This window comes from Cupressus sempervirens, chromosome 3 (genome assembly GCF_028749045.1).
Source record: "Cupressus sempervirens isolate cs-2001-9-10 chromosome 3, ASM2874904v1, whole genome shotgun sequence".
NCBI lineage: Eukaryota > Viridiplantae > Streptophyta > Pinopsida > Cupressales > Cupressaceae > Cupressus > Cupressus sempervirens.
This window is the reverse complement of record NC_143120.1, coordinates 485,135,231-485,279,409: the sequence shown is the minus strand read 5'-3', so window position 1 is coordinate 485,279,409 and position 144,179 is coordinate 485,135,231. Positions and strand designations below refer to the sequence as shown.

At 35.1% G+C, this 144,179-nt stretch overlaps 1 protein-coding gene across 1 annotated transcript; it reads right to left on the bottom strand.

The window, feature by feature from the left end:
- Nucleotides 1-35,772: 35,772 nt before the first annotated feature.
- On the bottom strand, nt 35,773-139,890 carry EMB2795 (condensin complex subunit). The gene is made up of 13 exons (XM_089820450.1): nt 139,401-139,890; nt 139,211-139,309; nt 139,007-139,121; nt 90,708-90,775; nt 90,563-90,626; nt 90,225-90,431; nt 89,807-90,126; nt 89,535-89,685; nt 89,175-89,431; nt 89,067-89,097; nt 88,768-88,913; nt 57,937-58,047; nt 35,773-36,268 (listed from the first exon to the last, which is right to left on the bottom strand). Exons 1-13 carry the CDS (start codon nt 139,641-139,643, stop codon nt 36,056-36,058), a joined length of 2,025 nt encoding a protein of 674 aa, XP_089676576.1. The 5' UTR covers nt 139,644-139,890; the 3' UTR covers nt 35,773-36,055.
- Nucleotides 139,891-144,179: the final 4,289 nt, after the last annotated feature.

Genomic DNA, 144,179 nt, shown 5'->3' with positions numbered 1-144,179 from the left:
CTTCTCTTCCTCCAAATATGATATCATCAACAAATATCTCAGATAATAGTACTTCATTATTCTTTCTATTTTTCAAGTATAGATTGTTGTTATCATTTGTTCTCTCAAAACCAATTTTCACTAAATAGTTATGTAACCTTTTATACCATGCTTTTGGTGCTTGCTTTGATCCATAACGAGATTTGTTTAGTTTATATACCATATTCTTCTTGTCTAGATCTAAAAATCCTTTAGGTTTTTCAATGTATACTTCTTCCTCCAATATACCATTTAGAAATGCATATTTGACATCCATCTGATATACCTTAAAGTTCTTGTAAATTGAGTATACAAATAGAGTTCTGACTCCTTCAAGTCTAGCCATAGGAGCAAAAATTTCTCCATAGTCAACTCCTTCATGTGCATAACCCTTGCATACCAATCTTGCTTTGTTTCTTGTTACTTCACCATTTTCATTGAGCTTGTTCCTAAAAACCCACTTTGTCCCAATGACATTTTTGTCTTTAGGTCATGGCACTAAAGTCCAAGTATTGTTCTTCTCAATCCAGTCAATTTATTTGTTCATAGCATGTATCCAATCTTCATAATCTAAAGCATATTTTATTGATTTAGGCTCAAACTCACATAATAAGCATGTCTCACCTTTGAGTTTTCTCCTTGTCACAACACTTGATTCAGAATCTCCAATTATTTGATGAGGTTTATGATGTCTTCTCACATATTTTGCTAATATAGGTAGCTTTATTCTTGGCATTTCTTCAGCTTCATTTTAAAAAATAATCTCAAGTTCATTTCCTCTTTTTTTTTTTATTCTAGTTTAGTTTCTGAATGCTTGACATTCACTATCTGATGTTTAGCATTACTTGTTTGTGACTCGGCATCTACAATTTGTTGCTCAGCACCCACTCTTTGCTACTTGACAATTTGTATTTCCACTCCATCATATCCTGTCTGACAGAAACTTGTAGCTTGATTTGTCTATTTATTTTGAGTGTTAGGAGCATCATCATCCACATAGATGAATATACTATAGTCTTCAAGTTCTTCATTACATGATGCATCACCTTTTTCTACAAGCTCACAATTTCTCACATGTGCACTTTTCACAACTTTGTTAGTGTTAGAATTTAAACACTTATAAGCTTTTATTTTTGTGGAATAACCTAAGATTATGCCTTCATCACTTTTTGCATCAAGTTTTTCATCTTTATTATCTTTTAATATATAGCATCTACTTCCAAAGATTTTGAAATATTTAAAATTGGGAACATAACCATACCATAGTTCATAAGGTGTAGCATTAGTAACTTTCTTGATTTGAACTCTATTCAAGATATAGATAGCAGTACTAATTGCTTCTCTCTAATATTTTTGTGATATGCCTTTCTCCACCATTAGTGTTCTAGCATAGTCCATAATTGATATGTTCCTTCTTTCATCTATCCCATTCTGAGGAGGGGTCCTTGGTGCTAACATTTGTCTTTTGATTCCTCTACCATTGTAGAATGATTTGAACTCATGTGAAATGAATTCACCACCTCTATCAGATCTCAAACACTTCAAACTCTTCCTTATTTATTTTTCAACTCTGGATAAATAACACTTGAATAACTAAAAGGCATCAAATTTAACTCTTTAACTCTAAGAAATATTACAGTCATCATGCTAGAGAAGTCATCCACAAATAGAATGAAATATTGATCTCCATGATAACTTTTAACACCAATGGGTCCACATAGGTCAATATGAACCAATTCCAAAATATCACTGGTAGTATATGTTTTACTCTTAAAACTAGACTTGTTCATCTTTCCCAATTGACATTGTTTACACATAGCATTGCCAGGCTTCTTTAGTTTAGGAAATCCTCTTACTTTATTCATCTTACTGATGTTCACCAAATTGTCAAAATTCACATGGCATAATCTCTTGTGCCATAACCAAGCATCTTCTTATTGTGCCAACATGCATGTCTCTTCTGATAGGTCTAGATAGAATAAGTTGCCTCTTGTCTGCTCACCAGTTCCAATTAGCTTACCATCACCATCATGTATCTTGGTCTTCCTATTGTAAAATTCAACTCTGTGACCTTATTTTTTTAGTTATAAAACACTCAACAAATTGTAGTTAAGTCCTTGAACCTCATAAACATTTTCACATGTTATCTTTTTAGTCAATTGATTAGTGCCTTTACCTTTTATGACACATGGGATACCGTTACCAAATTTAACACATCCACTATTGTGTGGACCAATATCTTCAAATTTTTCTTTGTCACTAGTCATATTATTGGAACATCCACTATCAATTATACATCTATCACTTTTGTTCACATAAGAAATTAATGCAATTTTATTATCTTCATCGGACTCTTCTTTCATAGCAACATAGACAACTTCTTCATCATTACTCTCAGATTCATTATCAATCTTTTCTTTAGAAATATAACAATATTTCTTACCTTTCTCATCATAGCTTCTTCTGTAGTCTTTTTCACCTCTTCATCCTTTGTACTTGCTCTCCTTGTTTTCATCCTTATCTTCTCTATCAAGACATCTAGAAACAATATGACCAACTTTGTTGCATGAAAAACAAATGATAGGTAATTTACCTATATCTATGTCTTCCTCTTCCAAAAATTTTTGCAATGAGGGCTTCAAGTTCATCAATCTCATCATCAGAACTATCACTTTCACTTTTGACATGTTTTCTTCTTAGTAAGGATTAGTTGTGACTTGAAAGCGGATTTAGTGGTAGCAGGTGTGTACTTATCAAAATTAGACATCTCAAATTCTACCAACTACACCTAAGGTCAAATTATTACCTGGTGTGCATCTGAGTTCTTGAATTGTAGATACTCTAATGACATAGATAGGGAATAAAGTCCTCAATGCCTTGCTTATCACACGTTTATCTTCAATTGTTCCATTTTCTCCTCAAATAACATTAACAATCTATTTAACTCTTGTGTATTATTGTACTATGTTCTCACCTTCCATCATTCTCATATCATCAAATTTACCTCTCAAACTTTGTACTTTGGCTCTTAGTACATTTTCATCACCTCCATATATGGTATTTAGGCTATTCCACATCTTCTTTTCAGTATTGTAGCCTTTTAGGTCATCAACTCGGCATAGCTTAGGGCTGAGGTAATCTCCAACATTGCTTGGTTGTGATCTAACTTATGTATCAATTATTTAGCAGTCAGAGGAGGATTTTTTACCTCTACATATTCATTTCTCATAAAATTGATAGCAGCATCACTGATATTGGATATGTGTAGCTTCATCAGGGTCTGCCATGTAGGAGAGTTCTTATTCAGCTTAGCTACATCTATCTTGTTTGTCATCATCTTTAGCTTTAAGTACCTTCAAAATTTTATCTGTAAGAACTAAGCTCTAATAACAATTTTTAGAGATGTTTAGAATAAATGAGAGGAGGGGTGAATCAGTTACTCAAGGTTTATATGTACCACTTGAACTATTAAACATTAAACGCATCAATGTTTAGTTGATCCTTCTTAACTTTTTGTTGCTCAGCCTGTACTATAAAACTGTCATAAACTTAACTTGCATTGCATAATGAAAAACATCATCACATGTAAGATGTTAGTCATAGTTTGACTCTAAGATTTTACATGGAAACTCAATCTAGGCAAAACCATCAGCAACATGTCACTATTTTTCACTCTTTCAAAGTGATCTCTATTAGGAGCCAACCCTATTAAAGGTTTACAATACACACTACTAATGTGACCTGGTTAGAGGATTTAATCACTCTGTTAGGAGTGGCCTTGTAAGAGGACTTTGATCATTCTATTTAGAATGTCACCTAGTTAAAGAATTTACATGGACTATTAAGTCTTCCAATGACTGTTAGGTTCACCTCTGTTAAAAGGATTTTAATACAAACTATTTACAATGATAAGAAAGAAAATAGTAGGTTTTGATCTGTGTGATTATAACTCAATTTTTTTGGATCAAATCTCTGTTCAGTCCTTATGCTAGTTCATTGATAATCCTTCCATTGTCATCTTTAATCTTGATCTTCTTAGACACCCTTCAAGAAATCAGTCTACTCTTCTCATCAACACATAAGCCTTCTACTCAAAATCACTTATCAATAATAGTATCACATCTATAAGCTTTCTCCTTTAGCTTTGCATTGACACTCTTGTGTTCTTCTGATCAACCTTTCTCTATCTATGAACTCTCTCATACACATTGGTTGGGCTCATATAGCCCTTTAAATAGGCAATTTATGCTTTACTTTTTTCTACATCCATCCTAGATCTTAGGGTTTATGATCAACTTCAACTCGATTCAATGTATCTATATAACTTCTTGATCATCCTTTAGAAACTTCTCTAGAATCCTTCTATTGGGTCTTTACCTAATCACCATCTTGAATTCAATGATCCAAATCATTAATCTAATCTTCAGCAAATTTTACAACTCCTAAGAAATCAACTGATTCAGCTTGATCTTACGATTCCTTTGAATTTGATCTTTTACTATCACTTGACAATCACTGAATTTTGACACTCGGTCAACATGAAAATACTTGGTCATTTTTTAAGCTTTCTAGCTTGGCATCAACTAACTTTCTCAATTGATGCTAATGCTCGATCAAAACTAGATTTTCTCAGCACTAATTGTGGCTCAATTGACACTAGATTTACTCGACACTCCTTAGTAATTTACTCTTTTTCTTGGCTTGGCTTAGCTTTCTTGACATAAACAATTACTTTTCTTTATCAAAATCTATCTAATCAAATATCAATATTTACTTCCTTTTCATAACTTCAACCTTTCCTCTAGATGCTATAGTTATGAGTAACTCTCAAATCCTCTTCATTAATCAAATGGATATGACATTTAGATTAGGTAGCAATATGTCTCATCCAGTTGTTTGACATCAATAAAAAAACAAAAATTATTCCAATTGTAAGTCTCCAACAACAACACCCCCAAGGTCAAATAAAAGACCAAGATAACTTTCACAAGAGATTGGAAATAAAATTGCATTAAGATCTAAGAATGATATAACTAATAGTGGAAAATAATGGATTATAGGACATGATTGAAACGTACAAAATAGGTCTTCATATATGGAAACATGATAAGAGACAATGATAAGAACTAGACAAGTTATCACTTACACAAGGTAGAATCACGTGTCCACAAAAGATGGACCATCCTCTATTATGAAATGAAGTATGTGCAATTATAAGGATGATAATGTGATATGTATACTAAATATGGATGTCACATATGAGATAACAACTATCATGACCTAAAGTGGATTTTTCCAAAGTCATGTGCTTAATTGAGGTACAAACTTATAGGTTTCTCAATGACAAACTACTATGCAATTCATTATCCAAAGCAACTTAAATAAAGTGTAAATAGTAAATATTTAATTATAACAACATGTTAGAGTTTTAGGTGACTCTACAACAGCCCATGATCAAATGAAAGGCCAAGGTAACTTCCACAAGATATTGGTAAGATAATTAAATTAGATGCAAGGATGATATTATTGGTAATGGAAATCAATGAATTATTGGACATGATGAAATATGAATAATGGGATTGCATATATAGGCAAGGTGATAAGAGACAATGATAAGAACCAAATAAACTATCACCTACATAAGGTGGAATCACATGTCCACCAAAGGTGGATCATCCTCCATTATACAATGAATTCTATGAAATGATGAGGATAATAATGTGATATGTTCACTAAAGGTAGATCTCACATATGAGATAACAACTATCACCACCTAGAGTAGAATTATCCAACACCATGTTCTTAATTAAGGTTCAAACTCCTAGGTGTCTCAATGAAAAACTAGAATTCAATGCATTATCTTAAGAAAGATTAAGTAAAGTGTAATTAGTGAATATTTAATGACACCAACATCCTCCTTGATTGCAACTTGGGGAAATGCACTTAAACTCACAATACAAGATGGGTCCAGACTACTAGGCCATGTTAGGTACCCATGTATAATATGTAATTAAATACATGAAATGCAGTCTCTCATAATGAAGAGAAAGAGGGAAAACCTCATGGGAAAAACCCTCCCCCAAAAAGAGATAGTAAAAATAAATGCATGGATGGATCTTGTACTCAATACCCCCACAAAATATATACATCAAGTATATACAAATAATTATCCCCCCATAAGAAGGATAGTAGAAAATATGATATCCCCACCATAATGAAGAAACCCCAATGCTGATAAAGTGTACCTGCAAACAAAAGAGAATACAATGCCTACAAGCAATATGTCTCACCTTAGGAAGAAACAAATACATCAAATAATGAAGAATCCATCCATGTGAAAATGGAAGGAGGAAGAAGGTCTACAAGTATGGATCTTTGAATACTAAATATGTCTCTCAAAATAAAGAGATTCCATCACATCATTAAGATGACCTATGAAATGTGAAAAACCAAGTCAAGTTTAAGAATCAAGAGCCCTAATCTCCAAAGAAGGTGAAAAAGTATCAATTCCTACTGTGATGAAACTATCACCAAAGAGAAGAGAAGCCCCCTCAAATATATCATCCAAATATGAAATGTGAGACTCCATAAATAATGAACCTATATCCATAAAATAGGAATCCCAATCATGAAGATAAATAAATATATCTTGCAATGACTCTTTGGAATAACCAAAAAGATATGAATATGTGATCTCATCTGGAGAAGTAGGAGTCGCAAGAGGAATCATTGGATATTTGTTACTCTCAATATATGAATTATATTCAATATCATATAGTGTATCTACATCATCATACGGAATATTATTTTTACCATCAAGTAGTCTTAGATAATCTACAACAAGACCATTTGGGAATGGGAGAACATGAAGATCTCTAAAATGCTCCCAAATAACTTTCCAAATTGTGTATGGGCATTGAATATCATTTATTTTGGCATAGATTCAAAGGTGTAAATATGAAAAAGGACACATACCTATCACTCCTTTAATATGACCATTTTTATCTTCCAAAACTATTTTCTTCCTCTTTTCCTTTGGCTTAGGAATGAGCGTTAAATATGAGGCAATATATCATGCCATCTATAATGTGTGATGATTCCTTTTTCTCATGACTCATGACTCATAACTATCACTAGTCAAATATATTATACTATAAAATATACCAAATCCTATGATTGTATCATTGATATATTTTTCATATTATAAATTGAGATCACAAATGATTACACCCCACAATCAGGCTATAGTAGACATAGATCACCATGCAAAGAACCAAAATAAGGCCTATGCATTATAATTGAATAGCTATGTCAAATTCTAAAAGAAAAATTTCTTATCACAGTCACTAAAAAAATATCATATCTAAAAAATACAAAAAAATTGTGTACTTTATAAAAAAAACTTGTGCTTAAACAGGAGTTCATATGACCCCGAATGAGGCCTCCAAAGTCGTAAATTTTTTTATTTTCAACTTTCATAAATGTTCAAGAATAGAGACTATAAATAACCTCCACCACTATGTAGATCATGTCATTATACTCCAAAAATTAAAAAACTCCTCCAAGAAAGGATTCTATATAACTGAGATATCACTTTTTGAAAATCACCTCTAAATTTATTATTTTTCAAATTGCGGACACCACACTTACAAAATTTAAATGGATCTAGATTTAGGCTTAGATATCTTATTTGGATGAAACAAAAGTCAATTTAGGGGTTTTAAGAACTCCTTTAATATGATATCAACCTCTGATTTACACTAGCAAGCTTTAAATTTGACCTATATTAGAAAGTCATAAATTATATTAAAACCTAGACTTCTCCAAATAAACTATGAAATTATGATGTCCATCTACACCCACAATTGAATCAAGCCAAAATTAGTGTTATTGAGAAGGGGTCTTTACACCTTGAGAGCTTTGATACCATGTTAGAGTTCTAGGTGACTCTATGAATTGCTAATCTCACATTGGTTTTGACAAGGTAGTGACAAAACACTTGGTCATAATCTAGTAGAATTACAATGCAAGCTAAGCACATAGTGTATGTCAAGTGATCAGAGCGAGCTAAGAAATCAGTGTGAGCTAAGTGATCAAGGCATGTCAAGCATAAGTTGTTAGCCAATACATGTAAAGCAATCACTCAAGTGTTGAGCTGACTATACATACCAAGTGATTCAAGTGTCGAGTAAATAGAGAGTGTCAAGATATTTAGAAGTTGAGTTATAGCATTAGGAGCACATTGAAGGCCAAGCATCAAAGTTTTTAGATGCCAAGTGAACAGTTTTTTGCATAGTTGTTTGTAATGGCACAAACTTCTATGTAAACAATTTTTGGGCCAACATTAACATATTTTACAATTATGAAAGATAAGTATGGAGGTATATTGTGAATCCCTATGTAGTACATGTAACCATTCAAATAAAGGGAAGCCTAAGGAAAAAATATCCATCAACCTCTATTGTTGATTCTTACCTAATCCATCGCCACCAATACTCACTTAACAAGGAAAACCCTAAAGAGTTTGTGTGTGTGTGTAATGAAATGAATGCTAAGTGTAGAGAGAGCATTCATGGTGGGTGAGATGGCTATGACAAAGCTATGCATTGAAGAATCAGTTTGAGAAGAAAAGAGTATAGAAGTGAAAGGACAAAGAAGAGATATCTAATCAAGAGGATCAAGGTTTAATCAGTAAGGAGAAGATTTGACATCAAGAAGTAAGGTGATAACCAAAGAATAATGGTGATGAATCACTCTAAGAGGTGACAGGGAGAAAATCTCTTAACCAAGTAGTCCTAACAGGCCTTTGTATATCTCTTAACTGAGTGCTTTCTTTATTGTAATTTTAAATCCTCTAATAAGGTGAGACCTAACAATCTTTGTAAGCCTTTAATAGGGAAGACGTTTCACAAGGTAGATCATAGATTGTGATCAAACACATTGTAGCCATAATAGGCCACACTTTACAACTACAGTAGTGAATATTTATGGGTGTCATCCCCCCCAATTTACCTTCTCATTGGAGGGTTTATGGGTAACCAATTTACTATGTCATGTGTTATTTATTTTATGCTATGGATGTGATGCATGTTATGTTATTTCAATTTACATGTTAAGTTATGAGATGGATTTTGGTGATATGTTTTAGAGGCAAAAGTTTTAAGTTTTGATTAACCCCCAAAACTTACTTTCCCATTGTTATTTCTAACAATTGGTATCAAAGCTTTGTTCTCTAGAAAGGAAAGTTTTACAGCTTTGGAGGTAAGATCTTGAAGATGGAAGTCTACAAGTGAGGAAAGACTATTGAGAACCATAAGATTGAAATACAGCTTGCCCTACATCAACTCAAGGAGGCAAGAGATGAATTGCAGTGTTCATTGCAAGCAAGAAAAGAACTGGCTATTCAACAAATTGACACTCAATACTAAGAATAAGACACTATTGGATATTTTGATGATGGAAACTCAAGTGAATTTGATGCACTAGTTATAGATCTAATGAAAAAGAAAAATGCTCTAACTAAAGAGGTAAAAAATCTTAAGATAGAAAAATAAGTCCAATTAGTATTGCTATGTGAGGTGACTAAATAGAAAAAGAAAGTTGAGGAAGAAAAAGTCATGATTGAAAATAACAAAAAGATACTGACTAATAGACTTGAAGAGAATACATCAGATGTGTGAAAGATTTCTAACGTGCAATTGGATACAATGAATCAATTGATGCGTGCAAACCATGAATTGAATGGAAAGGATATTGAGATCACAACCCTAAAATTACAGAATGATCAACTTAGAAATAAACTAAGAACAAAGAAGGATTTCATTGAAAGATTCAAAAAACCAAGTGAAGCCATCAAACACTTTGATACATTGATGGAATCTCCAAGACCTAACAATGATACTACTAGATTGGGATACACCAATACTGATAAAGGAGATTCATCTACAAGTGTTGAGAAAATGAATAACAAAGGTAAGAACTAAAAACCTACTTTTCATAACTGTGGAAAATTGGATCATACAGCAAGTGTTTGTAGGAGCAAAACTATCAACCAGAACCCCAAGAAGAATTACAATGGATACTACTACAACCACAACAAACAAGGACATCAAGCAAATGAATGCAAGACCAAGACCATGAGCTCTCAGAGATTTGAGAAATATTGTTACAACTATTAGAAGTCTGGACACAAAACATATGAATGCAAATCTAAGGCCAAGTGGACATCAAACAAGAAGACAAAGGTACAACAAAATGGAAATTCCTATGATTGGGATTACAAAAAAAGGTATAGTTGTCACTATTGTCAAGAATATCAACATGTTCCTAAGAATTGCAGTAGAATACATTTCAAAAGAAACTACAATAGATGGTTGAGTAAACCTACATGCTTTAGGTGTCTCGAGACTAGTCATGTCAACAGAAACTGTCCAACTAGGCCATTGACGTCGAGTAATGAAACCAGTAAAGGCAAAGAAAAGGTCAATGTTGAGAAGATAAAGTTACGGATGAACAAAACATGGAAAAAGAAGGAATAATTTAGTACATCAAGCTTAGATAAGGTCACTTCATCCAATGGATTAGGTAATCGCATCACTGCCAACTAGACAATAAAAGGTATGTGTGGGACTGATATTTGAAAAGTCATATTATACATTAGTTCCAAGAATCTAAGATCTGAAAAGATCATATATGCATGAATTAAGATGCAATGTAGTGATTAGAACCTAGAGGAAATCTATAGTTTTGTTGCTTTCTATGTTGGTGTTGAGCATAGAAGATTCCATTGTTGTTGTTGAGCATGGAGAGGAATAGTAGTTATAGATGAGTTAAGGAGACATTGTAAGTGTCAAGCTCGCTATGTTAACTAAGTGTGTTTAAAGTCCTATGATAGCCAAGCTTACAGTTGTACTAGCCCTAAGCATTTCATGTTGAATATGAAGGGTTATATAGTCAATTTTCTACTCATTTTTACTTACCAGAGTTTATAAGAGCACAAGAAGAGCATGAAGGTGAATTGCAAAAGAATATTCCAATGTTTTTGAATTGAATTCAATTGCTACTCGACATAGTTCATCAAATTTGAAAGGTATTTAGCTACTGTTGAGTTACACTATTTTATTTATTGCAAACCCTAAGTAATCAAAATGGAAACTAGCTCTTCTGTAATTGTTAGAAAAGAGGAGAAAGAGGTTTTCAATGTTCAATTGATAAGTAATGATGTTAGGAAACCTCTATTTCATGCTATTTCTAAAATTTCTTACAAAAAAAATTTATCTGGTGCATTATCTATGATACCACTAAAAGGTCTCATGATCCTAGATGTTAGTTAATGTTATAATGGAAAGACTGGACAAGTAGGAGATATGCAGATAAGAGGTGCCTATAGTATACTTTTTAATGATGGAGTCTTTATACCAAAGAGAATAATATTTTTGAATGGAAAGGGTTAACGCATGCCCTAGATTTTGCTCAAATTTTCAAGACCAAATGGATTAGAATTATTCTGAGTTGCATACATAACAATTATATTTGGTTAGAAGGTGGACCAATCAATATCACAAATAGGATTATAAACTGAGTATTAGGGTACACTACCCTTGATAGACCTAAGAGTATGAGAAGTGATGCAAAGGAAACCATTGAAAATAATACAGGTGTTGTATGGAATAAGATAGGGATGTCTATTGATACTATATTAGATCCCCTAGTTGGCTTTGCAATGAAAGTGATAGCTCACAAGTTCTTTCAATCTAGCTAATTGAATAGTGTTTCATGCATGGCAGTAGATTTTGGTTATAAGATAGTATTTAAAGAGACCATTCCTATGACCTTGCCGAGTTACAACTGCAAAAACTATCAAAAAACCTAGAGGCCATCAAGAAAGATAAAGTGCATCGTGCAAGTTTGGTTCTTTACTTGTTTTCGTATTCTTTTCTATGCAAAACACCTTCCCCACCTTTGGTCAAGTTACTTGGAAGACCAATAGGCTAATTGCACAAAAAAATTCAAAATTGATTGAGCAACTTGGAGATAACTTTGAGTTAGTGATAACTAGTTATTTTGAGAATTTTAAGAAATCCATGAAGCAAAGATTGAGGATTCTTGTATCCTTAGTGGAACAACATTATGATGATGTGTGTTTCCTAGTGGATGCAAACTAGACATATGTGCAAGCAGTAATATGCAGGGTTAGATGACTAAAACCCTTGCCATATAGATCAATGTGGATGAAGCCTCTATTGACAAGAGTACAACCTCATTTGGAAACTATGAGGAAGCCAAACCTAGGATTATAATTGATTTGAAGACAGCTACAGTTCTTAGAAAAAAGAACAAATTGGTTAAGAAGATAAAAGAGATATTTGGTGAAGGTGGAGAAGAGGAAAAGGAAGAAGATGTTGAAGAGGAAGAACAAGGCCAAGCCCCACTAGAATTAGCTCAAGGCTTAGGTGAAGATCAAGGTGATAATGCAAAAGGTGTTGAGAGAGAAGAAGCTAAGGAAGCACATAAAAAAAAGACCAAGAAGAGGAAAGCTAAGGACAATATAGTGGAGAAAATAGAGAAGCTTGTGAAGAAGCCACAACAGAAGCCAGCTATACCTATGACTAGGTCAAGCAGAAGGGCAACCACTGTTAAGGCTATAGAATTGACAAAGCCTAAAGGCAAGAGAGCAGTTGATACAGCATAGCCAAGTGAGCCTACAAAGAAGACTTACAAAAGTATAAAGAAAAAGAGCACAACTCAGAAGGATTCAAATGAGGAGAAGACTAAGTCAAATGACTTGAGTCAATACAAAGTGGTAAGCCACAATCCCTCTTCTAATATTGATAATGTGTGTGAAAACATTACTACAAATGCATATTTATTTGGTTTCACACATGTAGATTTTGAGAAGTTCAAAAAACTTGACAAGAATAAAGTTGAGGAGGCCATATATGACATGATGGCTATATTTAAGACAACTCCTCTAGAAATTGCCAACTCATTACCCAAAAGTCTATCTAATAGAGTTGAGCAAAAATGGCAATATAGCTTACAAACTGAGAGACAAATCAAGGAAACAACATTACCCCAAGTTATGCTAAAATTAGATAAAATAAAGATTACTAAATCTATGGAAAAGCATTAAATTAAATTTTCCCCTACATACAGGGCTTTCCATATCTTGAAGAAGAATATTGAAGATGTGGTTAACAAAAGTACATCCATTTGGAAATAAATCTATGGGTTAACCACTCCAGCAATCATAGAAAAAGGTGAGCAAGAAATGAAAGAACCTAAGAAGAATGTGGAAGGAGAGAAAGAAAAGGATGAAAACCTAGTCAAGGAAGCCAATGTGGTAGGTGCTGAGGAAACAATAGAGGAGGCCACAGCTAAAGATGAGCAACAGGATGTACAAGTGTCAAGTACTAGTCCTCCAAATATAAACAAAGAGAGTCAAATGGACTTAATTTTTATTATAAAGGATGTTTCTAATTATTTAGCACAAAATGTGAATCCTTTAACTGAGGATGGTTTGAGGAAAACCCTACAAGCTAGTTCAAGCCGAGAAAATTTTTAGTTAGTGCCGAGCAAATGAAAAATCTAGTGTGTGTTGAGTAATACAGAAGCAGTCAAGTGTGTTCAGGTGATGAGAAAAGTAATAGGTACCAAGCATCAAAAAAACTTAGTGCATGCTAACTAAATCCACAGTAGGTGCCAAGCATCAGTAAAATGAAGTTGATGTCGAATAACATAGTATGTTCCAAGCACCAAAATTTCAATAGTGTCGAGTTGCTGCATTATTGGAAAAGTCAAAGATTCGCTAGATCTGAGCTAACAAGTTTGCTACCTTGAATTTTGTGAACTAGTTTGAGAATAAGGATGATGAGTTGGAAGCACAAAATTCTATGTAAATCATTTTTGAGCGAAATTAAGAGGATTCTTCATGATGTTTCTAGAAGGAATAAAATGTGGGTTCGATTCAGTGAATCCTACCTAATCTAGTCAAATAGAAATTAAAGGAGGGAAGAATTGAGTGAGAAAAGAAATTCCATATTTCTATTTAAGGAATCACAAACCAAGAAGCTAGAGCTGATAGAGTGCAAAAATTGGGAAGTGATTGAAGGGTGTCAAGGAGAAGACATCAAGAGAAGGAAGAACAGAGCACAGAAACTATGCTTCGATAAGTGGTCAAAAGGAAGATTGCACTAGTATATCAAGCATGAAGACTCAAGGAGACAAAGCTTGAAAGGAGGACAAGCTATTAGAGCTATAGAGATTGAAAGCCAGACAAATCGTGAAAAGCTGAACTATGATCTAAAATCTACAAGATAAGTAGTGAATTGTAATCAAGTCAAAACCCCTTATTGTTACTCTCTAGAAATTGTATCAGCTAGGGTAAAAATCCTATGGAATTAGGTTGGTTTAATAGCCATTTGTAAATACTTTAATAGGGTGGCATTCCAAGTGAATGTTCTAAAGTCCTCTAACCAGACCCACTTCTAACTACGTGGTTAAATCCTTTAATAAGGTCACATTTAACAGTGTGTTGTAGCCTTTAATAGGGTAGGCCTTTCATAGGGAATCACTTCAAAAAAGTAAGAATTGAGTAGCATGTTACTGATGGTTTTTTTCAAATTGGGTTTCCACATAAATCACTATGTCATGTGTTGATCTTTTTGTGTCTTATGCGTGCATGCTGATTTACAGTAACTTGCTAAGTAGAAAAGTTTAAGCTTGGATGAATGAATTGTTTTGAAGGCTTACTTTATTTGATGAAAAAGTTTTAAAATGGAATTTTGGACCTTGAATGATTGATTCACCACCCCCCCCCCCCCCCCCCCCCCCCACCTCTCAGTTATTCTAAAGCATTTCCAACAATTAGTATCAAAGCCATCTGCTGATTTAGTTTCAAGATACTAGAAGTAGGAAAATCAAGATGTCCAAGAGAGAAGTTCCCAAGCTCAACAAAGACAAATTCATTGCATGGCAAAGTCTAATAAAATTTCATCTTGGATCAATAGGTGACTATGCAAAAACCTCAATTGAAGTAGAACATGTAGATCCAACTGGACCCCTCTCTACAAATGATTTGAACAAAAGGAAGGAGCATAATAAGGCAATGTTGGAGATTGCCTCTGCACTCAATTATGATAAATTTCATGACATCAAAGGTTGTGATAGTACATTCAAGATGTGAAAAGCCTTGTTAGATATCTATGGAGGATATCAAAATGTTCAAAGAGCAAAGAGAGAAAGCCTCAGAGGAAAGTTTGATGACATGAAAATGGAGGAAGGTGAGAATGTTGCTCAATATGCCTCCAAAATGAAAGAAGTGGTAAGTGCAATAAGGAGTCTAGGTGGTCATTTGGATGATGATACTGTCAAAAAAAAATACTTAAGAAATTTTCTCCCCATCTATGCCATTAGAGTATCAGCAATCCAAGAGCTAAGGTGTGTCCCAAGAAACACACTAACCTTTAAAGGAATAGTAGGAAAACTCGCTGCCTTTGAGCTATCCAATTTTGATAACTACAGACATAAGAATCTTGAATTTTCTTTTAAGGCTGACATATCATTGAAAGATACTGAGGAGGTGAAATTAAAGAAGAAGAGTAGAAAAGGAAAACATGCATCTAGTGACAATAGCACAGATGAAGAGGATGTGGAACAATTGGAAGTACTATTGGCTAGAAGATTCCACAGAGGCAAAGGTAAATTCAAAGGTAAGATCCCTATCATTTTTTTTAACTACAATGAAGTAGGACATATTGCTACAAGGTGTACACAGAAGAAGAGCTACAAAGAAGGAAACAAGTACAAGAATAAAAGAGAAGATGATAGCAGAGATTACAAGGACAAAGAAAAAAGATGCTACATTATTGAAGAAGATTTTAATGAAAATGATAGTGTATGTAGCCATAAAGGATGAATCAGATGAAGATGAGGCAACAGTACTGGTAACTTGTGTGAACAATAATGACAAATGGATCATAGACAGTGGATGTTCACATCACATGACAGGAGACAAAAGTAAGTTCATTACCTTTACCCAGTATGATAGAAATAGAGTTAGATTTGATAATGATGCTCCATGTCAAATCAAAGGAAAAGGCTCTATTAAACTCTCAAAAAAAAATTCATGTGATAATGCATACTATGTTGAAGGTCTGAACTAAAATTTGCTAAGTGTATCACAATTAGGCAATACAGGTTGTAAAGTAGAATTTGGAAAAAAAAACTGCCAAAATCTATAATACTGATGGAAATCTAATAGGAAAAGGTGAACAAACTAGGAGTAATATATTTTATCTAGATATGGAAGATGCAACCTGTCTTGTTGTTAGACTTGATGATGTTTGGTTATGGCATAAAAAGTTCTGTCATATTTACTTTCACAATCTGATTAGCATCAACAAAAAGAAGAAAGTTAGAGGATTTCCTAAGATGAAGAAACCTAAAAATACAATGTGTAAACAATGCCAACTAGGAAAGATGACCTATTCAAGTTTCAAAAGAAAAGTCTACACTTCCAAAGAAGCACTAGAAATAGTCCATACAGACTTATGTGGCCCAATAGAAGTGCAAACCTACCGAGGAGACAGATACATAATACTATTTGTAGATGACTATTCCAGGATGATGACTGCCATGTTCTTAAAGAAAAAATCTAATGCATTTCAAATGTTTAAGTGGTATTTGGCTAGAGTTGAGAAGGAAATAGGTAAGAGTCTAAAGTGCCTAAGGTCAGACAGAGGAGGAGAGTTTACATCAAAATAGTTTGAGATATATTGCAATGATAAAGGTATCAAAAGGAAAACATCAGCACCAAGAATTCCCCCATAGAATGGCATTGCAGAAAGAAGGAATAGATCAGTGATAGACTATGCCAAAACATTGATGATGGAGAGAAATGTTGCTCTAAAGTATTGGAGAGAAGTTGTAAGTACTACAATTTACACTCTGAATAGAATCCAAGTCAAGAAAGGATGAATGCAACACCTTTTGAACTATGGTATGGTCACTCACCTAATGTAAAAAATTTCAAAGTGTTTAGTTGCAAATGCTATATTCTTAAAGATACTAGAAATGGAAAGTTTGATGCAAACAGTGATGAAGGCATATTCCTTGGTTACTCCAGTAGAAGCAAAGCATATAAGTGTTTGAATACTAAAATTAACAAGATTATGGAGAATGCAAATGTAAATTTTGATGAAAATGCAAAAGTCCAAGTTGATGAATCCAAGAAACTAGAAGATTATAGATCCTATGTATACTTCTACAAAGGAATACCAACTGAAGATGAAGCTGCCAATCAAGTTGGGAATCAGCAACAAATTTCAGTATATACCAAGTCACAACCAGCGAATACCGAGCTACATTTAGAAGCTGAGTTGCAAAATGAAGTAAATGCACATTCTAACTCTAAAATTAGTACACATGAAATAAAAGATGAAATACCAGAAGGAGAAGTGCAAACTGACTCTGAAGCTAAAGGATCAAACATGGAAAGAAAAACTGAACCAAGACTAGCCAAGTGTGTGAGAAGACATCACCCTGTAGATTAAATCATTGGTGACAAGGATGCAAGACCAATGACAAGGAATAGACTAAGGAATGAATCATGTCTACTGAGAAAAATTGTACCCAAAATAGTGAAAGATGCACTACAAGATGATAATTGGCATAAAGCTATGAAAGAGGAGTTAGATCAAATTGAGAAAAACAAAACCTGGACCCTAGTTCCAAGACCAATTGATAAAAATGTAATTGGTACCAAAGTGGTCTTCAGGAAAAAATTGATGAAAATGGTGAGATAACAAGAAACAAGGCCAGACTAGTTTTAAAAAGCTATGCATAAGAAGAAGGATTGGACTATGGGGAAACATTTGCCCCTATTGCAAGAATGGAAGGAATAAGAACACTACTTGCATATGTTTCTTACAAAGGTTTCAAGGTCTACCAAATGGATGTAAAGTCTACTTTTCTAAATGGTATACTAGAAGACAAAGTCTACATAGAATAACCAGAGGGATTTGTTGATGACAGCAACAAGGATATGGTCTCAAAATTGCATATGGTTTGAAGCGAGTACTTGGAGCATGGTATGAGAGACTGCATAAATACCTTGTGAAGATAGGATTTGAGAGAACAGATGACAACAAAAACTTATATATCAAAACATAAAAAGGTAAAGACATTTTGATATCTGATATCTTTGTTGATGATATAATATTTGGAGGAAAAGATATTCTATGCAATGATTTTTCCAATCAAATGAAACATGAGTTTGAGATGTCAATTTTTGGAGAAACCAAATTCTTTATTGGATTGCAAGTACATCAATTGAAGCATGGCATATTTGTGACCCAATCAAAATACATCAAGGAGATACTCAAGACATTTGAATTAGAAGACTCTAACTAGTCAACACACCAATGGCAACAGGACATAAGTTATCCAAGAATGATGAGTCAGCTGAAGTGAATCAGACAATGTATAGATCAATGATTGAAAAATTGCAGTGTGTTGTACATAGTAGACTATAAATTTCATTAGCTATTGGAATAGTGGAAATATTTTCTACAAATCCGAGGGAAAATCATCTAATGGTAGTAAAGAGAATACTAAGGTACCTAAAAGGAACTGATGACTTTGGTTTATACTACAAGAGAAGTGAACAATTTGAGTTGAGAGCCTACACTGATGCAAATTGGGGAGGTAATATTGACGACAGAAAAAGCACTAGTGGAGAGGCACTCTTCTTAGGAAAAAGATTGATCACTTGGACTACTAAAAAGCAAAGTTGTACCTCACAGTCAATAGCAGAAGATGAATATGTTGCAGCTGCTATCAATTGCACTAACATTGTATGGATCAAACATCTATTGCAAGGTATGAAAGAAGAGGTAAATGAGCCTATGATACTTTATTGTGATAATAAAAGTGCCATCAACATATCAAAGAATCTTGTAATGCATTCCAAAACAAAGCATATTGCAATCAAGTATCACTATGTAAGAGAATTGGTGAAAGACAAGCAAGAACGGAATATGTTAGTTCAAAGGAACAGATTGCTGACATCTTTACAAAAGCACTACCTAAAGATGCTTTTGAGTATCTTAGAGATAAGTTAGGGGTGATACCCCTAGCCAAGGCTACTTGAGATAAAGCAAGGTTGTACTGCATCAAAAGAGTTGATTGTTGAAATTTTACACATTGATGCAAGGGATGTTTACTTTAGGATCATGCCTAAAGTAATCAAAGTACTGAAGTTTCAAATCAGTCACAAGCAAGGTGACAGAGGGAGAAATTAAAATACCTACAAATGATACACTTACATGTTAAGATGTTGATAAATTATGTCTTTGGCATTGTTGTCAAAGAGGGAGAATGAAAAGAAACTGATCAATAGTTAAGGGAGAAGAATGAAGAAACTCATCAACAGTATTCAATTGGACAGAGGAAGAAGTAGCTGAAGTATTTGATACCAGAACATGATCAATGCATACAGAGGGAGAAAGAATGTAAGAGGGAGTTAGTGAACAAATTTTTAGATATGCAAAAGGAAATCATAACTTAGAGGGAGAAAATAAGTACAAACAAGTAACAATTAGAGGAAGATAGTTTGTCAGCAAAGAATTTAAAGGGAGTCATAAGCTAGTCTATGTTGATGATAGAATGAATAATTTTGAATAAATTTTTCTTTTTGGCATTTGATTTATTGTTTTAACCTAGTTAGCATTTTTTTAACTTGGTTGATTAGTTTGGTTTTTCATCAATGCCAAAGAGGGAGATTGTTGGAAAACTAATTGAAAAGGATTATTATCAAAGAGGGAGATTGTTGCAATGAAGGAGGATGGTTGTTAAAGAGTGTTTTCAATCATTGTTTTGAAATTGGTGTCAAACTTGCTAATTTTTGGAATGACAATTGCTTATAAGATCCAAGTACTATCACTTAGTTGATTGATGAAGAGGATTTAATCAACAAGATATAAAAAGAGCACCTAAGGGAAAGGTTGATTTATGGTTTTGTAATGAAGTGCAAGGATCAGTTAAGACAATGGTTAAATGATTTATTGATAACATACTTGAAGATACATAGGTTGGCCACACTTAGAAACATTGAAGAAATAAGTTGGAACAAGGTTGACTCCAAAGCTTAAACTAAGTTCATTAGTGAGTGTCGAGCAAGCTAGTTCAAGTCGAGAAAATTTTCAGTTAGTGTCGAGCAAATGAAAAATCTAGTGTGTGCCAAGTGATACAGAAGAAGCCGACCGTGTTCAAGTGCTGAGCAAAGTAATAGGTGTTGAGCATCAAAAAAAACTTAGTGGATGTCAAGTGAATCTAGAGCATTAGTAAAACGTAGTTGATGCCAAGTAACATAGTATGTGTCGTGCACTAGAATTTCAATAGAGTCAAGCTACTGCATTATTGGAAAAGTCAAAGATTTGCCAGATTTAAGCTGACAAGTTTGCTACCTTGAATTTTGTGAACCAGTTGGAGAATAAGGATGATGAGCTAGAAGCACAGAATTAATTCTATGTAAATCATTTTTTAGAAAATTCAAGAGGATTCTTCATGATGTTTCTAGAAGGAACAAAATGTGGGTTAGATTCAATGAATCCTACCTAATCCATTTGAACAAAAATTAGAGGGAAGAATCGAGTGGGAAAAGAAATTCCATATTTCTATTTAAGAAATCAAAGACCAAGAAGCTAGAGCTGCTAGAGAGCCAAAATTTCAAAGTGGTTGAAGGGTGTCAAAAAGAAGACATCAAGAGGAGAAGGAAGAACAAAGCACAGAAACTCTGCTTCAATAAGTGGTCAAAAGGAAGATTGCACTGATACATTGAGCATGAAGACTCAAGGAGACAAAGATTGAAAGGAGGACAAGTTGTCAGAGCTATAGAGACTGAAAGCCAAATAAATTGTGAAGAGCTTAATTGTGATCTGAAATCTACAAGATAAGTTGTGAATTGTAATCAAGTCAAAACCCCTTATTGTTACTCTCTAGAAATTGTATCAGTTAGGATAAAAATCTTATGGACTTAGGTTGGTTTAATAGCCATTTGTAAATCCTTTAACAGGGTCACATTCCAAGTGAATGTTCTAAAGTCCTCTAACCAAGCCCACTTCTAACAGGGTGGTTAAATCCTTTAACTAGGTCACATTTGATAGTGTCTTGTAGCCTTTAACAGGGTCGGCCTTTCATAGTGCATCCCTTCAAAAAAGTAAGAATTGAGTAGCATGTTACTAATGGTTTTTCCCAAATTGGGTTTCCACGTAAGCCACTATGTCATGTGTTCATCTTTTTGTGTGTTATGTGTGCATGCTAATTTATAGTAACTTGCTAAGTACAAAACCTCAAGCTTGGATGAATGAATAGTTTTGAATGCTTACTTTAATTGATTAAAAAGTTTTAAATTGGACTTTTGGACCTTGAAAAACTGATTCAACGCCCCCCCCCCCCCCCCCCCCCCCCACTCTTAAGTTATTCTAAAGAATTTCTAACAATTGGTATCAGAGCCATTTGTTGTTTTAATTTCAAGGTACTAGAAGCAGGAAGATCAAGATTTCACAGAGAGAAGTTCCCAAGCTCAACAAAGAAAACTTCATTGCATGGAAAATTATAATGAAATTGCACCTTGTATCAATAGGTGACTATGTAAAAATCTCAATTGGAGTAGAACATATAGATCCAGGTGGACCCCTCTCTGTAGATGATTTGAACAAAAGTAAGGAGCATAATCAAGAAATGTTGGAGATTGCCTATGCACTTAGTTATACTAAATTTGATGACATCAAAGGTTGTGATACTACATCCAAGATTTGAAAATCCCTGTCAAATACCTATGGAGGATATTAGAATGTTCAAAGAGCAAAGAGAGAAAGCCTTAGAGGAAAGTTTGATGACATGAAAATGGAGGAAGGTGAGAATGTTTCTCAATATTCCTCCAGAATGAAAGAAGTGGTAAGTGCAATTAGGAGTCTAGGTGGTCATTTGGATGATGATACTATCAAAATCAAATACTTAAGAACTTTTCTCCCCATCTATGCCATTAGAGTATCAACAATCCAAGAGCTAAGGTGTGTCCCAGGAAACACACTAACCTTTGAAGGAATAGTAGGAAGACTCACTACCTTTGAGATGTACAATTTTGATAACTATAAACTTGATAATCTTGAATCTCCTTTCAAGGCTAAGATATCATTGAAAGATACTAAGGAGGTGAAATCAAAGAAGAAGAGTAGAAAATGAAAACATGCATCTAGTGACAACAGGACAGATAAAGACGATGTGGAACAATTGGAAGCACTACTCGCTAGAAGATTCCATAGAGGAAAAGGTAAATTCAAATGTAAACTTCCTATCATTTTTTTTAAATGCAATGAAGTAGGACATATTGCTACAAGTTGTACACAAAAGAAGAGCTACAAAGAAGGAAACAAGTACAAGAACAAAAGAGAAAATGATAGTAGAGATTACAAGGACAAAGGCAAAAGATGCTACATTGTTGAAGAAGATTCTAATGAGAATGATGATGAAGTAGTGTATGTAGCCATGAAGGATGAATCAGATGAAGATGAGGCTATAGAATTGGTAACCTGTGTGAACAAGAATGACAAATGGATCATAAATAGAGGATGTTCACATCACATGACAGGAGACAAAAGTAAGTTCATTTCCTTTACCCAATATGATGGAAATAGTGTTAGATTTGATAATGATGCTCCATGTCAAATCAAAGGAAAGGCTCTATTAAATTTACAAAGAAAATTTGATGTGATAATGCATAATATGTTGAAGGTCTGAACTACAATTTGCTAAGTGTATCACAGTTAGGCAATATAGGTTGCAAAGTAGAATTTGGAAATAAAACTACCAAAATCTATGATACTAATGGAAATATGATAGGAAAAGGTGAAAAAACTAGGAGTAATCTATTTTATCTAGATATGGAAGATGCAACCTATCTTGTTGTTAGACTTGATGATGTTTGATTATGGCATAAAAGGTTGTCTCATGTTAACTTTGACAATCTAATTAGCATCAGCAAAAAGAAGAAAATCAGAGGCTTTCCTAAGCTGAAGAAACCTAAAAATACAATGTCAACTATGAAAGATGACCAAGTCAAGTTTCAAAAAAAAATTCTACACTTCCAAAGAAGTACTAGAATTAATCCATACAAACTTATGTGGCCCAATAGAAGTGTAAAGCTACCTAGGAGACAGATACATAATACTATTTGTAGATCATTATTCCAGGATGATGAGTCCCATATTCATAAAGCAAAAATCTGATACATTTCAAATGTTTAAGTGGTATTTGGCCAAAGTTGAGAAGGAAACAGGTAAGAGTCTAAAGTGCCTAAGGTCAGATAGAGGAGGAAAGTTTACATCAAAAGAGTTTGAGATATTTTGCAATGATAAAGGCATCAAAAGGCAATCAATAACACCAAGAACTCCCCCACAGAATGGAATTGTAGAAAGAAGGAATAGATCAGTGATATACTGTGATGATGGAGAAAAATGTTGCTCTAAAGTATTAGAGAGAAGTTGTAAGTATTGTTGTTTACATCCTGAGTAGAGTCCAAGTCAAGAAAGGAACAAATGCAACACCTTTTGAACTATGGTATGGTCACTCACCTAATGTAAAACATTTGAAAGTGTTTGGTTGCAAATGCTATATTATTAAAGTACTAGAAATGGCAAGTTTGATGCAAAGAGTGATAAAGGCATATTCCTTGGTTACTCCACTAGAAGCAAAGCATATAAGTGTTTGAATACTAACATTAACAAGTTTGTGGAGAGTGCAAATGTAAATTTTGATGAGCATGCAGCAGTCCAAGTTGATGAATTCAAGAAACCAAAAGATTATAGATGCTTTGTATACTTCTGTGAAGGAATACCAACTAAAGATGAAGCTGCCAATCAAGTTGGGAATCAGCAACAAATTTCAATATCTAGTGAGTCACAACTAGTGAATGCCGAGCTGCATTCAGAAGCTAAGTTGTAGAATGAATAAAATGCACATTTTCACTTTAAAATTAGTACACATGAAAGAAATGATGAAATGTCAGAAGGAGAAGTGCAAAGTGACTCTGAAGTTGAAGGATCAAACATGGAAAGAAGAACTGAACAAAGACTAGCCAAGTATATTTGAAGACATCACCCTATAGATCAAATCATTGGTGACAAGAATGCAAGACCAATGACAAGGAAAAAACTAAGGAATGAATCATGTCTATTGAGAAAAATTGAACCCAAAACAGTGAAAGATGCACTACAAGATGATAATTGGCATAAAGATATGGAAGAGGAGTTAGATCAAATTGAGAAAAACAAAACCTAGACCCTAGTTCCAAGACCAGATGATCAAAATGTAATTGGTACCAAATGGGTCTTCAGGAACAAACTTGATGAGAATGGTGAGATAACAAGAAACAAGGCCAAACTAGTTTACAAAGGCTATGCATAAGAAGAAGGACTGGACTATGGAGAAACATTCGCCCCTATTTCAAGAATGGAAGGAGTAAGAACACTAATTGCATATGTTGCTTACAAAGGTTTCAAGGTCTACCAAATGGATGTAAAGTCTACTTTTCTAAATGGTATACTGGAAGAGGATGTCTACATAGAACAACTAGAGAAATTTGTTGATGATAGCAACAAGGATATGGTTTGCAAACTACATAAAACACTCTATAGTTTAAAGTAAGTACCTAGAGCATGATATGAGAGACTGCACAAATACTTTGTGAAGATAGGATTTGAGAGAATAGATAACAATAGAAACTTGTATATCAAAGTAGAAAAAGGTAAAGACGTTTTGATATCTGAAATCTTTGTTGATGATATAATATTTGGAGGAAAAGATATTCTATGCAATGATTTTTCCAATCAAATGAAACATGAGTTTGAGATGTCAATGTTTGGAGAAATCAAATTCTTTTTTGGATTGCAAGTACATCAATTAAAGCATGGCATATTTGTGACCCAATCAAAATACATCAAGGAGATACTCAAGACATTTGGATTAGAAGACTCAAAACTAGTCAGCACACCAATGGTAACAAGACATAAGTTATCCAAGAATGATGAGTCAGCTAAAGTGAATCAAACAATGTATAGACCAATGATTGGAAAATTGTAGTATGTTGTACATAGTAGATCAAACATTGCATTAGCTATTATAATAGTGAAGATTTTCTACAAATCCAAGGGAAAATCATCTGATTACAGTAAAGAGAATACTGAGGTACCTAAAAGGAACTGATGACTTTGGTTTATACTACATGAGAAGTGAAGAGTTTGAGTTGACAGCCTACATTGATGCAGATTGGGGAGGTAATATTGATGACAGGAAAAGTACCAATGAAGAAGCACTTTTGACTAATTACTCGAACCAGTAAAAAGTGAAGTTGTACCTCACAGTCAATAGCAGAAGTTGAATAGGTTGTAGTTGTTATCAATTTCACTAACATTGTATGGATCAAACATTTATTGCAAGGCATGAAAGAAGAGGTAAATGAGCCTATGATACTTTATTGTGATAATACAAGTGTAATCAACATATCAAAGAATCTTGTAATGCATGCCAAAAAAAAACATATTGCAATCAAGTATCACTATGTAAGAGAATTGGTGGAAGACAAGAAAGAATGGAATATGCAAGTTCAAAGGAATAGATTGCTGGCATCTTTACAAAAGCACTACCTAAATATTCTTTTGAGTATCTTAGAGGTAAGTTAGGGGTGATACCCCTAGCCAAGGCTACTTGAGATAAAGCAAGACTGTACTACATCAAAAGTGTTGATTGTTGAAATATTACACATTGATGCAGAGGATGTTTACTTTAGGATCATGCCTAAAGTAATTCAAGTACTAAAGTTCCAAATCAGTCATGAGCAAGGTGACAGAGGGAGAAATTGGAATACCTACAAATGATACACTTGCATGTTAAGATGTTGAAACAGTATGTCTTTGTTATTGTTGTCAAAGACGGAGAATGAAAAGAAACCGATCAATAATTGAGGGAGAAGAATGAAGAAACTAATCAATAGCATTCAATTGCATAGAAGAAGAAGTAGCTAAAATAGTTGATACCAGAACATGATCAATGCATACAGAGTGAGAAAGAATGTAAGAGGGAGTCAATGAACAAATGCTCATATATGCAAAAGGAAATCATAGCTCAGAGGGTGAAAATCAATACAAACAAGTAACAATTAGTTTATCAGCAAAGAATTTAAAGGGAGTCATAAGCTAGTCTATGTTCATGATAGAATGAATAATTTTGAATAAAGTTATATTTTTGACATTTGATTTATTGTTTCAACCTAGTTAGCATTTTGTTTAACTTGGTTGATCATTTTGGTTTTCCATCAATGCCAAAGAGAGAGATTATTGTAAAACTGATTGAAAAGGATTATTATCAAAGAGGGATATTGTTGCAAGGAAGGAAGATGGATGTTAAAGAGAGTTTTCAATCATTTTTTTGTCATTGATGTCAAACCTACTATTTGTTGCAATAAAAATTTCTTATAAGATCCAAGTACTATCACTTAGTTGATTGATGAAGAGGATTTAATCAACAAGATATAATAAGAGCACCTAAGGGAAAGGTTGAGTTATGGTTTTGTAATGAAGTACAAGGATCAGTTTAGACAATGGTTTAATGATGTATTGATAACATACTTGAAGATACAAAGGTTGGCCACACTTAGAAACATTGAAAGAATAAGTTGGAACAATGTTGACTGCAAAGCTTAAACTAGTTCATTAGTGAGTGTCGACCAAGCTAGTTCAAGCCAAGAAAATTTTTAGTTAGTGCCAAGCAAATGAAAAATCTAGCATGTACCAAGTGATACAAAAGGAGCCGAGCATGTTCAGGTGTCGAGCAAAGTAATAGGTACCGAGCATCAAAAAAAAACTTATTGGATGCCAAGTGAATCCATAGTAGGTGTTGAGCATTAGTAAAATGTAGTTGATTCCAAGTAACATAGTATGTGCCTAGCACTAGAATTTCAATAGTGTCGAGCTGCTGTGTTATTGGAAAAGTTAAAGATTTGCCAGATCTAAGCCAACAAGTTTGCTACCTTGAATTTTGGGAATTAGTTGGAGAATAAGGATAATGAACTGGACACACAAAATTCTATGTAAATTATTTTTGAGCAAATTCAAGAGGATTCTTCATGATGTTTCTAGAAGGAATAAAATGTGGGTTAGATTCAATGAATGCTACCTAATCCATTCGAACAAAAATTAAAGGAGGGAAGAATTGAGTGGGAAAAGAAATTCCATATTTCTATTTAAGGAATCACAGACAAAGAAGCTTGAGCTTTTGGAGTACCAAAATTGCAAAGTGGTTGAAGGGTGCCAAGGAGAAGACATCAAGAGGAGAAGGAAGAACAGAGCACATAAATTGTACTCCAATAAGTGGTCAAAAGGAAGATTCCACTAGTACATCTAGCATGAAGACTCAAGGAGATCAAGCTTGAAAGGAGGACAAGCTATCAAAGTTGTAGAGACTAAAAGCTAGACAAATTGTGAAGAGTTGAACTGTGATTTGAAATCTACAAGATAAGTTGTGAATTTTAATTAGGTCAAAACCCCTTATTGTTATTCTCTAGCAATTGTAAATCAGGGTAAAAATCCTATGGACTTAGGTTGGTTTAACAGCCATTTGTAAATCCTTTAATAGGGTGGCATTCCAAGTGAATGTTCTAAAGTCCTCTAACCAGTCCCACTTCTAACAAGGTGGTTAAATCCTTTAACCAAGTCACATTTAACAGTGTGTTGTAGCCTTTAATAGGGCAAGCCTTTCACAAGGCATCACTTCAAAAAAGTGAGAATCGAGTAGCATGTTACTAGTGGTTTTTCCCAAATTAGGTTTCCATGTAAACCACTATGTCATGTGTTGATCCTTTCATGTGTTATGCATGCATGTAGATTTACATTAACTTGCTAAGTAGAAAAGCTTAAGCTTGGATGAATGAACAGTTTTGAAGGCTTACTTTATTTCATGAAAAAGTTTTAAATTGGACTTTTGGACCTTGAATAATTGATCCCCCCCCCCCCCCCCCCCCCCCAGTTATTCTAAAGCATTTCCAACATATTTGTGGGTATCGTCCCCACCCCAGTTTCACCTTCTCATTCAAGGGTTTTTGGGTAACCAATTTACAATGTCATGTCTTATTTATTTTATGCTATGGATGTGATGCATTTTATGTTATTTCAATTTACATGTTAAGTTATGAGATGGATGTTTGTAATATATTTTAGAGGCAAAAGTTTTAATTGCTTATTCACCTTTGGCATAATTTCTTGCTCTTTGGTTTGCTACCAGACTATACTAAACAATATGAAATTCAACTAGAATACCAAATAAAGCACAATAAATATGTACATGTTGTCTACACTCCTACACGAATGTAATCTTGAATATCAAATTTGTCAATAATTGGATGCACTAAACTGATCAATGACCTACAACATACATAATACAAGTTTGTCTGCAACCAAGGAACATATGTTGAGATCAATTCCAAAACCTGTCACTAATACAACATCTATGCTACTTGAAACAACCACTCTAGCCACCAACAATCTTTCCCGAGTCCAATAATCTCCCCCTTTGGCATTGATGGAAACATATTTTAAAAAAGTATCATTTCTTTTCCTTACAATGGATTTTAATATAAAATTGGTAATGGATTCAATATGGTCAAGTTTTTCGTTTTTAGGGAATTCTAATTTATTTTCATGGGTCCCCAATTGAATTACAGAATGCATTTCTAGCCAAAGTTGAGTTTAAACTTTCCTATTGGATCACAAAGCTTGTTTCCCTTGTTCGTAGATTTCAAATTTGTTCAAAGGTTCATGTTTGTACTAATGTTTACTATTCATCCTACTAGTCACCTTCTAAAGCACCATATGTCAAGTCAAAATGCCTCCTCCAAGATTTATTTTTGACCTTTGATTCTCAAAGGAATGGTTTTCACTATGTGGCATGTGAGTATTTTTGTCTCCTCAATCCAGAGGTTTAGGTCTCATTTCCTCTCACAGAAAAGGTTTGACTCTTTCTGTTAAATAGATTGGTTGCAGGCTTTCTAGCAATGAAGCATGGAAATTTTTACTTCACCATTGCATTGCTTTTGGAAAACCTATTCAATAACCAACATAGAAAGATTTGGTGCTTCATAATGTCTGAACCAATGTAGACTCAAGGTAGATTTTTTGTTACGAGTATTTGGTAAGCTTTGCAAATTGTATTAACTTGGTTGAATTAGCATAGTTCAGGTTTCTGCAAGGGGCTCTCTTTTAATCAATTTTTTCTAGGTGGTCTTATCTTCTTTGTGTGCAAGGCTTACCCTTAACTAGACTTTTAAGCCTCTAGCATTTACATTCTTATTGGCATGGTTTGTGCACTTCTCAAGATATTTTTTGTTGAGACATTATGTCAATTTTCACTTGGGAGAATGCTTGTGCCTAATTTGGTTTGTCCTTTCATAACAGGGAAACATTTCAATTGTGTATCTCTTTTTCCACTAGAATTAATGCATAAGATTGGCATTACCACAAGGACATTATAGCAAGAAGATTGACAATGGTATCTAGATACTACCTTTGAAAGATACCACCCTCAATAGGTTTACCTTTGTATTTCATGTCATTTGCTAATGGTGGAGGTTTTTAGCCAAAGATGGCATGTGTAGTCTTCACATTATCAATGGATACAGTGGAATGTTACTATTTGGTCCAATATTACAAAACCTAAATTTGCATATTTTAATTGGTGTTTATTATTTCAAGGCTTATCTTTGAGCAATTGATTAGATTGGGTATTTTGGAACCCATGTGTCATTTCTATCATCATCCTAAAACTTTTTCTCATCTATTATGCCTTTGTCAAAGAGCACTAAATTATTGAGTTTGGTTTCATAATCTCTTTGCTCCTTTTTGTCCATAAATATTCACTTGGCCACATACTCTTTTTGGAGATCACCCTTCTCTCTCATTTCCAACCCTCCAAATTTGGCACACTTTTAGAATGGAAATTCTATTTCAATTATGGAAGGAAAATAATTCTCCTATTTTTTCTAATACTATTATTGACACTATTGTGTTTGTGTTTCCCAAGGCATGTATCTATAATAATGCCCTCTTTCAAATTCCAGTTCAAGTGGATCAAGTCTCCCTTGAGGTAGCTCATTTACAAGTGCTCCTTCATCACTCCAAAAATGATCCCTTCATTGTGGCTCGAGTTCATCTAAATGTCTCCTCTTTTGATGGCATTACGCATTCCAGAGGGAGCATCAAGGATGTAGCAGTTCTAGTAGGCAAAGCAATTCTCACTCTTGACCTCCTTGCTAGAAAACTCCATTGTGCCACCATCCACCTCGTGATTTACACGATCCTACTATTTTTCATGTCTCTCCTTTGAATGCATCCCAACATCAACGTGGCCACTAGCTACCACTTCTGCTTGGCCACTTGGTAGAGCTACTAGTTGGCCTTCTACAAAGAATTTTCCTCAACTTTTATTATCCATTTTCCATGTTAGGAAGAATTACATGAGAATAAATATAATATAGATGGTTGGACACTCCTGGACTTTCTCATAGGTCGACACCTAAAGATATTTTAATTAAAATGATCCTTTGTTGTCGTCTGGCACTAATCTCATAGCATGAGGACTTCCACTTCTACTGGGATTTTGTATTTCTTTGGTTTTAAAGTTTTCTAGTGAAATGCCCAAATGCTACTTTTTGTTAAGGGTTGATCCAAAGTTGATTGGGAGTTGAGTTTCCTCTCAACAATGATTTAGTTTCATCCAATGCTTATGTACTTTTTTTCTTAAGCTATTAGAATTTGTACAGGACTTTAATCAAAAAATTGAATAGAGAATGCAAGAAGCATACAATCAAAGGTTTCAATAAAATATGGATTAACTAATAAACTCATTTTAGTTTTCCTTTGTGATTATTTAGGGCAAATAACACATTAAATTTTGCATAAAAGAGTGGTTTTAAAAATAGTAATTTTTAAAGTTTTTTTATCAACAAAATGTAAGGACGAATAGATGCAATGTTCTAGATTGAATTGGAGATCTTAGGTGTACATAATTTAGCAATGCAGTTCCCCTATCAACTTTCACCCTCAATGCTTTGGTTTGAGTTATAGTTCAAGTCTTATATCTTTTGCGACATATTTGACTATGTTATGAATGGTATGCCTCAAACTTTTTTGTTTTCAATTATTGTTTTCTCTTTGTTGTTTTTTTCCATTTTTGTTATAACATACTATAATCTCACGATCTCCTCTTACCTGGTTAAATAACCCAAGTTGATGATGTATGTGTGGAGAACATCTAACTATCCCCTAATTTGAGTCTTTTTTTGCCTTTGTTTATTGTAAGAGGTTTTAATTCAAGTGATTTTGAAACCACGTGATGACCAATATGTTTTGGATTTTACAATCATATTGACATTATAATTTTAAAATGAATGTCTCCTCGCAATCACAAAAAAATCTTTGTTTATTATGATTTTCAAAATGAAAAAATATCAAAATGGTGTCAAGCTACTTTGCTACATTATCTACTTAATCTTAAAATCAATCTTCTTTTTTCTCTAACCTATCAAACTTGGGAAATCAATTATAGATATATTATGATAAATTTTCTTAGTTGTTGTAGAGATTGTCATGTAGGTATTGTTTAGAATTTTGGAGCTATATCTAAATAAAGTGTCACATGGTTTAGAAGAGCATGGAGTCTGAAAATCATTTAAAGAATAAATCATAAAATCAAAAGATAGACTTGTTAATCTCTGGATTTAAATAAAAATAGATTAATTTATGGTGGTTATGGTTTGAGTATCTTAAGGGGGGGAAATCGCACAACTAGCATTAATGTTAATAAGATAAGATTAAGAATGAGCTTTCTAGAAAAATAATTAATAGACAAAAACCTATCAAATTTGAGATTTATAAGGAGCAATTTTTTATAATTTAAACACGACTAAATTCATTTAACTTGTAATTTTCATCAAAAAAAAACTCCACATGCAAAATCTATTATTTAAAAGTTTTTTTTTGAAAAAATAATTAGGCTCAAAGGCACCTGACAATTACTTGCAAACCTTTCCTAATTATTGCTTCCAAGAATGCTTATTATTTTAAGTTCAATTATTCAATCAAATTCCCAATGCATGAAATCATGTCACCACATAGGTTGTTACATGCTTATTGCGGTATAAATACATTATATACTGAGTAAAAATACAATACGACAATTAATGTTTGGGTTGTCTCTGTATGCACCCTAAAATGGTCGCCTAGACTATGCGACCCCATTATTCAATTTATCAATTTCCTGAATCAATGGTTTGCAATATTTTATTAAATCAATTCAAATCAATTTCCTTGATCAAATTTGATTATTTTTTCAAGGTTGATCATTTTATCCTAAGTCTTATTTGATTAAAAGAAAATATCCCTTTTAATTAAATAAAATAAGTCCCCATTTAATTAAAAGAAAATCTCTCTTTTAATTAAATAATTCATCCACATTTAATTAATTAAGAGAAAAGCCCTTATTTTAATTTAATTAAATATTTCATATTTAATCAAAAGAACTTGCTCCCTTTTAATTAAATAAATTCCCACTTAAAGAGGAAATAAAATAAATAATAATTAAAAAATCCTCTACACTTAAATACATATATTTCTAAGTGAGATTCCATTTAATTATTTTCCTATTTTCTCATTGGTGGATCTTTATTTCACACAGATCATTCTTTCTCCACCCTTGATGAAATCTTTTTGTCTCTTAATCTTGATCGTCCAATCTTCTTTATAAAGGAGAGCCCTCTCCTCATTTTACATACACACTCTATGCTATTGTTATGTTGCAAGTTTGGAGAGCGATTTTTGGAGGAGTTTGAATACTAAAGCCTTTTGTGGAGAACTTTTATCTTCTTGTCTTCTTCTCTCATGCATCCATGGCTTCCATCATCATAATCCATCCTTGCATTTTCATATTAGTTTAGATCTTGCTTTCATAGATTAGATATTGCATTGATAGATTAGATCTTGCATTGTTTTGCATTGTTATCATATAAATTAGCTTTCATCTCTATTTGCATGCATATTGGATCTTTGACTTTCTTATTTCATGGTGTACTTGCATGGGCACAAACTAGGTCAAACTGAGGGCCTCCATTACAAACCCTTGCACTCCATGAATAAATAGCTATGAGCCCCATTTGAGACCTCATTCTTGAGCAATCTTGAATATAATGACTCATAGAAGTGTGCCCACATTTTAGGCAAACATTTTTGGTGCCCACCGTGAGACAACCCACCTTTACTTGTTGGTTTTATACACTTTTAGATCTAACCCCCTTGTGCAAATTTGTTTGGAGACAAAAAACCCTAAATCTGAAAGATTTGATCATATCTCCCAAATAGCTAGGTATTTTAATTTGCTTTTTTTTTTGCAAGGTGGCGACATATTAGAGAAGCTTCAATCCAATTTTCAAAAATATTCAAGGTATTTTTTATTTTTTATTTTTTATAATTTTTTCTTGATACTTTTTTATTTTATTTTGTTTAAATATTTCTCTAAGATTCAATATAAATTAAAGAATGAATAATACCCACTTTATAAAATTATTTAATTAATGCAAATATTCACATATGAATGCAAATGTCAAGTTTTTTCTTGTCTATTTCTTTTAATAATATGATATTATAACTTATACAATATAAACAAACACCACATACTGGCATGTACTTGCCATTATAATTTAAAAATTAATAATAAATTAATTTAGTTTTAAAAATAATTAGAATATAACTAAAATAGCTATAGTATAAATCATTTGTTTGAATTTTCTCTTGTATATATTGTTTTATTCTATTGACTAAGATTTAAAATAATTAAAACATCATAAAACATATAAGCACTTGTAATAGCTTTATAAATTTATTCATTTAATTGTACTTATGTGTAATAGTAAGTTAATTTATTATTTTAACAATGTTAATTATTAATGTAAAATAATAAAATACTCTCATAAAATATATGCAATATATGTTATAAAGAATGAATATTATAATTATATAAGTATTTAAATTTAATTTAATATGATCAACAAATAATAGTTTAATGACTAATTATCATTTTAACTAATTTTTCCTTGTAATTTTTATTACACAAAATGAGATAGATAAGATATGTAAAATATGAAAATTAATTTTTAAATATTAGTGTAAAGATTTGGCATATTCACCCATGACATTTATGTCATATTCACCTATTACAAATAGGAGGAAAGTGACAACTTTTATGAGTATAGAAGGTTCAAAGGAATATTTGTTTTTCCCTAATGGTATCAGCCCAACACAAAACTAATTCTTGTATTAAATATATTTATGAAAATAAAAACTCATTATTAATAATGTATTAATTGAAAAACTACATTAAAATATTTAATCAATCTTAAAATCTTGCCAAAAATAATGTATATGGAGTACTCATCCGAAAAAAGTTGACTAAGCCAATCATAATTGAAATAAATTAATTATATAACATTTCAAATTAATAAATATTTATGGAAACTATAGTGTTAATCAAATAAGGAAAAAATATTAATTAATGATTGGCTCGTGAGTGCACAACTATTACTTTATTGAATAGAGGTGAATGCAATAGTACACTCACTGGGACAAGTACAATAATTAGTTTTAAAAAAATTTACAATAAATACCCATTTAAATTTATATTATTATTTATTAATATCAAATATCAATTTTAACTAAAAATTAATTTAAAAATATTAACAATAACAAATAGTAATTAAAGACTAAAAATACACACACATATATCTATAGAATCTGTCTTAATTATATTTCAATTTTATTTTGAAAGAGAAATTTCTATATTTTTGCCACCAAAACTTCCATTAATCAAGATCACATACAAATTAATTAAATAATTTAGACTTCATTTTACATATAAATTATCAATAGTCCAAAGACATGGACTCCAGCTCTCCCAAGAGCTCTTATGTTTTTTTATTGTTACTAATTGTAGGAGTTCCCCTCTAGTCTTTCCCTGGCGCCTCCATTTTGGGGATTGTTTTCAATTTTAAAGTCTTATTAATGGTCATGAACTATATCGGGTGCTGACTATCAGATTCAGCCGAGGCATGAAAATTGTAGACCTCAAAATAAATTAATGAGGTTAAATAAAAAACAAACCAGAGAAACCACCAATACGAGTAATGACAATAAATAATAAAATTTTATTTGATGAATCGACGATCAGAGGCAATACAAAGGTTGAAAAGAGTTCTTAGAAATCAATGTTGAAGGGTTAGTATCATGGGCTTAATGTTTTTCAATAAATTAACAACCATTAACCGTCAGACTTGGAAAATCTGCAAGTATTTGATGTTTGAGAGTGGCACACAATTCCTAACGAGGAGGTACCTGTTGAATCCCAACGCCTTTTGTAACATAAACCACATAGTTAGAACACCGTTGCTCCATGTTCTCATTTTCACTCCGATACTTAATCCAGAATGTGCCCCACAATCACACGTAATTGTGTCAGGTCCGGCATTCATCTGCCAGCTATTGCAAAAATGTCAAAACACTTAATCTCATTGCTTGTTATAGAAACACGCCCACAAAATGCTAGCGAGTAAAACCATTGCAGGCTTAAACAAGATATGAAGCAGATACAGCGAAATTCAAATTTATTAATATAAAAATGAACCAATTTTATTCCAAATATATGAAGTTCGTAAATCCACTAAAATTTGGTTTCAATTATATGGGTAAGTCAAATAATTATAAATTCTAGTTTCCCAATCCCCAACGTGCACATCTACGACATTGTTACAGGCAGTAAGATTACTACCAAAGGATATGGTACAAAATACAAGAGCTTATCTTGCAAAGGATGAGCCTGATTTTCATCTGAAATAATACACAAGATAGAAAAGTGAGCATAGCATATTATAGATTCCATCAATTGCTTACTTCAGTGACTCAACTGGTATTTGGATAGAAAGGTCATCTAGACTTGACTGATCTTGAATGCTTAAACAATGTTCATTAGCTAAATGTAGTAAGCAGATAAAACACAGATGCACAGATATATCCTCAGGTGCAGCAGCAGGGCAATCTGCAGGAAAGTTGCTCAGTAGTCCTTGAAATGATGTTGCAGTTCTAGATTTTTGCCCCTTAACCTGTCAAAAACAAGGCAATTATACGGTGAGATAATAAAGATAGTAATACTCAGTTTTCAGATTTTACAAGAAGATTAAGGTCAATAACTGATAAAACGACAGAAAAATGTCAAAAACACTTGAACTATTAATAAGTCAAAAAGGCTACACTTATAGAAAACATTGACTTGTCATTGCTTTTGAAGGACAGATTTCCTTTTACCCTGTTCCTAAATTGAAGTTATATTATATGCATTCTCTCAAAAGAAAAAGATTACACGTTCATTTAAACAGAGCTGAGTGGCACACTGAATAATGGCATGAATCCAGGAGTGTAGCAATTAACAAAACAATATCTATTAGCCTGTTAGTCCAATTGACTCGTTGCTCAGCTTACTAACTATTTTATAGAAATAGTTGGATCAAAACAGTAATTTGGCATATTCGTTCAGGGAAATGATTAAATCTTTGTTGGCGGATTTGGCAAGAACCCTAGCTGTGCCGAACCAGATCAGGACAGGATATGATTCCTGCTCCAGTTCCAGCCTGGGTTACCAACGGAACCCCAGATAGGATACAAAAGATACAGTTTTTATGAAAAGCACAAAAATTAATTATAAATACCCTCATTATCAGTTTTCCCAAGTCTCAATCAATGACAAGAGGCACAAAGGTGCTACAGAAGAGCACTAATTAATTAGTGGAACAAACAGCAGTCGTCTTTGGCCGGCAAGGTTCAAATTTCTCAAAAGATCCTTTCATCTTATAACATTAACTACTCTTCAGTGGCAATCAAATTAATTATATTCAAAAGCAAATTAGAAAGCACTACAGAAAAGAAGTGGGGTAGTCTGGGTCTGAGAGACCTAAGAATCTGGAGCACGACCTTAGCAGTCAAATGGGTCTTCAAAGCAACTGAAGGTAATGAACCATGGAAAATCATGGTTCTTAATAACATCAGCAAATTGGTCCCAAATGTGCCTCTTAAAGATATCCCAGTAAGTGCTTTCACTGTATTTCCTAGAGGCTCCAATATCTTTAGGAGAATTTGGAAGTGTTGGTTTTTTTGGATCTGCTGCAAATGTACTAAGCACTGCCATCTATGTGGTATGTGTTTTCCAATTTGCAGCAATCCCTTATTTGTAAGAAGAATAAACCAAGAATAAAGCTTTTATATATATATATATATATATATATATATATATATATATACACACACACACACACATATATATATTATGTACATACACACATATATCTTTGATCTCATAGGTTCATCCTACTAAAGCTACCAAATCATCAACAGAAAGGCATGGGAATTTGTGAGGAATGTGCTGAATAATTACTTTACTATTAAAAATAAGATTGTCAAGGACAAGTCCATTTGGTGGAACCTCCATCTCACAGGCAATGCCTTTGGAACCGCTGCAAGGTTGCTCTGCGAAAAGGTGCTTTAATGATATCATTGAGAATGGTCACCTCAAATGTTGGACTCACCTTAGTAGTGAATGAGATTTTCTCAGTAATTAGTGCAGAACCTACTCAATTTGTAGGGAGGTGTGCAATAAATGGTTTAAAGAGATATCTTGGCCAGATGGCAGTAAAATGAGTAAAATTCCATAGCCTCCTGAAGAGTTTCTTTCCCAACAATAAATGGTTTAAAGAGATATCTTAGTCAGATGGCACTAAAATGCATAACACTAATCCTAGAATTATTTATAGTTGGCATCGCAGTAACAACTCACTATATAATCATCTTAACAATAGCTGGAATGTTAATCTTCCTAATAAAGTTAGGCAAGGCATTATTTGTGGTTATAGGAAATTTGGAACAACTTTGTAGAGCCAAAGGAAGCTTGTCTTCTAAGTTATATGGCTTCCCTTCTTCAAAGGTTTCCTTACAAGATGGGAATAAAAAGGTAAACCTGTGCACTATTTGTAGAATTCCTCCATCTATTAAACATATATTTTTTAACTTCTTTATTGCCAAAGAAATATGGAGTATTGTCAGCGGTGTTTTTGATGGCTGGAAAATCAGTAATAATTGGATGCATACTACATTTGGTAAAATTAAAAAATCTGTCTAAAATTTTGAATAATTAAATTGTTGTTATGTACTGGAATTTTGTGGCAAATTTTGATTTCTGAAACAAGGAAAAAAAATTTCAAGGTAAGGGGAGCACAGTCTCATGTTACGAAACTCACTGTCTCAAATGTTGACTCCTAGGTCACTAGTACTATGCCAATTTCAAAGAGGAAATCCACAAAGCTATCAGAGGAAGGCTTGATTAGAGTCAACATATTAGAGATTCTCTATGGACAAACATAGACTAATAACAAAAGGAGAATTGGCCATTCCTTCAAGGTTTACTAGTGTTTGTCAAAAGAGACAATGAAAGGGATCCTGAAAAATAAGCAAGGCAGAAGCCAGAGAAAAGATGCAAAACGAGATTCTTCATGAACGAAGGGAGCAACGTGGTTCATGAAGAAACCTTCAATCACAAAGAAGTTAGTACTTGCTAAGTTGCAGAGTTTTTGCCAAGTTGAAAATTTTGGGTTTGCTAAGTACCCTCCAAGTCCAAGTCTGTGAACTATCATTGATACTGTTATTAGCTAGTTGTTTTGTTGATGATCTAACAAAGACCCAGACTGATGTATTTTGTCATATTTCGTAGTGCTTTTATTTACTTTCTCTATATTACATTATTGTGTTATAATAAATAATATATACGGTTTTTTTAAAATCCTAAATTTTACAAAAAAAACTTGTACTTTCAATTTTCCAAGTTTTCCCCTAAGATTTTTGCTGCTATCAGGCCATAGTTTGTAAACTCAAACTCAAAGTACTCAGCAAAGCCCAAATTTCGACTCGGTAAAAGCCTGGCAACATAGAATGTACTAAGATCTACATTTAAAATGAAAAATGAAAAATTCAATTACAGAATGTATTAAATTAAAATTGATATCTCAAAAAAGAAAATGCATAGTTATATAGCAAAAAAATGTGTGAAAAATATGCTTCAACCAGCACTCTATACTCTGCCAATTTTGCCCACATTTTTCTTCTATCAATAAAGTGTCGTGGGTTAAACTTGTACAAACTCACAGAGAAGAAAATATATAAAGTACTTGGCAACTCAGAGAATACTGGCAGAGTTTGCAATCAATACCAGAAAAGAAGAGTATAAATCAGTTGAAAGAACACATTAGTCTATTTAGACCATAGCAGCATTATTCAGAATCACGATTGACTTAGAAAACCAAAACTATAGAGAGAGTTCAATTACTGAAGATTTAATTAGAAGATTAGAAGCTACTGGACATTCATAAAACTGGGAAAAAGAAAACTGTGTTTTTCCATTCCCTGTAGCAGTATGTATTTATGTTGCAATGTCCCCGTCTTTTTAGCATCTCAGTGGAGTTCTTAGCCTTTACATTCTCCGAAGGCTAAGTGGAGAAATAAGGAGAAATTGATTAAATTAATTTCTTATAAAGTCATTAAATAAATTAAAATTAAAAAGTGACTTTATATTTAATTAATTTAATTTTCTAGAAGCACAACTAATTATTGTATTGGAAAGGGAGAAGCTTCTAGAGAGTGCATTTTCTAAAAGTACAACTAATTATTGCCTTGGAAAGGGGAAAGCTTCTAGAAAGTGCAATTAAATAATAGTTTATTTCCTTCTAGAAGGGTGGAGGAAAAGAATGAATAGAGGCAAGAGCTTCATTGTTAAGCATCTGATTATTGTCAATTGCATTTGATATAAACTTGGGAGTAAGGATTTCTGATTTCAGTTAACCATTGGAGAGCATCAATTCTTCAATGTTGCAACCATTTGAGGTGGTGAAATATCCACTCAATATGGCATTCAAGAGAGCTTCATTCTGGAGTTCTATTTGTGCTTAAAATTAAGGAATAACCTAAGGGTTTGAAAAATATTGAAGGACTATCGAAAGCAGATATGAAGATTCATCTTTGGCAGCCATTAGTAATTGTTTTTTCTTTGCTACTACAGTATGCGTGAATAGTGTCATGCTACAGTATTTATGCTTAATTCCGATTGCAACTTTCATCTCCATCAATGGGCATCACTATTATTAGGTTCCTCTTGCAATTGTTAGTAGTTAGCATTGTAATCTTAGGCATATAATTTTGCTGTTGTAAGTGATAACTTAATCTCATATTTGACATTGTTGTAGTCATTATTGTAAGCCCATTTGTCTTGGCAAATTCATAGCAACATTGTACATGGGAATGAATTAAAATAATGAGATATATGTTGCATACCATTTGTTTGACGAAATGTCCATCTAATAGCATATATGATCAACATAATAGTTGTATGCCAATTGTTTGTCAAAATGTCACTTGGTTGTAGGTATGCATTCCATATCTAGTTTTCATGTATGCATTGAAAATACCAAAAAGAACTACACTTGCATATTAGTTCATTGTAAGAGGTATTGTAATATCATTTACGAACATTCTAAATTTATTAGCATCATTCAAACTATATCAAACAATCTGAAACACAAAAAAATCAGAAAAGAGAAAGGCAGCGTACAAGTGTTTGACAATATTCCTTGAGCTAAAATCAGTCAGTTTGCGCAAGGGTCAACAACTAAATTAGAGAAGAATTTGGAGTTTGACAAAGTTATAACTGGTTGGGGTTATTACAAATGTTCCCTTTCTAAAATATGATATAATAATAATTAATAACTTAAGAAATTTAAATATAAAAATAATACTAAATAAATATAATCACAAGTTAGTTAAGTTTAATTAAGGTGAAGGGGCATGCAGTGAATAGTTGCGACTCTTTCAACATAAGATATAAAAGGGCTAAGAATTCATTAGAAAACGAACATGGATGGAGCAACGAAAATTGGAAAATGGAATTTAAAATAATCAGGTTGGAACTGGAGAAAAACTCAGAAATAAAACCTGAACCACAAATAAAAGCAACAATTACATTTACTTAAGGAGCAATTAAAAGGTGGAAAAGACACCGCACTTGGGAAGATATATTAAGAAGTTGTAGAGTGCATTTGAGGGAGAGCGAGAATTTATATCAGACTTACATTTTGCAGATCTGCAAAGGCGAAGATGGGGAGATCATCAAAAAAAGTTTGAAGGCATAATTATAAGAGGAATTTATATCAAAATTGTATGGAGACTATATGCAGATACAAAAGAGGAATATACACAGATATAGAAGAATATGCTGATGCAAATTGAAAAGGAAAGTATGTGTGTGTGTGCGCTAATTAATATTATGCATAGACTTCCCTACAAACTTGTATGCACCTGTATATCAATATCTAATATACATTTTGTATTTGTAACCATCTGATTTAGCAATGATAGATATATTAATGGTATAAGAACTTGAATAAAAGAAATATATATGAATAAAAGATGCTATATTCTTGATTGCTATTATCAACTATGGTAAGGATAGTGAGGCAATTACTATTGGGACAACCATCATGAGGTCACATTTCCAAGCATGCCACCTCATGGTCGTGATTGGGGAATACCCATGGGGCCTGTTGTCCTTTATTTTGTCATCACAAAATGGAGGCAACACTAATAAACTTTTCCAATTAAGTTTCATATTTCCCTAAAGTAACTCACTATTTGATTGGCAAAGATTGATCAATCAATCATATTCCCAATTCATATAGTGAAATGTTTTAAAGGTTTTCATCAAGTCTTTTTCATTTTTCCAGTTTGTTAGGCTATACTTGATTTTTGAAACCTTCAAAGTCCCTTTCGTGTTTTTAAGTGTTTGTTTTGATTGTTTTTATCTTATTGTTTCCTTCAATCTCTTGTTTCGATCATACCTTCGATTCAAAATATCTCGGGGCTTAATGAAATTGTTAGTCAAAAGATATTAAGAATTAAGAGCCCAAAAAGTAGGGTTTGCAACGTCAACTACATATTTAAAATATTGACCGTATATTTTAATGTTGGGTTACACTTTTTTTAAATATAACTTTAAATGACTTTATGTTATGTTTTAAAGTTATTTTATGACTCTTATTTTTCCACTTTTAGTGATTTAAGTCATTATAGTTATTGCAATTTATCGATCTAAATAAATTTGTTATCAGCCCACTAACATCCCCTATTGTCATCATCAATGAAAAACACCTCAAGAAGATAACCATGTTATCCATCTCTCATAATGAATCCTCCAGAACCATCTAATTACAGCTCAAGATCCATGAATATGAAAGAAAACATAAAGCACCTGAAAGTAACATTGGGCAATACCTCTCAAGTGATAAACTGCCGAGCAGACCAACAGCGGAGAATGAGAATGCTCCTCCAAGATATGCAAGTCACACTGTAACTTATCCAAGAACAATCTCCTCATAGGTCTCTATTGAACTCACGTCCAAAAGAGGTGTAGGCTCCTCGGATTTTTTGTTAAAATATCATCAAGAGTATACATCTCAACAACATGTCTCTCATCTCAAGAGAACTCTAGCCTCACCTAAGTCTCCAAGTATCCACAAGTACTTGTAATGAATCACTCCATGCAAAACTCCACTACAACATAGCACTGTCATGAAGTATCGAGCAAATGATCAAAGTACTCAATACCAAGAAACTAAACCAAGATCAATGTCAAAGCTCCAACCATGGAATGAGGAACATAAACATGACATCATGATCTCAACCTTCCCCTCCAAAGAGATAACATGCTCCATGTGATCATATTAAATAATCGTATCATGTCACAACTCTAAACTAGTAACAAAGAGAAAACCATGACATAAAAGCCACCATGATAACATATCAAATAAAAGCATAAACTACATCTCTACCAAGGAACTATTGAATCCTAAAGATGTCAACATCTCCAATCACATGAAGATACCATCTCCAACTCGTGAACCAATAATTGTGAAAGACCCTTCTGCAACAATAGGATCTAAGGCATCCTCCAATATCTAACACAGTAAAGAAGATCATCCATCACCATGTGATGGAAAAATATAGCCACTACTAAAGCTCCCACTAAAACGTGTTATCAAGCTCTCCAAGCATATGACACCATCTCCCAAATTTGAAAAATCACCTAGGCTTGCACATCACACCAAGCGAAACCAAGATTTGCAAACTTAGGAAATTCACCATGCTATAAGACTCCATAGTTGACTATCCAACTACTCACTTATCATCCATCCTCTCATCTCAAGTAAACCACACCAAAGCACAAATGACCACAAACAATGCCAGCTAATAAGTCTGCACCAACACTGAATCAATTATGATGGATATAGACAATCCACATCCAAGTTATCCCAGTACAATTAAATGCATGGCCTACCCACCTGACTACATAACTTGTAGATCCAATCATTGCAACATGCGAACCACTATCACATTAGTGACATGTACAAATGAGATCAAAGAGAATAATCATGTAGACAACATGACTCAAACACCAGATCAAGCACAAATCTGATTTGCCAATTATGTCCACATTGAGCACCATAGTCCACGAATCCAAAAAAGCATCACCACATAAATGTTGAGTGATTGATCATGTACCAACATCTCCATGCAGAGAAAGAAAAACACCTCCTCTCACCATGCATAAAGAATGCATGCATGTAGAACTACAATTGTCTCATCCAGCAACACCCTAAAATAACCAGAGTCTAGAAAATAGCTCTTCAGTAGATCCAGAAGATACCACAAGTTTTTATTTCAGCATGCAAAACTTGCAAAAAGCAATGTGTTTAAGATACCCATGCACATCCACACCCACTTCTCATCTAGAAGACTCAAAGTCTAAAAAAAAAATACCAAACAACTAAACCTAGAATGATGGATCATCATAGATAAACATCACCATAGATTTTTTAGGAAAATCTATAAACCCCTCAGATCCAACGAACAAGAATCCAAGCCATGCATGTATAAGCATCCAAGAGGAAAACATAGTACTAGAACTCTAGGCCCACTTGTAGACCAATTGCACAACCACTACTAATACCTACATCTAAGAGAAGTAGGCTATCCAAAAGCTTCTAGATCATCCAATGATCAACTCCATAACCTCTATGCATTCTAGGTAACAAAAGAGACATCTTCCAATACCAATGCATCAAGAATTGTTCTACTGTCAACCAAGAGCACCAAACAAATGTCATTTCAACATGACCAACTCTATTTTATCTATCTTCATAATCCTTCAAGAAATGTTTGATGTTTGCTGAAAAATAAATCAATTGCAAGACTTCCACTCATCCAAGGATTAATTATTAGCTAATTTCTTCAAAAAAAATCTTCAAGCTCTACAAGCTAGGAAATCTTAACAAAAGAAATACCCAAAGCCAAAAACATTGTGAATCTTCACATGCAAGCAACATGCAATTCATAAACTGTGCTCTAATACCAATTGAAGGGAAATGAGACCACCCCAAAAAATCGTCTGAAATCAGTATGCACATCCCATATCCAATAGTTCCTTGAACAGCTTCTAAAAAGCAAATACAAGTGCATACTACTATGCCATAAAAGCGGAAACAGACATAGTTGATTTCCCACAATTAAAACCTTAAAGGAAAGTGATTGCAATTTATCGATCTAAATAAATTTCAAAAGCATTATTGTTGACAATTGGCTAATGAAGATATGTAATCGTTGTCACTTATGGCAACACATGATGTACATGCTTGTAGAAAACCTCGAAAATAAAGATACTTAGCTTCTCGTACTCAGAAAATTGTCCAAGTATGAAATTGGTTTACAGCAGTGCATTATTTTGTATGTAACTTGTTACTAACATCATATTATGATTAGCAAAGTTAGATGGAGATAGCATACATGTTGATGATAATGTGTATAACCTCGGACATCAGTACAGACTATACGGAAAAGAGATATTCATGTCTTACCAGTGAAACAATACAATGGAATTAAAGGTAAAGGAATTATTTTGTTTACAAAAATAATTACTTGATCAATTAGGGCCGACATCCTAGATGTTTACTCTAAGTTTGTAAAGTATATTATGGTCTTAGCTGACCTAGCAACAATTTGTGAAAAAGGCATGGTATTTATGCAAAGGACATCTTGTGAATTCAATTGTGTTGTGATATGTTGTGATGTGTTGTGTCAAGTAATTGTATTGTAAAAATGATGTGCGAACTTTTGTGAAGCAATATATGCGAAGTTGATTTTGTGATCCGAGATCTAGCTAAGGTCAGAGATCAATCAAGAAAGAAGTTACAACACCTATATACTTGAGGACTAATTACATGTTTAGGCAGTGAGCTCTTCTTGTAATTGGAAGTGGATGTTTGGATAGTGGGCTCATCTTGCATCTACTGTACTACAACTCCTAACAGGGTTGGAATCTCCTAATAGGGATTCAAAGTCTCCTAACAGGGACTCTCTATACTGAATTTGTTCATCGACTCCTAATAGGGTCAATCCTCTAACAAGGAACATACATATCAGTATATTATCTAGTTGGTATTATCCCTACTGAGGTTTTCCCTTGGCCAAGGTTTCCCTAGTTAACAAAATATGGCGTTATGAGTTATCTTTGTGCATGGTTATTGTTATTGTTCAGCATTACTTGTTTACTTTCTTATGTATGGTTCAAAGTAATAAATAATATTCAGCTGGCGACTAAATTTTGTATATTACTGATTCACCGCCCCCCTCCCCCCCCCCCCCCCCCCCCCCCCCCCACCCTCTCAGTAATTCTTATTTCTAACAATTGGTATCAGAGCACAATTACTCAGAAGAGGCTTAACAGCTTGAGTGAGATCCCTATGGATATGGAACAGTTGATGAAGAACCTTGAAGAGGCACTTGAACAATTTGATCTCCTTACTGAAGAAAGAGATAAGCTAAAAGATAGATATGAAGACTCCAAAGTATATATTTGATAATTAAAGAACAAGATTTAACATCTCAAATCCAAGCCTGAATCTACTGAATCTAAAACTAGTGATGATGATTGTTCAAAGTTGAAGACAGAGTACAAGATATTGAAGCATGAATTGAAGATTGTCCAATCTAAAGTTGACTTTGAAGAATGATCCTAGCAAAGTTGAATCTGATTTGAAGACTGAAAATACAGATCTTAAAGCGAGTCTAGTGAAGAAGACATCTGAATTTGAAACATTGAAAGAAGATGATGAACTTCATAAGTACAACACTATTGTGAAAGGTGAACTAACTCAGTGCAAGCAACAACACGAAAAGCTTTATTCTAGCAGAGAAAGGCTTGATGATTCAATGTGAATACAAAGACCTACCTATGATAAGACTGATCTTGGTTATATATTTAATATGTTTGCAAAGAAACCTGAAAAGAGATTAGATCCGAAAGAAAAAAGATAAATATGATGATAAGATTGAATCTAGACAATCTCCTGATAAAACTAAAGAAGTTGGACAAGACAAGAAAGTTAAGATATTGGATGAGCCAAAGCAAGTGGAATCTCCTAAAGAAACTAGGTATGAATTTAGAGGTAAGTGTTTTTTATGTAATGAAATAGGTCATATGAAAAGAGATTGTACAAATAAGTCGTTTAATCATGTTACGGATTTTATTTTCATAATTGTCATGGTATTGGTCATAAAGCAATTGATTGTAGGAAACCTAAATATGATAATGATACAAAGAATAGTAGAATGTCTAGAAATACTAACCCTACAGATAGAAGAAGATCTAATGAGAGGACATCGAGAGAAGGAAGACCTTATAAAGAAATAAGACAGATCGTGTGTTATAAGTGTAACAACTTTGGACACATAGCCCGGAATTGCATGAACCTGTTGATCAACAAAATCCTAGAAGCAAAACTCTAGTATGTCAGTTATGCAAAAACTTCGGACATACAACAAAGTATTGTAGAATGGATAGAGACTTCGGAGATAGAAGGAACAATGGAAGAAACAGAAGGAAACAGAAGGAACGATGGAAGAAATGTCAAGAATGATAGAAGGAACCATAAAAGAAACTCCAGAACTAAGAAAGACAATGAGGAACAAAGAAATGTAGTCAGTGAACTTCGAGAAGAACTCAATGAGGCATTCGTAAAAGGATTAGACATCTCAAAAGAAAAGTTAGAAGATGGTGAGACAGGAAGATCGAAGTCAATAATCAAGTTTCATTCAACTAAGTTGTATTAAGTTTGTTCACAACACCAAAATTTGAAACTTTATTTAGTGATCGAACTATGGGTAGCGAAGTTGGGAAAAGGTGTATCGAGATAAGTTTGGATGGTATCTAAGCTCGCTTGAAATTTGGAAATTACCAAAACTTGTTATGAGGGAATTAAGTGTTACTGTTATTACAAAGAAAGTTAATTCTATAGGATAACATGAAAATTATGTTTTTACAGAGACTTTCATGGAGCAAAGATTTTTGGAGCATTGTCATGATGCAAGGAAGCTATGGTAAACTTCAGGTAGCATTTGAAGATCCAACAAAGATTTTGAGCAAATGTTTGATTTCAAAATGTAATTGACAACCTTTTTGTGTTTGAAAAGTACGCAATTAATGCAAGTTTGATTTTAAGGAATAAAATGGAGTACAAACTTGATTACCACTTCATTGCAGTCACATCAGAAGTATAGAGCACTCAAAAGTGACTTGACAAGGCGATTTCGAACTAAACCCTATTTTCGGAAAGAGTTATTTTGGCAATGCTTAAGTTGATCCTTCTTCTGGCTCGACTTGTTGAGGCGAAGTTCTTTTCCTCTTGCCTTTACTCTTCTGAGCCCTAAAGTATCCAACTTCTCTATCAAGTCGATGCACTGTTTTCGGCCTCACTGGGGACTAAGATGTAAAAGTGGGCACTATCACCTTTGCTCCTCTACCTTTTGTTGGGCGAGCTATAGCTTGGAAAAGTACCACTTGAGGAATTGGATCCATCTTGGTTGGTCTTTTGATCCAATCCTTGGTCAATTGGATGATGTGCCTGGCCCTACGATTAATATCTGAGTTTTCCTCCTTATCAATCTCTGCATTCATAATAGGTCGATCAAAATTTTTATCTCTATTGTGCAATGGATCCAAGACCTCTTCGGTATCTTGCTATACTACCTTTAAAGGGACCTTTATCTTCAAGGCGCCTCCCAGATAGAGTGTTATCCTACAATAATCCCTTATATAGATTTCTGAGTCATCTAGTGCATTCATCCAATGGTCCTCTATGGCATCCTCATGTTGGAACTGTTTCCCCGCTAAGTACTACACTCTTCCAATGTTATCAAAATAAGGACGAGGAGAGTTATATTCATCCAAGCGATATTGATCCCACTGATGCAGTGCAAGATAGGAGAATCCCCAAAGGAGATGTTCAAGCCCCCGGTAAACAACCACACAGTGGAAACAACCCAATAATACAAGAACAATGCAAGATCTGATACCAATCAAAACTCTTTATTAATATAATAACTGATTACATGCAATATGCCCAGCTGTAAGGCCTTTCGAGTTAGGGCCAAATACAAATAGCAAGAAGAATCCAAACTTGTACCCTCAGGTCCACCAAGCAATCCTCTGGTTCTCACACCGCAACCCTAACTCTTCAAAATTTGCATTTCCACTTCATCCCCTTCTTAAAGTTGGAATGATCACTAACTGCATAAAGGCTCCTCAAAACCCCTTACTTATACCCAACTAAGCCACAAGTCAACCCAGCTCATTACAAACTAAATTAAATCCTGTACATTAAATACAAGTCGAGCCACAAGTCGGCTACAACACTAAATTAATACCCATACACAAATTAAATGCCAAAAGTCATCTCATAGACAACTCAACACCAACAAAAACCAAGACCAAGCTGAGCACCAGTAAATTCCTAAGCAAACCCGAGCTCCATAGACCATGTCGAGTTCCAGACCATGCCAAGCAACCACAGACCATGTCAAGCTCCCAGACCATGCCAAGCTTCCAAACTATGTTGAACACCAGTATCTACCAAGCTCCACAACACTTAACCAAAATCCCTCCAAACATGCAGGATTGCAAGCAAACCCAAGATGCTCCTACATCACCCACTTAGACTCAAAAGACGAAATATCCTATCTTTGGACCACACTAAACGGTCCTATAGTAATGGACCACACATAGGTTTTCTTGTGTAGCTTCCTTACTCTGTCATATGCAAACAAGAGTTGTCGAGCAATCTCCAGCAATATGAGCCTATCACATGGATACCTTGGGAGCTTCTTGTGATTGACAATCGTACCCGCTACCCTCAAGTAAGTGAATGTCTTCTAGTGGATGTAATAGGCACCGATTTCTAAAATATGTCGCTACCTCATCTAACATCCTTTTCACATAATTCCTTTCAATGAACTGGATTATTGCGAAAATAAAGGCATTATTAACTATTTTGTATTCCTTATTGTGTTCTGAAAGCTTTTTCTTCACCAACTGGGGTACACTATATAAGGCCATGCGTTTGCATCTTGCATCCTACCTTTTTTGAACAATCCTAGATAGTCTGTTGCTCTCACGACTAACATGTACACCAAATAGGATCTCATATAGAACTTATGGTTGTTCTTGACTGCCACCAATTGCTCATCCAAGTTCTCACTGAGAATCGAAGCCCAATCAATTGGCATCTTTGTTGTTCTAATGGTCGTAATAGAGTGTACCATCCATATGTTCAGGTAACCTAATGCCAGTAACCCCATGATTCTACTCAAAAGTATTATTGAATATCCGATATCATCTTTTGTATAGCCCCTTGTCATGTCCACCTCGTCGGCTTTGCGTCCAAGAGCAATCTTCTCAATGAGATATGAGGATTGAATGATTTCAAATGCTTCTGCTCCATGTTCTAAATGCGCACCCATTAATCCACTTGGGGATGCTTAAGTCCATGTAAAGGTGCACAGCTACGCACCATGGATAGGTGCACAACTATGCACCTTTATCTATGGTGAAACTTAGTTCAAGTTTTAAGTTTTTTTTGTTGTTTTGTCTTGTTAATACAAAGATGGGCATCTTGCGCACCTCAGGAGGTGCGCAAGGTGCACACCTTTGCCTATGTTTATTTTAACATTTTGTGTGCTTTGTGCAAGTGAGGGAAGAGGACTTGGTGCAGTGGCGCACCTCTCGGGGTGCGCATGTGCGGTAGCGGGAGCTCAAGGAGAGAAATGGTAAGGAAAGAGAGCGGACTCCCAAGCTTATATAGCTTGGGGGTCAGCACACCTCTTGGAGGTGCACAGCTACGCACTTCCAAGGGTGTGCTACTTTTATTAAGTAACTAGTGCACCCCATTCTAGTGCAAATTTTGATTTTCTCTCCTTCATAACACGATTTCTGGGAATTTGGGATTCTGGGTAAAGACCCCAACTTTGGTAAAAACACTAGGCAAAACCCTAAAAAGACTCGAACCCTGGACTAGGGATCCAGAAAACTAAAAAAATAAAGTAGGGGTCCTCATTTCTAAGCGAAATGGGGTGTGCATTGTGAAACCACAACAAGAGGCAAAGTACAAATCCCTCAAAGCCAACTGTAACCAAATCTCAGCAAAGAGCCCTAACTCTCCTCTACTCAGCCATGACGGCCTAAAACCAAATCCATCAAAGCAAAGAAGAGGAACTAAAAACTCCAAAAAGCACTAATTGAGACATAACAACATAGCGAACTAGTCAAGGAAAGAGGCTTTAATAAGTTGCAACTCTATCAGGCCAAATAGAGCACAACTAGCTATGTCTTTGGGCCTAGAAGATGCCCAGGACCAATATAAAAAGGATGTAGGAAGAAAGCCAAAAAAAAACAAAGGCCACACCCACACCAATGACCACTTTTTCCCCTTCACCATCGTCATCGTCATCATCCTCATCTCTACTATCACATAGGACTTTAGTAACCCTGACACTCGTTCTACATCTACATTGCATGTTTCTTTTATAACATTTATATTGGTAAGGTTCTACCTCCAAATGTAAGAATTAAGAGTGAACATAACAAAAGTAAGCACTTTCAGTATCAAATTGTTCGCATTAAATTCAAAATTCAAATGTTTAATGCAATCATTGCAATGTGTTTACAACTTTAGAGATTACAATGTGTTTACAACTTTTAATAACTAATGTTTCAGAAAATACATACATTTCAACATTGTCCCCTCCTTACCATAGCCATCCCTTTTTTATACCCAAAATTAGGCCATTGGTCTACTTGTCCCAAAACATGCGCCCTCATCAAGAGACTTTGTGGAAGTGTTGAGGGATATGCAAACATAAAGGAAATAGCATAGACAATAACTAATGCAAAATAAGATCTAGTGTTGATTTTCAATAATATCGTAAGTTTCCATATTCACTAAAGTGAACTGGAATTCAAAAGTTGGGTCATAGCAAATTTGAATTATATTTAAATTAACTCTAAGGTTGTTTTTTGTATGTCATTAGCAACAAATTCACCAAATCGATCCCTAGTTGACTTTGCAACAAATTTTGTCAGGTCTTCGTTGACATCGACAAGCCTAGAGCAAATGGCAAGAAAGTTGGTGTGCAAAAGGCAAGTAGATTTTTAAAATTGTTTTTTAATTGTTTATTGTGGTTGTTCTTTAGGTCATGCAACTTGCTAAACTCATGTTACTGTCGTGTTTTCTTAACAAACGATACTCCCTTTTGTTTTTCTAAACTCGCGAGATTCAATCTTCACCTCCAAAGAAAAAAAACTCAATACCTACAAAAAACAAAGTCAACACCTGTAAAGCGTTTCCATACTCAGCGAAACAACAACAGCTACACGAAAAGGTGATACTCAGGAAACACTTGCCGTTTTCAATTTCCGTAATCCACTTCTTGAATCTTAGTAAGATTTTGCACTAATCTTCAATATTGTTTAATCTTTACATTAGAAGCTTTATATCTCTTCTTCATTTTTCTTTCCATACTAGTTCTTGAATAAATCCCTTTCTGTTTGAATTTGTAATGATGTCTTTGTTACACGAGTTTTACACTATAAACACTAGTGACACACTAAACTACTTTTGTATTTGCTATAACTACATACACCATACATTTTCTATAGAAAAAACAGTTTTTGTTTATCATTATTTAATATTTATTTTCACATGTGTTGTAACTTGTCTGCAGATTCAAAGAATGGTCGCAACCACAAAAACTTCAAACACAGGAAACACTCACTTCAAAATAGACAGAAACTCTCTAAGATGGAAATTTATGGAGATGGTTAAACCAAAGCTAAGTGGAGGAGATTATTGTGGATTTGTAACCATTGCAAAGTGGAATCTAGTAGCTCTTATAGAGGAGTAAGCACATTTGTTGTTTTTTCCTCAATAAGGCACTAAATTTTGTCCAAGGAAACCAAGAGTTAATGAGGTACTACCTAAAACCGTAGTTACCGATTCGAGTTTGATTCGAAATATGTGTTCAAAGAATCGGTTCGCTGCTATGGCAAAATTTTGGAAAGGGTTTTGGGTTCGTTAGGGTTCATTTGTACAAAAAATCTAAACATTATATATATATATGAAGGCTAGAAGCATAAGTTTAAATTAGATTGTTACATAGTATCATAAAGTTATATGATTTCATCAATTAAAAAAAAAACACCACAAATTTTAAACTTGTAGTTACAATCATAGCATCATTACAAAGCATTGTCCAATTGATTGGCATATCTTAGACCTTTCTAGACAAGTTGAATACAAACAAGAGAGCTCCTTTGTCGAAAGCCCTGTTTATTACAATAGGCATACAACAAGCAATTGGAAAGAACTGTATCATGTTATAAAAGAAGCATAATTATACCTGCAACATTGTTCTATCTGTCAATGATGGATTTATTTTGTTCATGTCTACCATTGGAGAAGCTCATCATCTGCACATTCATGATCTAGTCTAGTCCATTTTGTGCAATTAAACATACTCTATGTCAAAGATGCAACCTAGGATGCCTACATATACCATCATGCAGAAAAATCAAGGAGTCGTTGATACACAAAATATTTTTGAACCCTAGGCAAATTTTGGACAAACTGGACCCCAATTTGGTATTGGTTTGAACCAATACATGGTTCGGAGGGCAAAGTGATGAACCCTTGTAAATAAGCATAAAACCTTTCTTTCAAACCACATTGTGAACAAATATATTCAAGAGAAAAAACGAGAAGATGAAGCAAGGGGGAGAGCAAGATCTCATCCTTCAAAAAAGGCTAGGAAAAAAACAAAAACATCATCAATGTCTTCAACTTTCACTACCAAAGAACCAATTGCAAAGCATCATCCATTCTTTTGTGCTCCTCAAGAATTAGATGCAAATAAGAGAGCAATGGGGCCCATGGAAACGTCATTTTAAAATGAAGCTACAGACACTGTCAAGGAATCCATAGTGAGATGCATCTATGCATATGGATTAGCACTTAGTGTTGTTGGCTCACCATAGTGGCAAAAACTGGTGAGATCAATTAATGAGGCTCCAATGGAGTTTAAGGGATTAGGTTTATTGGACAAAGAGATGACAAATGTAGAGGCCGCCATGCAGCCCATTAAGGATTCATGAATTGAAATATGTGTGGCCATAGTATCAAATTTAAAGAAAGATGCAAGAAATCATCCTTTAGTCAATGCTATTACAACATCCACAAGAGGTGCAATGTTTTTAAAAGTTGTCGATTGTGGAGGAGAGGCTATGGACAATCCTTTCATTGCAATTCTCATCAAAGCCATTGATAAAGTTGTCCCTCGTAATGTTGTTCAGCTAATAACCGGCAATGCCAAGAATTGTAGGATTGCCAGCTTATTGGTTGAGGAGTGCTTCGTACACATTGTTTGGACACCTTGTGCAATTAGAAAATAGTTATAAGATTAAGTGGATTAAAAAAATGTATAAAGAGGCCCGAGAGACCCAAATGTTTGTCATGAACCATCGTTTTTAAATTTTAATTTCAATCTTGATTTTTAATTATTAGTGTTTTGATCTTAAAATAGGTTTTCGAGACTTGCTTTGCTTCCAACACTATTGTTTTGAGATACCTTGTCAAGGTTGAGAGGCATTGTCGAAAATGGTAATCAGTTCTAATTGGAGCATAAGAAGGCATCCTAATAGTGTAAAGTTAGTTGCCATTAATGCATTAAAACTAGATGACACTTGATGGATCATGTTGAGTACCTTTTGAAGTTCATCGAGCCTATATTGAGAATCATTCAATACACTAAAATGGCTAGGTCTTGCTTGGGTGAGGTATATGATGTCATTGACTCCATGATTGAGGATATTAAAAATATCATAAATGAGAGAGAGGAAGATCCTAATGAAAAGTTCAAGGAACTACAAGTAATCATGGTAAAGAAATGAAACATAATGACTACCCCTTTGCATCTACTTGCCTTTGCATTGAGCTTCAAGTTCTATAGCCAATCAATCCTCGGGGGGAGTACCACTAGAGTTGCCCCATACAAAGATCCTGAAGTTGCGCAAGGGTACTAGGCAACCCTTCAAAGATTCTCTCCTGAGAACCTACGACCTGCAAAGAGGTCTGAATTCATGGGATTTGTGAGCGTCGATGATTGTGGTCTTGAAGCTCTTGAAGACAAGAACAGTTCTGATGCTCATAAATGGTAGTACTTCCATGGACAAATGTACCAACACCTACAACCTATTGCCATCAAAATTTTATCACAACTTATTTACTCTTAAGATTCTAATTTCTAAATTTTTGTTTATGAATATTGAATTTATATTTTGGAAAAAGTTTATTGGGTTCCCTTGCTATACTAGAGAGACAATGTTCGAGACATCATTTTCAGGACACTGTCCAAATTGTCCCTTCTGGACTCTTTGTTCAAACCGATAGTTTATATGGTTCGATGGTGTTGGGGCCCTCCTTCCTATACTCTGATTGGGCCACGATTGAACAGGTCCAAACCCTTCTCCTTTGTCATATTATCAAACGCCATCGATCTACTCCTTGCAATATTACTTTGGCTGAGTTTGGGGTCCACCCCTTTGGGCTTAGTGTTATCTTTGACCTAATCTAGTTTCTTCATCGTCTTTGAGGCTTTGCGGATTTTGTCGATGGTCACCACAAATACTCCTATCTAGTTCATTGTTCCTCTATCCTCGTTGCTAGCTTCAATCTAGTTACCAAAGCTCGTTGTTGGTATGCCCAGGCCACTACCTTACTAGGATCTATAAAGATTGAGATTGATTGTCTCCCTTCGTATCAATTCTCTTTGGATGTGCCTGTTCACCTCCTCCCTTTCCGACAAGAGCAGAAATAAAAAATTTCACTAGATATTTACAAATTGTACATTGCCAGGACAGAGTAATCCTTCGGGGGATTTGCATCCACAAATGGCCTTTTATGCGGAGCACTTCCTAGTTATTCAGGATGGGAACATTGTGTAACATGTCTATCTATCACAACGATGGAACAAGGCCCTTCTTATCTCCCTCAGTTGCTTTAGAGTTGGATTCCACATCTTTCTATTTAGACTAACTACATATTGATAGAGAGGACCAAATCTGTCATCTTTGTACCTTAACCGAGTCTGAAACAAATTCATTTCATTTTTCATTACCCCATTTACTACAAGATGAAAGGGAGATTCCACTACCTCTTTAGAACTTGCATATCCCTAGAAGCATTCTTCAGTTACATCGACTAGCATTATCAAGCGTGCTATCTCTAGAAGGCCACACAGCTTCCCAACCCCACTTTATAGCTCATGTCTCTCCAAAGACAGGCCTCAAATCAGCTTGTCACTGCCTATTTCTCGCCCATGTCCTTTGCTCGAAGTACAAAGCAAGTGTTCAGTACTCCTTCTAGGCACACTAGATCCGTGAGACCCTGTCCTACGTGCACTAGATGGCAGCATGCCACCACCTACGATTCCCAAAGACAATTCAAGTCTCTTAGTCAACCTAGACCCTATTCTTAGATGTTGGATTTCTTTCCACCAGGGAATGACCTTTAGTCTTTTCTTGGTTTCTTGTCTTTGGTTTTGTTTGTTGCTTTTTCTTGGACATTGTTTGGTGCTATTGTTGGGGTTGGTTTCCCTGTTTATATTTTTCCAATCTCTTAGATCCTTTTTCTGGTCTCTTGTTGGACATTAATAAATTTATCTTATCTTCTTAAAAAATCTTAATTGTCTAATTTTAAATTTGTAAATCTTGTAAGGTAACTAGTCCATCATCATCTAAGAGGACTGGAGCACATATTCCTTCATCTGGTCAATAAAAGGCAACCAATTAAACTCCAAGAAGGCAAATAACTTGGTCTTTGTACATTCAATCTTGAGGCTCACAACACACAAAGACAAGACTTACAGAAAAGGGGAGGCAAAGCTTTGGGATGTTGCACTAGCCTCTGCAGCAGTGGAAGCCCACTTTGATGCACTTGCAATTGACGATAGTGATCGCAAGCTACTTGGTTATGTTGAGGTTGATCCTAACATTGGACCTAAGGCTCCTAGTACTAATGCTACTGGCACATTTTGTGCTTCTAATCTACAACAGCAATATGATGATGATTTGTTTAATGAATTTTTATGATATTTGATTGCAAATGTCTAATTATAAATGTTGACATTATTGTTTTTGAACCAAAACATGATATGCTGGTGTATTTTGGCATTCTATTATGTCATTCGAACTAAAACGTTAATATATATGGTGTATTTTACTAAGTTTACTATAAATTAGCATAGTGGTGTATAAACATATTTGTACAAACAAACCCAAACCTAGTACAAAAAAAAATTGTACGAATTTTGAACTTAAATCTCGAACCCACATCCATACCAAAATCCGAACCAGCAACTTACATAATAACCAATGTAAACATAAAACATTAAGGCATATTACTTATTTTTGCTAGCCATTGTTTTTCAAATGCTTGTACTAAATGAAAAATAAATAAATGAACAACTTTTTAAGAAAAACAATACCCTAGGCCAATATGTAGGAGTAAGTGTACATGTTCTCAAAGAAATTTAGTATACATGCCAAACAAGGCTTGCTCAATGGGTTTGATGCTAAAAACCCCCAATTTTAAACATTGGAGTCTTCAAAATTGGCATAGGAAAAATTCAAGATTTACCAGATATATACAAATATGATGCTATTTAAGATCTTTGCTGAGAAAATCTTGAGGGATTATGTGCTCTCACAAAGCACCCCAAAATTCGTAAAACATTAGACCAAATAATTCAAGGCATTTTGAACACTTCCTATAAAAGGATTGCTTCAAAGCATAAGGAATATTGTGTATCAGAGTTAAGAGGGCTTGCATTCCCATTTCATTTGTTTAGCATTGATAAGAATTACATTTTTTCCCATATCTTTTTAAAATGCATTAACTGCAGATCTTTAAGTAGATTTTTTGTGGACAGATGGACTAGAAAGGAGACACATGCAGAACTCTTCCAGATGGCTAAAACACATGGGAAAGAATCATAGCAATTGTATGCATTCTAATCATTTTTCATGTCTATTGTAACTAGGTCTCTAAAATACAAATAAAATTGTATGGGAGTGAAATAGCACAATCCCAAGCCTCCAACTGGTACCCTAGCAGGCCACTTCACAGAAAACATCTAAGGCAAATATTTTGTAGACAATTCTTTATAAAAGAATCAGAAAACATGAAACGAATCCCTGGAACATGGGTTTACAAACATACCGAAACAAAAGAAAACAACATACCGTTTGTTCTTTACCACAAACATCTTGGATAGCAAACCAAAGTGTTCTTTTCAAAACATGTACATCAACTTGCTTTGATGTTTTGTCATAGTCCACTTCGATTTTTTGAACCTGCAAAACAAAAACGAATCAATCTTGCCTGCAAAAATTCATGTTGCCTGGCCAAAATTCATACACAAGCTAAACCTTTCAGAAATCAAAGTTGCTGGAATAAACTTATGTTTTAACTACACTTAAAAGCATCAAATCAATCAAAATGGAAAAAGCCAAATTTAAATTCAGAGAATAATGCCTACAAGTTCAGTTGCCTTCTCCATACACATGGCAAAGTAGCATTCTCGACAAATCACTTATATAATATAAAGTTATAGCACTTGGTACAGTTCAAATACTCTTTTCTCATCATCTTTCTTCATCAGATTCTTTCTACCACACAATTTACAAAAGAATCTTTAACAGAAATTTCGTCTACTTTAAATACACATGAAACTCCATATGTCCAGCATGTAGCATTTTAGTGTCTCAGATAACTTTTGCATTTCTTTTGAATCTGAGATTCAAAGCATCTGCATCATCATAACAAGTATACAATTCTTTTAATTTCATCATGAAATGGAGACCCAAATCTCAAAAATAAGAAAATGAAAGATAATAAACAGATCTGCAAGTGTTACGGTCATAGTCTTAACCTTTGATCTGTAATCACCTTTTGATGTGAAACATTTTTATAAGAAGTGTTACTCTAGAAGAAATAAAAAGACATTTTTTCATCCAAAAAAATGAAATCGAAGTCACAAACCATGCACCTTCACCTCCATCCTCAAACAATTGTCTAACATGCTCAAAACTGATTATTCTATTCAATCTCGAAAACCCAAAGGAAACATGAAGTGCTATATTCATGCCACAACAAAGAATCGAAGGGTTTTCTAGAGCACATGAATCTCCAAATATGTCACTCACAAATATTCATCCATTCCAAACCAAAAATTGCCATTCTTTTAGTGGAGAAAGGTGAGCGATATGGCATTATATTAAGTGCATAAATCAGTTTTAAAATGCAGAGATTGTGTGTTACACAATTCTAGGATGTGTTGTGATGGTTTGCTAAGGAAATGCATGCACAAATATGATGGCATCTAGACTTGTAAAAGTCATTCTATGAATTGTGTATAACAATAGTTAATCCTATTAATGTGTTTTTTTACAGAAAGATTATAATTATTGTAGTATCCCATGATGCTCCATTTATAAGCCAATTTCTTGAAACTTCTAATTGTTGATTTCAAGAAGAGGCATGACACAATTTTTGGCACCGTTTTACTCAAAACATGTTTGCGCAAAGTAAAACCACATGTTATAGTCACAGAAGCATATATTGCAAGGGAGTGTGAGCAATCGCAAACTGTTGCTGCTAACTATTTTCCACCTGCAATAATCACATTTTTATGTAGAAATTGGCCCTCCCGATTTGTCAACTAGTTTTCAACAAAAAATCACAATTCAATACATGTTTAAGCAATTTTTAGGCAATTTGATCATCATGAAAGAGCTATCAATTCTTTTGCTTGTTGTAGACAATTGTAACCACATTTGTTAGTAAGTAGGCTATTTTCAACCTCAATGACTTTGTAATATCCCCTTTCTCATATGAGATTTAATAATAAATTAAAATATAAAAGAACAAAAAATAAAATTAAACATAACTAAACTTTAGTTCACATTAATGATTGGTCAAAAGATGTCAGATGAAAAGTTGTTGATAAAGTTGTAGCTTTAGTTGGATTGATTCGATCTGATATACATTATTGTTATTGGTAATCATCATTTCCTATATATACTTACCCATGTTAATAATATTACAATAATGCATATATAGATTATTGTATGTGTATATGTATGTATGTGTGTGTGTGTGTGTGTATATGTATAATTCATGTTAATATAATTTAAATGATGATTACACCATAGAGACATGTCTCCTCTCATATTTATATGAGATCCAAATCTGCATTTGGAGATCATCAATAACAATGGCTATGATTCTACATTTGCAGAAACAATCCTATAAATTAACATGGTATCAAAGATAGGCTGCAAATGACGACAAAATTGATGTTTAGACGGATGAATGTTGGGTGTAAGAAACAACCAAAAGCACCTTGGGATGAGATAAGACAAAGGTTCCACATTCCATGTAAAAATTAGAAGTGCAACACTTGATAGAGGAAGCAGAGTTTAAAATATTGCAGTAACGAACATTACATTCTATGTTTATAAGATTTGGAATCCTACACATAGTTGTCAGACATAACTGATTGGAAGGTTAAATCTGCAGGACATGTTCCTTATAAACATAGATCGTTGTAATGACTACTAATAGTAATTGTTGTTGTACTATAAACTCATTGATAATACCTTACTAAAAATAAAATTCATGAATCAAAATTTGCAGATATATGGAGAAACGGTGATTGGAATCAGGCAAAGTAAAACAAACGAAAAGTACATGCAATTTTAAAGATCAATCTCAACAAAGAGGATATCAAAGAGATGAAAGAATTAATTGTTACTACATAGACTTCAACCTATCTACACACAAGTCCACGCCTATGAAAGGCGATAAGAACGAATGCAAAGGACATAGACCATATAAGGGGCATTGGCGAACAAGACCAACGTCAGGAAGTGACTTAAGAAAATATAAAAGGAGTCAAGGCGTACTCAAATAAAGATAAGAGACTTACATGTGCAACACATAAATTTCAATCTAGCCCTAAAAAAACCCACACATCGATTGTGTTAAATATCAAATGTGCCAAAGATATGGGTGGGTCGGTACTACCATTGTCCATCTCATTGTTGTGTGTTGAGTACCTATCTAGGTCAACATTCACTTTAATGATAATCTATCCATTGTGAATACACCTTTTGACAGAGTCAAACTCTTTGTTTGCTATGAGCGGGAATCGATGAAAGATGCAATGAAAATGGAGACAAAGAAATTATTAATCAATAAGAGTCGTGATTGGCTCCACCTAGAGATACCCAACCACCACATACAAAAGGAGAGGAGTATCGAATAAGAAGAAATGAAAACTCAAAATAATGACTAAGAAGTAATAGTCACATATGCAGATGATAAACGTGCGCTACATAAAGAAGGTACATTAATGTCAGGTAACATAGCAGACAAATGACAGGTTAGAAATTCTGAAGAGATGGGGTGTAGAGAACATGCTTAAATTGTCTGATATGATGTGCCGAATAAAGAGACATTATCTTCAGGGACATTTATAGTGTTGTAATATTTAATTATAACGAAACTCCAGTTGATCTTCACACTCGTAATTTGTCAGGATACTTCAAATATGTGTCATCTCAATGGAAGCAATTCCAAGTTAGGGTGCATGTCTGCAAAACGCAAGTGAGATGCTTTCAAATGCACTAGATATAAACGAAATAATTTCCTTAAATATATAAAAATTCAATGAAAAATTAATAAGCATTTAACCCTATATCAACCTATGAGCAAATCAGAGGAGGTCATTTGACGTGGCTCCTGACAAGGGCTATCATACTCACCACCTATCTGGGCAACTCTTATCGATCAGAAGGAAAATTTAAAATATGGGAATAAATAGAAAATACAAAAAAGATTGCAGTAAACCCCAAGGAAGCACGATAACAACAATGAGAAGATTGCAAGGCCCATTTAATGGGTCATCACAAGGAAAAGTCAAATAATCAAAAAGTGCAAGCTCCCAATAGGCATCGAACCAGAGATCCGAATTGTGAAGTCAGGGGCAGCGAATTCGAAAGAAATCAAAATTCATAACACCGATGGAAAAATATTGCCAGGTTCACCTACAGGCACCCACAAAATGGATTAAGGTACAAGGAGACCAATTTGACATGGCACATAAAGATATTGATCAGCATGTACGTGGCACGTTGACCTCGCCAACTCCATTGGAAAGGCATGGGTCAGGCATGTGAGGGACTCACTGAAAAGAAAAGAAAAAAAAAAGGTGGTATGTTTCTTGCATATTATTATTTTATTATAATATTATAGTTTGAAATACAAGATCTAATACTATTAAGAGATATGATTAGAAATGACAATAGAAGTATATATATCTATATATATAATCACTAACGATTCTTAGTTGGAGTTGGTAATAATACTTTTATATTATATAATGCTTGTTACCACTTATATTTCATATGCTTTGAATGAATATTGGTATATTTAAAAAGCATCAACGTCATATATTTATTAATAAGAAAATAATATAAGGAGACATAAATTAAAATATTGAATATATATATATTTATCTATGTTATTGAAATGATCTTATACCAATATATAAACTATTTATTTTTTTAGTCTCTCTTTTATTTTTATAAGAGCTATGTGCCTTGATCTTTTCTTCTAAGAATGTTCTTCAGGAAAAAGAGGGAGATTGAGATTCAAAAGGGAGACAGACATTTCAAGAAACCTTGAAAAAGAGGGAGCAGATAGAGGATATGATTCAATCAACCTTCAGGGATTTCGATCATATTGATTCAAACTGAGTAAACCATGCTGAGATGAATTCTCTAGCGATCAATAAATTGTATCGGTCAACAGGACCATGATTCATGAATTTACCACAGGTCTACATAATATCAACATATGATATTCAACAATGATACAAAATTTGAATACACAGACTGCAAGATGTGTGTAATATAGGTCTAATCAAAAGATCATGAAAATACCTTTGTATGAACAAAGAAAATTTGAGTTGTTATGAGACATTAATGAAGTGTTTAAGAATTCATTTGAACCATCTACGAGTCTTTATTTGATGAATGAAACTCAACATATGAGTTACAGATTCATACATGTAAGGAAGGACATGTTCACTTCTACTGTTAAAACTAAATGAATGTTTGGACCTTCAAGTGGCGAAAAGAGCAAGTTGGAATTTAGAAAGGAGTTGTCATAATTGATATAAAATTGTTCTACAATATAAGAATGAGTGAAAATTTTACATTGTGGGAGGAATAATAGTCAATGTTCCATTTCCCACTTGAACTTACTTTAGAGGGGAGATGTTCCATTCTCAAATAATCTAAGAAGACAATTCAGAATATTCATGTGCAAATAAGTATTCTTAATTTTTATCTCTCTTATTTGTAATTCTATATATACTATAAAGGTTATTTCCCTTGATCTTTTCCCTTTTGTTTAAGGATTTTCTTTCAAGAAAACAAAGTTGGTACTTTACATATGCTACTAGATATTGTGCACACTCAATCTAATAATAGTAGCTCTGAAGACCCTTATGATCAAGATGGATAAAATGAGGCCCTTGAAACAAACATTGTTGATGATTGAGATTATGAGATTCTTCTACATTAAGAGGGAGTATGACACTTCTTCAAAGCTAATGCACAAGCTTAGAAGATTGATACTTAGAGGGAGTAGAAATACAAGTATGTGATTGCATAATTTTGATGGACCTACCCCTATATACATCATGACGAATAACAACTTATCATTGAGGGTTGAAAGATTAAATCTGATTCGGGGAGTGTCCGAGAGCCATCCTTGGGTGAAGAGAGTCTCAAAGGGAGTAACTACAGCACCTGACTTCCTAGGATCATTGTTAAGAGGGAGAAATTTTGAGATGCAATGTAATGGGCACCCCTGGATGTCCCAAAAAACTAAACCAATTTGCTGAAAGGAATTTTGTCAAACAGTTTGCATGCAACCTCTTATTTCTCCGTTTAACGTCTTAAACCCCTTATAACTCCGGAAATCAAACGTTTATTTGTTTGTTGGGTTTTGTGCATGGAATTGGTATCATATAACATAAACAAGAAAGAAACTACAATAATATGCCAAGTGGAAATGAACTGCTGCTAATAAAATGTTATTTTCAGAATTCTTAAAACCAAATACATGGCAGATTTAACAACTCACTAATTACTTCAGCAGTATTGACATAATACTCCAGCCCATGCTTTCGAACTTGTTGCTACAATACTTTGTCCTTCAATCAGTCCACTACCTTTGTAATACCATTCCCTCAAAGCGGCATAATCGTCAGACAAGTAGTGAAGAAGATATGAGCAAAATACCAAATCTGCCTGTAGCCGAAAATGCAACTAAACTGCTTGATAATGAAGCCAATAACAAAGAATTCCAAAAGCCAAACCCCAAGGGAATGACGTCTAGAATGTTACAAGAGAGGATAGACGTCCTCAAATGCCAAGAACGGAGTTGCGACTCACACACCAATTTCTTCTCATATTCAACCTGCCTAATGAAGCCACAAATGCTTCCTTTTATTCTATTTCCAAGGGTCCGCTCAACTCATATGGGCAATGTGGGATAAAAGATGTGTAATATATAAAACATATATTAAAATACCCCTTATGTCTCCCTTGGGTGCACATCACCATAAAATAAATATTAAAGTAACACTTTAATACTTTACAATTAAATTAGACGTTACTTTAATAAAACTTCAAGCATTAAAATGTATTAGCAATCGAACTCTGAATAATGCGAGTGATAGCTCATCGGAAAGCTCTCACCGATGAGTATCAAATCCAATCACCAAAATTGACCTGCACTGTGTCCTGCCGACTTACTAAAAATAGTAAGTATGCCTGAAACTGAGTAAATCAACTTCGTTTTGGCCCAAACTGGAAATGACTAGGCCAAAACACTCCAGGATCCCTTTAAACCCTTCGTTAGCCCTCGGGACCATTTAGAACAAGGCTAACGCACACACACTTGGTCAACTACTAAAATGGGGACATTACAGTCCGCCCCCCTTGAAATTGCTTGTCCTCAAGCAATCTCAGTCCAGCCTGCTGAATAACCTGCTCACTCTGCCATGTAGAATCTTCCTCCGACAAGTCTTTCCATCTGACCAAATACTCCTTCACTATCCTGTTTCTAAGCTTCCTCTCTCTGGTGTCCAGAATAGCCTCGGGTACTAACACAAGCTTCCCCTCCTCATCCAAAGGGGGTAAATCTGCAGAAGGCACTACACTCTGACCAATTTTCTTAAGCCTAGACACATGAAACACATTGTGCACTCGATTGCCCTCTAGAAGCTCAAGCTCATAGGCGACTTTGCCCACTTTGCGAATCACCCTGTAGGGACCATAAAATCTAGGTTTCAACTTTTCAGCTCCGCTCTTCTTGAGCGATGACTGTCTATATGGTTGTAGCCTCAAGTAAACCATATCCCCTACCTCGAAGCTACCCTCTATTCGGTGTTGATCAGCATACAATTTCTGTTGATTCTGAGCCTGTTGTATATTCTCTTTGAGCACTTTCAGGATGTCCTAACTATCCTGCAATAAGTTTTTGGCTTTGGGCACTCTACTATTCCCCAAAACTAAAGCCATGAAGCTAGGTGCTTCATAACCATAGAGTGCCATGAAAGGAGTCATCTTGATGGACATATGATAAGTGGTGTTATAACAATACTCTCCCATATGCAACCATCTGATCCAAGCCTTTTGTTGTGTAGTTACATAGTTCCTCAAATATCCTTCCGCCCATTTATTCACAATCTCTGTTTGCCCATTTGTTTGCGGATGATAACTAGTGCTAGGTGTAAGATCTGTAACACACAACCTAAACAACTCTTGCCAAAAAACACTCATAAACTTACTATCCCAGTCGCTGACAATGAATCTGGGCAGCCCATGTAACCTGAATATCTCTCTAAAGAAAAGATCTGCCACCTGTGCTGCTGTGTAAGTGGACGGAATAGCAAAGAAGTGAGAAAACTTTGTCAAGCGGTCCACCACCACATAGATGCAATCTCTTCCCTGTACTCGTGGTAACCCAGTGATGAAGTCCATCCAAATACTTTCCCATTTCCTATCAGGAATGGGCAAGGGTTGTAATAAACCTGCAGGAAATGTGTGCTCTCCCTTATTCTGTTGACAAACCACACCCTCCCTGACATACCTCTGAACATCGTCCTTGAGCCCTTTCCATGAAAACCGCGCTCTCGGATCTGCCTGCAGGTCTTGAAGACCCCCGAATGTCCAGCTGTGGGTGCATCATGAAATGCCTTCAATATCACCTCTCTCAAATGCGATGACGGAATCAAATAAACCCTGTCCTGAACTCTGATCAATCCATCTATCACCTCATAGCGATCATCCTATATGGTACCTGAAATCAATCCAGAAGCCCAAGCATCTCCGACATACTCTACTATAATCCGATCTCTCCAATCTCCTGAAATCTCTGCCAGAGCACATAAGTGAGGTCTCCGAGATAAGGCATCAGCCACCACATTTTTCTTACCTTTGACAAACTTTATGTCAAAGTCATAAGCCTGCAATTTAGTCACCCATTTTTGTTGCCGGTCATTAAGATCACGTTGGCTCATGAATTATTTAATACTGTTGTGATCAGTCTTGATCACAAAACGTCCACCTACCAAATATGATTGAAATTTGGCCAATGCATGCATTATGGCCAACATCTCCCGATCATAGACAGAATAACTTTTCTCAACTCCCCGGAGCTTCCTACTCTCGAATGCAATGGGATGCTTCTCCTACATCAATACTGCTCCAATCCCATCACCTGATGCATCACAATGAAGCTCAAAAGGCTTCGTGAAATCCGGTAGAGCTAGAACTGGACATGAAGACATTACCTGCTTGAAATGCTCAAAACACCTATGTGTTGCTCATGTCCACACGAAGGCTCCTTTCTTGGTAAGATCTGTCAAGGGTGTAGCAATCTGTGAGAATCTCTTAACAAACCTCCTATAAAAACCACATAAACCAAAGAATCCCTTAAGCTGTGTAAGGTTTTTGGGAGTAGGCCACTCTACAATAGCTCTAATCTTTTCGGGATCAACCCGAACGCCATCTGCACTAATGATATGCCCCAAGTAAAGGAGCTCAGTCATGCCAAACTCACATTTAGATTCCTTGGCATACAATGACTCTTTCTCCAAAATAGATAACACCTCCTCCAAATGATGTAAGTGCTCCTCCCAAGTCTTACTGAAGACCAAGATGTCATCAAAGAAGATCAAGACAAATCTCCTCAACTGCTTCCTGAATACCTGGTTCATACAACTTTGAAATGTAGCAGGTGCATTGGTTAGACCAAATGGCATACCCATGAACTCAAAGTGGCCATAGTGACATCGGAAGGTTGTTTTCTCAATGTCCTTTGCTCTCATCCTGATCTGATGGTATCCGGATCGCAAATCAATTTCGGTGAAGAAGCATGCTCCATGCAACTCATCAATCAGCTCATCAATCCTAGGAATGGGATACCTGTTTTTAATTGTTTTCTTATTCAGTGCCCTGTAATCGACGCACATGCGCATCGTCCCATCCTTCTTTACAAATACTACTGCTGAAGCAAAGGGGCTCTTACTGGGCCTGATATGCCCCATCTCCAACAAATCCTTAATCATCTTCTCGATCTCATCCTTGTGTTTCTTAGGATGACGATAAGGAGTAACCATAACTGGTTTGGCTCCCTCCTCGAGCTCAATAACATGTTCCATCCCTCTGTCAGGAGGAACCCCATGAGGAATATCGTTAAATACTTTAGCGTGTCTATCAAGTATCTTCTGGATATCTGGTGGATGACTCTTTTCTTGTGGCTCTGGTGAAGTTGGCATAATGTAGCACTCTGCCGCCCACTCTATGTCATCATGACGAAAAAGTCTCTGCATTCTCCTCAAGGACACTACTCTACAACCTCCATCTGAAAGTCCTCTAAGTACCACAGTTCTGCCCTCATGCTGGAATCTCATCTCCAATTTCGCTAGATTGAGTGTGAACTCAACTAGTGAAGCCATCCATCTCATGCCGAGGATGACATCATAATCTCCCATGTCCACAACATAGAACTCATCCTCCAACTCGTAGCCATCTCCAAACCTGATGCGAAGATTAGATATCTTCCGAGTGCATAATAACTTATCACCGTTAGCCACCATGACTCTAAACCCATCATGCTCCTCTGTTTGTAACCCTCTCCTGGCTACCAACTGTGCATGTATGAAGTTATGTGTAGCCCCAATGTCAATAAGAGATATCACTTTCTACCCCTGGATAGTACCCCTGACCTTAAATGTGATTGCCCTTTGGGCCCCTATCAAGCGTGCCAACGATCTATCATCCTTAGGAATGTTGCTCTCCTCTATAGTGTTACCCTCATCTGAATCGGAGTGCTGATCCTCCCCTTCTGACTCTGACTCTTCTGCTGAAAAATACTTCATTTGATTTGCCTTAGCCTTGAGAGAACATTTATTAGATAAGTCCCAAGGCTCTCTACAACGGAAGGACAGCTTCTTTCGAAGTTCATTCAAGGTTTCATTGTCTAGTCCCTTTGATCCTTCTTTGGGTTTGCTATACTCTTTCTGAAACGGCTTTTTGTCTTTGTCCTTGCGATAGGAAGAATCTGTTGAATGGTTTTTCCTTTGTATACCGAAGGGGCTAAATCTCGTGCCTTTTTAGTTGCTTCAGCTAAGGTGAGTGGATCATGTCCCTTCACCCAACCTCATAATGGATCAGCAAGACCATCACAAAATAACACCACCAATCTCCTAGGAGAGATATCAGTAACAAGTACAGACAAGCGCTGAAACTCGGCAATGTAAGCATCCACAGAACCTGACTGTTTTAACTGTGCTAGCTCCTTGAAATGTAACTCAGGATCCTTAGTGTCAAATCTCTCAATCAATGTTTCGATGAATTCCTCATAGGATGTAATCTGATTATGCCCCCCAAAGTCACCATGCCATGACGCCACCATTCATGTGCAACGCCATACAAGTGCATTGCCGCATACTTGATAGCCTCCTCCTCAGGCATAGGATTTAGCTGCAAGTATGTATCTACCTTCTGCACCCAAGCTCGTGCAGTCATCTTCCCTGAAGCATCATAATAAGGTAAAGAAAGTTTTCCAATTTTCTTCCTCAACTCAAAGTTTTGACTCCTCCCTCCTGCTTTAAGCATGTGTCTCATCCTCAAGTCCATATAATCTCTAAGGGAAATATCTGCCTGAAACTCCGGTCCACTAGCCTCCCAGTCCCTCCTGAACTGATCCTGTAACTCGGTAATCTGCAGTTCATTTATTGGTTGAACCGGATCTCTGGGTGGGAAAGTGGGTAGAAGAGGTCTCGAGCTCGCAGTCCGCGTTGGGCGTGCAACGTGTCTAAAGTTATCAACCTCATTCCCATTGTTGTCGTGTCCATTATTACCATTAATGTTATTCTCAGGACCATTGTTGTTGCCTTGGCCTCCATGGTTATTGTTTCCCCCGTTGTAATTGTTTCCCTCGTTGTTATTGTTTCTGTTGTTAGCATCACCTGGATTAATATTGACACCCATCTGTCTAGCCATGAGCTGCAACATCATGTCCATTCGCCTATTCTGCTCCTGTTGCATACGCTGCCCCTGCTCTAATGTATCCAGTAACTGTTTGAATAGTACCTCCCCCTGATCTGGACCAGCATTTCTGCCTCCGCCTAATCCTGTATTCCTGTCATCTCGATCACCCATATTATTGTCCTGATCAAAGAATATCTCCTCTGTGTCTGTATGGTTGGATTCAATGTCCACCTGTACGGATGTACTAGACTGTTTGCTTTGCAAGTCTGAAATCCTATTTTGTCTTGCTCTGGTATCGTGAAAATTATAAGACCCCTGTCGCATGCTCAAACATAAATGCTTAGCCTGTGTTTTTTACTTATTTCTGATTTTAGTTTCATAAGCGTCGGACAAGTAGTGAAGAAGATATGAGCAAAATACCAAATCTGCCTGTAGCCGAAAATGCAACTAAACTGCTTGATAATGAAGCCAATAACAAAGAATTCCAAAGGCCAAACCCCAAGGGAATGACGTCTAGAATGTTACAAGAGAAGATAGACGTCCTCAAATGCCAAGAACGGAGCTGCGACTCACACACCAATTTCTTCTCATATTCAACCTGCCTAATGAAGCCACAAATGCTTCCTTTTATTCTATTTCCAAAGGTCCGCTCAACTCATATGGGCAATGTGGGATAAAAGATGTGTAATATATAAAACATACATTAAAATACCCCTTATGTCTCCCTTGGGTGCACATCACCATAAAATAAATATTAAAGTAACACTTTAATAGTTTACAATTAAATTAGATGTTACTTTAATAAAACTTCAAGCATTAAAATGTATTAGCAATCGAACTCCGAATAATGCTAGTGATAGCTCATCGGAAAGCTCTCACCGAGGAGTATCGAATCCAATCACCAAAATTGACCTGCACTGTGTCCTGCCGACTTACTAAAAATAGTAAGTATGCCTGAAACTGAGTAAATCAACTTCATTTTGGCCCAAACTGGAAATGACTAGGCCAAAACACTCCAGGATCCCTTTAAACCCTTCGTTAGCCCTCGGGACCATGTAGAACAAGGCTAACGCACACACACTTGGTCAACTACTAAAATGGGGACATTACATGCAATCCTTTGTGGATGATATCTTCTCTATGAGGAGAAGTTCTAAGTGAAATTGTTCGTAATGTGCTCTCCTCTATGAGAGAGAAGTTTGAGGTGAAAACCCTTGTTCCACCCTCTAGTAGCAATTCTGGTGGGTCCACCCTCTGACTTGGTTCATGGTGGATATCATGTGAGTTACTACATGATGTTGATATGATATGTAATGAAAGTTGGCAATCTTTCATTGACATATATAAACAAAAGTAATCATTGTAACATCACAATCTTATAAATGGTAGACCTATTATCATGACAAACTTCCTTAAATTGTTATCCTAGAGTGCTGAAAATCATGATAACGAACAGACAGAAGGTAACCATTGTAAGGTGGCGATCTTATAAATGGTAGACTTGTTATCATGGTTCTTTGGGCAGGATTTTGGCAAACACCGTGATAACCAACTTGTTATGGCTCTTTGGGTTGGATCTTGTCAAACACCATGACATAGTTACTATTATAAACCACACTTAAGGTGTTGTTTAAGCTTATATTAAAGTTATGGAATTTGTTTCAATTGTATGTTCTTCATATACTTGACAACATAATGTGTTCTATATCAATCCTCCCTAACTAAGAGGGAGTGATAAAGTTGTAGCTTCAATCGAATTGATTGGATTCGATATACATTATTGTTATTGGTAACCATCATTTCCTATATATACTTATCCATTTTAATAATATATATTATTGTATATAATACATACATACATATATATACATATATTTATTTATTTATTATTGTATATAATACATATATATTTATATTATTGTATATAATATATATGTTATATTATATATATTGTTATACATATTATTATTATTTATGTTAATATAATTGAAATGATGATTACACCATAGAGACATGTCTCGTAATGTCTCCTCCTCTCATATTTATATGAGATCCAAATCTGCATTTAAAGATCATCAATAACAATGGCTATGGTCCTAGAAATTAACAGTTGTGACTCACTCAAACATGAGATATAAAAGTGGGAAGAAAACTTCATTTGGAAAGGGAGAGAAAGAAAGATAAAAAAGGGAAGATGCTAACCAATAAATAATTAGTAGAGAAGAGAATAAGAATTAAAGAAAGTAAATCCTTCAAGAGGAAAGTGCTTTGAAGGATTGGGATTATTTCCAAGGGTTGGGATTCTTTCAAACTCTTTCAAAGGGTTGTAATTGTGAAAGGTTGGGATCCTTTCAAACAACAAGAAGTTGAGGGTTGTGACACTTTTGAAGGGTGGTAATTGTGAAAGGTCACAAATTTCTGTGTTGACCCTTAATTTTTATTTGCTTTGTATAACTCTACATTATTAAAATACCTTCAAATTTGAAAAGCAATAGGTATTTCTCCATTTTGTTTATTTTTTGAAAATCTTTCTTTTTCCCACTGAAATTATGTTTCATGGAAGCAAGGTCACCGGGAGACGGGGAGACTTTGAGGTCTCCGGTACTGGTACTGGTACCGGTACGGCAATTTTTCAAATAGGAGACGGGGGTACTTGGAGACGGCAATTTTTTTTTTTTTTTTTTTTTTAAAATAAATTTTTAATAGTTTAAACTTAAAGAGTCTAATACTAAAAGTAAATACAAAATTTCAAAATTTCAAAATAGTAATACCGTAAGACTAAAAGACTGAAGTAAATAATAAATTAATAATACTAGTGTTGTCACATTAAAAATTAAAATAGATTCATAGAGTCAAACTGTCAAAGATTATAATAATAATAAGCGGTCAGATACAGAAGTATATTACTGAAATAGATTTTAAAACCTGACAAATTGGCTTTGCTACAAAAAATTTGTGAAAATTATTGAATTATTCAACATTGATGCATGCATAGAGACACACTTAGGATTTCTATTTTCTAACTAAGAGTTAGGATTGCTTAGTTTAAAAGGGAGTAAATCATTTTGTAATAGTGTTTTTTTTCCAGTTACACAGATTCAACTAACAAAGATTCCTATATTGGTACTAGGATATTGCCAACAGCAGATAAACAGGTACGAATAACAAATACGACTTATACATCAAACTGAAACATGATATCCTCTTGAAAAAACAGAAATATGGGACCAAATACATTCATGTTAACATACATAAAACCTCTAGTCTATCACTGTTATCGCTGAGTCTTTATCAGCAAATAGATGCTTGGTTTTCATGAGGAATAATACTATTATCAAGCATTTGCATATCAGATTTCTGTAACATACGTAATACTATCTTCTAATGCACTAACAACAGTTTTTGCACCCTAATTCCTCAGCCGCATAAATTTATGTGATTTGGGATCTTTACTGCAATCCTGTACAGCTTCCAATATGTTGTCTTAGACTTGTATCGTGTTCCTGTAGGTGACGTACATCACCAAGCAGTTGTTACGGAATTCATATAGTACCTTAGATTTTTGCGTTAAAAACATTTAAATGAGGGCTAAAATATATAAAATTATTTAATATTATATTTTACATTTATATTTTATCAGGAGACTTCGGGGAGACTTCACTTTTTGGATTAGGAGACGGGGAGACTTCAGGAGACTTCGTCATGAAGTCTCCAATCTTTTTTGAGGTCTCCGGAGACGCGAAAAGTCTCCGAGACGCGTCTCGGTCTCCGAGACGCCACTTTTAGGGGGGAGACGAGTCTCCTGGTAACCATGCATGGAAGTAAAGAAAAATCTCTACCTTTCATATTATTCTTTTTTCTTGAAAAAAAATTCGCTCCTATTGTTATGGTAATATATTGGTTGTTGTTTCCTTCTTTCAGTCTATTGCTCATTCTATGTTCTTGTTTCATTTCCAAAAAAATAATTAATCACAACATTATGCAAAATTGGACTCATTAAGGATAGCACTTGGTAAAACAATCTTCATTTCATTTCAGTAATAAATTGTGTTAATAAGTGTTAATGAAGCAATCCTTAGAATCAGACAGACAATTATGAACAATATTAGTACCAAATCTTTGTTGAAGCAATTGGCAAAACCATGACATGAAGGTGAATTCCTCCCATTCCAATACACTACTTAAAAAGATAGGGCCAAAAAAAAGAGATACACTGAAGGAAGAGAAACTTTGTGCTCTGCAACTAGGGCCCATCTTTTTGCCATAAGAGGAGGCCTCCTTCTTGTGACAGGAGGTCATTCTTGTATCTCTGACAAGACATTTATTGGCCATAATGGTTGAAGGGAAATTGCCTTAATAATGGACCAAAGTTGCATTCTGTCAAACAATCTATGGTGACAGTTGTTGCAAGGAAAACATTCAAGGAAGTGTGCTGCATGATAGGCGATTGTCTATGGATGGCAAGTTCATCCACTTGCCTTGGTCCTAGTTGGAGCCTTTTGTTTATAATGGAGCCAGAGCAGGTCAGAGTTCCCATTTGCTCCAGTAGTTGTTAGACATAACCTTCTTAAGTCCAAGGAGATTGATAACTAAATTGATAACTTATTTGATATTTTTTAAAGCCCAAGATATTGTTGAAACTGTCTCGTACTTTCATGAATGATTTTTGAATAATGTTTGGAATAAAAAGTTAAAAGTTTTAGATTAGTTTCTGCAAAATGATGTAAAAGATAAGTTTATAATTTTTTCAAAAACCCTCTTTCGCAGGAGGTTATTAACCACCAATTTTGAAATATTGGCTCATCATTGTTTAGTCCCTTGCTTGATCCTTAAAGGCCAACTATTAAGACACTTTGGCCTTGTCTTTTCCTAGATGGGTCATGATTAAACATGTACAATTGTATCTTTGAGATTTTTTACCAAATATCTTAGAAGTCATTGGTAGGTTAATTAGAATGGAAGAATTTACCTCCCTCTTACGCACATGAATGTGAGATTATTGGTTGCATTCAACCCTGGAAAAGATCTCCCTAAACTCTAAATTTTGAAATGGAAAATAACTCAATCATCTACCTTGCTAAAGTTCTAGGCAAGTTGATTGTTTCTTTTTTCTATCAAAAAGAACAAATAAAAAAGTTGAAACCCCTATTTTGGCTCCTAACCCTAGTACCAAGAATGATGCAAACCCTAAGAGTAAAAACTCTACTATACCTTGCAAGACAATTGCCAATGACTACAAAATTGATATTGACATGCCCATAAAGAGTCAAAAATGGTAAAAACTAAAAGCCCTAATGCTTGGAGGCCTCAAGATAATATTCCAATTAATGGGAATCACAAAGAGTCTATGACTGCAAAGCTAAGCATACTCTGGGAGACTCTAAGGAATACCTTTTGTCCTAAAATATTAGCTAAAACTGTTGAAGTAACTCATCCCTCTAGGGTTGGACCAAGAACCCTAAATGCTCAACAACTCGTTTTGAATAAAATCAAAAAACTATCAAAAAGTAGAACCAAAATGGAAAATATCATAAGTGGGAGAGATTGTGATGTTTCTCTGAACGAGTTTAATCCCCCAAGAGAAATGGATCCAAACAAAGGCTCTAACCCCTCAAAGATATGCATTGCTGAGGACGAGAGGACCATTGAGCAAGATGTACATAAAGGTAGTAGGGTACAAGGAGGGAACATCTCTAATTTGGATACTGTTGTCCTGTATTTTCTCACCACAAAATATAGGTAACAGTACAAAACTTTTTCAAATTAGTTTCGCATTTCTCTGAGTTTATTTCATTATTTAATTGGTTAGTATTGATTAACCAATCGATACCGATTGATACAATGAATCCTTATACTAAAAGCCTTCGTCAAGTCGTTTTTGTTTCGTTTTCTGTCGAGCCTTTGCTTGATTTTTGAAGCCTTCGCAGTCTGTTCTTTTCTTTTGAGTTTGCGTTTGTTTGATTTTAGTTCTTTGGTTTTGCTCATGTCATGCCTTTCGTTTTCCCCTTCGATTTGGTCTAACCTAGAGGTCAATCGGAATTGTCAGTCAAGAGATATGGTCATTTTAGTGCCTCAAAAGTGGACATTTTAGGTGCAACAACACGAATTAAAAAAATGATGTTATATTTTCATTTTGACATTTAATTTTTGAAAATATAACATTTTACTCACTTTTTGTTATGTTTTAAAGTTACTTTTCATTTAAATTTATAACTTCAAGTGACTATAGTGCACTTTATGTTATAATTTTAAGTTGAGTTACTTTTTAATTTTTCACTTAAAGTGACTATAGAACTATATAGTTACTTTTTAAATTTTTTATTTTTAAATCAAATTCTTATATAAATGTCACTTTAACTTAATGTTTATGACTTATATTGATTAATATAATGCATAAATATTATTTTTGACCCATATTGTTGACATTTTTATAAAAATAAGTGAAATGCAGAACTTAAAAGCCTAAAAGTGGACATTTTATGTGCATATGCATGTAAAAAACTATGAAAAGTCGAAACTTTTCATGCTAATGCATATGAAAACTCATTTTGAAGACCTTTTTCATGCCATTACATCAAATGCTTGTAAAAGTGGACCTTTTTGATGCAATGACATGAAAAGTTGAGTTTTCATGCTTGTGCATGAAAAAGGTGAGATATGTTTATAAAATATGTAAGTGACTCCAAAAAGTGAGATTTTGGAGACTTGCACATTTTAAAATATGTAATGGGTTTCAAAAAGTGAGATTATATCTCAAGACATATTTTAAAACATGCATTGGACTCTAAAAGGTCCTCTTTTGCCTTCCTACATGTTTTAAAATATGTAATGAACATAAAAATGTCCTATTATGTGAAGAAAACATGTTCTTGCTCCAAAAATTTCCCATTTTGATCATAACTTTTAATTTTGTCCATGGATTTGGATGAAATCAGTTGCATTCAAAACGTTTTGGAGAGGTGATCATTTTGCCCTCATCAAAAATCAGTATGTTGCTTCCAAAAATGTGTTCAAAACTCCCAAGCTAGGGCACAATTTTGCAAAATACTACATAAATCTTCAAATTTGGAGCATGTTTTTGCTTGGAATCAAATCGTTTTGACCTTATTTGTTTGTTCCATTACATTGTGATCTTTATTTTGGTGTTAAAACACCAAATCATTTTTGCTTGGAGAAACACGTTTTTGCTTAAAATGCCCCAAAAATTGGAGTTTTAATCCACTTTTATGTGTTTTGAAGCCACTTTTTTGCATTTTGATCCATGTATATCCATTTGGGGAAGTCGTTTTTGCATTCACAAGTCAAAAATGATTTTAAAACATGCATTTTTTAGTCACGTTTTTGCAAAAACTACCCAGATTTTTGAATTAAAAAGTTATATTTTTGTTCAAAAAACTCAAAAAATGCATTTCCAACCCATACCGTTGATCAACAGGGATAGTTTTTGAGTTTTAAATGCATGATATTGTCTTTAGAAACCATTTATTTGGCACTTTCATGTCAAATCCGACCATTGAATGTCCATTACATACAAGTGCGGAAAATGTCAAAAGGTTGTTTGAAAATTCGGATTTAAGGGAGAATTGGTCTTAAGACTATAAAACTTGCTATTTTAGCTCTTTCTCCTTCATTTTTGGCACTTAATCTTCATGCAAGTGGACTTTTTCTTTTTTGCTATTTAATTTGTGTTTATCTTGCTATTTCCATGCATATTTTAGCTTGAAATTGCCCATTTGTCCATATATATGCCATGAAAAGTGCATTTTGCCTTTAAAAAGGATGAAAACTCTCATTTTCACACTTTTGGAATTTCCCCAAACTCCAAATTCGAATTTGCATATTGAAGTGGTTTCCTTGTTGACATGTTTGAGTATTTTGCCAAAAGCATGTGTTTATTTTGTGTTTGTTTTATGCTTTGCTTGTTTGCATTTCAATTTTTTCTCTATTTGGAAAAAATTGCAAGTTCTTTCCCAAGAACTTGACCACGTTTCACTTCACTCCACTTTCCATTTCCATGTCACAACACTTCATCTCTCACTCAATGAAATGTGATTACATGTTTTTCATCCCATTCACCATCCGCATATGCATGTAATCCCATTTTCCACTTCCGTTTTCACCCATCTCACCTTTCATTTCCATTCGCACAACACGATTACATGAAATGTCTTACGTGTAATTGCATCTCAAAGGTCCAATTTTAACTAAAAGTCACTTCTTGAAAAGTCAAAAAGATGTCATTTTCTCCTCTCCATATGCATTCGCACCTCCAGGAGCAAATACATGTTTCCGTGTCTTTCCATGCTTTCCATCTTAGCTTTCATCTGCGTATGCATGTAAAGTATATCTTTCACTCACACTTGCATCTCATTTCACCCTCCACCTTCCGTTACATGTTGCATTTACATGTAATCCATTTTCCGTGCAGTGACATCTTGAAAGCCCAAGTCACTTTTTGAAAAATCAGCAACTTTCCATTTACACGCATTCCCATGCGCCAAGCACTCTACTTCACCAAAAAAAAAAAAAAAGAGGATTAAAGGTGCTGATGGAAAGTTGTTTCGAGTGTACATCCGAACATCATCAAGAAAGTTTTCAAAGTGTCAAAGACTCCAGTTTGTGCTGATCTACAAAGGAGAATTCACAACAACTTGAGCAAGAAAAGATGGATCACATCAAATTTCCACATGATAATGAACAATTCATAAAAGACAGCTAGAGGTTGTCAAAAGGCGCAACACTATGGTTATCAACGTGAATGCAGCAGTACAAGATACAGGAACTCCCAATCCTGTTATCATCTAGGATTGCATCATCAAGTACAAGGCCTTTCAGAATTGTTCTTTTCTCTTCCATCTTCTTTCTTCTTCTTTCATGTTTGTAGTTGGAAAAGATGCATTACATGAAAAAGTGTAATTACATGTAATGCGACTTACATGTGTATGTAAAAGATGTAATGTGAGTTGCATGTGCAATTGCATGTAACCCTTTATTTTTTGTAGTTAGACTTGGTCAAAGTTGGTTGAGTTGCTCCAACTTTTTCCTCCCCCTTTTTCTCAACTTCTTTGCCTATATAAAGGAGTGCCCCCTCATTGTAAAAATTATCTTTTGTTGTATGTAAGAAAGCTCTGCCACATTTGTGCAAGCATAACTTTGATTGTGTAGTACGAATTTGGGAGAAAAGTGAATAAAAGAAGCAATTGGATTCGAAGCTTTGACTGGAAGCAATTGTGATAGAACAAATTAGAAGCTTTGACTATAATTTGTGCCTATTGTCTTGATTCATGTTATTATTGTGTGTTCAATAAAAGAGCATAGAGAGTTAAGAAACAATTGAAACCCGAGCTTTGACCAAGAACAATTGTGAAAATCCATAGCTAGAAGCTTTGTCTGTGGTTTGTATTTTCATCTTAATTCGCAAAATAGTTAGATTGTTCTTACTTTTAGGAGTCTTTGTGCCCTAATTGTAAAACTTTTACCATATAGAAGTACGATCGGACTTAGAGCCAAACCGGTATGTTTTAGCTAACCTTTGAGTTAGTGAAGATTTATCGGTATCACTGTTTCCAGCTCTTGATAGAAGTGTAGTTAGAGATTTACCTTGCCCATTATTCATTCTACGAGTAAGTGGATACTTTCTTGAAAGTTAAGAAGAAAGGATATTAGAAACACACTGTTTAAGATCTCTCGACTTCTTGCTTACCTTGAGTTGATCCAAGGAACGGTGAGAAGGGGGAGCCTTCCCTTTAAGGTAGGAGAGACTCTGTCTCACATGCTGTGGCTGGTCATCCTATTTTGCGACTGAATTTTTACTCAAAATTGTCGGTTCCAAAATATCCACCCAACAGATACCTTCTCTAATTATGATGAGTTGGCTGAGTGTCCTAACGGAGAGGATTTTGTCCATGTGCAGTTTGTTAACGACAGAATTATAATTGTGGAAGTAGAACAAAATAACATGGAAAAGTTGGTATCTAAGCTTAACCTAATATGTAAGGCATCTAGGTGTAAAATCTCCCTAGTCAGTCATGCTAGGTTGGGAGGAACATCCTCCAACTTGGTTAAACAAATTTAGCCTCGCTTGGGTAGGCCCAAAGCATCAATAAAATACATGGTAATTTACTTCATTGTCTACCTAGATTTGAAGGATATGTGGAACTATGTCAACACCAAAATTGACAGGAAACTGAGTAAACGGGGCAAAGCACTCTTGTCTATGGCTAGGAGGTTTCAAGCATATCAAAAGATCTTGTCCTCGTATAATATTTACTATTAAACTACATGGTTCTTTACTTAGTATTCGTGTAACCCCCTACAAAACTAGATAGGAAACTATTTATGGTTAAATGGTAAAGGAGGCAGAAGAAAACACATAGTAACGTGCCAGTGGTACTCCATGAGCAAAGTTATAGGGGATTAGGAATAAAGGATCTCAAACTGCAAGGTATATCGCTTACAGCCATGTGGATTTTTAACACTTTGCAAAGGATGGAGTCGTGGAAGATTCTTATCAAGAATAATATTAGTAGAGCACTTTTGTAAGAACCCTACAAGTTCTAACTCCTGCCAGACAACAAATTTCCTATGCAAATTATATGTAGAAGTATTTTTGTAAGAAATTTGTCTTTCCTTGAATTTTAGATTAAAAAGTGTTGCCAAGCAAGATAATATCTTTGCATTAACATAATTCTAAAACACTTTTCCAATGCATTCAACTATCATACATTCTTACTAATTTAAATGTATGTACAGTGCATGGAGAAATAATTATTAAATTCTGAAAACTAAATAAACTAAGAAAACTTGGAAACAAATTGCAACACAGAAATTGAGACCAAGACTTTTCAAAAATCTCTAAACAATGCCCGAATTTTTCCAGCAGCCAACTCCACTATGAGATTGAATGCCAATATGAGATTGTTATGCCCGAGACCCAATCATCTATCATTCAATGACCCATGTGGGTTTGCAATTAACTGTGGTTACCTTAAACTCTCTTCACAACAATCATCAAAGCTATGTTTTAATCACCGATTTCCGCCTAGGGTATAACTTTGCTATCACCCTTCGAAAAAACCTTCAAGCTAACTCAAACCCTATATTGATTCTTCACATGTAACCTCAAATTGAACTTTTGAATGAAGCCCATACTGTAGCAAATGTCAATGCTTATTTCAAAATTCCCAAATGTTTGTAAAAGCTATGAAGAATTCATAATTCTCCAAGTTTGAATTATTGAAACACTTCTTTCTTCTCATCATCCAAATCAAAATTAGCAAATGCACAATAGAATGAATTCATTTTCACCAAATAACCATTTTATAATTCTCAAAGGAAGAGTGGCCCAGTAGCTTCAAACTCACACCTAGCATTAATTAAATGATGACTTCGCCATTTTTTTACATATTTGCTTTTGTGGCAATTGAAATATAACATTTAATTATGTTCCCCTTCTTTTGATGCACAAATTAAAATATAAAGTGTACTTTATTCAACACTTACATCTCCCTTTTAAATAACATGTTTTCACTTATTATAAAGTATACTTTTAAAACATTTAAAACTCCCTTTTTTAAATAAAGTCCACTTAATTTATCAATGATATACACTTAATAATTAATATTATTAAAGCATAATAATTGTTAATATGTTATAACTCCATTAATCGTTATTTCTCAATTCTAGTTGAGCCTGAGAGATAACCGTTGTATCCACTATGCATCCAACTGCCTTACTAAAAATGGTAAGGGTCTATCTCTATCAACCCTTGACCTACTATAATTAGCAAATCCTTGAATGCCTGATCAACCAAGATGTTGAAGGGTCATCATTGACATGGTTGCTAGTCTAGGTGCCCTACCAAATAGAGAAATGCTAGATAGATGACTTACTATAAATAGTAAGTACCTCAAACCGAGCCAACTGACAAAGAAGTAAATCATTGTGCATAACACGAGCCCAGACGCCCTTCCAAATATAGCATTCCCTCAACAATGACTTACTATAAATAGTAAGCCTCTGAATAACTACTCCAAATAAAAATATTGAATTTGAACACTAACAACAAGTTATTCACTCCTACTCAAGATGGAAACTCTAACTTACCAAAAATAGGCACTTACTATAAATAATAAGTATGTCAATCTAACTCAAGTGAAGAGCAATCTTCAACATCCCAAACCACTAGAGTGGGATTTGGCATGTGACTTTGCGAGCAAGATCCTCTAAACAACTCCATTAGCCTATAAAGATCAAAAAATAGGCTAATCCTCTAAAAGTTGATGTTCAGAAAAAAGGGGGCATTACAAGTTCTATTAAAGGGTGCCTTGTGGAAAGGGTTGCACCTTTGTGATCTCACTGTGTGTCATTTTCCACTTGAAGTCGCAACATCTAATATTTTCAAATACTTAAGGAGATCTTGCGATCATTTGGGGCATATAATTTCTCGTAATGGAATTATCTCATAGGATAATAAGTTGTGTGGAGAGAAGTTTATCCACTAAAATCTTACACGTAAAGGCAAACCCCTTACTGAATCGCAAGAATACTCAACAAAAAGTTGGGCAACAAATAGGATGAAAATTTTTCAAGATGTTATCAAAGATGATTGTTAGTGAGTTGGAAGGAAATTAAGTTGAGACTCCATCTCCCACAAGTGCAATGTGTTACATTTCAATTTTTTGTCCATTTAAAATAGTCACATAGCTGTTATAAATTTCATGTGAATGCCAGTTAGATAGTTAAAACAGTTGAATGTCACTATCATGTGAAATGGAAATTATGGTTGATCGTTTTGGTTGTTCATGTAAAGATGATTTGTTAGTAGTTTGTTACAATTGTAACTGAAAATGAATATTTATTACTATTTTACAAAGTTAGTTGATTAGTAGAAATGGTGGTTAGTCGTTGTGATAATTATGAAATAATTTTTTTTATTTAAAATTACCTTGATTTAAATTGAGGAATATGTTATTATCATTGGAAAATACTTCATGGATGCAAGAGAGGATGAAGGGGGGAAGTATTGCTAAACGGGAGATAAGGATTGGGGCACCAAAAGTCCATCAATAGGTCATCGAGTATGGATTCTAACCATCTTGGTTAAGGATTTAATGAGTAGGCAAGCAAGAGTATACCATGGACAACCACAAGCTACCCAATCGGTTCATAACACAAGAAAACATTAAACATTTAAACTAACTTATAATTGTTACCTTTTTATATTTTAGATCATTGTGTAGTCACCTGAATATAATTCTATATATTGATATCATGTTGTCTTAACAGTTGTACTTGCACCTACATGTATATAATATAAAATAAAATCATAAGGAAGGATAACCTTTATGTATATCTTTGATTTTGGCTCCCTATTGTTTGAGCGATTGCCATCTTCATGATAGCTCATAATTCTTTTATAATTTAAATCGATGGAGTTACTTTTCTTTACTGACCGATAGTTGGCTATACACTGCTACCCCACGCCTCTTTCTTGTAACTGAGATACGTTTGCAGGTTGTTTTATTTATTGCTCTTTGCATAACCATGCGAGCACTTTTCTTTTATTGAATCACATTTTCCTTATACTCTACAAGAATTACATCTCACGGCTTGAAGCTGAGTCTACAATTACAATTGGGTTCATCGAGAAGCTCTACAACCATAGTGAAGCTTGCAAAGGCTTCGGTTTTTGTCATCTTCATTTGCCAACAGTCCAGTTAGCGTTCCATCACATCACAATCAGTGCTCTCAAGTCATGCTAGGCAGCGTAACAATCAACTAAAGGTTCTCAAATCATTGTTCTTGCTAAGTTACCACTTATACATATTGTTCATTGTTGATACTAATTGTTGCAAACAATGGTTTTTATTAAGTTGCCATGGATTGTTTGCCGAAGGAACTATTATGCAATCTCTAAACCTCATTTTAATGCTATGCTTATAGAGTGTTGCTAGTAATACAATCTTGCAAATAGCATAAATTGACTTTGGAATCTCTGTAAATACTTTCATAACTCATTTCCCTTGATATATCTTGTGCATGAAATATTTTATAAGCAAGCATCGAATTATCGTTGTGCATAGTAATCAACCTAACTTATACAAAGGTTTTGACAATATACCTTTGAGATAAGATCAGCTCGAGATATTAATGAATATTGAATGCTTAATATGTTACTTGATTTGTACATGATCTCGAGATCTCCTAGGATACACCCCAAGACCAAAAGGGTCAAGCAATAATGGGTGGGAGGAGAAACATCCTTGTAAGAACAATGGAAAGTCAGCAATGAAAGTGATTAAATCGTAAAATTGTATAAATAATACTGGGTCAACTCATGGTTGTCCAAAATATAATTCTTATTATCGAGTCAAGCAATGGGTGATCAGCCACCTTGACTAGCCCACTGAAATCCTTGGCCAAGGTAGTTTAGTGGCATGCTTGTCATATTGATCACCAAAGGTCAAAAAGCTAGCTGACAGAGGGGAAGTTGTTAAAAGATATCCACTGCCTTGCGCGTTGCTTAGCCAACACCCTTAACATTTGAATGCTCGGGTGGCAAGACCATGGTGCCCAAGCCAAACCCCAAGGTAGGGAGGGCCTTTCTCGATTGAGATTGCGTGGGGATAGTTAAGGTCTATGGTTGGGAGGTTAAGCCCATGTCAATGCTTATCCTCTTCACCAGATGTTGAGGCTTTCTCAACACAGTGGTTGTCTTCTACTACATGTATGGTACATGTTCCTTTGTACATTTCATTGTCTTAATTTAGTATCATGATGTTTGAAAATGATATATTGTTATGATATTTTTTATGATTGTTATGGACATGGACAAAAGTTAGATAAAGAAGTTATAGTAGTTTCCCTTCAATGTGAACTAGAATAGTTCATTATTAAATTCTATTTTTATTTATTTATTTTTGTAAAATGTAATAAAATTGATAGATTTCCCTTTCATGTGAAGTAACTGATGTAACTTTTTTTTGTCATTCTGTTATGAAAACTAGTTTACCTTAAAATATGGTTTTTCATTTGGCTTCGGGGAAATAGCATGTTACATAATGGAGGACCTTTTCTATCCTAAGAAAGGCTTATCAAGATCTCTCTCTCCCTAAATTGTGTAGTTCTATTAAGGACGGGTTCATCTATTTTTTATGGATGGATAGTTCATTGCTTCCCAACATCAAATACAAAACTTTATACTCCTCTTTGGGTAATAATGAAGATATTTTGAGTCATATTAATACTTGTTGAGATATGAACCATGATACTACTTTCTAGGGTATAGTATTTGATAATTTTTGGAAAAAATTGGTGGAACCAAAAATAAATGTTTCTTGTGGAGGCTGATATCTTTTGGCAATATCTTAGGCCTTGGGAAAAGTTCTAATGTCTCTTTGTCTTGAGTTTTATATATGTTGAGATTCTTTGGATTATATGGAAGCTTAGAAATGACAATTTATTTAGTCGTTGTCGTAACATCGAGTTTGTTGCCGTTGTTCCCTTACCATCCCTTATTCCCTCCATCACTCTCAAGGACAGTGTCATATTCATAATAGATGTACGCAACTATGGCATCGTGAGAAGAAGGTCATCTAGTTCAATAGGCACTTCTGTTTGCATTATCTATTTCATCATGTTTTGTTCCGCCAAATTCCTTTTCAAAGTTTTGGTCGTGTCCTTTACTTGTGATTTCTCTGCTTTTATCTACTTTTCTATCTCTGTTTGTGCTTTTTGTAACCTTTCCTTCTCTTCTTCTGCATCTAGTAATTTCACTTTCCTCGCCTGCTCCCATGTAGCTACCAGTACTTTCTCATCACACGTTTGAATGCTTAATAGATTTACCCCTTGTTTTTGACATTTTGCATCTTCTTGGTCCCCTGGACCACACCATCTGCATAGTAGTTGTGGCGTCTCCTTCGTAGGACAGTCCCTAGCTAAGTGGCCCCAAAGATTGCATGCCCGACACTGTATCCTTGATTGTCCATTCGCATCATATTGTATTCGACTTCGACCTCCGTTGTTATTGTTGTTGTTTCCACCCCTTCCATCTGTTATTATCCCGATATCCATCTGAAGTTGCATCATTACTTGTGTTATTGTCGTTGGACGCTTCCTACGTTAGTAACACTGGCTGGTGTCCTTTTGCTTTCATGTTAAACGAGCACTCTTTCAGGGAATGCCCCGCCACCTGGCAAATGTCATAAAACTGTTTCTTCGAGCATGAGCCCTTTGTATGGCCATCCTCTTTATAATCTGTGCACCATAGTTCTCCCTTCACTGTGTCCGGATTCTTTTTCAAATTCTTAAATTCTTTCATCATCTGAAGCATGTCTTTCTGTAATGCTCACACCTTCTTGTTTGATTCTTCATCACTCTTGCCACTTTCAGAGGATGAATCATCTGAATCGGAGGACTTATGCTTTTTCTTCTTACTTGTTTTTTGTTCACTTTCTAAATCCATTGCACAAGTATACGCATTGGTGTACGACACCAATGGTACAATCTTCCATCTTCTTTTTCAAAGTCGGTCGTAGCCCTTCCACAAACCACCATTTTTTCAAACCGTCTACTAATTGACTTTCCATCTTCCCGACCAGCTCTTTCAGTAATCTGGCATAGGCCCATATTGTTTCATTCTTCCCTTGCTTAGTACTATATATCTCGGCTACTATTTCATTATCATCTCGAAGCAATCTGAATTCTGCTATGAACTCTTTTTTAACATTCGCCCATGTAGTCAGTTTTTGAGGGTCAGCATCGAAAAACTAGTCAATTGCCACACCCCGTAGGATTGCTGAGAACTGTCTAATCCAATCGTCCTCATCTGTCACGCCATTTGCCACACATATGGTTTCACATGTTTTACAATGTCGAATAGGATCTACCGTACCATCACCTTTAAACTTGGGTAATTTTTCTTTAGGACTTGTCATCGCTACTTTCCTTTGATTCTGAGGTACTTGCTAAGCACCCACGCTATTCTGAGCACCTGCACTGTTCAAAGCACCCACGTTGTTCTGAGCACCCGCACTGTTCTGAGCACCTGCGCTATTCAAAGCACCCATGTTGTTCTATACACCTGCACTGCTCTGGATAGCAGCATTGTTTCCGACAACCGCATTGCCTGGTGAAAGGTCTTCTTCAAGTAAGGTGGTTCTATTCTCCACCTATATCCGTTCATCCGATGTATCGAGAACGAAGAGTTCACTACACGCTCGTGCTCCCTCGGTCGTCCGAGCCGTGCGAGTTGCTTCCCTTCCGTTCGGAAACTCTCCCCTTTGCGTATACAAGTTAAGAAACTCCTCATTTGTTTCTTCCACCAAATTTGATCGCTATCGAATCTCCTCCAGCAATTCCTCAGCACTCCTCAGTCTACTAGGTGAGTGCACTCCCTCTATCTGTGCCTCTTCACCCCTTCAGTGCCCCTCGGCAATCTGTTGAAGCCTCTGCCTGAGCTCTACCTGTTGCGCTAAAATTAAAACTTCTTGTGTTGTACGTATTTCATCTTTGTCTTTTACCTTATTCCTATGCTTGTTAAGCAAATTCGGCATTAATCTTCATCACATTCCTTCATTCCAGGTCCGTCTAGCAACGGCGCCAAATGTTTACCGTACAAGGTAAGAAACTTAACACATGTAGAACACGATTCAACACAAAACAGATACTTTATTCATATATGCACTCAATGATTACAATCCGAATACAATGATTACAATGATGATTCTAAAGTCCATCTCGGATGTGTACATATACCTTTCTGAAGGGGTGACTCAAGCGTCATGCGCCCATTCGAATACTATTCTACCCATCGGCTACACTATACATTTTACCGACAACAACAGTAGTCTATCCATTCCATTTAAACAGTTTACTGATGATTATTTTCCAGCTGTACCTTTTTGTGGATGCTTCCATCTTTACTAGCGATTAGGATCTTTTTGTATTAGCTAGTAAAGTATTTTTGTATGGGTGATGCTCTGATTATGCATAAACTAGTTAAGCTGGGCTAAAGAAAATGTAGCTTTTGATGGTATAACAGAATTCATTGGAGCAGTATGAAACTTGAATACTTTATATGTAATACAAAAAAGAGATATGATGCAGTGAAATTATAAAAAACGAGCATACAAACATACAACACTCACATGAACAAATATCTTAAACTGGAAGCCAGTGTCACAAACTCACCAAATTGAGTTGGTGAGCTTGATAAGATGGAGAAGTGTATGTAGGCTCTAATTGGAAAACAAAAAGCCTACTATGACACTGCTAAGGAGCATGAGGAGGTGAGACAAAAGCAATCTGAAGGATTCAATCACTGTTCCATCTCAACAAACCTTCAAAGTGGTACACAAGTTGATAATGGTGTCATAACAGTGAGAAATAGATGCACAGTAAAATCGCACTATTGGCCTGCCCATTTTGAGGATTATTTGGCCTTGTTCAAGTAAATGAGCAACAACATATCCTTAAATAAAAGATACTGATGGGACATGTTGAGGCCTCATAAGCAACATGGCTAGAAAATGTGTCCACAAGGATAATCCTTCACGTCAAGCCAGCAAGGCAATGGAAAGATAAAAGTCACCATCATCATTTGCAATAGTAAAAACTATTAACAATGGTGTGGCCATACTGACACAAATGCACAAAGAAAGAACTCTTCTACTAATTGCATATATAGTAAAAATTTAGAAGGGGTGCATACAGCAAGTATTTACCTGGAATACTGTTAAAACGAATGCATGAAATCAAGAAAGAACATGTTTACAATCACAAATTAATAACAATAAAGCAAAAGAGAAAGTAACAGAAGCTGATTTCCAAGCGGGATGAGATTGAATACATGAGAATAAATATATCATATCAGAAAGAGGAACAACTAGAATCATACTGTTTCCTCCGACTTGAGAATTTTGTTACTTCCCAATCAAATCTTTCACCAATCTTCATGGCTGAAACCTTCAAAGCCTTCCATTTTGTGAAATTTTAATTTAAAAATTTGAATGCACTATGGAACATAACCTGCCGTTTCAACTAAGTAAAAGCACAGCAAGCAAGCAGTTACCAAAAGCCAATGTGTTTAAAACTGTGTGTACTATGAGTATGAACAGTTAAAAAACTGTCTAGTAGCAAAAATTGATAACTGAAAAGCATATAATTTGTAAAACTGTCATCACACAACCTTTAAAATGAAGAAAGAATACAGAAAGTGGTTGGACCTACAGTGGTTCTCTCAGATTTTTGTCCCCATTTCTGAACAAAATCTAAACTATATAGATTAGATATCTAGATTCTTTTCTATTTTATCCATATTCCTCTAATATTTTTTGTATCCAAAGGTGCCATTTTCACATATTAACGGGAATAGCCAGAGAGAATTTGACAGACTACATAATATGGTGTATAACAAAGTTCATGACAATGTCAAACCTTACGAGGCTGAACAACCATGTTCACATTTGAATCTTCAAGATCACTATCAGCAAGTGCATCGTCCCAGTTAGAAGAAACAAAACCATCATCGTTGCCCCACATAGTTGATGGTTCAGAGCAGTTGGCAGGCTCAAGAAAATCATCTGAAACAAATTGCATAAAATATTTCAAGTGTGCTGAGAATGTAAACTTACTAAATCAAGATTTCAGATAACAAATCTCACTATCTCTAATAAAAGGAATGAATTGATTTGTTGTTAGGTCCATAAACAAAAGACAAAGGAGAGATAGATTACCATTGGCTTTTCTTCCTTTTTTCCCAATACACTGCATACAAGTAGCAGCCAAATTTAAACTATTATATAGAAAAATAAGAGATCAAAAAAAGTAGGAGATGTGTTTACCATAACGCACGGCATTAAGAAGAGCTTTATAAATTCCTCTGGCTGGTAATGACAATCTTCTGGCAGAGTAGTCCTATTAGAGGCACTATTCTGGGGCAAGAGCAAGGACCGCTGTGTTTTAGGGGGGGCAAAAAAATTATTATTTTCAATTTCAGAACAATTCAAAAAGTCAATGGAAAACGGTTCCTTTTTCTTCTTCTTTAATTTGTTGTCTTTTTCTGAAAGTTCACTATGAGCATCCGAACTCTGTTGTACATCTGGAGAGCATATCTCCATGTTAGCCAAAGTGTCATTTTATAGGAAAACAGTGAACTTTAAAGCAACTACTGTTGAAACATTAAAAAGGCTTGATGAATCCACCTTTAATACGTCGAAACTTCCAGTGCTCGGGACCAGCCCAAGCATTTGATTTGGATAACACCCCCATCCCAAAGAACAAATAGTCAAGTGTATGTTCACCTGTTGAATCCTTGTCATCTTCAAACATAAATTCACCATAGCCAAATCTTGCCTGAAAACAAACACAGTACAATGAGATGTTGCAATGTCCTGAAGATAATGCATATCCATTTATTTAAAAGGGCAAAAAGAAATGGCATATCAAATTTGCAGACTATGAGCAACAATATGACCTGATTGTCAGTTTTTTCCTGAGCAAAAGAACCATTAGAGCCTCGGCTAATATTATTCAAATTATCCTCTACACCACCAAAATTATCGCTGCAATCAAAATCTTGTGGATCTACATCAAAAGCATCATCCACTACATCTTCTCCATTTAATATTTCTTGCATCTCAACAGAAGGATGTATAGTTTCGTCATCATTTTCCATGAAAGCAACTGCCTCTACAGAATTCCAATATGGATCATCAAGCAATATAAGGATTTCATTAAGAATTGGTGAGATCTCCATTTTAGCACGCATGCCCAACACCATCTGGTCAATACTATCTGTTTCATACAGTAAGATTTTCTATCAATTTATTGCTCAGCTAGAAAACAGAGTAAAAATTAAAAGTTTCTCCAAGAGGCTATTAGGAAGGCAATACCTTTGATGAAACACATATCAACTGTCTCATGACTGTCATTATTTTGCATTACACTGGACATCATGGTTTTCCCAGGTATGTCCAGAGAATCAAATACTATACGGCAATCGGCATAAACACTAAGGGTATTCAAAAGGAGACCCTTGGCCCCTCCTTCATCAAATTGTGCAGATGTCTGATGATACAGAGGATCTACTGTAAAAGCAACTGAAAATATTGGAAGCAAGTGCAAATTAAGCAGTCAATATAAGAGTCTTCCAAATATAAACTTCAAAACTTTATAATTACAAGGAAAATTACTTGGTAGATGTATCCAAGCCTAAAAGCTGAAAGGTTACCATCAAATTTTTTCATATTTAGTGCATCGAAAGAAGATTCCAAAGTGGCAGAGGGATCTGAATTCTGCACAATAAATGTTGAAGAAATCAATTCAAATTTTATTTTTATCCCTGTAGAATTATAAGTATCGATAGTTTTGCAGACCTTCACAGACTCGTTTGTATCACCTTCCTGCTGGTCTGAAATCTGAGTTTCTCCATCTCCATCACATTCTGCAAAGTCATTGATGTTCAATAAGTAAGTATGTAATGATATCAACATGATGCACAACCTCATGATTATAGTATTAATACTGATTCAAATTTCTCCGCAGCTTAATAGACAACACTGACATGAGATAGGAGGCTAAACTTTCTTGATTTAATCTGTATTTTATAAATAATTTTCAAATGTATCTTATGCTTAGTCTAACCCTTTCAGGCATCTGTTTTGCGAGCTGGTTGCACACAAGCCACATTAGTCAACAAGCATATTTGAGTCAGTTCTATCACGATACACAAGGAATTCTCCTGTTGGTATTAGCTACAATTATTATCAGTAAGTTCAAATGATTTAAATAGTAATAGAAAAAAATCCTTCTCGTTGATAATGAATATTCCTACAGCTATTATTTCAGTATCACGATTACCTAAAAAGCAGATGACAAACACAGAAATCTAAGTTAGCATATCACGAAATGATAGCTAGGAAAAATGTGCAAACATGGAAGGAGAGGACAAAAGTATATTGGTACATTAATTAATTGTGTATTGCAATAAATATAAAAGCACATGGCAACATCAAGAATCTCAAAGACCATATTATTAAAGGATTGGTGAGAAAAAATACATTCAAACATTGATGGAGAAAATATAAAGAGATAACATGTAAAATATTTCATCAAACTATGAATATCGCAGGAATGATTACATGTTCAACAAGGGAGGAGAACAAAGGCTTTAAATTTCTCTTATTTGGATTCCAAAGAGAGTGGTGATTGATTTACTTAAGGAGCTAAAATAAGTTTTCAATGTCTTATTTTCTATCTACATTGCTATCATGTTGAATTGTTTATTTTAAAAGGCAAGCTACCACTAACATAGGCATCTCAAATACATCTCTATCTAAAACATGTCAAGAGATACTAAGCATTATTTAGGTAGGTTTATTAAGGATGGCTATGCTAATTTACTAGGTTCTACATTTCAAGGCATGTTATAAATGCACACATGCATACATAGTTTAAAATATCACCAAAAAAACGTAAATATCGCAGTATCTCGCAAAACCCTTCTGCAACCGAATAAAACGCAGTAAATTTTGGCGCCAAAATAATGCAAAAACCCGCGGTGACAAAAATGGAAAAAACACGCGTTGCAATGAAAAAGTCACCTAAAAAATCATTGAAAAGTTGTCCATCTGCATCCTTTAGGGTTTTTTTTTTTTTTACTTTATTAAAACGCATTGAAAGGGCCTTCTTTCTACCTGCCGCCGATGACTTCCATTTCAACGCATTTTTTAATGACTTCCATTTCGCAGGCGCAATCTTCAGATTCACAAATTATCTATGGTTTCAGTCGGGGGCCAAAAAATTATCTATGGTTTGTGACAAAGGATTCTTCCATTCGGGGGCCAAAAAATCGATTTGAGTGGGGACAATTTGCAGAGACAGAAAGCCAGCAGTGGAGAGTGGAGAGCCAATCGACATTGACGACTAGGTAAGGGGTAACTTCCATTTCCATATATAGAATTTTTGTATTTTTTTTCAAATGTTGACAATAATAAATTGATGATGCAACTAGAGGTAATTCTGGTACAGCGGGAGTTGGTTGTATCATTAATGATGACACTGGTAAGTGGATACTAAAGAAAGCTATGTCCATTCCACCAACCTCTAATAATCTAGCTGAACTGGAAGCCTTGGACAAAGGCCTACAGCTGTGTCATGAGTTAAGGTTGACTAGGGTTATCATTGAAGGTGACTCTCAGATCATCCTAAATGCAGTTAGGAAGCGAGTCAACCCCAATTGGGTTCTGAATTCTAAATTAGGCGAAGTGTTACTATGGCTAGACCGATTAGTTGATATTCAAATTTGTCATATTTTTCGAGAAGGCAATCATATGGCGGACTATTTAGCTAATAAAGGTGCTAACAAGGAAAATTTTCAGGTTTACATTGTCTTGTAATGTATGTGTCCACCAATTCATTCTATTTCTTTTGGTCCTTTTATTATTTTTCTATTCTTATCCTTTTTTTCCAATTTCTTTTATTTTGGCTTATTTTATGTTTTTTATCTTTATTCTTTATATCCTTCCTTGATTGTGATTGACCTTGGTTGGGGTGTCGATCTTGTCTATGTTTCTTCATTCCTTCTTTGTCGGTATGAAGTCTTTAGAATTACTCATTTCTTTTATCATTAATTGTAGCGACTTTATTTTCATCTATTTATCTCCGTGGCTCGGTCTCTTGGTCAGCATGTTAATTAGGGCACCTAACCCGTGATTCGGGATGCTCTGCCATCATTGATTTAGGTGATAACAACTTGGACTTCTCAAGGGTTCGTTCATCTGTCCTTTTCATTTAAGTCGTTTTCTCTGCCCATTGGTTTGTTTGTGTCCTATGCAAATGGAGTCGTTTGTTTATGTCTTTCATACTTTTGAATCCTACACCATGGCTTTTCGTGGTAACGTCAAGCCTGAACGTTGGAGTCGCATTCTAAAACCTATGGATGATATGTCACGAATTGTGGTTAGCAGAGTAACTGGGGAAGGTGTATTCAATTACAAGTTTACCTAGAGAACCAATAGCAATATAATTGGTTCATTTATCGATTGTATGGTGAGGGCAAGGGTGCATTCTGATGCTATCATCCAACTTTGCTGCAGCATCTTTGACCCTGCATGGAGGAAAGGGCTTGAGCAGCATTGATGGGAAGATGAGAATTCCACTTCTAGAGAAGTACATGGAGCTCCCACTGGGGTCGCTAGAGTTACAAGTGGCTTTCCATCGTCCATCCTTAGTCATTCAAGAAAATTTGGCTTACTACAAAGAATGGCCTAGAATGGAGGCCGATATCCATTTTCTCCTTCGCTGGAGGGGCATTATTGAAGAGGTAAATAGAGAATGCCTTCTTAATTACCTAAACGCCTTCAACGCCTACATCCAACCCGAGGTTTCATTTGAAGATTTGGATGCCCTAAAGTTCTGCACTCCAAATGCAGAAAAGACAAGTAGGGCAAAATCTAACTTCGAGCTTCCTCCAAATTTTTATGTAGAGAACACTAATGATATTTCTAATGTCATAATGGTCTACTGAAAATCGGGTCTTGTAGATTTAGTTGTTTATCCGCATGTATTGACTATTTTTTGAGGCACATACGGTAGTAGGGTGGTATTTTCACTAGTATCTGATTACTATGTTTGGTTTTGTATTTAACTGTATAGTTCATTTGGACATTTGTAGTTATTTTGTATTAGGGCATTTGGTACTTTTATAGTTTTCTATCAGGGGAATCCTCTAATTTCCCAGTTTTGTTATGGGTAATTGTGATAATATTAAGTATAGATAAATGGTTTATTGAGAGCCTTAGCCTTATAATCTTCGGTTTGTTTTCTCTAATTTTTGTTTGGATTATGCATAATTGTCATGATTTTATATATAGGGTATTTTAAAACCGTATTTGGATGAAAGTTGCTTCTCAATTTGGTTAGCGATTCTTTTATGTCTCTAGTGTGTTTTTTAGAGATCCAATTGCATTTTTAATAACATAATAATTACTGTTTAGTGGCTGGGTTGCAATTTGTTGGTTAATTTGGAGTGGGTTCCCAATTAATTTATTCATAAAATTTTAAGCTATTGTTTCCAATTTGGGGATATATTGGGTTAGCTATCTTTCGTATCAGCAATATGTAGATGACTTTTGGTAAATCCTTGCTCTTTCTATATCGATTTGGTAGTAAGTCTTCGACTTTAGGCTTCAAAGGTTTCGGCCTTTATTGGTTTTGGTTTGTTCCTGATCAGCTTGATTGGTGGCTCATCTCTTTGCTGTATTTCGCTTCGATTCGCTCAATTTTATATTGTTTAGATGATAACCTTTGGGTTTTGATATTCTCCAGTTCATTTCAGAGAATTTGGGTAATTGTATGTATTTGGTTATATGGCTTTTCTGAAGGTCTATGTGTTAAGCTGCTTCTAAGATTATTTGACATTTGATGAGTAGGTTTAAGTACTAATATAGGAATTCGCATCAGAGTATGTCTCTTGGTCTACAAGTTTTCTCTGCCAATTGAAACTTGTTTCTTCTCCTTATCTCTAGCATTATATACATTATGGTGGGATTACGTTCAAGCTCTTTTGAAGTAGGTTTTGTCTTTAGATTTGCCAATCCCATTTGGATACTAATCAGTTAGCTGTTATTTTTTGGATGTTCATCTTTTTGGTTGATCAATAGAGTAGGGTATAGCGATCTCTTATGGTAGCCTTTTATTTGTATCTATGTTATATTTAGCTAACCATGTTGCTTATCAAGAAAAAAGGAGGGTGTTTGTTTTGATCAATTGGAACACAGGTTCTCTACAAGGCTTTGCTTCTATTAAGCAAGTATATCAGTTTCAAACAAATAAGCAGATCAATTGTAATTTAATTTGATGTAATTATATGGGATATTCTCTTTGTTCGATGTAATTAAATATTATTAAGCATGATGAGATTTGACTGGGGTATGCCCCTTTTAAGCTGTAATAATAAAGGACATTTGTCCCGAGCTAGACTGGAGGTTTTCTTCTCCGTTCTTTCCTACCAGTGCTCGTTTGAACGGAGAAAGCTATTGTAGTTTCTATTTTAATTAATAAAAGCACCAAGGCCTTGGTCGTTTACCAATCAAAATATATATATATATATATATATGACTTCCTGGTTAAAATATAATTAATATTTTATTACTATTAATTAATAAATTATAAATATTAAGTACTAAATATTAAATATTAATAAGTTAATAACTGTAGTGTAATTGTAAATTGTTAAATTTTAAAAAATTCAGCAAATGTAAGATAAAATATTAAATCTAAATATAAATAAGGATATTTCTTATTTATTATTCAGTAACATACTAATAATTATCAGTAATAAGTCAAATTATCAATAATAATCTAATATCTATTTTATATCATCTTTTTCATTTTTAATAACTATAAAATTATAAATAATAAATATTTAACACCATTTGCCATTTTACCATTTTAATTTTTTTGAGTTATTAAGAGTTTTATAAAATAATACAATTACATAAATTAATCCTTAATATATTTTAATAGATCTATGATTTATCCCTATTAAATAGACCTCGTTCCAATTTATTTGGTTAACTTGTACATTTTGGGAATCACACTTGATTCCTTCACCACTGCTAGGGACCAGTGTACAAAGACGGTCTTATATCCTAGTGCGACCGTTGTTGGATGTGTTCACTTGGTACTTCGATTTACGGAGTATGTTTCTTATGATTTATGCTTTCATTGGAATGTTGTATATCATGTTTAGATGATCTTAGCTTTGACGCATTCCTTATTATGATGATTAGCATGTGATAGGTGATCTTATCTACTTGCAAGTTTATCTTCTGTTGTACTACTAGCATGTTAGATTTCCTTATGCTTTTTGTTTTTAGCATGTTTAGTAGTGACGTCCCTATTACGATAATACCGACGATTTGATCGGTGGCTTAGAATGTTACGCATGGGGGGATGGCTAGGGCCCACGATGGTCTTATGCCATTGATGGTTGGGAGCAACCGCGTACTAACTTGGTTATTCTATTCATTGCGATGTTATTTCAGTTATTGTGATGTTGCTTTAGTTCATTGCGATGTTCCTTCTGCACTTTCACTCTTATCTGTTAGATGCTTAGATGTTATTCTTTCCGAATTTCCTTATTCGATTCAAGGGTTCTTGCTTCGAGATGTGGATCCGATGCTCCCCTGTGTGGAGGTTCTAAACTCAATTTTAGTCGTTTATTTGTCCTTAAGTGTTTTTCTTTAGTTTCCTGGGTGACCGTTATCAGCATGGTGCAACATAAAAAATGTATCGCAAGCCCATTGAAACTATATTGTGCGTCCCCTGATTCTATTGCACGCCTCTTGAAGAAATATCGCGCGATATTGGAAAGTATTGCACCTCCTTGTAAGAATTGTCGTACGACACTCCTAAAGTGTTGCACGCCTTTGGGAGAAGTATCGCCCAGTCCTTGAAAGTGTCGCCCTCCTTTAGAAATGTCACGCGATACTTTTCTGTGTTGTATTAAAGTATCGCCTAGTTTTTGTAAAAACCTGTGCGGGCGGGCAGTGGGCACTTTTCGGTTTGGTTCGAACTTTTTGAGAGTTGATTTGGATACCCTCTTCGATGTTCTTCAACCCTATGGTGTTGCATTTTGATTCCAGTTGTGTGTATTTCAGTACTCAATCTCTTCGGGTTTAAAATATATCGTTTAATACTTGAGATATATTTTAATATATGCGACGATTCATTTGAGATAGGTTCCAGACCTCTACAAGCTAAGATAAAGATTCTAGGAAATTTCAAGGCTTCAAAAATCCAGACTTGGACAAATTTCAAGACTTTAGGATTTTAGACTTAGCCAATTTTCAGGACTCGGCATTTGTCTATCAGCTTGGTTGATCCCGTTTGTTATCTTGTTGATGTTTTGGTTAGTAGTGGCATTTGGAGATCCATTGGTGTTGGTTGACTGTTAGTCTTCCGTTGCGATCTTTATGATCTGTGTAGGTTGTTATCATGTGCACTTACACTTGGTTTTTTTTTTTTTTAAATCTTGCTTGTTTTTCATCCTTGTTTCCAAGGATCTCTAGGCAGGGCATTACAAAATTTTAGATGGAAGTAGAAGGATCATTAACAAAAACAATGTCATGCAAATTTGTAAATGAAATGGAAGACTTGAATTTTTTTAAAGATATATACGACACGTGGAAAACAAAGCCCCGAAATTGAACAACAAAAACTCACCTCTTTTCGTGAGAAATGCAAATGAAAAAGTCTTTCAAAACCTTGGAGAAAGTCTCAACAAAATCCAAATGATTTTGAAATGAGAAAAAGATCTCAAGTTTGAAGCTATATAGGCAAGAAGATTTGAAAAAAATCTTCTTTAGATCAATGTAATTATATAGTCAATGGAGGATTTCTGACAAATGTTCAAGATAGAGACCAAAAATGCATGATAGCAAAGAGAAAGACCAAATCGAACCTATAAATGATTGAGCTTGTTACAAGATGCAATGTAATCAAAAATGGCGCCCAAGGAGGACAAAATGTGGATTTAAATGGAGAAATCAAGCTGGAAATCCCATTTTTTTCAGAAATGTGCCCTAGATGGGCTTTCAAACTCCAAACGCAGCTTTTAAAACTTAAAATTTTCCTCCTCTAACCCGTTTTTACCATAAAACTTTCCGTAGGCAAGTGTATTTGGAACAAAAACACAAGCATAATATACATTTTTTGATAGCATTTACATTGATTGAACATGCAATGGCAAGCAAAATCACCACTAGGAGGAAACACATCTACTAGAGAAGTAAAGGTGTTCTTTAAAGAAGCATTTATACATGCATTTTCTCTAAAACCCAAGAGCCTTAATGCAAAACATGAGAACTTTTAATGATACATTTTTTATTACCAAACCCAAGTATAAGGGCTTTTAAGGCTCTTGGATTTTAGAGCAAATGCACGTGCAAATGTTTGCATTATGAATGGTTGTGACCCTTTCAAAGGGTGGTAATTATGAAGGTTTGTAAGCTTTTGGAAGGGCAGTAATTGTGAAATGTTATTATTGTAAAGAAGTGGGACTTTCCCTAAACATTGGAGGATATAAAAGGGGAGAAGTTTTCATTTGACGAGAACAACCAAGGGAGTTCAATTTGGGGAATACTATATTATTCTTAAAGGCAACAATAAAGTGTGATGATTTAATCCCTATGAATGGCACTAACCCTTACACGAATAAAGTATAAAGGAGAAGTCATTCCAAGCATTGAAAGAGATACCTTGTGTTGTGGATCAAGGGAAAAATAATCAGTACTTAATCAGCAATCGGTACTCATTAATGTGTAGAACACGGTACTTGGCATGAGCAGATCATCCCAGCAATTCAATACATTCAGCTAATTGCATCAGAAAATATAATCAAGGATTATCTAAGTAAACAGCCCACGAAGGGAACACAAAAGGGCTAAGATCAATTCATAGAGATTGATCAGCATTTATACCCAAGAGATTATATTAAGATCAAGATCCAAGCATCAAACATAATAAGCAATCCACTTCACCTACAAACACAATTATCAATAAATACGAAATCAAGTCAGCAAAAGTCCTGAAAGGACTGACAGCAATTACACTGTAAGGAGGCCAAGAGGGCACTTACACTATATAAAGACCAACAAGTCACTTGCATTATGTAGGATAGCCAAGATAGCACTTGCATTGTGTAAGGCGTAATGTCCCTTTTCTGAGTGATGGTTAAGACAGAAGAAATATTTAGCCTTTTCCAATCCCTGAGGCTAGAAATTAATTAAATAGGAAGGGAATGACGAAATAATTAAATATTAGCCAAAAAAGCTAAAGCTATTTGCAATATACTTAATGCTTAATTTTGTTTAATGTCAGGCCACACTTAAGTTATAACATTATTATGCCTAGTAAGAGCCATGGTAGAGATTTAATTGTTGTAAAGTGAATAATAATATATGCATAAGTTCAAAGGCTAGGCTTTTGAGTTGATTGAATGCATTTTGGGAAGGAGTTTCTTTATAAGAGGCTATGATGAGTTCAAAGGAGGATTCTAATCTATCAACTTGTTTTAATTTTTCCTCTCTGCAAGAAATTGCAAATTTTTGTTTTTTACAGGACGCAACCCCTGTAGAAAACCTCTTCTACACAAACTACTAGGAAGACTTCATGGCTTTTTGCCATAAATAAATGAATCGCAGGTCTGCAACTTTTCCAACGAATCTTCCATATCAGGCAATTAGGATAGTAGTTAATGATTTAAGCTTTGAGAATAATTATTTGCGAACTGTCATCTGGACTTTGAGTTTCCTTCAAGGATATTCTACTATTGATTATCAATATCTCTATTTTCCTATCTGTATTTCTATGTTTCATTTGGTTGTATTAAAACAAACCCTTATTGCTGCAAGTAATATATTAAGTTTCAATATAATCCAAGGAAAGGATATTTCAATGGCATAAGAGCAAAGCATTTTGCCAGTCGGTGAGGCTTTCAATTACATGTCAACCTTTTGAATTACATCTCAAGATTTGCAGTTGCATGTCAAATTCTTCAATTGCATGTCAATTATATTTGTTGCATGTTAGAAATTATGTTCGATTTTTGCTCTTGATCCAATCCATGTCAATATAAGGTGGTTTGATGCACTCTAGAGGGTCTAAACTTTGAACATCACCATTACAATACAAGAAGTTGGGGCAGCAAGTGGAAGGGATTGGAAGTGGCCCAGTTGAAATAAAGATGAGAGAAAGAGGAACAAGAAGCTCAACCAACTGATTGATTTCTTCAAGATTTTGGCCCAGTGGCAGCAACAATTGAAAAATTCTAGTATAGAATGATCATAGCTATCAGACAACTAAGAATTGATCGTACACGACCAACATCTAGCAGTCAACGTAGTAGAAGCAAAGCCAAACATGGGAACCAAGACAAAGCAAGTTCCAATGTTGTGAGGACGGCGAATACAAGGTAGGATTGACCATTACATCCCACCTTTTTACGATGTTAGATCAAAAGGGAACCAATTCTAGAGGTAGACAAGGAAGAAACACATCAATGATGATATTAGGATGGCTCAAGATGAATACATGCAACTTTCGCCTGATTTAAGGCATCTAATGAGCTTATATCAGTTCATGAACCAGCATAAGGACAAGGCTAGACATGAGATCTCGAGCTCAAGTTAGGCAAGGCACTCAATTTGCGAAATATAAAGATGGTTTGAATAAAATCTGTATACAAATCTTCAATGGAATTGAAGGAATAGCAACAAGGTCATGGGTTCACAAATTAGACACTTTCTTGGTACTCAAGCTATAATGTCCCCTGTTGGACATGTTGTCAATCAAGATTGCGCCTATAGCAAGATGCAAAATCTAGCCATCCTGTTGAAACATGGAAACTCTCTCGAGTGGTGGGTTGTCCTAAAATGAGAGATGAATCTCCGGAAGCAAGGTCGGTTCCTAAATTGTGATCACCTAATCCTAAATTATACGCGAGATAAGGGGTAAGAAGTGAATAACAAGTAATGAATAGTAATCCTAAATGAGGTGATACACCGATGGTTTTGAATGTAACTTTAATCAAATCAACACGGATTACGAAAAACATAGTTGATTCGCAATACTCAGACAGACATGCAACCACAAAAGTGTTTCTACGCAAAGACCGGGATCTTCTGCTTTTAAAAGGAGACCTAGGTTTCACCAATTTTCTGCAAAAAGAACAATGATCACAAAGACCTGTAATTACACGTATCAAGATTCTAATTTGCAATAAGAAATGTAACTTAAATGAAGGCGAACACAACATCAAAGTAAAAAATTCACAAAATTGCATGAGAATCAATGAAAAGGAATTGTTGAATCTCTATAACAAATGCTGAAAAAACCTCTGCTACAAATTTGCTCTTACAATCAACTCAAAATCTGCAATGTGCAAAAATTTGAATCCAAAAGAAGATCCCTCATAATGAGGTGAATGTACAATATATAGAAATCATAACCCTAATTCGGACTCCAAGATCATGCCTAAGAAAAATCAGTCAAAAATGATAAAAACTATGAAGAAGCCTCTAAAAACTGCTCTAAAGCACCTACCTAACTAATAGATAACTCGAAACTGTCTCTAGCTCCTCAAAATCATGCACAAAAGACCCAAACTCGGATCCCTCAAGTAACCCAAAAATATAGCATGTAAAACTCCTCATAATTATGCAATATATGCATAAAATAGACTCTCAATATGAACTGCATGCATAACTGCCCTTAACTGATCCATAAATCACAAAAAATAGCACTAATCTGCTCCATCATCGCATGAGATTCTCGAACTGCCCTTAGCCTCCAAAAATAGCCCTTGTTAACTAAATGTCCCTTTAGAGTTCGAAAATAGACACAACTTCCCCTACTTGCATTTAAGTATTAAAATCATTAACTCCACTTAATTCCCTTTATTTTAATTAATAAAATCAAAGGTTCTATAATTGTAACCATTTGATTTATTAATTTTACAATCAAAAGTTCTTTTTATTATATTTAATATTATTAACATGTTTATTATTATATTTTATCAATTTTTTATAAACACGTTAGTATTAGTAAATATAATAAAGGGAATAAAAATATGTTTTTATAAATATTGTATATATTAAATAATTAATAACCATAATTATATTTAATATATATAGTATTTATAATAAAATATTTATTAACTTATCTTTATTTATAAATGCTTTATATGCATTGAATAATTAATCATAAGCATAATGCATATAAAAAAACTTATAAGTATGAATTATGGAGTTTCAATAAAATGCCTAACTCTATATGGCATGGACCCGAAATTTCATTAAATGGAGTTTATGCAATTATGAGAGGCAAGAAAAAAAAAAAAAACAAAGGGTGCAAAAACTTTGTTTAATTTTTCATTTAGAGTTTACGCATGAGAGGAAGGAGAAGGGTTATCAAACCCTAGCCGTGGCCAAACCTGTTGTGATTTTATTCTCTACCTTAAACGTTTTGCTCAGTGATTTCTTGCTCCTCTAAAGCCAAGTCTGGAGCTTCTTTCATGGCCGTGAGATACTGGTCTTTGTTGGCTTCTTGCTTGGGGATTCCATAGGGCATGAATATTTGAACGCCATGTTTTTTGGCATGAGATGTACGCTATGAGACGCCATTTTTTAATTGTTTTCTCCATACTTTGCTGAGCACGATTTTCGCTCATCATGGACAGCATATCTTGAGTTTTCTCCTACGGATCTGATGCTATATTTGTTGGACAGCATGCCCTTTTGCTGGCCGTATGGAGTTCACTGTGGGTTTTAATCTGAGCATTTGCTATGTGCTATGAGCTTGCTATTTCAGTTAGACAGCTTCTTCCTTTAGCCGTGGTCATATTAATCCTATTGGACGCCTTCTAGCTGGTTACATATGGCTGTTGGGTTGTTGTTAGATGAACATGGCTTCATTTTCCTTGATTTTACAAAGGTAAATATGAAGTTTTGTTGCTTGTTGGCTTTCAAATATGCTAATGACTATGACATTTTAACATTTCTAGCTAAATCTGATATGGGTTCTATTTGGAAATAATGTTACTGCTGTAGATGAACTTTTCTTTCATGGTTATTTGCTAGTTGTGGTCTATGAAAACCTTCTTCTTTTCATGGGTTTTATGAATATGTACTTTATAAACATCCTAAGGGTTTTGTTGAGGCTGGACTTAAGCTTATATTTATGCTATAACATACTAGATCACAGTTCCTTTACGTTTCATTTATCAAACTTTAAGAATCTACTGGTAGTACCGAGCTGGCCGCAATCGTAGTCAAACTACATGTAGGTGAAATATGTTAAACGTGCAGCAATTTCCATCCAAACTGATTTCTAATGGGTGCCTTGAAAATTAAATGGTTCAATATGTTTTGGCTTGACACTGATAATCTGAAATTGAATTTCTCCACATAGCTTGTCAAGTTTTACCTCATGGCTCGTACTTATCCATCCACTCTTGAATGTCCTCCAGGAAAATCCATGTGATGACAAAGGGCTGCTGATCAATCTTAGAAAGTCAGAATCATGGTTTTGCATCTTCAAGGTTTTTTCGTTGTCCTTTATTGCATCTTCCTCCAAGGTAGGCTACTTCTTCACCAGAGCTAGTTTATGAGGTTGGTCCAACTAAAAGCCACCTATTCTCTTAGCTATCATTACACTGATCCATACCTTGTATGTAGTTGAAATGTGAAAATTGGGTTGATGGGTCTTGGAGGTCACCATCTTCTGCTATTGAGGCATCTTCCTTTTTAACAACTCAAAACTCTAATTCCTGTATCAACCCATTATCATTTATAGTTTGCAAGTTGCAACCTATTGATTACTCTCTCTTTTCAATCTTTTCTTGTTTCTGAACCAAACCACCACTAAGAAATGAAGAGTCAAAAAGTAGCTCGCTCAACTAATGTTTTGACAGTATAACCAGCTCTAAACCCAACTATAGCATTGTCAGAGTATTGCAAAAGATTCATGTATTTAAAGTACCGATCATTTTGCTTTTATCTGCCATGACATAATGTAATACCTCTATTCTATAATATCACTGATGTAAGCTGATTTCATGGTTTTATCTGCTGTAATGTTATTTCTTTGTTGTTCGAATTTTGATAATACTATCTTTATTCTTTCTTCTTGTTCAAAAATCCGTCCTTTTTAAGGTTTTTACATGAATATTTCACCGAAACTCCTTCATTGCTTGTATCTACTAGAAGACTTGGTAATTTCATGTCATATTGCTGGTGTAAAATATATCTCTGATTTGTATTACAGCAATCTAGTACAGTGGCATTTTTCATCATGATGTACTTCTCTTTGATATTTCGCACTTGCTGAAGCATGCCAATTATCAAAGTAAAAGGTTTCATAAATGAATATGTCCCTTTAATACTTTTGTTAAACTACTTAAATCAGCTCTTTGAATGATCTTATTTCTGATAATCATGCTTGTGTATGTTCTGAATGTCTGATCTTTTAATGATAGCAAACAATTTATTTGTTGATTTAAACTTCTTTATGAAAATACCTGATGTATACTTGTAAAGATCTATTTCCTTCAGCTTGTAAATTCATAATTCTATATGCCCTCTATGATTTGACTAAAAGGTTTCATACCTGTAATACATGTATGTCCCTTTAACAATCTCCTGGTGACTTCAGTCTCCTGCTATGGTTCAACTACAAGGTCCCAAACTTGTATTTTATGTATGCCCCCTCAATAGTCTCTCCATGTCTTTAGTCTTTGCCGCTACATAATTTGACCAGAAGGTTTCACGCTTGTAGTTTGTGCATGTCCCTTCAATAGCCTCCTCAGTCCTTCAGTCTTGGCCCCTACATGATTCAGTCGAAAGGCTTCAAGCATGTAATTTATGCAAGATCCTTCAACAACCTCAAACTTCATACATGTATCTGCACATGAAACAAACACATTAGCATAAACATGTTTTATTTTTCAAATTTATCTCTTGCCTTCTTGTCTTTTAACATAGTTATCTGAATAACCATGTTGTAAGAACAGTAGAGTATAGATGACAGAAAGTTTCCATTGCTTAGTTCATATGAACTGACCCATCTCTTCTTTCATTTTTTTTTGCAAGTTTACTCCCAGAGGAGATGCAGGCTCAACCCTTCAACATTCAGCACAACAGACCTTCCATTCAGGCGATTGATGCCTTTTCTCTTATCTCTTTTTTAGTACTTTTCTGTTTATACAATGTGTTTAATTCAGATATTATGTTAGGAGCTGAGAATGCTTGTGATATCTGAATGCATTGTATTTAAGTATTGTGTAAAACTTGAACACTTTGTACCTCCTCAAAACAACTTTAGATATTTCAATAAAAAAATTATTGTTTTGGTACTTGTATTCTGAATAAAAGTGATCAATTTTCCTATTTACTGATTCCTATACTTTATTTTCTACATTCTTTTCATTCTGTAATATGTATTCTCAGCAACTAAGCACACTTAGTCAACAAATAAAACAGACTTAGTTCAGCATATAACATAGCAATTTAGGAGGTATGTTAAATTAGTAACAGGACATTAACTTATTAAATTAATATTTCTCTCTTCAAACTTTATGAACTGGTTTATATACATTTTCTGAAATTTTTGAATGATGATCTCTCAAGTTGTTTTACTCTATATATATACTTTTCATTTTAGGAGTCATGTCTTTTCATAAATGAATACTAAATATATTAATAATTTAATTATATCAATTATATTACTTATATATTTATTTTTTTGATTGGTTACTTGTATATATATATATATATATATATAATTATATTTCTTATTAATATATTTATTTGTATGGTGGACAACAATTTTACACATAAATTTATTGATGAGAATTTTGTAGGCAAGAAAGGACAAGTGGGGAACTTCTTCGATTCAGCATTTTGTTGGAAGAAGGATCCAAAATCAATTGCAACAAGAAAATGTTAGGAACAAGGTGTCTCAACCTTGTATAATTCCTATTCTTATTATTTGTTTTGTAAAATGTATTTCTTGCAAATAATGTTGATGTGTCGACATCTTGAATTGTGTGTAAGGAGATCATGACTAAAACGGTTATGACGGATTCCTATGACAAGTAAGAGCTATGTTAGGAAGATTCAATGAAAGGTGAAAACATGTGGCAACTAAGATATTTGAGTACTGTACACTCTACCCCTAATACGGTTTACCTTTGGGAGTAGCCCTAAAGTGAAGCGCATGTTATAAGCGTTTTTAGGGTTGCGAAGAGATGCGATACATGAGGGTGTATTGTTGGTACTGCGAGTTGCTATTGGAGTCTTTTGTTGTCGCTGTTGAGCTTGCACTGCAAGTGTATTGTAACCTTTCGTTGAAAAAAATACATTGTGCAGGTTCTAGAGCGATGGGATTGTTTTATCAAAAGGTTTTTCCCCACCGGCAAATCTTTGTGTTATGTGTTTCTTTCTTTGTCTATTTTCTGTATGCATGGTTGGCTGCAATATTGTTGTTTACATGATATTGAATATGTAAGTGTAGACGATTTTAATAGGATTTCCATCATACTTTCCTTATGAGATTAGTGTAGGAAGCTATTTCCGCACCTGAGTTTCCTTACAAGTGGTATCAGAGCTTGATCAACTTTTGATCCTAGTTGTTGGTTAGGGGTTTTTGAGCTAATCTCAAGTTGACTGGGAGTCTTTTGCAGAGCATCCTAAATCTTATTTGCAGATTGAGATGGCGAGTTCATCATATGGAAGAATGGAGGTGGAGAAATTTAATGGCACTAATTTCGAGTTGTGGAAACTCAAGATGGAAGACATGTTGGAAGATCATGACCTATGGGAAGCGACTACAAGTGCTACAAGACCAGCAACTGTAGCTCAAGCAGATTGGGATATCAAAGATCGAAAAGCTAAAGGTCTCATAAGACTCTGTTTAACCGATGCAATCCTTCTGAATGTTCTAGATGAGAAAATCGCATATAGTTTGTGGGAGAGACTTGGGGCTGTGTATCAGGCCAAATCTTTGGTGAACAAGTTGTTCCTGAGGAAGAAGTTGTATTCTCTGCGAATGGAGGAAGGTGGATCCTTAACGAATCATTTAAATGCATTTAATCTGTTGGTTGCATAGTTGACATCAGTTGGTGTCAAGTTAGAGGAGGAGGATCGTTCCTACACACTTTTGTGTTCTTTACCGGATTCATGGGACCATCTTGTGATGGCTCTTGGAAGCACGTTAGTCACTTTCAAAATGGATGATGTGGTGTCTTCGCTGCTATCAGAGGAGATGCGGAGAAAGGCTTCCGTTTCAGAAAAAGAAGCCCTTGTTGTTCGTGGGAGATCCACGGAAAGAGAAAAGAAAAATGACAATAAGAGTAGATCCAAATCCCGTGGGAAGTCAAAGACTTCCAATAAGTCCAAGGCAAAATGTTGGAACTGTGATAAGACTGGGCACTTTCGTAAAGACTGTAAAGAGCCTAAGAAGAAGAAGAAAGCCTCAAATTCTGGTTCTAAAAAATCTCAAGAAGATGGCAATGCATTCATCGTAGCTTTGGCAGCCCATGCATCTGATGATGTGTGGTTGGCTGACTCGGGTGCATCTTTTCACATGACCTCTCATCGAAACTGGTTCTCAAGATATGAAGAGTTCAATGGTGGAAAGTTGTACTTGGGTGATGATTCTCACCTAAAGATAGTTGGACGCGCAAGGGTCACTATCAAATTTCCTGATGGACGAGTAAAGGGAATCAATGGAGTTATGCACATTCCAGGTTTGGCACGAAACCTATTATCTGTAAGTATGTTGAATGATGTAGGTGTGCAAGTTGTTTTTTCTAAAGATGGATGTAAGATGATGAGAGGAGCTATGGTGCTTGCTAAGGGTACTAGTAGAGGTACTTTGTTTCAGTTTGATGCATACATTTCTCAGTGTAATAGTTCTTCTGTTTCAAAGAACAGAGCAGCTATCACTTCATCCCCACCATTTGAACGAGCAGTAAAGAAGATTGTGGTTATTGGTTCTGATGGCAATGCAAACACTTTGGACGGTAAGCTTCCTGCAGAAAAGACAATGTTGTGGCATATGAGATTTGGCCACATTGGTGAGAAGGGTCTCAGAACCCTGAAAAATAAAAATCTCGTTGAGGGACTAAATGATTGCAATCTCAAGTTCGACTTCTGTGAACACTGTGTATATGGTAAACAAAATCGTGTTCAGTTTTACTCTGGTTCTCACAAATCTTCTGATGTTTTGGATCTTATTCATTCGGATGTATTTGGTCCTGTAAAAGTTCCTTCAATCTCCAAGTCTGTATTTTTTGTATCTTTCATAGATGATTACAGTAGAAGGACATGGATTTATTTCCTTAAAAGTAAGACACAAGTCTTTAGTCGATTCAAGGAATTTAAAGCCCTTGTAGAGAATCAGACTAGTAAGAAGATTAAGTGTGTGAGAACTGACAATGGTGGTAAGTTTCGCTCAGCAGAGTTTGAACAGTTCTGTAAAGAACAAGGTATCGAGAGGCATAAGACAACTCCGTATACCCAACAGCAAAATGGAGTTGCAGAGAGAATGAACAGGACACTGATGAAGAAGGCTAGGAGTATGCTTAGTGGAGCTGGTTTAGAACAAAGCTTTTGGGCCGAAGCTCTGGCCACTGCTTGCTATCTGGTTAACAGATCTCCTACATCAACTCTTGTTGGTAAGACACCCATGGAGGTGTGGTCTGGAAAGAAGCCTTCAGTTAGACATCTTCGTGTTTTTGGTTGTGAAGCTTATGCACATGTTCCAAAGGAGAAAAGATCTAAGTTGGAACAAAGCTGTTAAATGTATTTTCATCGGGTACAGTGCTGGTGTGAAAGGATAGAAGCTTTGGGATCCTGTGACTAGTAAGGTGTTGTATAGTAGAAATGTTATTTTTAGAGAGCTAACATCTTCTCCTATTGTGCTACAACCAGATGAAAAAGAAAAGGAAAAAGATTTTGTTCAGTTGCTTCCTACCCCTGAGAAGACTGAACAGAGAGACCATGTTGGGTCTAATGATGAGGAGAGCTCTTGCAGCTCTGATAGTTCAAAAGAAGAGGAAGAACAATCTCAACCTCAGCCCTTGAGGAGATCCACAAGAGAAAGAAAGCAACCAGAAAGGTTTGGTTATTCTATGTTAGATTCCAGTTGCGGTTTTGCTTTGATTACTAACACTGATGAGCCTAGATCTGTGAAAGAGGCTTTGGGCATGGAAGATGCAGGTTCTTGGATTCAGGCTATGGATGATGAGATGGCTTCATTAGAGAAAAACAAAACATGGGACCTTGTACCTTTGCCTAAAGGGAGAAAATCTGTTGGCTGTAAATGAGTGTTCAAGAAGAAATTCTGTGCAGATGGCAGTGTTGAAAGGTACAAGACTAGATTGGTTGCAAAGGGGTATTCACAAGTAGAGGGAATAGATTATAGTGAAACATTCTCTCCTGTTGCAAAGTTGACATCCATTAGATTTCTATTATCTCTTGCTGCATCATATGATTAAAAGATAGAACAGATGGATGTGAAGACAACTTTCCTTCATGGTGATTTGGAGGAAGAGATTTACATGTCACAGCCTAAGCACTACATTGTTAAAGGTAAAGAATCCTTAGTTTGCAGATTAAAGAAGTCTCTATATGGTTTGAAGCAATCTCCTAGGATGTGGTACCTTAAGTTTGATGCTTTTGTGTTGTCAATTGGATTTGTAAGATCAAAATCAGATCATTGTGTTTATTTCAGAATTGAAAATAATCGCCTTCTTATTGTTGCATTATATGTTGATGATATGTTGCTGTTTGGGAAGGGTAAGGGTATGATTTCTGATTTTAAATCTCAGTTGTCAGCACAGTTTGACATGAAAGATCTTGGGGCAGCTAAGTACATCTTGGGTATGGAAATCAGTAGAGACAAGTCTAACAGAGAACTTTGGTTGAGTCAGAGTAAGTATGTGAACTCTGTGTTGGACAGGTTCAGCATGGCAGATTGTAGACCACTATGTCTTCCTATTCCTGTGGGAACAAAGTTATCTGTAGATGATTGTCCAAAATCTCCTAGTGAGGTGGAGGACATGAGTAGAGTACCTTATGCTAGTGCAGTTGGCAGTCTTATGTATGCTATCGTCTGTACTAGACCAGACATTGCCCAAGCAGTGGGAGACCTGAGTCAATTTATGGCTAATCCTGGACGGATACATTGGGATGCAGTTAAGCGAGTATTCAAATATTTGAGGGGTACATTAGATTACTCCATATGTTATCATGGTAACTCTTCTGGATCTCCGCATTCAGTTTGTATTCATGGGTTTGTGGATTCAAATTGGGCAGGTGATATTGACCGCAGGAGATCCACCAGTGCTTATGTGTTCACTATGTTTGGTGGTGCCATCAGTTGGATGAGCAAGCGACAACCTGTGGTTGCTTTGTCCACTACAAAAGTTGAGTACATGGCTGCTACTCATGCTTGTAAGGAAGCAATTTGACTTAAGAGATTGTGTTCTGATGTTGGTGTTGATGCAGAACAGATTACTATCTGGTGTGACAGTAAGAGTGCTACTTGCCTTACAAAGAATCCAACTTTCCATGCCAGAACGAAGCACATTGATGTGCAGTATCACTTTGTGAGAGATATGGTGGAAGATGGAAAGGTAAATTTGGAAAAGGTAGATACTGTGAAGAATGTTGCAGATGCATTAACGAAACCAGTGCGCACTGAGAAGTTCAGATGGTGTTCGGAGTCTATGGGCCTTTCAACCTATAGCGGTTAGTTCCTGTTATGTTCCTGTTGCTCTTACAAGGTGTTCGACAAGTGGGAGAATGTTAGGAATAAGGTGTCTCAACCTTGTATAATTCCTATTCTTATTATTTGTTTTGTAAAATGTATTTCTTGCAAATAATGTTGATGTGTCGACATCTTGAATTGTGTGTAAGGAGATCATGACTAAAACGATTATGACGCATTCCTATGACACGTAAAAGCTATGTTAGGAAGATTCAATGACAGGTGAAGACCTGTGGCAACTAAGATATTTGAGTACTGTACACTCTACCCCAATAGTTTGGTTAAATTTTTTGGGGTTCCTATTTTCTCGGAGAATGGTAAAACCCTAATACGGTTTACCTTTGGGAGTAGCCCTAAAGTGAAGCGCATGTTATAAGTGTTTTTAGCGTTGCGAAGAGATGCGGTACGTGAGGGTGTATTGTTGGTACTGCGAGTTGCTATTGGAGTCTTTTGTTGTCGCTGTTGAGCTTGCACTACAAGTGTATTGTAACTTTTTGTTGAAGATAATACATTGTGTAGGTTCTGGAGAGGTGGGGTTGTTTTACCGAAAGGTTTTTCCCCACCGGCAAATCTTTGTGTTATGTGTTTCTTTCTTTGTCTATTTTTTGTATGCATGGTTGGCTGCAATATTGTTGTTTACATGATATTGAATCTGTAAGTGTAGAAGATTTTAATAGGATTTGCATCATACTTTTCTTATGAGATTAGTGTAGGAAGTTGTTTCCGCACCTGAGTTTCCTTATAGAAAATACCAAGGTTAAAAGTTTAGTACTATGGTTGGTATTGGTGGAACTATAGTATTGGGAGTATCGTGGTTGAATTCCCTTGGAAGACACATCCGAGATTTTAGCAATATGGAGCTTGAATTTTCTTATGTAGGCAAAGAAATTGTATTGAAGGCTACCAAAAATGATAACACAGGAGTCGATCTCGACATATATAGGGAATCTACTCTTTATTACATAACAGAAAAGTAACTATCCTAAGATAAGTCTGCAGGAGAGAATATAGGAGAACAACTGAAAGCGAAAAGGAAGGATAACGGAATTGAGGAGAGAGCAATGAAGTCTCAGCATCCGCTTGTTACAACGTAAATACAGAGAAGGTAATGGCTTGTAAAAGCTCCTCCTTATTCGCTGCCATGTTTCCCAGAGTGGTTATAACTTCCTTTTCATGGTTGTTCCTTGATGCTCGTTTCTCCTTGAATGCTGTCGACAACCAACTTCTGGATTCTTCCGCTCATCCGTTAATCCTTATCATCAGGTTAGTTATGATATAAGACATATTTGCAAATAAACATCCATCAAACTAAATTCAAGCATAAGAACGCACATTTGGATATTTATATGAAATACTGCATATTAGATATAATTTAGGCAAAAGATGACATAGTTTTTCTACCCCATAAATCATCAAAGGTTTATCAAACATAGGCTTATAAGTGTTAAAACAAGGATAAACGGAGTAACACAAAGTATAACAAAATAAAGGCATTTTTTAGACTCATCATCTGCCCCCTGCTAAACTAATGCTTGTCCTCAAGCATTACACTTCTTTGTCAAAGATCTGAGCTCCCCAACTTCTATCTTTCCCTTTCTACTGCTCTTGAAGGCGTAATAGAATCCTCTGGTCCTTTCCAATACTTCTCGCCTGTGGTCTTCCTGCAACTTATCAAGTTTGTCAACATCAATATCATACAGGAGCCATAAAAGCATTGGAGGTTGCATGGTCAAAGGACACCATAGCTCTGGCCTTAGTTGTGTTCCGAGTTCTAAATATTTTGGAACTCTATATAGTGTTGCTTCCAAATTAATAGGACTGTGCGGCTCTAATTTCTTGAGAGAATCAGGTAACCTTGCCCATCTACTTCTTACTCTAGTCATAGCTCTCTGGAATGCAAAGTAGGGTAAGTTTTCATATTCGGCATACACTTTGGCTCTAGCAACAAATACCTTCTTTCTAACTTCTGAATTACTCTTCCCATAGGTTAATGTAAACCAGTCTCGAAGCATTTCTTCTAGTTGTTTACTTTTTGCCCTCAAGGGTAAAGGTTTTGTTCTCTCCTCATCTCTGTAATTAACCAGTGGTCTGTTATAATTCGCCTCATTAGACATCCATGACATTAAAGCTTTCAAATGCACATCTCCTATATAGAGCAAAGGATTCCACTCAGTTTCTATAGGAATGACAAAATTATGAATATACAACTCACACAATAGATTTTGCTGCCATGGTGGTAAGGTTTGATACAGCCCATAAAACTCTTGTGCGGTTTTGAATTCTGCATTTTCATTTCTGAGGGTTAACATCAACTGAAACAAAAGATATTGTTCTTCCAAACAAAAAGCATATACTCGAGGAGGTGGTCTGCAAGCAAGAGCTTGATCAGCTAATTTAAGTGCATGTTCCATGCGTTGTTTCTGTCTTTCTAGCTGTTCTTTCAATTCTTCAATCTCCTCATTTTGTGATGTTATGATCTTGCTCATTCTTTTCTTCTCCTCTTTCCATAGTGCTTCAGCAAATAAATGCTGTCCATATAATTGGAAAAGGAGTTTTTGCAAAGTGACGGCACTGTTATCCTCTTCATAATCCTTTTTCTTTTTCTGTTCCCGCCATAGATGTTCCGCCAAACTATTGATCCATGTTGACTTATATGGGACTAAGGCAATATTTGAATCATGACATTCAGGAACTATTTCATTCTCATGGCTTGAAACACCTGGTAAATCCATTAGGGTTTCGTTAATTTCTTGCTCACATGCTGCAGGAGGATTACCAGAAGCTTCTGTCATCTCAATGTGAAGGGGAGAATGGTCAGAAATTATCTGCACATGAGACTCTGGAGCAAGTGCTTTAGACAATATAGGATCTTTAAAAATCTGCCCTCTCATTCTAGGGCTTCTCCGCAAAGGAGTCTCTTCTTGTACTACTGTCTTTTGCCTACTTTTCTGTTTCGGTATCACTGCTGCTAGATTAGTTGCTGCAGGAACCTTTTTTTTTCTTCTGTTGCTTAATTGCAAAACTAGGTTTTTGTTGAGCAGTAGTTTCTTCTGGTGACTTCCGTTTCCTTTTAGCTTCACTAGTAGTGGGTTTAGGGATGTCCTGTTCAAGTGGAGGCACATTCTCTTGAATGGAAGCAAATTCCGGTTCAATCCCTTATGTGTTTTCTGTTTCAGCTCCCTCAATATTTTGTTCTGCAGGCTCACTACCGAGAACTACGTTTTCCTCACCCTGTCGTTCACTAGGGTCAACTTGGGGTTGTAGGGTTTTAAATTTCACAAAGTCATCCCATGTCAAAGGGGATACATCCCTAAGAGACCTTTCTATTAACAACTTAATCAAAGCATGGTGAGTGACAGAATTATCTTTCCCTTTTTGAGTCTCTTCCGCACTAATACAGAGCATATTATACAGAAAATTTGGAAGATTCACGGCAATATTGTGCCTTATACAACTAAGCAACTTAAAATGGTGTGCATGTAAGTGAGAAAATCTGCCTTCACAAGTAAAATACCTGATGACATGCATTGCTAGCGCAGGGTATGGAGGCGGCAAAGACAATCTCTCGCACCCCTGCTTTGTAACATCCAATGGAGAGTCATGTGGGGTAGTGAACTGGGCCCTTGCTGACCTAGCATCATGCGAGCTCGGATAATGCTCTCCAACAGAAGGTAACTCTGTTACTTCTGCAATTCGTTCTTCTGTTGCAATTACTGTCAAACCCTACACAGAAGCTTCACCTTCATCAAATGTCCTGGTTAATTCTACAGCTGCTTCTTCATCATATGTTGTTAAATTCAAACAATAACCTAACCATCCACATGCATTGAATCTTCTTACTGCTTCTACGTCAGAGAGCAACAAAATTTGCTCAACCGACTCTTTTCTCTGTAAACCTCCTCCTCCCATTTCTTGATACTTCTGCTACTCTGTTTCTCTCTCCATTTCTGAATGCAAACTTCAAGACTCTGCGTTATTTCTCAGACGCTTCACCGCTTCTTTTTGGGAACATTAATTGTCATAACCAATTGTTATGTGCCATAATTAAACTTTAGGTAAAAGTAAATCATGAATTTGTGTGGGAATCGTCCGGAAACATGGTTCAAATGCCAAAATTTTAAAAATAGGTCACATGATGACTTAGCACGAAAAATTTGGCATGAACAAGGAAAAAAAATTCATTCAAAAAGTGGGAGTACAACACTTGACATGGCATACTTATGGCAAAAAATTCTCATTAATAAAGGGTAATGCCAAGATTTTAGAAAATCATCACAGTTAATCATGCATGTCATTGGATAGTACGACACTCCCCTGCCCCCTGCTAATTTTACCACAAGTGTCCTCACTTGTCAGACTAGTATCGATGAGGGACTGGAATACGCTGTAATTGTAGAGACTATGCAGTATTATATATAATTAACAAAATCTGCAAACTTATAAATGAATAATAGTTTGAAAACGTTTATACCTGCCAAGTGGATTGTCAGATGCTCCAAAAAAAAGGTGGCAGAAATAATGTAAACGGTAGCATCCATCAGCATGTGCAGATTTGATTGAAAACACAAAAACTTAATTATGTGGAAAGTGAGTGGATGGAAGATTAAGAAATGGAGTGGGGTGGGTGGATGGAAGATTAAGATATGAATGGAAAGAAATATCATGAAAAGAAAATGGACTTTATGCGAACATAAAGTTATTATTATGGACATGCAAATTAGAATTAATGTTGAAGAGGAGCAAGCAGAAGGTTTTCACCTTCTGCTGCAGGAAGAGATACTTGAGTTGTTGTTGGATCCGGTTGTTCGAACTGTTGCATGAATTCGGTTTTTGTTTGAGGTTGTTTGTAAAGCTGAAGTCGATGACCGTTGATCAGCATTTTGAAAGGCACATCATCAATTGTGGTTAGTTGAACTGTTCCATTGTCAAAGACATGGATGATTTGATATGGTCTTAACCATTGCGTCTGCAGCTTCCCTGGCATATCCTTAAAGCGGGAATAATACAATAATGCCTAATCACCAACTTTGAACTGTTTGTTGAGGATATGAGAATCATGCCAGTGTTTTCTCTATTTTTACACCAGTTCAGTGTGTTCTAAAGCGGTCTTGCGCATTTCATCCAAAGAATTAAGATGCAGGATGCGTTCTCTTTGTGCTGCAAGAAGATCAATATCTAAGGTCAAGGTTGTTCTTAGAGTCTTGTGTTCATATTCAATTGGAAGCATTGCCACTTTCCCATACAAAAGCTCAAATGGTGTGAATCCTGTAGTGGTTTTCCAAGTTGTTCTATAAGCCCAAACAGCTTCTTGTAACCGGCTGGTCCAATCCTAACGATGCAAATGGACTGTTTTAGTTAGAATATTTTCTAGCTCACGGTTGGTAACTTCTGCTTGTCCATTGGCTTGTGGATGATAAGGACTGGATCTGCGATGCCTAATGTTATACTATTTCATCAACTCTGAAATCAGGTTGGAAGTAAACTGTGTGCCTTAATCAGTAACCAATTCTTTAGGAACTACATAGCGTGTAAAAATCTCTTCATACAGGAATTCAGCAACTTTTTCATCACGAGCATGCTTCATAGCCTTAACCTCAACCCATTTGGTTAGGTAGTCAGTACAAACCAGAATATAAGACTTCCCATTGGATGGAGGATCAATACGACCGATGAAGTCCATTCCCCATTTGTCAAATGGTGTTAACACCACTTAAGGATTCAGAGGCATTTCATCTGTTTTGGTTGGGCGACCCACTCTTTGGCATTGGTCACACTTCTTTGTATAATTGATTGCATCTGTATGAAGGGTAGGCCAATAGTAACCAATGGCTAAGATTTTGAAAGCTGTTCTTTTGGCTGCAAAATATCCTCCGTAGGGCTCATTATGACATGCATGCAAAATATCATATGTCTCATCTTCTCTTACACATATGCGCATAACTTGATCAAGTCCAGTATAGAACAAAAAATTGTCTATCCATGAAAAATGGAAGCTTCTCTGTACGAGCAGCTTTCTCTCCTTATCAGAAAAATGCGCTGGTGTCTTATTAACTGCAATGTAGTTAGCAATATCTGCATATCATGGAACTTTAACAGCAATGTGAAACAAATGTTCATCTAGAAATGCATCATCTACCAGAGTAATATCAGTATCATGATGATTGATTCTTGACAAATAATCAGCTACGACATTTGTTTTTCCAAGCTTATCCACTATGGTTATGTCAAATTCTTGTAGCAATAGTAACCATCTTGCTAACCTACCAATTATAGCAAGTTTGTTCATGAGATATTTGATTGCTGCATAATCAGTATGAACATAGATAGGATAACCTGTGATGTAATGCCGAAATTTATTTAGAGCATAGACTACTGCTAACAATTCTTTTTCAGTCACTGTGTAATTCAGTTCTGGGCCATGAAGACTCTTACTGATATAATAAATGACATTTTCAAGATTTGAGTGTTTTTGTGCTAAAACTGCACCTATGGCATAATCAGAAGCATCTGTATATATGTGAAAAGGTAGGTTCCAATCAAGGCCTTGTACAATTGGGGTTGTGGTCAAAAGTTGCTTAAGCTGCAGGAAAGCTTTATCACACTCAAGTGTCCAATCGAATTCAGCTTCTTTGGTGAGCAACTTGTACAAGGGACTGGCTATTTTACTGAAGTCTTTTATAAAACGCCTGTAATATCCAGCATGTCCCAGAAAAGATCTGATATCTTTTAATTTAGTGGGTATGGGTAATGTTTGAATTACCTCAATTTTAGCTGGGTCTACTTGTATACCTGCAGTAGATATGAAATGACCGAGTACCACACCCTCTTGCATGAGCATGAAACACTTCTCACTATTTAGTGCCAAATTATGTTCTTGACATCTTACCAAAACTTTTTCAAGATTTATCATTGCTTCTTCAAAAGTAACTCCAAATGTTGTAAAGTCATCCATATAGATTTCCATACAATCATGTGATATATCAGCAAAAATACTAATTACAGCCCGTTGAAATGTTGCAGGAGCATTTCAAAGACCAAATGGTAAAACAGAGTATGCAAACGTACCCCATGGACAGGTAAATGTAGTTTTGTCTTGGTCTTCAGGAGCAATACTGATTTGATATAGCCACTCTATCCATCTAAAAAGGAGAAGTACTTCTTTCCAGCTAGTGTATCCAAAACTTGCTCTATGAAGGGTAAAGGAAAATGATCCTTTTTAGTAGCCTTATTCAACTCCCTATAATCTACACAAATTCTCCATTTTCCTCCTTTCTTAAGTACTATAACCAGCGGTGATACCCATTTACTATCAAATATAGGATAGATAAAGCCAGCATCAAGCAGTTTCTGCAATTCTGTTTTGACTATTTCTCTGAGGCTTGGATTTATCCTCCTTTGAGGTTGACGAAGTGGTAGACAACCTTCATTAATGTATATCCTATGGGTACACAGTGTAGGGCTTAATCCTTTCATATCACCATAATCCCAAGCAAAAGTCTTCTCATGCTTCTGAAGCAATTCTTTTAATTGTTCCATCTGTACAGATGTCGATTCGGGGTTAACATGCAGTTTATGGCCTTTACTCAGTTCAACAGGAATAGTGGATTCTACCATAGCAATTTCAGAGATTGGGCTTCCTTCTAATTCACAATGAAGTAGTGAACAAAGATTTTCAGGTTCCTTAAGTAAAGTACAACTTGTATCACACTCCTCATATGTAATCAATTCTAATACAGAGCTTTCAGACACATCTTTTCCTACCACACAAGTGTTGGTAAGGATGCTCTGGATTACTGAATCTTCTTCTTGCAACTTTAGAAAAGATTGCCTATGTAACATCATAAGTTGTACTATGGAATTTATCTCTTCTTCTTCATCTCCTAAATCTGGCCAAAAAGATGTACTAAAATCTGGTAATGGTTGTGCAGGAGGATATAGATCAAATTGCTTGTTTGCTTGGCCATTTGATATGGTCATATTCCCTGATCTGCAATTTATGTTTGCATAATGCTGTGGCCAACCTTGGTCTACCTAGAATGACAGGATAGCCAGATAGGTTTACTTTAGGGGACAAAATCATGAAGTCTGTAGGATATTCTAGGGAATCTAAGGTTACAACAATATTTTCTATCATTCCATCAAGAATGACAGTGGAACTATCAACAAGCTGCAGAATAGTTGGTGTGGGCCTTAATCCTTCTATTTGTAACTTCTTCATGGTTTCTTTGGTCATCACATTTATAGCAGCTCCCAAATCTATTAAGGCATTTTTAACAAATTGACCATTTATGCTGACACTTACTACTGGACTCCTTGGGCTAGAATATTTTGGTCAAATCACTCTTCCTAACATGATATCAGCTAAGTGTCCAACAACATGAAATGTGATAAGATCCTTCTTCTTCCTTCCAGGTTTCTTTAGACAAGCTTCCCTTATAGCTTTTCCATAAGCAGGAATGTCCTTAATAGCTTGAAACAAAGGTATTTGGACATGCATATTCTTCAACTGATTAACAATGTCAAAGGGTTGTTCCTTGCTTTGTTCAAGTTTCTTTTGTATTAGCTGGTCTGGAAAGGGAGGCTCTACTGCTGGTTGAATTGGTATTGGTATGGTAACATTAGTTGGGTCAACAGGTTCATCAACCAAAGGTTCTGATGCTGCAGGAGAGTCTGATACTTCAGTTATAAGAGGTGGCTTTGGTGCTGGTAAGGTCGTTCTAGATCTCAAATGTATATCTGCGACATCTAGGGCATAAGCAGGGCACTGCTGGGTATCAGCACTATACATGGGCTGCTGTGGTTGGCTATTTGGATTTGGCTGAGGCTGTGCAAGTAGCTGTGTTTGCTTTTGAGGTCCACTATTTGCAAGTGGTAGCATTAAAGCAAGTTGTTGAGTTGGAGGGGGTAATTGTGGAGCACCAGTATTTTGGTTAGGCCATTGTTGAGATCCCTTCCATTGGTTTGGAGATTGCCAATTTCCTTGGGGTGGTTGCCATTGGTTCTGCTGGTTCTGGGGCCATTGGTTATTCTGCTAGTTAGGCCAAGGTTGTTGGAAATTTTGAGACAATTGAGACTGTTATGAGTTATTTTGCCCAGCATTATTCCAATTGGGTTGGCTTTGCGGAGGACCTTGGGTATTGCAGTTTTGCCATTGATTACCATATGAATTTGAATTTTGCAAGGGGTCTTGAGGCATACCTTGACGTTGAGCCCATGGTCGGCGTTGAGCAACAAAGAATACTTGCTCATCATCCCCATCTGTCTTTACATATTCAGTTGGAAGATGCTGGTTCTCCATGCTTGCAACCAATTTACAGTGGCAATCCTTCTTTTGCTTCCGGCAATGAGGACAGTACTCAGCTAGTTGTAACTCAGCCTCTGCTTGCTTCTTCTTTGCAGTCATTGTATCCAACTGTGTAGCGACATCATTAATGATGTCTTGTTTGAAATCTGACAACAAATTGGATATTTCAAGTTTTGAAATGCCTTGACTAATTCCTTTTGTAACCGTAGAACGGGGTCCTCGACCTTTCTTCATGGTTGACCTTGAGTAGTTCTGACATATCTTTTTGAGGTCATCCCATTGAGCTTGATATACATCTCCACCGGCCATCAGGTCCAATGCTTCTAAACAGTCTTCATTCACTCCTCTTAGAAAGACTAGTTTTTGGGAATCTTCAGACAATGTGTGCTGAGGATTCTTTTGTAGTGTATATAAAAATCGAGAAACATAGTCTTCTAATGTCTCTTCCTCCTTTTGTGATATCCTAAAGATATCATCTCCTCTTGTGCCAGATGCTTTGCAATATTCTTTATATTTTTCCAAAAACAAGGCTTGCATTTCATCCCAATTCGCAGTTGCATTGGCTCCTAAGCCCGTGAACCATCGTAAAGTTGATTCTTTCAATGTGGCTGAAAATAATTTAAGCTTATGGGCATCAGTGTTGTAGTTGAAACTACAACAAAGGATGTCGAACTCAAACAAGAAGGTATCAGGGTCTTCAATTGCAAGGCCATAGAATTTCGAAAGAGCAGTGGGAGGTATATTCTTGAGATTGGCATTGGTTATAAGACTTGGAAGTGGAAATGGAAAAGTGGGTTGTGCCATGACTGGTGGGACTGGATTATGAGGTTGCTGCTGAAAAGGAATGTTAAGCACTGGATGATTAACAACTGGTGGATTCAAGGTAGTGTTATCAAGAAGACTGGTCACTATTTCAGTCAAAGGTTGGAGACCAGATATATCTAGGGATTCAGCTCTTGATGATGATACTGTGGGGAAAACGGGACTTGCGTCTTCAAAGGGCTCTTCAACTTCTTCATTCAAATTAACAGATCCTTGTGGAAGAAATCTGCCATATTCATCTCGTCATCTTCCTCTTCGATACATGCAACTAAAATTTTCACACTGGTAAAAAGAACTTAATCTAAAAACTATGACTCAAAAATGCTCCTAGCTTGACACCATCCCCGGCAACGGCGCCAAAAATGAACCGCCTCACAATAGGTGTTCCATAGTCATGCGCTAGGCTTGGCTTAGGAATAATCTATTCAAGCTAAGGACTACTTTTCCCCTACCATGAGGTGCATTTAGATTGTCAACCCAAGGACGTATACTTGAAATGGTCGGCATAGTATGTGCACTAGGTACCTTGATGAGTCATTATGCTTGTGCTGTAGGAAAGTAAAAATGCAAAGGAAGGAAACTACACTACTGCTGTGGAAAGGAAAATACTGAATCTATGAATGTTGAAAACACAATGACAAGATAACACAAATTCCATCTTGACTCATCCACTAGACTGTTCTCGCAGATGCTGTAGGAACGTTCATGAAGTGTGATGCTACAGGAAGGAATTAACTAGCTACGTCTTACTTAAAATACTGCTAATGCTAGTAAAATGAATCTATTCTATCCTAATCTAATCCACCTTCGAAGTGGGCCCCCTTGGTTGGCTTCTCTAATCTACCAACGCAGGATAGAAGCTAAAGAGAACTAATTCATTTCATTAATCAGTCATTACATGATTCAGAATTGTAAGACACAACTACAACAAACTGTGAATCAGTGTTCTCTCTTACTCGATAAAACTTATCAAAAACTAAAACTAAAACTTCACACACAAGAGTTGATCCCGACATATATAGGGAATCTACTCTTTATTACATAACAAAAAAGTAACTATCCTAAATTAAGTCTGCAGGAGAGAATATAGGAGAACAACTGAAAGCGAAAAGGAAGGATAACGGAATTGAGGAGGGAGCAATGAAGTCTGAGCATCCGCTTGTTACAACGTAAATGCAAAGAAGGTAATGGCTCGTAAAAGCTCCTCCTTATTCGCTGCCATGTTTCCTGGAGTGGTTATAACTTCCTTTTCATGGTTGTTCCTTGATGATCGTTTCTCCTTGAATGCTGTCGACAACCAACTTATGGATTCTTCCGCTCATCCATTAATCCTTATCATCAGGTTAGTTATGATATAAGACATATTTGCAAATAAACATCCATTAAAATAAATTCAAGCTTAAGAATGCACATTTGGATATTTGTATGAAATACTGCATATTAGATATAATTTAGACAAAAGATGACATAGTTTTTCTACCCCATAAATCATCAAAGGTTTATCAAACACAGGCTTATAAGTGTTAAAACAAGGATAAACGGAGTATCACAAAGTATAACAAAATAAAGGCATTTTTTAGACTCATCAGGAGGCATGGGATAAATCAAATTATCCTAAGTATGGCAATTGTAACATATCTCCCTGTACTCATATATGGCAACTTTGGACCATGATGCTATGTTGTGCTTAGCAATGGAATTTATTAAACGTATGCATTCTGACAACTCATTGGCAATCAACAAATCACACCTTCATTTTATATCTGATATTTGGAATACTCATGTGGGATCTTGCATGGTGAGTGTTCTTAATCGCGATGGGTGAGTAAATATCGTTAAAGGCTTACATTTAGGTAATGATACTTTGGATAATGATTTGTTTTTACAAACAGCGAATGTTTGGCCAAATTTGGGTGATTTGATAAGCTACCACTTCACCCTATGCGACATGCTTCACAATATGGTGTGGAATCTTTGTGTTGATGTAATGGATGCATAGTCACCCTTGTAACCTATTGAGTTGCTTTTAGACAAGTGTATCATAGTAGAGCAGTGGATATCTATTTGATTGCTAGAGGTCCAGCAATCTCGGGAAAGGAGGATTGTAATGTTTCCTTCTAAGTGATGGTTAACAAAGAAGAAATATTTAGTCCTTTACATTCCCTAATGCTAGAAAATTTAAGTAAATAGTAAGGAATAAGGCAATAATGAAATACTAGACCAAAAAGCTAAAGTTGTCTGCAATATACTTAATTTTTCATTATATTTAACGTTTGGGCCACACTTTTATAACTTTAAGTTATAACATTATTACACCTAGTTAGTACCATGGCAAAAATTTAATTGATATAAAGCATAGTAACACGAAGATGCGTCACCCCCCTTTTGCCTCGCATTTTAGAGATGGGGATGCAATGTGGAATTGGGGACTCCATCCCCCCATCCCCAACAACACCACAAGATTGTAGTACCTCCACCAAGGATGGGGGGGCATCTAGGTGTTGACTATTTGTTGAATGTTAAATGTTCCAATTCAATGCAATGTTCAAGTATTTACTCTTTTACATATTTATATCTTATATTGCAATACGTCTTATCATAAGTAGCATTTTAAGTACCATATATATACTATATAAATCCCCATGTCCCTCGCCACCACCCCTCGTCCCGAAATCAAGGCCCCTTAGTCCCTCTTCTCAAAAACTTGTACTCTTGTTCCATCATCCCCCTATCCCCTAGGGAGGTGTAACTATGATATAAAGTGAATAATAATTTCTACCTCAGTTCAAAGGTCAAGCTTTTGAGTTGATTGAATGCTTTTTGGGAATGAGTTTCTTTTATTAGAGGCTTTATTGGGTTCAAAGGTCAAAGGTGGATTCTATTGTATCTACTTGTTTGATTTTTCCTCTCTACAAGAAATTACATGTCTTTGTTTTTTATTAGGATGCAATCCCTATAGAAACCATCTGTTGGATGAAATCCCAAAAGAATCATCTCAGAATCTTCAGCTTCCAATTTGTGGAATAGGGTTTGAACTAGGTTCACGCAGCAGTCCTATCCAAGACAGAAAAAAAGTAATGAAAAGCTATAGAAGTTAAGTCTTCTCCCGAAGGCAAACTCCCAAAAAGAAGTCATATCATTTTGCCATAAATAAATGAATGGCAAGTCTACAAATTTTCAAACTAATCTTCCATATCGGACAATTAGGTCAGTGGTAAATGATTTTAGCTTTGGGAATTACTATTTGTAAACTCTATCATTTGGACTTTCAATTTCATTTATGGATATTTTGCTATTGATTGCTGATATCTCTAGTTTCCCATCTGTGTTTTTGCGCTACATTTGGTTGTATTAAAATTTAAAACATACCCTTATTGTTGTGAGTATCATATTAAGTTTAAATATAAACAAGGGTACAAATTTTTCATGAGGCTAAGAGAGCACATATTCATGTAAAGATGCTACAAGGGCACTTACATAGGAGGCCAAAAGCGCACTTACCTACATCGAAGTCTACAAGGTTGCATGTGTCTTTAGGAGGATGAGATATTGATAGGAAAAGGAGGAATGAGTAAACTACTAAGCAAGCAAAGAGGAGGGCACTAGTATACATCCACTCTTGGGCTTAGTATAGAAATGGATTCGAGCAGACCTTCATGTTTCTTCCTCTACTCTTCATTATGCTTATTTAATGCTATTGATAGTATATGATTATGATGTATTCTAACCCTAATCATTGAATAGATGAATATACATTATTATGTATGTTGCTTATGGTGTAATTGCAAGATTCCAATCCATATTCACAATATTTATAGGAAAATGTATTGGAAAGATGTAAACCTAGCTCTAATTTGTTGTAACTGTAATTCTAGGGCAAATTAGGAGGGGGCATCACAACACATATCTCTAACTATGAATCATTTGGAGAGAGTTGTCATAGAGGAAAGAGATAGGCCATTGCATACAAGAAAAATTCAATGATAGGGTAATGTGAAAAGGCTACTCCTTTGGTGGCCATTTTTTTAATGCACGTTCTCTTCCATTTCTTTTGGCAAGGCCACCATGTCTCAAAACTATGTTAGGGGATATATTGACAATTGGATTGGTTGTTCCAATGTCATGGATGGGTAAGCTAATACTTAACATTGGTCAATCATTAATGTTATTGTTACATGTCATGCAAGTTCATACTTTCTTAGTGTTATTGATTTTTCTAAGAATCTTAAGGATATAGACTTCCAATTTTCCATTTCAAAGGATACCCTAGAGGACATTGGGCCTTTTAATGTTGTGAAGTTTGTGACGAATTCAATTCATATTTGTAAGTTGGTTGATTCAATGATTAAGAGCATAAACATATTTTTGGACTCCATGATGTGTACATGCTTTGAACAATTCTTTTAAAGACATTGGCAAAAGAGATCAAGTGATGGTTGCAATGGCAGAGACTAAAGACATATGTACAAGCGTTTGTATGTAACCATCACACTTCACTCCCACTATTCTAATCATATTTAAAGAAAGAATTCCTCAAACCACTTGAGATAGATATGCTAATTATCATATTTTACTTTAGAAGAAGTTGGAGGTGCAATATGCTCTACAATCCATGGTTGTTTGTGGAGATTGGAGAAAGTGGATTTAATCAAAGACAGGGTAAGGAAAGCTAGTGAGAGAAAGTGTTCTCAATGACACTTGGTGGTCCAATATCAAGTAAGAAAATTGAACTTTTTGAGTTTTTACTTTGTTTTACTTTTTATTTTAAAAGTTTTCATTTGTAAATGTTACTTCTAGGTGTATTTGCTCTATCATATCACCAAGTGTGGGGGTAATCTAATATGCAAATATAATTCTGCCAACCTAGGAGAGATCTATAGACCTTTGATAGGATGCCTAACCAAATGAAGTGAGTAATTGTCACAAGGATCCTAGATTGCAATTATATGAGGAGCATGCCAAGCCTATTGTCACAAAGAGCTACAACACAATGGACACCCCTCTTCATATGCTTGCCTATGCTCTTAATCTGAAGTGGTATGCACCTAGACCTAGTTGAATGTCTCCTTCTAAGGATTAAGAGGTAATAAAGGGGCTTTTAATAGCTCTTTGTAATATGTATAACAACAAGAAGACACACAATCTTTAAAAGTAGTGGCTTTAATTTGCAAATCCTCAAAGTCCTACATTTAACAAACAAGAGGTTCTGAAAAATAGGACCAGCTTTGCTAGAAAAAAAAGCCGCATTGGATGATTAAAATAATAAATTTGATGGGAAGGACAAACCAAAGATTAAACAATTTGCCATTTGTTTTCTCTCAAAGATTGTTAACTCCTCTACTACAAAGAGGAATTAAGCCACCTATGGCTTTGTACACGCTATTAAGAGAAACAAGCATACAACAAAACAAGCTGGAAAAGTAGTTACAGTTCATAGTGTTGAAGTTTGTAGCTGCGATAGAGATCTTTATCTCTAATCTTATGAGATAGAAATATGTTTGTTATGACCATTATGATCATCTTCAGCTGAAAGAAATATATGTGATTATATTTAAGTTAATATTATGCAAAAAGACATGTGGCATATGTCATGTGAAGAGGCATGCATGTGAAAATGTGAAGTGTTGAATATGTGGAAATATGAATGGTCTTATTTTTGGACTCAAAGAGACCTCTGTGTGAAAGATGAACAGCCTTATGCAATCTATTTATATGATTACTTGGTATATTGTAATTCAAGAAAGTGAGAGCCTTGCACTCAAACACTTTTATTATCAGTAAAAGAGATATTATGCTAGTGTGGCTGGGTTTTTCCCTTCAAGTGGAAGGACTTTCCCAGGATAATTTTTTAGCTTTTTGTTTATAGTTTTTACCATAGTTGTCGATTCATGAAATGAATCGGATTCAGGCACATGAATCAGATCCGTGGATTCTGGATTTTTTTTCCAAATTATGATTTGTGTGTGTGTGTATATACTACAAAATGAGAGAAATATACACAATTCTAAAACTAAATCATTTCATATTATAAAATTTAAATTTGTGATTCTAGTGTGGGTCGATTAATCTAGTATACTTGATAATTGATTTATTTTCACGATTATAAAGAAAATCAACATATTCACATTGAATTACTAAATTACAAAATGACATTATGATCCTTGAGGATCCTCGAGATGTGGCTTGGATCCTTAAGTATCCAGGCAGGATCCTTGATTCTGCCTATGGATCCTCAAGCTGTGGCTTGGATCCGAGCAGGATCCTTGATTCTTCCTATGGATCCATCAAGATCCGCAAGGCCATAGATCCTGATGGATCCACACGCAGAATCAAGGATCCAAGCACAAATCTGAATCCGGCTAGGATCCAAATCCGGATCTGACCTATCTAGGACAAATCCAGCAACTAAGATTTTTACTCTTCTTTGTTGATGTTTATCTAATTTCCAAGCAAAAACATTAACATGGTATCAAAGCCAGGTTAGATAACATTCTAAGAGTTTATTAGAGGACTAGACGAAAGCTTGGTTCTTTTGGGAGTGTATTCATGACGAAACTCACATTTGGGCAAAATTGGTGATGTCGTTCAAATAAGTTTCATTTATAATATTAGTGGTGTTTGCCAAAAAAATAATTTTATGAGTTTTCTATCTATCCATGATATAATTAGCTATAGGTATATAGTTGATTCCTAATAGGCTTCTTGTTTATATTTTCAAGGAAGATTTTTTTTTTAATATTTCTATCTTAGCTCATGGATTCACCATTCATTTGCAATATTTATTGCCAATAGGATCGAATAACCTTTATGTGCAAGCTCTATGGGACTTATTATCTCTCGTTGGCAAAATTTTGTTGCAAGTTTCTTGATAGCTTCATTTATACAAGTTCCATATGATTTCATTGTGCGCCTTCAATTTTGATAGGTTTGCATCAGTTATTTTGTTATGTGATCGGTTATGATTGTAACCGCTCTCTTTCTTCGTTTTCTAAAGGCATACTATCTTTGGTCTTGTGCGATGAATCTATTATTCCATGTGTAGAATCTAGAAAGAGTTTTGGTATAGTTGCTTTGATGTTGTTTGATTTTATTATGTTGGCTTTGTTATGATGTTTGGGCATTTGAGTTGTAGATTGTGTTGAGCGAAGATCCTTGAACTCGTAGGAGTTATTTGATTTAGCACTCAAATATGAGCATCGCAAACTGTGCTTGTATCATTTGTATGATTGTCAAGAAGTTTCATGGCAGAGAATGCATTTTTCTTTTATAGGATTGCTCTTGTTGATGAAAGTAACTTATGATATTCTTTGATTATTGGCAAAGAGTTTTCCTTTACAATTGTCAATTCTTTCTTGATTTCATTTGGAACAGTTGGACATCATTTCAATTACTCTTGATCTTCGTCTATTCTTTGGAGAGGAGTATTCCCTTTGGATATTTTTTTGTGGTCCTCTCTAGAAGAAGACATATTTTTTATTATTCACGTTCTAGTGCTTCTTTAGGCAGTTCCATATAATTATATTATTATCTTTTAACATGCGGCAGCAGCAATTGTGAGATTTATTTATTCTCCTGTCTACATCTATGATATGTGTGTTGATTTTGCTATTCTCCAAGTCTTTAGATATTAGTTGCAATTGATTCCTTGGCTCTATATCGTCTTTGAAGGAAGTCGTTCATTTTGAACATAAAGGGGAGTGTGATTATTGAACTTTGTTTTGGTGTTGGAGAACAAGTGGTAACTTGGTGCAGTGATGGGAATGCTCAGAACTGAAGCTTAAGGATTCAATGTTGCTTATGAGCTACTTAGAAATTCACACATGTGTTGATGACTCTTGATAAGAGTTCATTGGGAATTTGATTCAAGCTTCAATCAGATAAATTTTACTGTATCAATTTTTAAGCATTCTATATTTTAATATAGATTTTAAATTTGTTATAGAGTATAGCATTATTAAGATAATATCTTATACTTTCTATAATAGTCAACTACTTGTCTGTAGTCCGTCTTTCAGTCTAGATAGGAATGTTTCCTATCCTATCTCTTTTTTCTTCAGTCCAGATAGGAATGTTTCCTATCCTGTCTCTAGTTTTGTTTCTAATTCCGTCTTCAATCTACGTTGTTTCTTTTAGAAACAACGTCCTTGTAATTCTTTATAAGGAACACATTTGTTCCTCTGTTTATCAATTAATCATTCGGAAATCCGTTAATTTGCCAACTCTTCTTGAATCTTGTAACATGGTATCAGAGCTATTACTTAAATTTTTTCGAAAAAATTTATAATTTCTTCATGAAATTATTTGTTTAAATTTTTTAAAAATTATTTCTGTTGAATTTCTCTAAAACCCGCTTAGGGTTTTTGGCCTAGAGAAATTCCCGAACTCGGGTCTGCCTGTGTTTGTTCAGCACACTCTAGCCCCATTCGTCCATGCACATCAATCCTTGAAGAAAAATCTGCCATTTTTTATCAAGAAATCTGAAGTTTTTTCAAGCTTTTTTCAGCTAGGGCCTTTTTTTTCGAAACTCTAATTTTTGGGGTCGAAAAAATATTTTGTTTGCAAATTCTTGGTGGGTTTTTCGAGACCTCATCTGGGTCTTCGTCAAAATTTTCTGAGTACCTCATTTTTCGTGCCTCGATTTTCGAGCCGATGGATTTACATTGCGACTGCAAATTCCTTCTGGGTTTTCTATCTACTCTTCTGGGCACTTGTCATTTTTTCTGGGTCAGCCTCAACATTGCCTCGAACTCCGTGCAAATGGCATCTTTGACTAATCTGATGTTGGAGGGCAGTCTACGATTCAATGGCCACAATTATAATCATTGGAAGCAGCGCATGTTAACCATCTTCGAATATTGTCGTTTGGATGAGCTTGTTCTAGGCACAAAGACTCGTCCGACCTCTGACCAAGCAGAACAGGACAAGTTTGATGATCGCAATCGAGAGGTTGTTATGCTTCTTAAGCTCTCTGTTATCGATGATCAGCTACCACAGATTCCTTCAGGCAAGTCAGCTGCAAAAATCTGGAAATATCTAAAGGAGCTGCATGAAACATCTAAAAAAAGTCGAGCATTCTTTCTAAAGAATCAGTTGTTCTCCATTATGATGGATGAACATATGTCCTTACAAGAGCATCTGACAAAGATTAAGGACATCCGTGATCAACTCGAAGCTATTGGTCGGAAAATGGAGGAAGAGGATATGGTAGTCATCACTCTGAAAAGTCTACCATCATCCTATGAGCACTTCATAGAAACACTCAACATTACGTCAACTAATGTTGATATGAAGTTTCCAGAATTATGCACCAAACTTCTGCAGCAGGATCGTTGGAAACAACAGTTTGGCAGCAGTGCTTCTACAACCTCCTCAGAGCAGGCATTTGCTGCAAAATCCTTTCAACAGAACATCGGCAACCATCAGTCTTCTCAGCCTTTCCAGCATCAACCTTCTGCTCAATCCCTGGATGGCTCTACGAAGCAAAATGTGCAGTGTAATTACTGTCACAAGTTCGGCCATATGAAGTTCGAGTGCCGGAAACGTTTGGCTACCCAAGCAAGGCAAAATGCTTCCCAGCCAACAGCACAAGTTGTCGAGCTTCCTGATCAAGGCGAAGCTGCATTTTTCGCCTTCTGAATCTGTTTCTGTTTTTCATGGGTTTGTTGATTTTCTCCTCAAAAATCATTTCAAGTTGTCTGTAATACACAAGGTTGCGTGAGATTCTGGGTTTGTTGATTTTCTCCTCAAAAATCATTTCAAGTTGTCTGTAATACGCAAGGTTGTGTGAGATTCTGGGTTTTACCGTTTTTTCCACAAAAAAGAAGTTTTGTAAATGCAACCTATTTTGAGTCATAGCACTCTTCTAGCAAAGCTTCTTGATTTCAACATTCTGTAGATCCAAGGAGGGTCTCAATTATCACAGAATGTTCTGACATCCGTACGTTGACCATTAAGGGAGGGTATTAAGATAATATCTTATACTTTCTATAATAGTCAACTACTTGTCTGTAGTCCGTCTTTCAGTCTAGATAGGAATGTTTCCTATCCTGTCACTTTTTTCTTCAATCCAGATAGGAATGTTTCCTATCCTATCTCTAGTTTTGTTTCTAATTCCGTCTTCAGTCTACGTTGTTTCTTTTAGAAACAACGTCCTTGTAATTCTTTATAAGGAACACATTTGTTCCTCTGTTTATCAATTAATCATTCGGAAATCCGTTAATTTGCCAACTCTTCTTGAATCTTGTAACAAGCATTGATCTAAATATTTGAAAGATACAAGGTAATGCAGACTTCATAAGGACGCTACATGCAATTTTGAAATGAATCGATGATGAGGTTTAATATTTTTTATATTGAGTTTGGAACTGTTGTTAATTATCTTATTGGGTTATATTTAGCAAGTTGTGTGAGTGATGCTTGTCAGGATTTCTCTATGACCTACTCTATTGTTTTCAGGTTAATTTGTTTTGTCCGTGTGATTATGATTCAAAAGGATTTTATATAAGAATCATGTTGTGTTGCTTAGGAGCATAGGATTTTGACTATCATTGTGTAAATTTCGATCAAACCTTACTTATGAATATTTTGGGCATCTTCATCATTGTATGCATGCATAATTACACTATGTGTGTGTAGATTTCTTGAAATAATGGACTATAGGATGTCATCAACATAAAGTATAGTGAGATATTATTATTGCAAGATGTTGATGATTGATTGAATGATCAACAATTCATAAGAAGTTTTTATGTTCGGTGTCGTCAATTACATGTATACTGACTTAACTTTATGCAAAAGCCTGTGATGACACTTGCAGGTTATTTTGGAAGATGTCAATTCTCATTTTCCTTTATGGTAACATCTTTATTGAGTAACACATTTTGTTCAATAAGTTCTATGATTATCATATGAATGTTGGTCTCCACTTATTCATTTTATTTGCTCATATTGTGTTGAGATCAAACTTCAAAGAGATAAGTATTCTACGATTTTTGTATCTTGGTATTGACCTCTATGATTAGAGGATCTCTCTTCGTTGCAAAGCACAATGTGATGGTGAATGATTATGCAACGTTGTTTAGAGAGACTATTCATCTTAAGAGGGAGTTTACGTGATAAAGGGAGATGCCTTTCATGTCCCCAAATTTGAATGTAATAATTTAATTTAATTTAATTAACTAATTAACAAGTCCCAAAATTTAAATAATATAACAAAAGGACCTTTAATTAGTTACTTTAATAAATTAATATGGGGCCCAAATTAATATATTTGTATTTGTGGTTCCGATTGATTTAGTATATCTCGGACCCATTTTTATTTAATTGTTTCCGTAGGTAGGTGCGACTGTCGGCTATCTTTGTAAACCCTTAGGAAGTTCCTTTGAAGGGTATTTAAGTACGGCATGTAGGTAGTAGTTGGTATGCAATTTGGTTTATTATTCTTTGTACTACAAATTCCCAGTGGAATTCTCTGTTGTTCGCCATTTCAAAAGTAAAAGATCTTCCCTACTTCGCGTTCCGGTTTCAGTGGGATTCAAACCTCACCCTATTCCATCTTTGTATTACTTGCTCGGATCTGGCAAATCCGCACACCATCTTGTTTGCAAATTCAAATATATATCTCTGGAGATTATATTGAAACATTTGTATTGGCATCTTAGGTGAATGTATTATTCTAGCATCTGGTTTTCGTTCATTTTACATACACTGCATGACCCGTTGTAAACTCTGTGGCCTAAAACCCATACAGTACAGTTACACCATACGGCCTATTCACCACCCCACCGCACGACTGCCCCACACACCGTATGGCCATTATACACTCCCTCCCACTATACGACTTCCATTCCCCCATACGGACATCCAGTCCCTTCCACCGTACAACTTCCATTCCTTCGTACAGACATCCAGGCCCTCCCACCATACAGCTTCCATTCCACTCCGTACAAGCATCTAGAGGTTGCTTATGTACTGCTCCTACCATACGGTTACTCATTCTAGCAATCCATACGTTGCATTTGCAGTTGCCCCACTTACAACAACCTCCAAGCACCTCTCACAAACTGTACAGCATACTCTCAGACTATTGTGGGGTAACTGAGAGATCCTACAACTTATTCCAACAGAAGAAATCCTCCCAAGCTTACTCAAAGTTTCCCCCTCGCTGAGTCAGGAACATTACAATACCCAACCCTTTGCAAGTTTATGCAATAGTCAATCAATTGTGGTGATTAAAGTTGTCCCTACTGAGAGGGAGTCTTTGTTATTAAAGTTGTCCCTGTTGAGAGGGAATCTTTGTTATTAAAGCTGTCCCTATTGAGTGGGAGTCTATGTTATTAAAGTTGACCCTATTAAGAGGGATTCTCTTTTATTAAAGTTGTCCATGTTGAGAGGAAGTCTCTGTTAAGACAAAATCTCAGTTATGAATGCATTCTTCTCTGGGAGAAGTCTAAGATGAAAGCTTTTGCTCCACCCTTTGGAAGTAGGTACGGTGGACCACCCTCTACAAGTAGGCATGGTGAAAAAACATTCTTCTTTGGGAGAAGTCTGATGTTAAAGCCCTCATTCCACCATCTGTGAGTAGGTATGGTGGACCACCCTTTGCGAGTGGGCATAATGGAAATGTATGCTTCTCTAGGAGAAGTTTTGAGATAAAAGTTTTTGTTCCACCCTTTGCAAGAAGGTACAGTGGACCACCCTCTGCGAGTAGGTATGCTGGAATTGTATGCTTCTCTAAGAGAAGTTTTGAGATATAAGTCTTTGTTCTACCCTCTACAAGCTGGCATGGTGAAAGTCATGTGTGTAACTTCACTCTATGTGCTTATGAAGTAACTACGGTAAATTATGTTATGCTGAGATAACATATGTGAATTTATCACCTTTGGTTGCAGCTATGTGTGCATGCCTTAATAAAGATGAAGTTTGTAGTTGCGATAGGGATCTTTATCTCTGATTTTACGAGATAAAAATATCTTTGTTATGACCCATTATGATCATCTTCAACTGAAAGAGATATATGTGATTTTATTTAAGTTAATATTATGCAAATAGACATGTCATATGTCATGCAAAGAGGCATGCATATGAAAATGTGAAGTTTTGAATATGAGGAAATATGAAGGGTCTTACTTTGGGGCTCAAAGAAACCTTTGTGTGAAAGATGAAGAGTCTTATGCAATCTATTTATATGATTGCTTGGTATATTGTAATTCAAGAGAGTGAAAGCCTTGTACTCAAACACTTTTATTATCAATAAAAGATATATTTTGCTAGTGTGGCTAGGTTTTTCCCTTCAAGTGGAAGGGTTTTCCCAAGATAAATTTTGAGTTTTTTATGTATAGTTTTTACTCTTATTTGTTGCTATTTATCTAATTTATGGGCAAAAACATTAACATGTAGTTCCTTGAGACTTCAAGACCGACAAACTTTTAAGTATCTTCAAACTCTAGCAGCATGATGAGAAGTTGATCCTAAAGATGTTAGGTAGCTTGACAAGGAAGAGATGCAACCAAGAATAGTCAAGCTACAATTGGATGATCCAATTTAGGCAAAGAGCGATAATGACTCAGATGGTTTAAGTTTTTGGGTATTGATGGCCCAGATGGGGATTAGTTTCATAGACGTTTGTATTTTGATCAAGGTTACACGAAGATAGGGGTACATGGGTTCTTTACGTACAGGTACAGCAATTTTTCAAAAATAGGAGATGATGGTACTTTGGGTATGTCAATTATTTTGTATATATAATTCAATATTTTATAGAAAATTTGAAAATATAATGACATCAAGTTTTCAAAACAAGAACATTGATAAAGTTTACTTTCAAACGTTAACTTTGAAGATTAAGTACACAAATTGAAATGTCATACAATCATTGTATCAGAGTTTCAAACTGATTAGAGATGACATATTGAAATAAGCTTGATAAACAGCAGGCTGAAACACTAGCAAAAAACAGAATAAAAAATTATAAATGTTTATTAAGGTCCTTGGCTATGATGCTCTCGATTGTTATACTAATTTATTGAAATTTATTATATAGTTATACTACTACTCTCATGATTTATTTACAAATTGATATTGTTATTATCGATTATTGACACATCTCTCTCTATTATATATTAATATATTTAGAAAAATTGATACATATATACTTATTTGTATGCATGTATATATGCATAAGTATGTATGTGTATATATATGTATATATATATATATGAGCATTTGTATGTGTGTGTATATATAGTTATATGTATGGATATATGTATGTATATGTACATATGTACATTATATACATTATATAAACATATATGTATATAGATATATATATTTATATATAAATAATTTTGAAAATTTGTATATCCCCATACCCTCATCATCCCCTAGAAATGGCCCTCGACTATCATCTTCATCCCCAAAACCCCATGGAACATAGCATAAAACCTAAACACTCACAGTATGACCACCAACAACTAGGCATAAAATGCAAAACAAAGAAGAGAGGATAAATGAAGGCCTCCCCCTAAGGATTACATCAGACTGAATTTTGATTGTGGCTCAAAAGATAGTCCAAGCTTCGTAGAAGGGAGTTTCAACCTTATAAACTTGGCTACAGAATTTGTGTATGATCTAACAACAAAACAATAAATTCATTTATAGCTGGTTTGACAGATGTTTTTCTCAAGTTTCCCAAGATTGAGATCAAAGCTTGGAGTAATTCAAGTCATTAACAAAGGCATAAGTCCAAATAGGAAAATTAATAGGTATAAAATAGAAGTTATAGCTCTAAAATTTAGTTTTCAGGAGATTAAATTTGGTAATTGCACAAGATTGTTGAATGCAACAGCAGATCACTTAGAAGGAATCAATTGAAGAAGTGGCCAGCCTTGGGAAGAATCTGGCTAAGGCAGTGAAAGAACTAGTTTAGCTCTTTGCTTCTTTTTTGGCTTTTTGGTATTCTTTTCCTAGTCGTCTGGTTTCTGGTCGTTGGTTCTAACCTTTGGCTACAGAATTTGTGGATGATCTAACAACAAAACAATAAATTCATTTGTAGCTAGTTTGATAGATGTTTTTCTCAACTTTCCCAATGTTGAGATCAAAGCTTGTAGTAATTCAAGCCATTAACAAAGGCATGAGTCCAAATAGGAAAATTAATAGGTATAGAAAAGAAGTTATGGCTCTAAAATTTAGTTTTCAGAAGATTAAATTTGGTAATTGCACAAGATTGTTGAATGCAACAGCAGATCACTTAGAAGGAATCAATTGAAGAAGTGGCCAGCCTTGGGAAGAATCTGGCTAAGGCAGTGAAAGAAAATCTCTTTGCTTCTTTTTTGGCTTTTTGGTATTCTTTTCCTAGTCATCTGGTTTTTGGTCGTTGGTTCTAGTCTTTGGTCCCGGTCGTGTCTGCTGGTCCCTTTCACTTCTAGCAGTTTTTTGGTGTTTCATTTTGTGGGATTTTGATCTGTGCTATTATGTATTATTTACTAAGGTTCCAAGTCCTTGTAAACCTTGGTTTTATCTGCTACTTTGATACTACGGACTGAATGCATATTTCATGATGTTTTTTGTATGGAATTTTGGGTCCCCTCAAAATTTGTTTTAACATGAATCCAAAAACAGCAGATCATTTAGCAAATGTAGGTGTGGACCAAGAGTCATTTTGGTGATTTACAGTCATACATTTGACTTGCTGAAGACTTAGAGCAGCATATAAGACATTATCCCTTGACTTTGAGTATTATTTACCTACAATGTACATTTTTAAAAGGTTCTTAATATTCACAAGCAAAGCATACATGTATATTAGTGGTGGTTATATCTTGGAATGGACGGATTTGACAAATGGGGAGGTGAAAGGGCACCAATTGTGATATTAAGCAGCGTAAACTATTGAGGAAGCATTGAGGTCACATATGTAGGACATCTTAATAGGGTGAGTGTTGATTGTGTATATGATCAACATGGAGTGCTTTGGTATTTTTCTATATCTAACTTGTTTGTATGCAAAGAGGTAGTACAAAAAGTGGGCTAGGAGGGCCAATATCGCGTCGGCAAGGGAAAAGAAAAAAATATCACAGCTCCCAAAAAAATCTCTGTTTACATCTCCCAAGCAAGTTTCATGTATTTTTTGAAATTGCTTAGTGAAATAGGTTTGGAGTTAAGAAATACCAAAAGCAACAATTGGGAGTGAGTTATAGGTATTCTTGGGCTGGTGGCGGCAAATGCAAAACTACTTGTGGTTGTTATAGTTGACATTTTGAAACCACTTAGAAGATATGGAACAAGTGATGAATATAAAAGTGTTAGCATAGTTGGCAGAATCGCAATTTCCACTAATCGCCAAGTTTTTGGGACCGGCGAATTTTTCCCAAATATAATCGCAACTCGGCTAGAGAAAAAATCGCGAAGTGTTTGCAAAAAATTGGTGAGTTTTTCAATATAACTCTTTTTTTTTTTTTTTTTTTATTGTTTAAAACAAAAGGCAAAAAGCCTATATATATTATGTAAAATAGAGAATTACAATATGCTAGTAGAGCTGGGAAGAGGAAGATGTGATTGTAATGATGTATTTACTTCTAGTTTGACACAAACTATTTACTATTATAGAGAATTACAATATGCTAGTAGAGTTGGGAAGAGGAAGATGTGATTGTAATGATGTATTTACTTCTAGTTTGACACAAACTATTTACTATTATCCTTCCTGCCATCAACATTCCGCATGAGAATGCAATTTTGTACCCACTATGCATTTATATATATATATCTAAACTCTGCTTGTTTCTTTTGTGTTACTTTAATTAACTCATTAGATGCATCTTCTCATTGAAATTTGCAAAAAAATGTATTTTGAATTAAATTTTAGCAATTTTTTTAGGTTCCCAAGGGTTTTTTTTTAAATGGCCGATTTTTTCCCGAATAAACTTTTAGGGGGCTTGGTAAGTTGTTGTCAAGTCCAAGTTTTCCAACTATGGTGTTAGGGGTGGTGAAGAGAGAGTAGCACAATGCGACATGGGACAAGAAGACTCTCATGTCCTTCACAACGCATCAAGAAGTCAAGTAGGAGATTGTTGCCTTGAAGAATTGGTTTTTTAAGACATATTTGTGTGAGATGGATAAGGAGGTCGGCATATTATTATCCTACAATAGCTCCATCCATAATGCAATGTCACCAAGAGCTTGGCAATGATACTAAACTCACAACTTTGTTAGGTTCAACTCACTGTTGGCATGCCCATGGTGATCCAAAAGATGTAATGGGCATTCATTGAGGAAGTATTCAAGCCTACTACAAATGTGCTTGTGAGCTAAAAAACCAGGGGATGGTGTATGATTTTAGTCTTATAGATCTTATGTGTTAAATGTATTTTGTTTAGGGTGGGTTTATATGTGATTGTTTTGATTAGCTTCCTAGTTCTTTTTTGCTATGGCTAGCTATGCCAAAATAGTGTCGCTTGGCTAGTTATATTGTTAGTCTCTTTGGTGCCTATATGCTGAGCTATAATGTATTTTTGCTAGTTGTGGCCTTGACTATTAGTATATGTAATTTGTTTCAATTCGTTTATGGGTGACAGCACCAATATAAACCCTACTAAATGATCAAAGATCACTCCGGAAGAGCATCGTAAGCCAACCATACAGAAAAAGCGTGTTTACAAATAACAAGAAATGGAATTCAACTGAAGCAAAAAATATTGCGCACTTTCTTCTTAAGGCTTGGCACTAAGATTTCAAAGTCGAGTAATACAATAGATGGTCTAGGTCGAGGTAAAAGAAAGAACTATCTACAAAATATTTGATGTCTTTTAGAGATAGAAGAAACGGGCACGAGGGCGAGGAAAATGGCGTTATGCGGAAATAACAGCAGTGTAGCATAAGGGGGAGGAACCCATACTGTCATTATTAAGACAGACGAGTCATATGTAATAACGTGTATATGTTGACAACAAGGCAATTTCTAAATGATGTAAAAGGTGCAATAATCACTGGAATTAATCCAGGATTGAGAATAAGAATTAATTGTAATTTTGTGAGAAGCCGAGAAGCTGCCCATAATGAATCCACTCCAAACATTAGTTCTTCCCAATTTCAGACAACTTCAGCCGAATAGATTGGCCCAATCCCAACCTCGGAGCCAAACAGATAAAGAAACGGCCCTGCCCTTTTTTGGTAAAACAGAAGAGTAAAAATCCGAAGAAGAGACTAGAAGTAAACCTGCATCGCCTGCTCCAGTACGATTGATGCCGCCGAGCACCTTATATGCCTCGGAATGCACTGAATCCACTCTCAGTGAATAGATCTTTACACCTGCTTCCAACGAACAACTCGCCTGACACCGTACCATAACATACCCAATCAATACCAACAGCAAAGACTTCAACCTGCTAAAAAAAGAATACAATCAAGGGAAAAGAAAACCTTCTGGAAATTAGTCTCGGCGTCCTCATCCTCCACTTTTATAATGTCGCTGAGATGGTCAATGAGATCAAGCTCCCAGGTATTCCGCTGATTGATTTTCTGAAACCAAAGAGCTCAACAAAGTCAGGAATTGGGCTTGAAAGATTCGAGATCTGTAAACCGGGATATAGTGAAACAAATTTAAGGTTACATTTTCAGAAGCCAGCTTGATGCAGTTCTGAAAAAGATCGAGAATTTGATCCTTGGCAAGGAGGGGGCCAGAGGGAGAAGGAATTTGATCCGCCTGTGTCTGTGCGAGCAGGGATTTCCTCCTGATGTTGGCGCTGGCGCGGGCTTGAGCTCGTTCCGTATCGTCATCATTATGTCGTAAGCCCTGAGTCCTCGCCCCCGCCTTCGCCTTGAGCGGCGTCCTGCTGTTCACTCCCTTTCCCATCAGCAACACTTATTCTCCTGCAACACCTAAAATAATGAGCGATGCACTGATTTCTCCCGCAATACAAAATTTTCTTTACTTGCATTTGGATTTAATTTATCGTCTTCTTCTTCTCTCCGTTCGAATTCGAATTCAAATTTTCCCGACTCCCGCCCGGTTTGAACGAACTCTTTCCCGTTGGTCGTCTGGCTTTTCCGTCGACGCCAGCCTCGTTAGAGGAGTCTATTTTTCATTTGCCACTTTTCACAATTTTCACATTATGTGAAATATTTTTTTTAATAATAGGGAAATTTGTGTTTTTTCATTCTTATTTAATTTTGGTTGATTGAGTTGAGTATTATAATGGTAGTGTGCACTTTTTATATATAAGAATATAAATATATCTTAATATTTTATTAAATATTATTAAAAATCTTAAGTCAATAAAAAAGTTATAATATTTTCAATTGAGTATTTTTTATAAAGAGTAATTTTTATGTGTATTGTGATATAATTTATATATCAAGATCAAGAGTTATTTTTCACATTTAGGTTGAAAAAGCCTTTCATAATTTCCTACTTTAATTCATAAAGTGTAATGGTGAAATTTGTATGTATTGTTATTTAGTTTTGGTTTATTCTTCTTGAATATCTCAATATAATTTACTCTAGTCTCCTAAAAAATTGAGTTTATTCTCTATCTTTCACCTTGTATCCACTTATATATATTATATCATTTCATATCTATTTTCATATAATGACTTTCTTATTGCACCTATCCATCAATTTACACCTATACATACATTTTTGGCCTTTATATTTGTACTTTTTTTTTAACTCTGTTTTAATATTGTATTAGATGAGTTTAGCCCTTCCCCACATGAAATTGACCCTCAAATTTTGTAACTCAAATTTTGTAACTCGTACCTATTCCACTAGTTATTATGAGTCAACTTTATACATTCATGAGTCATTACTAGCTAATATTTGCATTTTTCTTGCTTTAGGTTAATCTTGCATTAGATGAATTTAGCCTTGCACCGCATGAAATTAACCATCCAGAATTTGAACACAAATTTTGTAACTCCAAGCCATTCCACTAGTTATTATAAGTCAACTTCATATACACAAGTCATTACTTGCTAATATTTGCATTTTTCTTACTCAAAGTCATTCTTGCATTAGATGAATTTAAACCTACACTACAGCACATGAATTAACCATCCAAATTTTAAACTCAAATTTTGTAACTCCTACCTATTCCACTAGTTATTATGTGCCAACTTCATACATGCATGGGTCATTCTTTGCAATCTTCTTGTACTTGAAGACATTTAATGAGCATTATTTACATGAGGGGAAATAATTCATATACAAATATTTTAAGTGTGGAAGAGAGGGATCATTGAGGAACACTTTGTTTTAGAGTATTAAAAGGAGTCTAATTTGCATTGTACATCTATAGCATCTAAATGCTTGAGTGTCATTTTGTTACTTTTCCATAACAATAAAGTTGATCTAATCAAGATGAGGACATGTGTTGTGATTTCACTTTGTCAAGGTATTGTTCTATAATGCAAATATTTAGGCCTAAGAATACACCAAAGTTAGGGGCTACGTCAATTTCTATAGTTTCTACCAAGGAGATTAGTCCTGCAAGTTTTAGATCACTTTCATGCATCATGCAAATACTAAGGAGATGGGATCACTCATACAATAGAGATGTAACTCGTAAAAAAATTTATACCTATTTAGAACCCAAGGCATTTACCAAACAAATATCTATTTTGCACTTCCAAGCCTATCAAATTCTACATTGTATCTACTTCTTTCTTCATCATAATCCACAAAGCTAGGAATATTCTTCATCATAATTGACAAAGATAACTAATATGTTATTTGCAATTAATTTCACAAAATCATTTTAACTATTCATTCGTATGTATCAATAAATCTAGGTGAATATATGTATATGTGCATTCATTAAATTGGTGTGGATTAATATAAAGGAAGTTTTTTTCCCTTCATAGTTTTGGAAAACTCATCCATGCTTACTCACATTGGCTATTCATTCTTTTTTTTTTTTTAAACTTTGGTTTCGGAAGTTCAAGTTTACTTGGCTTCCTTCACAGGCTTATGCCTGTGGAAGCCTTTTGAGCTTTTATGAGCTCAATTATGTCATTAAGAGATTGTATAAAACTATGATATTACATGCAAAAATATTCCATGATCTTTAACAAATTCATTATAAAAAAGAAGAAGTAAATATCCAGCACCTTATTGAATTCAAACAAATAATCCAATTACAACACCATCCAAGGTGAAGAACGCATAGTTATGGACATGTAACAGTCTTGAAGCATAAATTTACATTATAAATTGTCATTTTTCCTTGACCATATGCTGCCAAAATTTCTCTCTTAGAATCATCCTCCTAAAACCAAAATGATATTCCTCTTATTAAAAAGATGTATTTTTAGTTCATTCCTTGCTTAAAAATTTCCTTGATCTCAAACTTAGATCAACCTTTATAGGGTAGTACCTAATTCAAATTTACATTGAATGAGATGCTAGAGCCTTCTCTAAATAGATTACAACTAAAATTGATTGCATTCACGTCTTGCTTATGTAGTCATAGTTTCATTCGTTAAGTAAAATTTTCTATATTTTTAGAAGATCCATTCATCAAAATATAATATGTTTTTGAATCTTGTCTCAACATGTTTCTATGGAATTTTCAGCATCCTACACCCACAAACAAGCAAAGACAACATCACAATCTTCATTATCAAATCAATATTGTTTATGAAAGTCATGCTTGTCTTCCATCTTCTGGTTGCATATTTTATTTATTACTATGAAAATTAGGTATTTACACAGATATTATAACCTACAATATTGGAACAATATTCCTTTGTCATGTACACAAGATAGATCTTGTAAGTATTTAGTAAAATAAGTGAACCTTATCATAATCCTAAAAGTACCATAGCTAGTCATTGGTCGAAACACTGCTAAAGTTTTTTTTTTGTATTTTATTAGTGATGTCATGTCCTATAACTCCTTTTACGATGTATTTATTCCATTTAGACTACTCCCAGTATCACTTTAAACAAGATTACATATTTAATGGGCATAAAAATTTCACCATACTGATGTTACAAAGAGAGAGAGGAAGGTTAAACATGACTCAGAGATCTTGAAGTGACATTAAGACTTTTTGGTAACCATCGACCTCAAAACTCCTTGGATAGAGTCTTAATACCATGTAGACCACTTTCATTCTCTATTTGAGCAAGTTTTTATGGTTTAAATCAAAACTAAAAAATATATGAAAGTTGCTGACAAAGTTTGCGACTTTCATAGTTTTTCAATTTAGTTATGATACTTATTTTCCTCTTTTGTTCACTTCTTTTATTTCATTAATATCATAGTCTCATGCATGGAAAACATTAAGACTCTCAAGTCCATATTTTTCATCCATTAAAATATGAAAATCATTTTTTTACAGGTGTTACATGTTGAGATGTAAAGTCCACACACAAGTGAGAGGGGGAGGGGGTGGGGGTGAATCGGTTGTGAACAAATATAATTAAATATGTATTTATAAATTTGATCACCAAAAATTAAAAAGTTGATGCACGACAGTACAAAACTGTACACCATAACACAATGATTTCATTGATTCAAGAAACCCTTAATCAAAGGGAAAATCCTAATGGAGATGGCACCCACAAGATAATGTACTAACACACACACACACACACACACACACACACACACACACACACACACACACATATATATATATATATATATATATTTTTTTTTTCCTTTGTGAAAGGATGTGACCATGTTAGGAGAGAAATACAACTCATTTAGTAGAATAGTCCATGTTAAAGGATAGATCCCTATTAAAGACCTTGAACCCTTTTTAGAAGGCTCTAACCCTATTAAACGTTAAAAAGAACAAGTAGACCTACTATATATGTGCTCCAACAAAAGTGAAAGATAATAAGTTTTCAGGATAACATATCCAATTAACATGAACTAACTAATCTACAAATTACTTGTGAAAATAGTTCCTTAAATTCCACTCAAACATCCAACATCATCATTGTCGTGCTCTTCTAATCCAACATCAAGGCTCACATCATATGCATCAAGACACGTACCATATGTTATATGCATACACACCAAACAAGGAAAACAACTTTCCTTTATACCATTACAAATAATTGATTAGGTCAGCCTATTGCAGCTTCTCCAATATACAATTCATTACATAGGACCATGCTAAGCCATTTATGCCCTAATAAGCATCAATAAAACCATTACATTAAGTTTCTCATAAGATACAATGATAATATCACATTTTCAAATGATAAACCACATTGTTTCAATAACATAATTAGTTTTTAGTAAAATATACTACATGTTACTCACTAGAGACCTTTCCAAAATAATCCAAATTCCTCACACTTCATAACATATGCACAAAAAAAGTCTTCTATAATTTTCCATACTCACTAGCATTAATCCATGTTCGCTAGTAAG

What these genes read in the sequence shown, in the direction of transcription:
- EMB2795 (XM_089820450.1), bottom strand. Translation starts at nt 139,643, where the DNA reads ATGGGAAAGGGAGTGAACAGCAGGACGCCGCTCAAGGCGAAGGCGGGG. An exon ending in CCGAGACTAATTTCCAGAAG is followed by an intron (nt 139,122 to 139,210) that starts GTTTTCTTTTCC and finishes GTACGGTGTCAG; the next exon opens with GCGAGTTGTTCGTTGGAAGC. An exon ending in AAATATGAAAAAATTTGATG is followed by an intron (nt 90,432 to 90,562) that starts GTAACCTTTCAG and finishes CAATATTTTCAG; the next exon opens with TTGCTTTTACAGTAGATCCT.